Below are 144,179 nucleotides of genomic sequence, written 5' to 3'. Positions count from 1 at the left end.
AATCGAAAAGAGAACTACAATGTAAGCAGATGCTCGAGAGAGTGAGTTACCATCAAGAAATTAAAAAAAAAGTGAATGTTTAAAAGTTATGGCCATGCACTAGCAACATAATAAAATTATTATTTGCGTTTTAAAACTAAGAAAAAAAGTTTTAAGAAATATATTAAAAGTATAACAACTTCCGGTTGCAGACTGAGACTTTCGGTTAATTTTAAAGTACAATGCGTTTTTTAAATTTGATATATCTCGACTTCTAGAAGACATAAAATGAAAAGAAAAACGGTTTTGGAAAGAAAACTGTTTGAATTAAAATATTTTTTGACCAAGATGGTCGAAAAATGCCATTTTTAATGTAGGCAATCACCTGTCCGAGTTCATATGATTTTGATGGTTAAACACAAATTAATTTTTAATTAGTTGCTTTGTCGTTTGTGATAAATGCCGGAAATGAATTTTTGTTCTGATTTCCAGAATCTTTGACAATAGTAGTAGTTTAATTTCTTGTCATGTTTGGGGAAATTTTTTGACAAGAAATTAACCAAGATTTTTGAGAAAACTCTACGTTTCAAAACTACCGTTGTCCAAAAAATATATTTTCGGAACTATATCTTATGTCTTTAATTATAACTTAAATATGCTTTGAGCTAAATGGATGAAATTTGATATGTGATTTTAATTCCACATTTTTATATTTCTGTCGAATTTTGAACGATATTCATTTAGCAGAAGTCTATCTGTCCGCCTGTTCAAGTGAACATTAACTACAGAACGCTAAAAATAGATAGATAAAATTTGATTTAGCAGCTAAAAAGCAGATTCATTCAAATTTGGCACCAAATTAGTCATAGAGTTGACCACTTGTCGGTCTGTATTTCCGCGTGCATGTAAAAAATGCAGCGACTTGGATTAATGAAATTTTGTATGTCATCACAATTCTTGTTCAGTATAAAAAAATTGCAAATAGTTGCCCCGATAAGACAACCATAGCCATTATCCCATTGGGTGTCACGTGATGTTCCTGATTTATGCGTGACCTTCTACTGCGAGTAACAGTTGGCCTCGTGTGAACTCTGCTTTAGTGTCTCAAGCAAGCACGGTGTAAGAACTTCGACAGAAGCCAGCCGGAATTATCTTCTAATCAACTTTCTCATATAATCCCTTATAAAGATGTTATCCCATTCCCCCAGCATAAAGATTGTGGAATTTTGTGCTTCGTAATATATTAAAGAAATCCGACTATAGATTTTTATCGAGAATTTCAAACTTCAATTTGGCATAGAAGTGCAATTTCAGTGACGAGATCACATTGCAAACTTTTATTTATCTAAATCATTACATTTTTGATATCATATATGCGAATGTACAGACTAACAGAAAGTCAAATCCAGGGCAGTCTTGGTTCAAAATTTTATATAGATCCACATTTTAGATGATAAAATATTGTGCACTAAATTTTAACGAACTAAGTGATTGCGTTTTAAAGTTACCAAATTCACTTGCCCTCGGACAGCAGTAGCCTGGTTCTCGGCTTGGGAACCAGAGGGTTTCTGGTTCGAAACCCGATTCCATCGAAGAACCGTCGTGTAAGCGGATCTGGTACACGGTAAGATCAGCGGGTCTGAACATCCTCCCTCTAGTATGGTGCGGAAGTTTGGAGAGGGGGGGAGGTGCCAGCTCAGTAAATCAAGCACTAGCCTAGAATGTTTACAATATTGGGGAAAGGGAATGAAGTCATGGATTTTATTATTCCGTGAACAAATTTAGTTTTATGTGAGTTGTTTTAAGAGGGCCGTGTTCTGGGTCTTATTGAGTATCTGGAATTTCTAGAATTATTATTATTTCAAATTTTATTTTCAGATCAAAGTATACCAATCACTTTAATAGTTTTCTAATCAATTCACCAGTCATCAATTTTTTCAAAGTTTCTTTTACTAGAAAAAAAGATCGCGGCAACAACTGAGTAAGAAATATTGAGTTACTAAAGTTTGACACTTTTATATACGGTGAAACAAGGGTGACACTGAATCTTCCCCAGTTCTGTAACAAAGATATGAGATTGCTTTGTAGAGAGTTTTACATATTTTATCTTCCGTCTGTAAGCAAAAATAAGAATGCACATAAAAAATTTTTTTAACCTTGATAACTTTTGACTTTCGCAAAATATTTTCTATATCTTCAAAGTAATTCTCAATTAATTACTTAAGTTGTCTCAAAGTAATTCTCAATTCTCAATTACTTGATTTCAGTTTATCATATATTTGATGTTCAAAATCTGTTTACATAGACTAATTAATATCAATTAAAAATATCTGATTTACAAGTTGAAAAGAGTAAGGAGAGGGACTTATTTTCTCTGAGAATCCTTACAGAATTCAATCCTTTATTCGGCACGGTTGCTTAGAAGCAACATGTGATTTAAACCTTGGCACTTCGAAAAGTACTGAGATGCAAAGGATTGCATCCTGTAAGTACATTCTGTACTCACATTTTACATATGTGAGTATATGGATACCTTTGAGTGTTTAGAAATCTCAGAAATAGTTATCTATTATAATTCCTAAAAAATGTGCAACTTTCTTATACGGTTTATATAATAATTATCCAACAAGAGCGTGAAAGCGATGCATGCTTCACAATGGCAGTCAGATAGGACACAGGGTCGCGGTGGCCTAGTGGTAAGGTCTCGGAACCGGAGGCTTTCAGGTTCATGACCCGATTCCACCGAAGAACCGTCGTGTAAGGGGGTCTATTGCACGTTAAATCCGTCATGAGCAAACGTTCTCCCGTTGGTGTGGTGTGGAGAGGGGGGTGCCAGGTCAGATGTTATCCTCGTCATCTGACCACGGTTCAAAATTATAAGGGCCGTCCCAATATAACCCTACTGTTGCTTAAAAACGGCATGTTATTATAACTGAACTGAACTGAACTGAACTCACTCGCATTCAGATACACAAATGTCTTGCGAATAGATTTCATTGAAAATTCGATAGAAATGCACCAGTTTGGCATGAATAACACGCAGTTTCCTTCTATCTTGTTCAGAGCATTTCTTTTTTGCTACATTTCGGGTAAGAGAAATTATGAAGGAAAAATAACTATTTTTAAATAAGGAATAAAATTTTATTTCTAACTTTTAAAGCCTACTTTGCTGATCAAAAGAGTTCAAATTCTATTATTTTAAGCCAATCAGTGGTCGTCTCAGTTATGATGTTGTTGGTATACTTCATATTTTGATAGGTGTGACTTCCTCGAGACCGCTGTTAAGTAGATTGGCTGTCTTCCAATATAGTAATAATCGTGTAAAAGCTTTAGATCAATATTATTTATTGACCTAAACCGATTAGAAGTTGAAATGAAAAATTCTTTCATCTGAATGAATTGTTTGCAAATTTAAAAAAAATTAAAGCCCAGGAAGTCTTTTTGTTATTTTATTTTTATTATGGGACATTTAAAAAAATTGAAATAATCTCTGAAATAAAAATCTGAATTTAAATTGAAATTACTTCATCTGTATCAATCAACATTACCAAATCTCTCATCATTAAAGCTAAGAACTAATTTTTTTTATCCAAGCCGAAATTAGTACCCGACTATGTAATATGGTGCAGTAACTAAGAGAGGAGATTTATTGGTCTAATTCGAAAAATAAAAATATGTAAATGACTTAATAAAAGAGAACAGAAATTCAAAAGATGGTATTTATGAAATTAATTCTAATTAACTTTTTTAATATGAAGTATTTAGAAATAAATAAAAATCGAGACAAAGTTTTGAAAAGCAGGACTGTCGCTTCTAATTCGAGATATCTTAGTTTTATATGTTGGAAATTTATATTTGTGATAACTTTATATGCAAAATGATGATGATATAAATAAAGATGAATTCATCATTATTTAATTTTTTTAAACTAGTCACCTTTGGCGACCAGCTAAACTGTCAGACATTAAGGCCATGTTAATTTAATTGTCTTTTAAATGTGTTCCATCATTTTGTACATGAAACTTTCTAATGGAGGTCAGGCTCATAACAATCACAGCGATATGAAAAGCGTAAATGTTCGATTCATCTATCTTCTAAATTTAACGGCACGGTATCTTCACTTTTTTAATTATCTTATAAACTACATAGATATTAAACTGAATCTTTTTTTTCTTTAGCTTTCAACAATGCAAGAAAATCATACGATTAAATATTTTATAAAACAATGAAAATGATTTGAATTTCATTCATAACAATAAAAATATTATTGTGAAATATAATAAAAAATATGTTTAAAAGTCAATTAAATCACGCCTAAAAATTTTTATAGCAACTAAATTGGCCTCATTAAAAAGATAATTTTTGTGCCTTAAAATGGAGTAAAAATCAATTTTGTGATGGAATATTTTTGATAGTTTCCGCTAATTCTCACTCATTCAAAATCTGTCATTTTCCAATTAATTAAAATTCTAATTAATTTTTTTTAAAAAAAATCGCAACAAGGTATACATTTTTACCTTCCAAAATACATCTGTGCCAAATTTGTAAGGTCTAGGTCAAACAATCTGACCTGTAAAGCAGCAAAATAATAAAAAAAAAGAAAGAAAGAAAAAAGAATCTTAATTATAAATACAGATAACGAATAAAATTTTATGACATTTTAAACTGTTAATTGATTGTCAGTCATGTTTTTCCTAGAAAAACTAAAGTTTTAATTAGAAATTGCCCTCGAAATGTGATGTTAATGTTCTAATAATGACTAAGTAAATCAAACTAATTCAAATTCAGAATCATCTGGCACAGACAGTCGAAAGCCAGAAATGTCGAAACTAATCCGATCATTTTTCTACAACAAAATCAGAAAAAGATTTTATGTGCTTATTGATGGCCGTAATGAAACCTCTTTTAGACATGACGTCAGCATGTCTCTCAACAGACTGCCGAAAAATCAACAAAGTAATCAGGAAGGAAATGTTATTCCATGCAGCTGCAGTTGAATAGAGGTTCCTACTGTGTGAGCATTTTATAAGACGTCTCTATTTCATTCGGTTCGTGTTTTGGCTTAAGAAATGTATTTCGTCACATTGTTTTTGCTCGTTAATTCAGTATCAAAGTGTCATACCTTTTTCTAAACAAAAAATTGAACTATTGTGATTGCTAAAATTACTTTTGTTATGGCATCCAAAGTTGAAGAAGAAAGAAAGGGATTTATTTTTGAATGGAAAATCAAAAATTTCAGCTATTGCTGGCACAGGAAAGGAGATTATCTTGAGAGTCCATCCTTTGTTGTGGATTCACTAGACGGAACCAAATGGAAATTATCGGTGTTTCCAAGAGGACACACCGATGGAAACTACATCGGCTTGTTTTTAAAGCGCGATACAAATTGTAACGGTCCAAATACAGCAATTAGTATTGAAGTTGTATTGTCTATCCTTTCTTGGAATGACCTAGGTCCAGATCATGTTATGAGAAATTCGGCAACTTTGACAAAGGGTGCCAATTTTGGATACCCTTCCTTTCAGAAGCGAAAAGATATTTTTATGCTTAATAAAGATATTTTTCTTCCTGAAGATACCCTGGTAGTTTGTTGCAAAATGTGGAAAAGTGACGGCAAATCACTGGCGATTGAAAAATGCTTTGCGACGACACATATTACAGTTGGACGAAGGTCCTTCCTTTGGCCAATCGAAAAATTCAGCACCCTTGAACCAGATAAAGAGAATACCTTTTGTATCAGATCTGCATCAGATGAAAGACTAATTCTAACATTTAATCTGTCATTGATTGGCGGACAAAATTTTGATGAGACATTTCAAATTCAGATGACTTCTCCCATTCCAAACATGTTCTCTACCGCCAGTTTCTTTCTTTTAAATATTTCTGGCGATAAAAAAGAGTGTGGCCGATGTGAATTTTGGTTCGATCGCGTATATAAAAGTCGCCACATGACGCTTCTTCTCTCAAAGAAGAGGCTTATAGTCAAGAAGAGTCAATACTTACCGAAAGATGTTTTAACTCTTCAGTGTGAATGCACATATTCTACAGGAAATTTATTTGAAGAAGTTGAAAAGGTTGGCCCTGGATGTGTTGATATAACAACAGCACAGTTTGCATCCAGCTTGCATTCTGGAAACAACTCGTCTCACTCATCAAATGGGTTAGAAGAAGATCTGCACTGGTTATATACTGAGGGTTTCCTTAGTGATATTAAATTGAAGACAAACTCCCAAACATTTCCAGCCCACAAGAGCATTCTCAGTGCTCGTTCTCCAGTATTTAACGCTATGTTTAAGAATAACATGAAAGAAAAGTCGAGTAAAATAGTTGAGATTGAAGACCTGGATGATGACACAGTGTATCAAATGCTCCTCTATATCTACACTGCAAATATAGATGACCTTCAGTGGGAGAGTGCTTTACAATTATATGAGGCTGCAGATAAATACGAGATCCTCACATTAAAGCTTAAGTGTTCTGCCTATTTGGCAGCTAATCTTGATTCAAATAATGCATGCGATATCTTGGTTCTTGCAGATTTGCATCAAGATGAAGAATTGGAATCTGCAGTACAGAAATTCATCTTTAAGAATGAACAAAGCATTATCAATTCTAAAAAATGGGAATGCCTAATGGAAAATAATTTAAAATTAGCTGCCAATACATTGTGTCTTAGATACAAATAAGAAGTAAGTATAATTTTAGTGTCAATGAATTTAAAATTAAATTTAAATTTTATACATAAAAAATTACAATCATAAAATTATTTTCTTTTTACTAATACTCATGCAAATATTTATGTATTTTTATAAATAATTGCCGAAAAAAATGTACTATTTCTTCAACTTTCTACAAATGTAAAAACATTAAAAATAAGATTTTCTAACGTAAAATGTTTCATCAATTTTTTTTTTATATATGGACTCTATTTTGAAACATTTTATTCCTTAATAAATACATACTGAAAAATTCGATATTTTCCATCTTTAATTCACATTAAATTATTTAACAATTTTGTATGTTCGTCTCTATAATTTTGCTATCAAAAATGTTTTCATTATTTTGGTATAATCTCTTTTTCTTTTACTTTCATAGAAAAATTTTAGAATTCAAGAGATTGTATCCTGAGACACTGAAAGCAAATGAAATCTGTTAGATTATATATTTACTGAATAAAAATATCGAAATTAGATAAACAATACAGATTCTCCCCCCCCCCCTCTATGCTCTCTTTAATCACGTTAGTCTGTCTGTAAACACAATAACAGAAAAATAATTTGAGCTATACGGATGAAATTTTGTATGTGATCTGTTTTCACTGAATTTGTAGATTTTTATCAAAATTTGAACAAACCCAATTAGAGGAACCTATCTGTTCGGCCATCCAAGTACCAGTAAGCATAACCCCAAAACGTAAAGATGGATGAAATTTTATATAATGTTTTAATAATTTAGCGTATTGGAATGCGCTAGGATAGAACCTGGGACGCAGTCCAGTAACATGACCATGGTACCAAAACAATTGCACGGGTAGCAGAGCTGTTAACTGGCTTATATGCTATTCACCACATTAGTTGAAATGTTAATCCATATCAAATTTTGAACTATATGTATCAGGAGTTTGATTATCTGTTATTCGCAGGCATATAACGTGATAACTCAAAAAAAAAAAATAATAATAATAATAATGACTTAGATTCACGAAATTCGGTACAAAATTTTAGAATCAAAAATATAGATTCTTATTAAATTATGAACCCAATCTGTCAAAGGGTCTGCCTGTAGTGTCGCATGCATGCAAACTAGATAGCTCAATAATGCGACGATATAAATATATTAAATTCGGTATGTTATCTTGTTCTGTTTCGTATAAAAAATAATGCTTTAGAATACACAGGCTGTCCTGAAATAAACGGGCGATATTCAAAAATGTATAACAGGAAAACGGTTAAGGTTTTAGCAGATTGGTGTGAGCGAGGATAGAACCTGGGACCTTGTGGTTCGCAGTCCAGTAACATAACCAGGATACAAAAGCATATGCTCTTGTAGCGTAGTTGTTAAATCGCTTATATGCTATTCACCACAGACTCTCCCTCCAGTGAGTCGGAGGTGAGACAAACGATATGACTTGTTGAGTGGTGATGTATTTAGCTGTTGTCTAATGGGCCTGTACCCAGTTGAGTCGCGCCAAGCGTTATGGCGAACCCGTGTGGTTGAGTGGTTGCTGATGCTGCGTCGCGTAAATGTGAAGACTTTGGGTTGCTGCGTCAAGTGAATCTGACGACTTTGGTTTGCTGTGGGTAGATGGCGCCACAACAGCTGTACGAAGGTTGAAGGTTCATCTTCCGAGGTCACCAATTTAGGGGACTGGTGTGAACGAGGATAGAACCTGGGACCTTGTGGTTCGCAGTCCAGTAACATAACCGCAAAAGTATGCTCTTGTAGCGTAGTTGTTAACTGGCTTATATGCTATTCACCACAAGGTTAAAAAAATAATTCTTGCAGCAAATTGATATGACAAGGCATAAATTTCTCCTCCCACAGTTTTTGGTTTTAGATCAAAGTATTGTCGATAGATGACGTTGTAAGTTCCTTTTATTGTTTTCCCCGTAAGCAAATTATCAAAATACGCAGCCTCAAAAGGGTTACTATTTCGATTTTAGAAGGAATGCTTTGAGACTGGACGAGCAGAAGAGTGCTGAACAGCAGATTCTGTAGGAAATTTTTGTACTGTGATTTTCTTTTTTTAAAAGATTTGGAAAAATTATGGTGTAATTTTCAATTATTTCTTTATTTACAATACTATCTGCATCATCATCTGTCAACAAATTTTCTAACTAAAACCAAAAACTGTGTGTATGTGTGTGTGGGGGGAGGACTTATGTTCTGTCACATGAATTTGGTACAAGAATTTTTTTAACCTTACCCGTTTTCCTGTTATACATTTTTTAAAATCGTTAGTCTATTTCTGGACGCCCTGTATATTTATAACTAGCTTTTACCCGCGACTTCGTACGCATAGAAATAGATTGGAATTTATAGCATCAATGGCTTTATCTTTTGTTACTCCTGCGCATGCGTAAATTTTCAACGGCATTTGGGGCAAAACAAATGTATGAATTTACTATGCCAGTTGGGGTAACGCAATATAGATTATAAATTTTTAATTTCCTTTATTCTGTTTTATTTTAATTCAAAAGTACTTCAGAATGAATCCGAAAGATCGATTCATTAACAATGTTTAATTTTAAATGTATCGAACACTCAGAAAATAAACAGAATCGTTTGAAATAATAGTCAAAATCATGTTAAGCCTAATGTCATTGGTGTGGGGGAAAAAAACAACCCTGAAGCTTTACTCATTTGGCGATTTTTGGCGGGAAAGTTAGTTTTTAATTTATAAACAATTAACCACACAATTAAACGGAATAAATAGTAGCCCATGTTCTATTCCAGACTATAATCTATCCTTCAGCTAAATTTCATCCAATTCTGTTCAGCCGTTCTAGCGTGATTGACTAACAAACATCCATCCATCCATGCAAACTTTCACATTTATAATAGTAGTATAGATGAAATTATCTATATATTCCTGATATATTCTTTTTCTATTGAGCATTTATGTATTCCATTTAGCTAGTAATTATTTAAAATGTGGGCTACAAAATAAGACAATTTATTTATTTTGATTAAAGATTATCTAAATAATCTAATGTTCTATATTTGTTGTCTCATTTATATCTGCATATAAATAAAGATTTTTTTTTAGGAATTTTCATCTATCGTCATTCTGCCTTGATAACTGGAAAAAGGAAATGTCTGTTACATCCGCATCGTTTGAATCAAATATTAGCTCATTCTGTTGTGGAGGCATTATCGAAGTATGCAGCTACAGTTAATCACTTTTGCGAGTTATTGTATTCAGTGGATGATTTGGGACCTTCTCCGCCCTTCTAAATAAACTAGTCAATTTTTTATCACTTTTCAACAAATTTTTATTATAGGTGAATTTTTATTTTAGCAAATTGTGAAAAAGTAAAGGTTTTTATTTATTTATTAAGAGCGTTGTCTTGTCTTATTCGCTCCCACACCTAATATTATTTAAATGGAATCTTGTCTTTATAAGTACTCTAATAATAACAAGAACGTAATGAAATTGGTAGAAACTGGAGCTATTATATTAACTAAATATTAATATTTTCCTTATATTTTATAATTCATTATTTATGCTTTCTAAAAAAATGTATTTATTTGGTAGATAAGCTAATATCATTTTTTAAATTGGCTTGCCTGCTGTTCCTCCAGCTGAAAGGTTTACGGACTAAGTGTCCTTGACTATATTGTATTTGAAACTGCTAGTGAATTAATTATCACTATAAATAAAATTTACACATGCTGATTATTTTGTGATAAATTATGTAAATTGTTTCTCAAAAGTATAAATCATTTTCACATTTTTTTTTAAGTAAGAACTTATCCAATATCATCTAGATTTTGTTATTACATTATCATGTTTATAGTTTGGCAAACATGATTTTGTTGAAAACCTTCTACAGAGAAATCTTTAGATTAAGAGGTACCAAATTTGGAATGTAAATACTTCTTAGATATTATGCTTTCATTAAAAATAGATTTTTCAAAACTATCCATTATATAAAAATGTACACAACGAGCAGAGCATATGTAAAATATTTAAAATAACCTAGCTTTAATGTCTGACTATTTGGCAGAATCTTGCAGTTATATTTAAACGATTAATCTGGAATTAAATATAACTATCGATCTCGGCGAAGCAGTTGATCACCAGAGGTGATATAACAAATAAATAAAAACAATTATTTTTATAAAGTGGTTGAAACTAAAAATAATAATAATAAGCATGCTAATTAAATTAAAAATGTGTTGAAATATGAAACTAAATTCATAAAAAAAGGGGAAGATCTTATTATGTGCACTGCCTAGGGCAGCAAAATATCTAAATATGCCTCTGGTTCTTGATCTTCCAAGTTTGAATTCTTTCAAAAAAGTATGCTATTTCCAGCAAAGAAAAATAAATGTTCCATTGAATCAATAAAATCGATGTAGAAACTTAGTTTTTTAAAAAATCAGAAAGATATGAATATTTATCTTTTGAATTAAAAATATTTCAAAATTCATCAAAAGAAATGCTTAGATATTACAGATATTTCAAAAATAAAATTTAAATTAAGATAAATAAAATTTAAATTAGGATACATACGCCTTCAACTTTCAAAATTCCTGGTTTCATTCTAACATCAGAGTCTTATGAAAGATAATTTAGTGCACTGAAATTGGTTTTCAATTATATTCGAAATGGATATAAGTTTTGAATGTTTGAATTAATCAATGTTGCTGTTTTCCTTAAGATATATGATAGACTTCGTATTCCTGATATCGTAAACAAAAATTCCGTAAAGTAAAGCTGTAGACCAAAATATGCATTTTAAAGAAAAACTCCATGTGATTTATTATTATCCACAAAAATGCATATTTATTGTTTTTTTTCTGTTAATTATCATTAATAATCCTTTTTTATTTTTGTATCATTAATTTTATTGAATACGTTTCAAGTTTTTCCTGCTATAAATGTTTCATCGATATATATAAAACGCTAACGTACTTGCAACAGAAATTGTTCGTATTCTTTATAAAGGAATGGCAACAATCAAATGCAAACATATCGATTTGCGAAAACTTCAGAAGATTTCTTTATTCAACGTTTTTACAGCTGCATTTAATTCAAACTACGCTAATTAAATAAAATTATTATATTACTAGCCGCCTTTGGCGACCAGCCAGTTCGCCACTCTTAATATTCGTTAAAATTTTAAAAATTAAATATTTTATGCAATTCCTACTTTAATAGCTTCTTCATCAAAATATTTTAAAACTTCACATTTTAATAGTCATATAATTCACTCATAATATCATAAAGGCCTTCAGTCATAACATAATATATATATATATATATATATATATATATAATTTTCTGTTCGCTCCCGTAGAATTTATGCCTTAAATTAAAGTGGAAATGATTAATATGCAATTAATAAAATAATATTTTTTACAGAAACAAAGCCTTTTTTATATAATTTGATTACTGAAAACAGAGTCACTGAGCATTTAAACCTTATGGGCACTAAAGAATATCTTTCTTAATTTATGTAATATTTAATTAACAATGTTTAATTCTAAATGCATCAAACACTAAGAAAATAAACAGAATCGTTTAAAATAATTAGTCAAAAACAGGTTAAAAAAAACTACTTAAAAAAACGATGTACTTAAAACTATAAGATTATACAAACAATATATAACTAACATAAATACAATTTAATTACAAAAGCATACAACTAACCTAAAAATAATTTAAATCAAGTCCGCATCCGTTGAAAATAGTTGTCAACAATCGGAACACAATGCGCATGCGTGAATTTTCAACGCCAGTTATGGTAACGCAAATGCGGAATTTTTCTACGCCAGTTGGGGGTAACGCTATGCAGATTAGAAATTTTTAATTTCCTTTATTCTGTTTTATTTTCATTCAAAAGTACTTCAGAATTTATCTGAAAGATCGATTCATTAACAATGTTTAGTTTGAAATGCATCAAACATCAAGAAAATAAACAGAATCGTTTGAAATAATCAGTCGAAAAATGTTAAGCCTATCCTCTTTCGCGTGGGGAAAAAAATCTGAATTCTTACTCATTTGGCGGTGGGGAAATGAAGATTTTTTTGGCGGGAAAGTTAGTTTTTAATTAATAATTAAAATTCTAATTAAAAATTCAAAAAAAGTCCCCATGTGCACATTCCCGACCTCCACGGTATACATGTACCAAATGTGGTAGCTGTAGGTAAACGGTATGGCCTGTAGAGCGCCAACACGTACACACACACATTGAGATTTATATAAGCATAGATAGATAAATGTGGCTTGAGGTGTCACACACATCATTCATTAAAAGATGTAAAAGAAATCAAGAGATAAGCATTAATCGAAAAGTTTAGTAGTCGAAAAGAAAAATAGGCTTAACCAACACTATGGTTACGTGTTATAACTTATCTATGGAAATAAAAGACTTCCAAAATTATTAACACCTCAAAAAGTTTTTGCATTGTCAGAAAACTCAAAAAATTGTCTCTATAATGACATCGATTTCATTTCGTACAGTTTTTTTTCCCTCCTTTGCATTTAATAAATTTTTTAAAGTTTTATTTACAATGTTATGACGCTTTTAATGTTCAGTTAGGTTTGAAAAAAGCTTTTTAAGAGTAATGCTCACTTTAATTGCTTTTTTAATGTACTGAAATTCAGATTCATCCATCAAAATATTCAATTGCGTGCTTTTGCCAATGTTAAAATTAAGATTTAAAAAAAATGCTTTTTTTAATCATTAATTCAGAAATAAGATTTTCGCTTCCGCTGATATGTCATAAAATATATGCTTTTAATTTGTGCGCACAATAATTTATTGCAGAATGATCCAATTAAAGTCATATTTTTAAGTCATATCAAACAAAATGAAATTTTTAAAAATGCATTCTATTTTAATCGTGTACTAACCTAAAAAAATCAATCATGGCGAGCAAGCTTATCGCCGAAGGTGGCTAGTTACTTAATAAACTCTTTGATATTATATGATGCAACAACAGCCTTTGCGCACAATATAATCTTCCTATTTTCAATTGAAAATGATATTATGCCTCACAGTACACAAACAAATTATAGATTGAACGCAAGACGTTTTCTAGTATAATTTTTTCGTTAGAGAGCAAATGAGATAATTTTGGGGTGACCAGTCCCATTGGTTTTATTGGTGAGCTTAGAAGAACATGCTGTACCTTAACTTTTGAAGGCTAGTGTAAATCAAAGACTGTTCTTGTAGTCGCAAAAACCATTGACGAAGATTTCTGTGCTTGCAATGTAGGGAATTGATATGCGCGAGGATAGAACCTGGGACCTTGTGGTTCGCAGTCCAGTGACATAACCAGGATACAAAAGCATATGGTCGTGTAGCATAGATGTTAACTGGCTTATATGCTATTCACCACAGACTCTCCCTCCAGTGAGTCGGAGGTGAGACGAACGATATGGCTGTTGAGTGGTGATGTATTAAGCTGTTGTCTAATGGGTCTGTACCCAGTTGAGTAGCGCCAAGCGTTATGGCGAGAGTGTGTGTGGGTGAGTGGTTGCTGTGTCACGTGAGTGTGACGACTTTTTGGGTTGCTGCGTCAAGTGAATCTGACGACTTTTGTTGTGGGTAGATGGCGCCACAACAGCTGTTACGAAGGTTGAAGTTTCATCGTCCGAGGGCACCAATTTAACGTGTTTGTGATGGGCGCGAGAATAGAACCTGGGACCTTATGGTTCGCAGTCCAGTAACATAACTAGGATACAAAAGCGTATGTTCGTGCAGCTTAGTTGTTAACTGGCTTTTATGCTATTCACCACAGATTCTCCTCCAGTGAGTCGGAAGTGAGACGAACGATATGGCTGTTGAGTAGTGATGTATTAAGCTGTTGTCTAATGGGCCTGTACCCAGTTGAGTCGCGCCAAGCGTTATGGCGAGAGTGTGTGTGGGTGAGTGGTTGCTGTGTCACGTGAGTGTGACGACTTTTTGGGTTGCTGCGTCAAGTGAATCTGACGAATTTTGTTGTGGGTAGATGGCGCCACAACAGCTGTTACGAAGGTTGAAGTTTCATCGTCCGAGGGCACCAATTTAACGTGTTTGTGATGGGCGCGAGAATAGAACCTGGGACCTTGTAGTTCGCATTCCAGTAACATAACCAGGATACAAAAGCATATGCTCTTGTAGCGTAGTTGTTAACTGGCTTATATGCTATTCACCACAGGAGCATAAATGGGCTTTCCATTTCATTGAACTGCCTGTTTTCGTAACAATGCTTCAAGCCGAATTTTCTTTTGCTGCAGTTAACTATGATTCTTGTGGCCTCTAAATGAAAAAAATTCTGAGTAGTTCGCTTATAATAAATAGCTCAGAATATTTTAATTTGTACATATTATATACTAGTCACCTTAGGCGGCCAACTGGTACGGCAAGAATATTGATAATATTTGTGTTCAGATAAATCGTTTAAATATATCTTCATATCCATGATTCCTCGAAATTGTATGATATCAAATTCGGTTTATTTTAACTGTATTTCTTTAGTTCCTTCTATTGTACACATGAATCTTTCTGATGGAGACTGCCTAATAACATGATAGGGTTATCAAAAACTTAAATATCCAGTTGATCGATCTTGTAAAGCTCGCGATATTGTTTCATTTTTTATACATATTGTAAACTACACAGATATTAAACAGAACAATTAATCTTTAATTTTCAGCAGTGGAAAACAAAATGACGTGATTAACTATTTGATGAAATAATAAAAACAACTGGAATTTCCTCGATATATTCTATTGTTGAAAATCAGGCAAAAAATGAATAAATAAATAAATAATAATAATAATAAACATAAAAAAATATTACCAAAATTCAGCAAAAATAACCACAGTTATTAAATTGGTACCATTAGTAAGACGATTTTTTTAAATTTTGAAACGGAGTAAATTTATTTTTGCGTAGTAATACTTTTGAAAGTTACGCGAAAAAATACCAAAATTTTGCCTCATTTTTAATTAATTAAAATTTTTAAAAATCGATCACCGATGCTCTTTCAATGTATATACGTGCTAAATTTGATGGTTGTATTTCCAAACGGTCTGACCTCTAAAGAATCAACACACACATGCTTTGTTTCTTTATTATCAATACTAGACGCCTTTGGCGACCAGCTAATTCAGCGGGATTAATGTTCGCTAAAATTTTCAATTAAATATTTTATGTAATTTGATTTTTTAATAGTTTCTTCGGCAAAATATTTTTGAACCTCAGATTTTGATAGTTTTATAACTCATACTATTATGGAAGACTTAAGTCGTTCTGTTCATTGTACTATGTCTCTCTAATTTTCTGTCAGTTCTCGTAAAATTTGAACTTTAAATTAAAGTGGAACTTCAAAAGAAAAAAAAAAAACATTTTTTTTGCTTAAACCAAGCATATTTAAAAAAAAATATTAGTAAAGAAAAAAAAAGAATCGTTCTTTTTAGGTGTAATAATACAGAATAATTTTCATATTTTATGCAATATCTCAACGAATTATTCAATAAAAATTTATCTGATTCATCACAAAATTCAGTTTTTAGTTTTACTTTCAAAAGGCTTTAGTTTTACTTTTTTTAACTTTTAAATGACGTAAATAATAATTGTTTTTTGGTCATTAAATATTACTTAAGAATTAGGAAGTCAAAATACCATACAGTCCTTTTATCTAAAAGAATCATATAATGGAAAAATTTTTGGCACTTCAACTTTTAAATAAAAAGAACAAGAAGAAAGAAAGAAAGAAAGAAAAACATTTCTATCTTCTGCTATCAAATCTGACCGAATTATGAAGCTTTGACTATTGCAAATTTAGAACAATAAACTTTTTCATAATCTTAGGCTAATCAGCCATGGGGAACTCTGGGCGCTACTTGGCGTATCTTTGAGACGGCCGATGGAGTGATCTAAAATCTATGTTTTTATAAGATAGTAATATTCAAATTTTCATAACTCATTCAATTTTAGTCTCAATAAAGTTAGTATAATATTACATAACATTTCTGAGTCCTTTTTCAACCAATGAAGGAGATTTAATCACCTTTAGCTATCAGCTTTATCGCCAGGAATTTTGGTTTTATTTAAATCGTATAGACATTACTTCTATAGTTATGTTCATACGATGATTATACGGTCGATTATGTCTTACGATAATAGTCTTCTTTAATTATCAGACATTACAGCCTTGTTATTTTAATTGTCTTACATATGCTCTGCTCAAAGTGTACATGAACTTTTCTAATCTTATGACATCATAGCACTATTAAAAACATAAATATTCGGTTCATGTATCTTCTAATTTTCACGGGATTATACCTTCAAAATTTTTTATTCATCTCGTAAATTACACAGATGTAAAATTAATCCTTCCCCTTTAGCTTTCAACAATAGAAAAAAAAGCTCGCTGTCAAGTAATTGATAAAATAATGAAAACAATTTGAACTTCAACAAAGTAATCTATTTTAGAAAAAAATAAAAAAAAAAAAAAAAATTGCCTGATTACTAAAGTGATATCATTAAAAAGGCAATGTTTCAAATTTTAAAACGGTGTATTTTTTATTTTTTTTTGTGCGATCATATTTTTTGTAGTTATCGTGGAATAACTCCAAAATTCAACTTAATTTTTAAGTAATTAAAATTTTAATGAAACCAAAAAAAAAAAATCACTCCCAGTTGCACATTTCTGCCCTTTAAAGTATATATATGCCAAATTTGGCTACTATAGGTCAAACGGTTTAGCCTATAGAACGTGAACACACATACATTTTCATCTTTATCATTAATATATATATATATATATATATATATATATATAAGGGTACCAGTTGTGCGCCGGGGTTGAATGGTCTCTCGTTGGTATGATGTAGAAGTTTGGAAAGAGAAATGCTTACCACATCTGATATTGTTCTCGCCGTCTGATCAAAATTGATCTGATTGAATTATATGAAGTATATACTAAAATGTCCCTCTTAAGATGTTAATTAACTTATCTCTTGTTATAATGAATATGAATATGTGTGTGTGTATGTTGACTCTATAGGCCCGGCTGTTTCATTTACCGCTACAAATTTCGCGCATTATGTATCTTGGTGGATGAGAAAATGCAGCTCGGGGCGAATTTTTGTTTGAAATTTTAATTAAATGCTAAACAAAAGTTCTTAAAGTGGTTTTTCTTATTTTTTTAAAAAATATATCTTTTGCTTGGTTTTTAACAATAGATTACATTATTAACCTGAAATTCAAGTTATTTTCATTGCTCCATCATATATTTAATAATGAGATTTTCTTCTATTTTTGAAGTTAATTAAGAAGGATTCTGTTTAAAATCCGTATAGTTGAAAAAACAAATAAAAACTTGATTTACAATACTGCGAAAGTCAGGAAAAAGATGTACTGGACAATTGCGTTTTTAATTACACTATGCTGTTGTAAGATTGATCTCTATTATAAAAATTCATGTATTAATAAACAAAAATATGTAAGAAAATTAAAATAACAAAGTTTTAATGCTTGATGATTGAACGATATTTATAGGAATTTACATATAAGTTGTTTAAATGAAATTAAATGAAGAGATAGAAAATTGAAATCTGCTACCGCAAATTTCAAGTAATCATGCGAGAACATTTTTTGTCACGTGATTATATTAATGTGCATGCGTCAGCTTTTAAAAATACGATGCTTCTTTTTTTTTTCTTTCGAGATTGACGAGAGCTCCAAAACTTTTTTGCCAGCCAAGAAAAATTTGGAAAGCGAAAAACCAGTTTAAATCGATTTAAAATATATGACGCAATGCACATGCATGAGCGTTTAAAAAAAAAAAAATTAGTCTTTTTTTTTTTTTTTTTTTTTTTTTTTATCGTTTGAGATTGACGAGAGTTCCAGAACTTTTTTGCCAACCACGAGAAAATGAAAATTTTCAATTCATTCATTTTTCAAAGCGCTAAATCGCCAATTTACTGCCTACGCATTTTGAGGCTTCAAAAACCTCTAACCAAAACAACATCATGTTCTTACATGATAATAACCAATATCACCGATGAAGCAGCTATTCTCTATCTCTATATTTTAATCTAAAGGAAGAAAAGAAAATTAGTAGTGCGAGTCTTCTAGGAGCCAAGCGATGATTAACACTAAAATAAGTATCTTATTGCGAGGGAAGATGTAGGCTAATTTGCAACGAAATAAATTTTTCTTTCTGATTTTATCAGATATTTAAAACTGAGGGTTTCTAATAATTTAAATTTATAAAAAAATGAGTATAATTAAATGTTGGAGGAGACTTGCGAACTTCCATTTGTTTTATGCAGAACCCAACAGAAACTTGGCGAGTGAAACAATCGTCGCCAAACAGATTGAGCAAATTGTTTACACCGGAAGTAGTATTTTATCAACAGACTACCACGTGGTCGATTGTAACCACAGAAGTGAATCTGGAAACAACAGAATTTAAAGAATTATATTTATTTTTTCTTTTCAGTGTATTTATTTTAAAGCTTTTCGTATGTAAACATAATATTTATACGTACAATACTTATATTTCATGCTGATTAACCTTTACTACTTGAAAACTCAATTAATTTTGGAATTTGTTTTTACCATCTATTTCGATCAAGATGCATTTTGTTTGTGTTAAGGATTTGTTTAATTTAAAATGATTTTATACTGAGTTAAAGATGAAGTATAAATATTTCTGTTGATTTTTTTTAATTCAAAAAATTGCAACTTTATATACATATATGGAAGCCAGCTTCAAACGTATTCAAAACAACTTCATTCATGATTTTTTTTTTTTTTTAATATTTCTTCGCTTCTAGTGTAAAATATTTTGTAAAATTCTCGTAAAAACATGTAACAATTATTCTGCTGAATTCGTGATTTGATCCTTACGTATATACCCGATGTCATTGACGAACATAGTCAGAAGCATGTAATATTTGGCGATAATTCATTGGCATACAGTTTATAAATATAAAACGGCGATTTTTGTAAAACTCACATTTTATTAGTAAACCAATATTTATCGATAAAAAATCTGAATGAATGCCCCTGAATTAAAATTTTTTCGTTTATTTATAAGAATTAATAATTGTGTTGTGTGTTTTTATATTATGGATTGATCACTGTGTATCTGACAGTTTTTGAATGTTTTTAAATACAAATCAGGGAAATTTTTGCTATAAATGGTAAAAAAGTTAAATATAATGTATTACTTTAATTCATTTTGCCTTTTATATTCATTTATTTTTCTGGTAGATGTCTGAAACCTCATATATCTGTTCAAGATTTTGAAAATGTACCTTTAGTGAATATAAAGACACCATTGAATTCAAAATCATCAATGTCAAAAATTAACAATGAAAAATTATACTTTGTTTGTTGGAGAGGGCAATTTTTCCTTTTCAGCCAGCTATATACAAAATTTGATACACCCAGAATGTCATGAACAAGTTATAGCAACAGCTCTAATCAACAGATGTCTAAATTCTGAAGAAAAATCTAATATCCAGTTTATTGAAGATCATGGTAAGTTCATTTTAGAGGCAATAATAATTGAATTTTCTTTTAATGTAATTTAATTAAAGTAAGAAACCTATACAAATGCAATATACTTATAGAGAATGCATGCCAGTTCATTTCTAAACCTTCTACTAATTTTTCTCCTCACTTTAATAGGCATATCAAGTAAAACTCAAAATTTTCTGAGATCTGTATATTTCAGGTTGCCATTTGGATTGAATTAATTTTTATCATTGTTTTTTTATAATTTTAAACAAAAAACATAACATTTATAAAATTTTCCAAATAATTAATTCTTTTTGCAGCCTTAGACAATGCATGTTATGTGGCCTCTATTTTAATAAGATGGTTATAAGATTAGTTTCATATTTTTGACACATTATAATAATGGTTTATTGCAAATTATAACATTTTTTATTTTATTAAGTTTGTGAGTATGTATTTGTTTTTATTTATTATGAGTCTAGAATATTCTCCATCCATGTTTGTACAGTATTACTAAAGCAGATGTTCAGTTTTATAAATATTCTAATAACTAAGTGAACATGATGAAGCTTACAGGAGCCTGACCAGTTAAAGTTTATAAAGTGTTAATATTATCTTAATATTTTATCATTTATAGAATTTGAATTTTTTACAAACTGATTACAAGGAAAATGAAGTTTTTTTAGTTGATCTCTGATTTTTTAAGTTGTTTCTCAACCTAGTGACCTTAGGTGGCTGCCTAGTTAGAAATCTGTTACTCATATGATTCTCTATTTAGTTAATTCTTTCTATATATAATAACCTAACATACCTAAAATGACTGATTCTGTTGACTGACTGACTTCTCTAGATGTAGCAGTTAGAGGAATTAACTGATTAAAAAATTTTGTAGTAACCTCTGTACATCTTGATTATGCATTATTAGTGATGGTATAAAAGCAAAATCTAATAAATGTAATAAGTACTGCATAAAGCTAATTTTTTAAAATATATATTTATATTTAGGGGACATTCTTGGTTCTTTAAATATGTACTCATACTTTAAGAATCCCTAGAGTTTTGGCATTGTAAGATGAAATAGCTACAGAGGTTTATAGTTCTGTCAAAACATACTTATTTTTACTACTTGAAGGCAAAAAAAATATCAAGCACGGGATATATATTGTATATCTTGAAATATTATTATTTGATTATATTTCAACCAGTTTTATAAACATAAAACAAAAATTATATATATATGAACAAATAGAAATAGTCATTTGGAGTTCTTTTTAAATTTAGCCGCATATTTTCCATTAATATAACATAATAGATTATTATTTTCTCATTATTAAAACATATATTTAATTTTTAGGAGGAACAGTTTTCACAGATGTGGATGCTACCAAGCTTGAATATCATCCTGTTATTAGCAAATATCTTTTTTCAAAAATATATTTTTATTTTCCTCATGTGCCGAAAAAAATGAATATCAAAGAAAATCGAAAATTAGTTGAAAATTTCTTTATAAGGTTTGTTAATTTCTTATATTAATATAACATTTGTATGACTTTTGGGTATTTGTGTAATAACTGCATGGCATTGACAAAATTTTGCTTTAACTGTATGTCATTAGTAAGCATTAAGCTGAACCTATTTATCATTAGCAAACATAGCTAATAGACTAATGGGACATTTTTAGAATTTTTTTTGTTGGTTCATTTCTAGTTGCAATAAACCTGACATCTTTGACTATTAATTGCAGATATGTAGTTAATAAACAAGTATAAATCTTTGTTTTTGTTAAATATTTTATATACGTAAAAATGTTTCCACATTTAAAATGCAAAAGAATCTATATTATTTGCTATTAGTTTTAACTTGTCTGGAATTACCTCTTTTTGAATTCATTAATAGGTATTTATTGTTTCCAGATTAAACAAGAGCAAAAAATTTAAATATGTTTTCTAGATGATTTAATATTTCTATGAATTTTATATTCGGTGCCAACTACCACATAATAGGCTTAATTCCTGCATACTTGTTTATTCATTATCAATCTTATTTGTTGGCATGCAATCTTTGTACATTTTTTTTCTATTTAAATAATTATATGAATAAATATTTGTCCCTTTTATGTGAGGATATAAATCCTTAATTAAAAAAAAGTGATTTTTCATAATGGGCTCTATAAACCATCTCAAGAATTTGATATGGTATTTAAAATATTGAAATTTATTTTAAATACAATAGTGGTACATTTTAATTGAGTGAGCATTTAAATTCATTTAAAATGTACACTGAAAAGATATTTTAAATAGCATAAATAATATTTATAGATGCTTAAGTTTATAATTAGTTAATTAAATAATTATAATGAACATTCAAATTTGTAAATAAATCATTTTTTAGAGGCGTAGTTTAAAAAGAGGAAACCTAATATGATTTATTCTTTTTAAAGTTTTCAATGTTTTGAATCAAATTTATCAAATTAATTAATTATCAATAGAACGATATATCTAATGCTTTGGTGGTTTTGAGGATGGATTTTAATTTGACTTTTTTAATGATTTCCTTATGTATATAACCTGCTGTATGCCAGTTTGTGCTTTATACATTCTTGCTCGTATGTTTTTTTCTTTTCAGATGCATCAAAATTTTAATTATTTAATAATTATTAGTTCATCCTTATGTACAAAATGAACTTTATTCTGATTGTGATAAATTTATTACTTATTAGGTGCCTTTAGTGACCATTTGGTTTGCTGAAGATATTGGTTATATTTAATTTCAATTCAGTCATTTAGATATGACTTTGTGTCTACGATTCTGTCATATTGTCAGATAGTAAAGATATTATGAGTGAAATTAAAACCACATTATTTTAATTGTCTTACACATGTTCTGTTTGAATGAACTATTCTGTTCTGTGAAGATTTTTAATAATGTTCATTCCCATAATATTATAGAGTTTTTAACAGTAAAGGTGCAGTTCACCAATCTTCTAAATTTTGTGGTATTGTAAATCTTTTTATTAATCTTATAAACTATACAAATATTAAGCGGATATATATATAAAAATGATAAAAAAATTTCACAACTGTCAAATTAGTATCTTTAAAAATACATTTTGTAAAGTTTGAAATTGTCTGCTTTCATTTTTTTACAGCAGTATTTTCTAAAGTTATCGCAGAAAACATCAAAACAACATAATTTTTTATTAAGATTTTTCTTATATAAATTGCTTGCAAGACATTTTTGCATGAAAATTGAATGACATTTTTTACCCTCCTAAGTATTTATGTGCTAAATTTGTTAGCTTTAGGTCAGGTATAGTATCCGGTCTGTAAAGCTTCAATACATATACATACATTTTTATTATTAGGTAAGATTTAAAAGGCTCTGTATCAGCAAATCCCATTAGCACAACACATTGAACAATGTTTCTATGATGTCTGATATTTTGAATGCTGGACAATATCATGAATATATCAAGCATTATTTGGCATTTTGTGTTGTTTAAAAGGGAATTGAATATATAATCCACAAATTAATTTAGCTTGAAATACAAGTTTCTAAAGTAAATTGGATAAAATTATATATATATATATATAGTCAATTAGTTTATGATTGCATGGTACTGAAAATTAAAATAAAGCATATTAAAAATTCTTTTATAGCATTAAACATTATTTCAGTAAAAATTGTCTTATCTCTCAATTGATGTGGAAATAAATATATCTGATTATTTAATTATTAAGGGGAAACAGGGGCTTAAATTTTTAAACATATATTTTTTTTAGTATATTTTGATCTTCTGAATTTAAGATATATATAAAGGGTGTTTGAAAAAGACAGAGATTATTGAAGATATTTTAAATATATATGCAAGGTATATGTAATCTAAATATGAGACATTAAAAACAAAAACTATTTGGTTCATTTTTTACCATTCTTTCTCTACAGAGGGAAACAGCCCAAAAATACAGAAATTCGATCAAACCAATCGCAAATTGAATGAAAACTGAAACTTATTAGATTGTAATACAATTTGTTGATTTACACTTTTAAAATTCTTTTCCAGTGCAGTGTCCTTAGTAAAAAAATGAAGGAAAGCAAAGTGAGCTATATTAAAATTCAAAACAGTCCTCAAAAAGAAAGAATCAAATATACATTAAATTATGAATATAATTGCATATATAATATTATTTAATGCAAATCCATTAAAAAAGCTCCAGAGTTTCACAAAGTCAATTAAAAATTCCAGAGGCTTAATTTAATTTGCTTACTAAAATCTTCACATAGTAGAATGCATGTCTTAAGGCAATATACAAAATTTCAACATTGTATCAAAAGAGAGAGATGGAACGACAAAAAGACTTACATCATTATCTTTATTTGCATGCATGCATGCAGCTCAGATTTGAATGAGTGTATAAATTTTTAAAAAATTACACTGGCTATGTAACGGTATTATGTATTTACATTATAACAGGTCTCAATTTCATTCGCCAAGCAGTCATTATATATTGCTGAGCATTATGTATAATAGAGCTGTGCAAACTTGACTAAACTTGGGGTGTAAAAAAAAATGACACTTTGAAGTACTGACATAGTTCTGACATCGCAAAATTCTACTGCATATCATGGTAGTAGTATTCATTGACAGAACAAGTTCACATTCCAACTGCATTTATCTCTTCAAAAAATATGCTCACTGATGAATATTGTTATAAAATCATGCTATATTGTTACTTTATTTGGATCATGACTTCTTTGTAGATCATATGAAAATTTTCCTTTTGCGAGATTCAATGATTATAACTTACCATCTCAAGGCAAAAATGGATTTTCTCAATTAGCAAAATGCTCCACTGTCAAATGATGATTGAAGCAAAGAACATAAGTAGAAATATTTTAAATATCTGAAAATCCCATTCTGCAATTGGTGACCATGCTTGATTTTGTAAGAATAAAACTACAAAAACTATCACATGATTGTTTGTATCTGCAATGCATTACATCAACAACACAAGGAATAACTAGCACATTCATATTATTGTAAAGCAAATAACTAATGCCTTCCCATGATTATTATAACTCCATCTTCCATTCAAACTTTGTTGATTCATTTCCTTCTTCTATCTGACAGAATGCTAAACTGGTCATATCTGCCAAATATTCCCACATGTTGAATAGAGCAAATGGAGATATTGATTGATTATATAATTGCTTCTTAATTCTTCAAAAAGTTACGAAATTTCTTCTGCTGCTTAAGAGCAGTAACAATCTATTGTTTTGATAGAATAGCTTTGTTCTGATATAGTTTTTACTTGTGATATAGGCATGATGTTTGAGTAACAGGATAATATTAGTAAAAAATTGGACATCTTTCTTCCAGCAATTAATGCCAATGTACATAAACTATTATAAAAATGGGATATTTTTTGATCAATTTATAAAAATAAGTCATTTATGTTACAGCCATGATTTGTTGGCAAATTCAAATATTAAGTTTTTTATTTGTTTAGTAAGTGTCAAGATTATAATTTAAAATCTCTTATTAAACTTTTATTTTACTTAGATAAGTAAATATCAAAACCCTTTGAAATAGAAAAATCACTTTTCTATTAAGAATCAGTGTTTAAGTAATTGTTATAAGTGAAATTTAACCCCATTTCAACTGTCTATATATGAATTGTAATAAACTTGTGTTGATGCAAATATCATAGTATATTGATTTAGCTATTTTCTTGGCAGTGAAAAAGGTAAAGGATTCAAATTTGATTCTAGAAATTAGTACTTCATGTGCAATTCCCAACCACCTCTTTTTTGCACAACACACATATATATTTTAAATATTAGAAATACACATTTTTCTTTTAATATTTTAAAATTCAGTTAATTATTTTTCTTTTAAAGTGCATATCATGAAATTTCTGAGCAGTTTATAAATAGCTTCAGATTTTTCTTTTATGTGTTTATTTAAAAAATAATTAAAAGTTAATAGTATTTTAATAAGAGTACTTCTCTATAGAGAGTATTTTGAATTACTTCATTAAAAAGTGTCTGTGCTTGTAAATTTTTTAAATAAGTTGCTATATATTTAAGGACATATTTTACTAACTTTTGTTAGGTTGCATTGTCTATAAAATGTTTTGAGTAAATAAGGAATATTGTATAAATTATTATTTTTTATAAGTGTTTATTTCCTTTTTTAATTTGTTGGTTAAAATAACAATTAAAAAAACCATTTTAAAATTTTTACCATCAATTATTTTCTGTAGTGCAGAAAAAGTTCTTCAGGAAAATGGAAATATCATTGTAACTTTATGCCGTAAACAAGGTGGTACAGATGCTGAAGTGATGCCAAGACTCTTTGAAAATAGTTGGAAAATTGTAAATTTAGCTGCCAGTGCTGGTCTTATATTATGTGACATAGAATTTTTTAATTCTCAGCTTTATAATAGCTATAAATGCACCGGTTACAGGTAAACATTGTTTTCTTTTTGTTTAGTTTATATATCTATTTTTATTGTGGTTGTATAATCTATATTCATTTGCTTTATAGACAACTGTTTGAATCATTTTAATTTGAAGAAGAAAGATTATGCATATTTTCTCTTATATTTGTCAAAAAAGAATGTGATGATAACCAGCCATTGAATGACAAAATCTTATCTGGTGAAAAATGTTAGAAATTTGTTAATTCTTTATATATATATATATATATATATATATATATATATATATATATATATATATATATATATATATATATATATATATATATATATATATATATATATATATAATATAGGGTTTAAAAAAAAACAAGAGTAGGTTTAAAATATTTATTTCTAAAGAAAATGCATTTTCAGTTATTTTGATTTTTAAAAAGCTGGGCTTACTAATTATTTTGATTTGTTTTAAAAAACTGGATCTACAGCTTCCTTCCCACTTTAATGCTAATGTTATTTAGTATTTATTTATTTCAAGTTTAAACTTAATTTTTCTTTGAAATGTTTGGAAATTTATTTTTAACTTATCTGCAGTCAATGCATCAATTTTTTTTTTTTTTAATATAACTGCTAATTACAAAATGTGTGGAGGAAAACATATATTTTATTTTATTTTTATTTATTTATTTGCTTTTGCTTTTCTAAAATAAAAGAAAGAGGAAAAATAACAAAAAAAAAAAAAAATGCATATAAATATGAAACAATATTATTTAGAATAATGTAGAATACATAAGAAATTAGAAAGTGAATTTTTTGTAAATTTTAATATTCTTACTGTAAGTTTGTGACTTTTTTTATTATCCTTTGTGGTTTTTCTCTTTTTTAGAGGCCTTTCAAAGAAATTTGATACAGATGGAGCTGTGACCCATTTTTTCTGTAGAGGCCAGGCAGTGTTAATGCCAGCTGATAAATCTGGAATTCATAATTTATCTAATAAGAAAAATTTCATTCATGATATTAAATGTGTTTTTGAGTAAGTATGATAATTTTGCCACATATTTTGATTTTTTCAAAGTACAAAATATTTTCATATGTTATTATTTCTATCTTTTTATTTCTGATACTAAGAGTATTTTTCTACTTTATGCAATCAATACTAGAATTTAATTTAAAGATTAATGCAGTTTTCAAAATGTTATTATATTCTATTGAATAATATAATTCCAATGTAGAACAAAAATATTTCCATGTCAATAATAAATAATAAAAATGAGAAAAAGAATTATATTTATTGTGACTTCATTTGATTGATAGTGATTAATTTGATGACCTTTTACAATAAATTCAAAATGTGTTGTGTTTGAAAGTTAATTTTTGTTAAAGATTCAATCCTTTTTATAACATACTTGAATTAAATAAATTTAAAATTCATCTTAAAATTTCAATAATGATAAGTCTTTAGCGATAATAAAGAAGAATGTATATATGTGTATGCCCATCAGATGGTACTCTATAGACCAGACCAAATATTATTTATTACCATGATCTTCAACGTTTTATTAATATTATTATTTTATCCTGTATTAGGATTTTTGTTTTTGTTTGTTTGTTTAAAACAAGAGAAAAAAATTATCTGCTTGTTTGTACGAAAAATAAGAAAACGAACTTACAAATCTGCAAAACTCAACATACAGATAAAAACATTTATATATAAGCATAATATAAAAGATAGATATCATGTATAGTTACATTTTTAATGGGTATTGATGTCATTAGGCTTAACTTCATTGGGAAAGTTCATGTATTCCATAAATAAGATGCAAAGTTATTAAAATAACTCGACTTTAATGCCTATCTCAGTTTGATGTTAAACAATTTGCCGAGAGAAGCATAGGTTATGTATAAGATTCCACTTGAAGTTAAAAACAGCTAGTGAACCAATTGCTTGCTAAAAGCAGCTAGTAAAAAATATTAAATTATAGATTTTATTTAATTCATTAACTTGGTGTCATACTGCCCATTAATACTACAAAAAAATATAGAACATTGAGATTTGATAGTGTTGGATTAATCTGAAAGTTTCTATTTAGTTTAAATTTTATATGTGAAAGTCTAGCTGAATTTGAATTAGGAAAGACAGTAAACTTTTTTGGTATCAATGGAATTATGTAAATATTTGTACTTCTGCTAATAGAAAAATGTTAATGGTTGCCCAAGGATTTTCAATATTTTTTTTCTTTAATTTTCAGTTATTACATTTATTTCCTTTAATTCAATTATTTTATATATTTAATTTCAAAAATACCAAAATCCATTGATAAGCATAAAGATTTGTTTTTAAAAATGCTGTTTTTAATTTTATTCTTATGGAAACTGTTTCTCACCTATATATTTTATAAATTTTATTTTGTAGAATATAGAATTACAGGAAGGTGAAATTTTATAACAATTTATACTATCTTAAGTTAAAAAAAGAAAATCTGTTGCAATGACCTGCTGTAATAATGTATTTTTGGCACATATTTTTATCTATATATAGGAATTCATTTGAATATGGTTTATTACTTTTTTTTAGGTGTCTCACAAGAAAAGTCAGCTCACCATACTCTAAAATAGTCTCTGTCATAGATGATGTTGCGAGCTCCAGTTTTATTTCACTTCAGAAAATTTTTATAAGTAATTTACTTTTTTGTAGAGCTGCTGTTTCACCGTGTGCTTCCATACCTCAAAATGAAAAATTGAGTAACTGTGATAGTATAAATATATGTTGTAAATGTTTAGATACTATTATATCAGAATTTCTAAGGTCTAAAGAGAATGATGAACAGAATGAAAACAATACAATAACATCACTAATTTCTTGCATTTGTTGTATGCACTATTTTAAAACTCATTTCCACCCATTTATGCACTTTGTATCTTATTTTAGTTCTTCTTTGGATTCTCTCCTGAGAGGATTTCAGTCAATATTAGAAAGCATAAAATTAAACTTCCCATTAAATTCTAAGGATTTTTGTTGGAATGACCTGTCTAGTTATATAAATGCAAAGCCAATTATTCCTGATCAGTCTCATTATTTACTTAATAATCCAGAGTATATTCAGTCCATTTATTTAACTTGTTCAGTTGCAAAGAGCAACTGCTGTGTTTTCTATACAGATATAGAAATAGTTATGGAACATAGGAAAAATTTTTGCCCATCATCCATTAAAAACAATTTTGAAATAGGTCAAATTATAAAATTTACTCATCTTTCAAAAATGTATTATGTTATTTTGTTAAATTTAGAAACAATATCAAGCATAAAGTTTCATGTGATGGATTATAGAATCTTATTGTTGCAGGATTCATATTTTTGTAATAAAGTTTGTCAGGACTCTTTATGTTTAGTGTATCGTCCTCTAAGCTTGTACCCACCTTTATATTTGCACGATATTAGTTTCTGGATAAATGAAAGCTTTTCAGAAGAATCACTCTTCATATTAGCATGGAATATTGTTGGAGAATTGGTTAAAAGTATCAAGCTAATTGATATATATCAAGACATTTTGACAAAAAGAGAAAGTAGATGCTATCGTTTTTATTATCAATCCTTCAATAAGGCTCTAGATAAAGAAGAATTATTGAAAATACACCTATATGTTAGAAAAGCTATTGAAGATAATTTAAAAATACAATTGAGATAATGTTTTAAATCTTTTAGCTTTTCATGAAAATCCTTCATTCTTTTATTATGAGTCATTCTTTGCAGAAAGACCTGTAAAAAACGTGTGCTCTTGTTTAAATATTATATGAATTTTATTAATTATTATGCTACATATATATATATTAATGAATTTTATGTTAAATAGTATGTTTCTGTAAAGTTACTGAAAAAGTATTTAAAAACTGTATATTTTCGGAAATGAATTGTTGTGTTTTAAAATAAAAAAAATATGTATGTTTGATTATAATCAGATTTGAACATTCAGTTATTCAATTTTGTCAAATATTAATACCTATTTTCAAATACAGATACAAATTTTATAGTTTAATTTACTGCCATTTTAATGAAATTGTTGATAAATAATGATATGAAATTTGGTTCCTCTAATGCTAAATTAAAAACTCCATTTTTTCCAGCATATTTCTAAATTCTATCAATAGATTACAGTACCTTTTGCTTTACATTAAACTGCTGTATAGCACAATTCAAAGTGGGACATTTTTCAGATATATAGTAATATAATTTTAATTAATTATTAGATTAATACTGAACTTTTTAATAGAAATATGAACAAATTTTGTTTCATTTTATTAAGAAATAAATGAAACATTGCTACAAAAACCTTTTTACTTCTGTTTGATAACATCAAATAGCACATATAATGGAATTCAAATGTATTCAGACAGAATACTATTATTTTGGGGATTTTCATCTCAGTTTAGCATATCAATGGCAAGGAGGAAAAAGGAAGGAAATCTTAAATATAAAAAAATCTTGACAGACTGGAAGGAAAAGGTAAATTTCTTATTATCTTCAAATTATTTTCAATTCTTAAACAAAAATAATGAAATATTACATAGTGAAGCAACCATAGGTGATAATTTTATTGCTAGTGTACAATTCAGTTTTTGTTGCGAAACAATTCATTTTAAAGTAACAAATATTATAAAAATAAAGTGCAAACAGATTTATTACAAAGTTCATATTATTTAAAAGTTTTGAAATTTTTAAGCAATTTCAAGTGATTATATAAGGCAGAAAAAAAATTATTATCTGCATATTAAATATATTTGAAGACATTATTGTCGTGCAATTATTCTTCTTTCAATTAAGTGCATATAATACAATGACATTTTGCAATTTAAATTAAGAATTTATCTTCTAGTTTCTAAATTACAATAAAAAATTATCTATCTTTAATTAATATTAGAATTAAAATCTTATCTATTGTTCTTTTGAATATGTCAATTATAACTGTTAGTTGAAATAAAAGTGAATATATCGTCAGTCTTTTTTAACATACTTGTGGTAGTCTATAATGATTGTTTTTTTAAAAATAAGAATACTCTCATTAATGTGCCAAGCATTACATTAGATAATCTTCGGAAAAGTAAAATTCATTTTTTAACAATGAATTTAAATAATAAATTTTATTTTGATTGCATAGAATTTACAAAACTAGGTGGAATATATATACATCCATTTAGCAAATTTTTTAATCACTATAAAGAACAGTTTCATAATAAGCCTTTTCTTATCATAGTGAAATAACAAATAATTCCTATAGTATTAAAACAAATTTAAAGAAACAGTCTATTATCCAAGAAACAAACACTTGTCAAGTTTCAAATATTTTATCTTTATTGTTTAAGGAGATTTTTACTTTTGTTGTGAAAAGAAAAACTGTAAAAAATAATTTGGTTTATTGTAAAAAATGAAATAGAGTCAAATTAATATGCTTACATTCTTTCTTCCAAGTTTATAATTAAATACATTCAAAGAAACTAAAGTATGCACAGCTTCTAGAATTTTTTAAAGATGGCCATTTTTACATAATGTTAATGAATATTCCTGTTACTTTATTTATTTATTTAATAAGTTTTCATCAAATTATTAAACTTAAGTCCACAAAAACAGTCTCAAAGAAAAAGAAGTATGCATAGAAGATCATATAAAAAATAGCTAAAGTGTACAGCCCCCAATTTAGCAATTGCAGTTACTGAAAAACTTCTACCGTAAAAGTTACTTGTTTTAATGAGATGCTAATTTGATTATTTTTTTCTCTTCAGTTGTAAGAAAATTATAAACAACAAGCTCATTTGAGATTTTTACTGTCTTTACAACATATCCCAGACAAGGAAAAATTCATTCAAAATTAATGTAAATATCATGTTAGCAAGACACACACTCATATAGTTATATGAGTATATGTCATGTTAGCAAGACACACACACGTTTTGGGGTTCTAGGGACCATGATTAGTCAAGTTCGCGGAAATTTTTCCAAAACCGTGTCATGAGAATCAATGCAATAGGTTCTCTTCTTATAAATAATGGAAACGTTCTTATATATTCCTTTAGATTTTTAATTAATTATTAAAAGCTTTTCTTTTCACTATAACTTAAGTACAAAAAGCAAAGGATATAGGATCAAAAATAGGTTATTTTTGAATAGATAGATGAAATGTCATTTTTATGGTAGGGCTAGGACTTATGCACCATTACTAAGAGGGTATAAAATTGAGACATCATTTAATCACTTGCTGGTTTCAGATTAGGTAAAATAAGCATCTGCCTGAGACCGATGAATAGAAAGGGTCTATTAAATAACATTATTTCCCGTATTGTCAAATAAGGAAATGTTATGAAGTGAATAACATTTAATAAATATAATTACAAAATATTAATACTGCAGTATGTGTGTATATTGATTTATTAATTAAAGTATAAGTAAATGCTTTTTATAATATAATGAATTTTTAATTATTCATCAACTGATTATGATATATTCTTGACAAATTCCATAAAACAATAACTTTGGAGTAATTTATATTTCTTTATAATATTTCATAATAATCCAATGCTTATATTTATAAGTAAGGAAATCATTAGAAAGAAGATATCATTAATTTTCCAAGGACTTTATTATTTTAATTACTTTTGTATGATAAACTTTTTTTTAAAAAAAATAAAACCGTACCAATTTTCTTAAGTCTATTAAAATGAAAAATAATTAAAAGAAATCGTTGACATAATTGAGTTAAAAATGCACTGAAATGTGAAACTAAATTAATCTGTTATTGAAAGCAAGGCATAATAACTGCATTGCACAGGGCCATGAAATGCCTAAATCAGCCACTGCATTTGGTTATAAGAGAGAAGTACCCTTTTTTATTCTGTAAAATTTTTTAAAAAGGTATATATTACAATGGTTCCAATAAAGGTATTTATATTCTGGATTGGTATTAAGAATTAATTAATTAATTAATCAAAAATATTAAATCTCTTTCGTACAGATTTAATTAAATTCATTTTACTAAATAAGCTATTTTCAAGGCAAAACGATATTCCATGTAAAAATGTTCATTTAATAAAATTGTACTGCAAGTATTAAATGTTGTTACTTATTCTGTATTATATTAATTTGTAAAAATAAGCAGCTGTTTTCTAAAAAAGAAAAGGCACATAATCTTATGATAACCAAAGACAAATCCAAATCTTTCAGTAAATGATTTTGTGTTTAAATTCAAATTATACCTGATAGGGTGAGAATTAACATAACACAGCAATTATAAAATGTCTAGTTGACTTATGTCTTGCTAATTTTAACTCTGTTTCGTTTGCACTGCAACCATTTTGAAAAGAATCTCGTAATTTTAACCTATGATCTGATGATGAAAATGTTATATGAAATAACGCCTATTTTCAAAGTTCCTGGCCGCATTATTGTGAAGGCATTTAATGATAAATGTTTTCAGAATGTTTCGCAAAATTGAGGATTAATTTTATAAAATGCATTTATTAATTTCAAAGAATTTAAATTAATTTCTGAGATTTAAATAGGCAGATTATACATTACACAAGAAAAAAGCTTACGCAATTATGAAGCTGAATGAAATTAAATTACTGTTCTGGTAAGTTAGTTTTTGAAAGAATGGGCCGTATCCGGTTAATGACAAAGATAGCTTTCGCATTTTGTACTTGTGTGCTTTGTTTAAAGGAAAGTGGCCGAGATGACGAGTAGAACAGGTAAACTCTAGTAAGCCTTCATCCTCGTAAACTTCATGGATTTCACTGACGACTAATAATTATTCATCAGTGGATATTATCAGGATGAATAATAAATATTGTGTACTACCGTGTAAAAAATGCTAGGCTTAAAAAACGCTTTAGGAGCGGACAATCCGGACATCTGTCCATGACCGGGTAGCACAATATTGTAGAATATTATATAATATTATCATATATTTCGAACATTATGTTATATAATAAATTATTGTACAATATATGTGTGCTACGAGGAGATGTCTTCCAAGAAATGAATTATGACGCCAGCCGGGCGCCATAATTCGCTTTTCTAATTTACAGTCTGAGAAAAATAATGATGTATTAAATACCCAATCAATCGAAATTTCTTCAAACTGATTTTTTTCTTTCATTTCCTTATTGTTTGTATTTATACTGTTTCTACCTAAAAGCTAAAAATATTTAAATTCTAAATTCTGATGAAAAACAACCATAAGAAAGTTTTAATCAAACAACCAAAAATACTATAATCTATATTATGTATTGTAGACGTTTCATAGGAGAACGGAAAATCTCAGCATCAATTTTGTGAAACTGTAATATTAAAGATTTCCAGGAATGTGGCAGATTGGAGGGTTATTATTATTTTTTTTTTAATTCCTTACAGCAGTCTACAGTGACTCAAAAAATTAAGAGTACACCTTACGTTTACTTGATAAATGCGACTTTCAATATAAATAGCACATTAACGGGAAGTGCAAACTTGTTTTTATTTTTACACATAACAAATGGTTTAATTTAGAGTAAAAATAAAGAAAAATCAACGAAAAATTTCTAAATTGAAAATTTTCAGAAGCATTTTAAATAAACATGCACAGAATTTTGCCTCAAAAAATTGAGAATACACCAATGAAATTTTTGCAATATCATGTATAGAAATAAAATGTCACTATTAAATTGCATGTCTTTTGGCTCTTATAATGGTCTCTAAACGTCATGGTACCAATTCGACCCATTTTTGGTGGTATCTGAAGATATTTTACCCCATTCTTCTTGCACCACTTGTTTTAAATGGGTTTTGTTTCTAATTTTGTATTTTTGAACCTCTTTTTCGAGTATGGCCCACGAATATTCAATGGCATTGATGTCAGGGTACTGTGGTGGTGTGTGTAACTGCTTTTTACAATGAAAAAGACACCATATTTTGAAGTTACGTGTATTCTGTTTGGGGTCGTTGTCTTACTGGAAAATGAAATTTCCATCTAAACCCAAATTTTTAGCACTTTCCTTTAGATTGCTGCGAAGTATATCCAAGTAAACCGTATCATTTATAATACCATCTATAAAAATTAAATTTCCTACCCCGGATGAAGCCATGTAACCTCAAATCATCACGGAGTCACCATCATGTTTAACTGTAGGAAGTAAATTTTTTGGATACAAAGCAGTATTAGGCTTTCTCCATACAGTAAGATGGTTGTCACTGCCTAAAATGTTGAGGTTTCTTTCATTATTAAATATAGATTTCTTCCAAAGGTTATTGGTCTTCAATTGATGAGTTTTTGCAAACTTCAAATGCTTTTTCTGAATTTGCAAGCTGGTGAACGGTTCCTCCTCTCTAACAATGCGACTTTTATATCCAGCTTGTTTAATGGCATTTAGCACAGTTTCAGCCCTTACACTTCTGCCTATGATTTGAAAAGTTTCTGCAACAAGTTGGATGAACCATATGGTAGCAGCAATCTAAAGGAAAGTGTTAAAAATTTGGGTTTAGATGGAAATTCCATTTCCCAGCAGGACAACGACCCCAAACAGAATGCACGTAACCTCAAAATATGATGTCTTTTTCATTGTAAACAACAGTTACAAACACCACCACAGTACCCTGACATCAATGCCATTGAATATTCGTGGGCCATACTCGAAAAAGAGGTTCAAAAATACAAAATTAGAAACAAAACCCATTTAAAACAAGTGGTGCAAGAAGAATGGGGTAAAATATCTTCAGATACCACCAAAAATGGGTCGAATTGGTACCATGACGTTTAGAGACCATTATAAGAGCCAAAAGACATGCAATTTAATAGTGACATTTTATTTCTATACATGATATTGCAAAAATTTCATTGGTGTATTCTCAATTTTTTGAGGCAAAATTCTGTGCATGTTTATTTAAAATGCTTCTGAAAATTTTCAATTTAGAAATTTTTCGTTGATTTTTCTTTATTTTTACTCTAAATTAAACCATTTGTTATGTGTAAAAATAAAAACAAGTTTGCACTTCCCGTTAATGTGTTATTTATATTGAAAGTCGCATTTATCAAGTAAACGTAAGGTGTACTCTTAATTTTTTGAGCCTCTGTATATGCTCCTGTCATTAAGAAAAACTATTGCTACTGATTCTATAATTGCAAAATTACTGAAATTATGACCATATTAATTAACTTTTAATTAAAGGTTAATCATAAAAATTTATGCATAGAACAAAACGTCTGAGAGGATTGTGTGAATTATTCTGCTTGATACTATTAAATTAATTGACGTGAAAGCTGGATTTAACTTTAAACGAAGGAGACAATCAATAAAATAAATTGGAAGTTAAGGATTAATTACAAATAAGAAATCTTACAGTATTCTAAAATACCAGCTTATCAGTCAGAAACCAAGTGCAAAAAGAAAGACGGTATAAATTTATAATTCTGAGAATAATCTTAAAAGTAATTCCTTTTTTTAATAATTGCAAAAAATTCTTGACTGATAGAGTTAAAAATTTTGTTATTTTGAGTTCCTTAGTTGAAGGATTAAAGATATAGCTATTTGGATTAAATTTTAATCCAGAAAAAAACAATAACTTGTTAAAAGAATTAAAATATGGAAACAATAGAATACGTTTTTAAAATTTTTTAAACGATTTCTTATTGTTTTAACAATTTCTTCGTACAGTATCAATAGCTTTCTTTTGTTTTTTAATAGGTTTTTACTTTTATCAAAAAAGTATTCATTCTAAAATCAAAGAGTCTCTCCCCAACAAGAAAATTATCAATAATAAATATGGCTTTCAAATGCAAAAAAACATTCTCCTCCAGACTGAAGCAACAAAATTTTACTCTGAAATGGCTTCGGGCCAGGTCCAAGTATGATTCTTCTAGCCAATCGGATTCTTCTGAATCCGATTGGCTAGACTCGTTCGATTAGTTGGCTCCGAAACTAGTCGAATCATGTCTGCCGTTCATTTTGGAACGACCCTCCCGGTAGGAAAACTATCCAGACCGGTGACGAAGTTGTCCGTGTCAATCATCCTGGAGGAGGCGTGGCTATGCTTGAGGGTTCGTATAATAAGTAAAAGTGACGAAGTTGTCCTCTTTTCTGCGCATGCGTAAGGATTGAGGGTTCGTGTATATCTTTATAAAAAGTAAAAATAGGTCACTTCTTAAGTAGATAATACTTATTTTAACAAAAAAAAAAAAAAAAAAAAAAAAAAAAATACCGGAGAACGAGGTGAAGCCAACAGTAGTTAAGCCAAATGGATGAGTGATATTATTGTGAATTTAATGAGGACTTTTTTTTCTTTTAAAAAAATAATTGGAAAGTCAGAATAAATTGAAATTTTACACGCCGGGCAGAAGATTTCGATGATTTAATTCGAGATAGAAATTTTGATACTCAGTTTTTTCCAATTTAATTTATAATCATTTGATTAATTCAAACAATAAAATAACTCATAGTCAATTAATTTTAACTTTTTAATGAAACTAAAAATAAATTCCTTAAATTTATAATTTCTTTTAAAAAAATTAATGAATAACACATGCAAAAAAAAAAAAGCATACATCGTCAAAGAAACAATTGAATGTCGACTTTTAATCAAAAATATCTAATATTTTTAACATCTACTTTGATAAAGTTTTATCTATTAAATTATTTATAGACAAGAAACAAAGTTTTTAAAACTAAAAATTTCAGCGAACTCCATTAGTTTAGAACAATATTTTTCGATGACAATAAATTAATATTTTTGATTATACTAATAATTATATGTATTATTTCAATACTTGTTTTGTAACTGACTCTTTAAATAGAAACATCAAACATTTTCATTTATTAATTACTGATTGTTACAATATTTGTTTAAAATAACGCTGAAAATGAAGGTAAACATATGAAAATGTAATCTGCAACATATTTTAAAACTCTCCAAATAAATAAATACTTCAAAATATTCTATTTTTTCAATAATTTTTAAAAAGCAAGTTTTTGCTTCCGAAATATAAAAAAATGTATTTCTGAATTACCCCAAAATTAGGACATTTACATTTGTGACTTTTTTGCGGACGAGTATGGGGGGGGGGTATTTACTAAGGAAACATTACAATGTCTTTCAGATAATCGGGTAAAAAGTAATTTTAAAGTAAAGGTAAAAGTATGGAAAGTTTGTAATACAATCTGAGTATTGGACTTAAGAATACCAGTAAACTATATAGACAGGGCCCTGGCTAATAAAAAACATTCTTTTAAATTAAATCTTATTTTGAAATTAAATAAGCCAGCTGGAGTGATCTTCCCAAAACTTCATCGTTATGCTTTAATAAGGGCGTCATCTCTTTCCCTATTCCCACATAAAATTGCGGATCTTGGATAAAGGCTTGTATTTTTATTATAATATTCGCAAAGAACGGTTATGAAATATAAATCTTTGGCGTAAATTTAGTGTTTTTACTGAATCTATCGAGTGATTTTCGACGGTTTTTTTAGAAGGATTACTCCATAGCATGCTGTTAATAGAAACCGAAAACTAAACTTGGGTTTGAGACGAATTTTTTCCAAAATCCATTGAAAACAAAATTTTATACAAAACTACAATTGTTGTCACAAATTCATAGAGTGCTTGTGAAAATTCTATTTTTAATATATGGAACAACAGACGGTCAACCCCTTGACTGATTTGGTTTCGAATGAGATAGATATCTAAACATAAAATGTTAAATCTATGTACCAAATTTTATCCATCTAGCTCTATTCCTTTTATCATGTTTATTTATATTAGCGCAGCTGGACAGATAGACTATATCTGAATGGATTTCGATCAAAATTTGGTAGAAAACAAATTTGGTGTAAATATCATGAACCAAATTTCATTTGTCGAGCTCAAAGCGCTATTGAGTTATCGCGTTCCAGGACAAACAAACAAACAGTGAAACTTTATACCAATTTTTTTTCTTTTGTACTTATTGAGGTTTAAAACTAAGACATTCGTCAAAATCTCAAGTCAAATGTTTTAAAGATTATAATACTTACTCTTTATTTCGTTAATGAGAAAAAAAATTTTAATTAAAAAATAAATAAATATTTTATTGTTGTTGTTTTAATGTTGGCTATTTGTTTATTGCTAGTGTTTAAAACCTGATTTCGTAGGATTTTGTTTATGTTTGTGATGTACAAAGAATTATATTTTAGGTACTTTAATAAAACCTTATTATCTAACTCTTAACGCTTTTTTACTTATTATGTTCACCTGTACTCAAGTAGCCCTACAGACTTCCTAAGAATGGATTGCGTTCAAAATTTTAATGAAATCTTCAAATTTAGCATAAAATCCATGCACCAAATTTCGTACATGTAGCTCAAATCATTTTTCAATTATAATGTTCTCAAAACATGTTTTCAAACTCGGGAAGATCTGAAACATACACAGTAATCAAAATCATGACTTTCAATTTACTTAAATTTTATTTTATTTATTTATGTATTTTTTTCGAGAATTATAAAATTTGGTGCATGAGTTTTATACTAAATTTGTAGATTTATATCAAATTTTGAACGAAATCCATGCTCAGGAAGTCTGTACGACTATTTGAGTACAGGTGAACACGATAAGTACAAAACGTATAGAAATAGATTATAAGATTTTATAGAAAGCACCTAAAATATAGTTCCACGTCATATTTTAAATAATATCTAAATGCGATAACTGAAATCAAAATAAATGAAATTTGGTAGGTAATTTTGTTACTGAAATTGCAATCCGGTTTTTCTGTTATATTTGGGATTCGGGGTACAATCGGTAGAAGAAACCGTTCCTAAAATACATACGCAGTTTGCATAGCTGTATTAAGAAGCACAATGGTCTCATTTACGGGGCTCTGAAGATAAAAATTTGAATACTCGTGATGTATACGACCTTTATTAAGGTCCATTTTTGTGGTAGGAGGAGGGATGATAACATCATTATTAGAGAGTATATGAAAAAGTTTCAGGGAGACTATTTCTGTTAACATTAAGTTTAGCTGCGTTTTTTATTTTTATTTTGAAGTTAAGATTGCAACTTAAAAAAATATTTTGATTAGTATGAATATTACAGTGAAAATCGACGAAATTCCTCGAATTACAATAAAATATCTCCATTTGTATGATGTGGAAGTTTGAAGAAATCGTAATACTTGAAAACCACTGATAAGACTTTAAATTAATACTTTAAATTGCCTATATGCAAATATTTGTCAATTCAGAAAAAATTTTCACTTTCCATTTGACAGGTTATGAAGAGAATATTTGCAAAGATGCGAATTTTAATTTTCTCATTTTTGGTTTTTAAAAATTTCAGTCGGTAAACTAGAAGACGTTGAAAAATTTTGTTTACTAAGCAATAAAGTAATAAAAAATACAGCTCTTCCGTCATTTTCTCACCAACTTTATAAAAATAGAGCTACGAAAATGAAAGAAGATGAGAGAGAATGTAAATAGTATGAATATTCTAAAGAATTGTCACAAGCAAGGCTTAGAAAATTTAAAGAATATTCATACTTCTAATTCAAAAACTGAGTGCATGACAATTTATTAAACTTGATTAGTTATTATTTTGAAAATTTTCTCCTAATTAAAATAAATAGCAATGAATATGTACGAAAATAAATGTATTTAGTATAGTCACTAAGTGCCTGAAAGTAAATAAAATGACTGAAGTAATAAAAAGTATTACTATAACATTAAAATCTTGAAAAATTAAAGAATTGACTGGAAATAAAATTGATTTTACTGAAAGGTGCAGGTGAACACGATAATTCAAAACATCAAAAGCTAGATAGATGAATTGTGATAGAAAGATTCAGCACATAAAATATAGATACGTATCATATTTAGAACTGAGACCATCAGGAAATTAGCTATCTGTCTTTACTTTAACATACATATAAATGCAATACGTTAAGTCGCAACAATTTAAATAAATTAAATTTGATAGATTATTTTATTACTAAAATTGTAATCCTTTCTTTTTTATGTTATGATTCGAATTCTGGTTTCAATCGTTACAAGAAATTATCTCCAAAAATGCATATACGGTTTCTCATTACTTTCATATACGGGCCTCTGAAAATAAAAATCTGAGTTTTCGTGATGTTTATGACTTTTCATGTTATATTTTGTGTCGATGAAAATTATTCAAGAAAACAGGTTTATATAGGTCGAAAAAGTAATTAATAAAGATGATTAACATAGTGTTAGTATCACGGAATTTTTCCATTACGGAAACAGATTTTTCAAAATTTTGGGCCCAATATGCCTTTATATATAAGTGAGTGTCAAATTCCATTCCGAAATTTTCAGTAGTTCTTGCGTTATAAATTAATTTTGTTTGCTTAAATTATGCAATAATTAAGTAATAGTTAATATTACTATGTGTTCCCTGTTTTAAATTCTTATATAAAGATAATTTTGAAATTAAAATTATTTTTCTGAAATTCTTATTCTATTGTAGACTTTATAAATAGAAAATTTTATTTTTCATAAAAAAAGTATTTTTACACAACCCTGTAGTTTTATCCTTTCACAACTATCTTAGTCATAACTTCAAGGTTAAATTTATTAAAATATTTGATGCATTTAAATTATATGCTTATACTTTACAATACATATATGCACATATGATATTTTGCATTACCAGTTTTACCTACAGTCTGCTTTAATCCTATGAGTCCTGACCGCCCCAGTCGATAGGCGCCTGAAGAAGGCGCCTATCGAATGGAGTGATATCGGGCGGGCAGGGCTCATAGGGTGAAATATTTCTTTGGAATCAACATTCAAAAAATTTAACTTGTACATAATAAAAAAAAATGAAATATGTAATTAGCTAAAATCAAATTATCAGTATCAGTTAGGTGACATCAAATTCAGGGTAACCAACATTTATTTAATTAAAAGGATTCTTGATTCATGGATTCGATAATTTATTTGAAATATTTATACAAAAGCTTGTACCAATTGCATTGTAAAGTGATTAACTCTATCATAAACTCATATTAAACAAGGTTTATATAGAAGACAAAAAAAAAAAAAAATCTTTCTGGAAATGTTGGCCTATTTTAAAAATGTCATATAAAAGAAGAAAGACAAACTGATATCAATGCTTCCTTCTTTGCACGAGGAATCTTCAACTACCCTCATTCCTATTTCAGGAAATAAGTTGTGAATAGTATTAATTTCAAAATGATACAAGGTGAATATCAGTAATTCTCTATCTGACAGTGAACTTATTTCATGTCAAGTGAAAATAATTGCTCATATCTATAATTACTTCAGAAGAAGGAAATAATTTTATATTTGAAGTTTCAAATCTGTCTGCGAAATATACATTCTATGTCTATGGAAAAAACTTTAAGAAATGAATAAAACTATGATTCCAAGGATTTTAAATCCTGAAACTTGTTCCATATACAACTCTCAGCCTTAAAATGTTTTTTTCCCCTGTATATTTCTGATACCATGCAGTTTCTACTGAACTTGATCTGTTAAAAGAGTTTAATTATGAATTTTAAAAATTACAGTAAAAATGTATTATTTACAATTTTATTATAAAGTGTTATGGCTACTGGACCATTAACATATTTACTGTGGCTCAGACTGTTGTTTTGAGGAATAAGATATGTGATAGCTTAAAAATGAATAATTTTTTTCACATTTTCTTCCCTCAAATTTCTAAAATCATTCAATAATATAATTACAAACTTGAATGATAAATGTATACTTATATATTTCTAAAAATTCTCATCAAAAATGGTATTCAAAGCAAATAAAATTATTGTAATGATTATCACTACCACTGCTTTTGCCATACACAAAAATTGTTATTACTAATAATGTTCTATATTATTTAATGGTGTTTCTCATCCTGAGTGTTGAAAGAAATTAAAAAGTAATGAACATATATATATATATATATGTAGTCTCTTTCTTAGTGATTTTATTAAAATTTTATGTTATTAATATAAACATTTTTACAAGACAATTATTGATAGATGTGCTTATGAGAATATATTTTCTAAAATTAAGTCCCATTTCTGTTATTTGTTAGCATGTGTGCAGAAGTTTTCTCTTAATATTTCACCTTTCTTATTTCATGCCATACCATTTAGAATAGTACAGACATATAAACTTAGTTACATTATACAGAAATAAAAGAGGAGTAATGATTTTTTAGCAAACTTCCTTGCATACTTCAGGTAGCAAAACATATACTGATATAAATCTTTAAATAAAGTATTTTATAGATTTTAAATTTTAAAAAAAAGACACCTCTCATAATCATAAAGATACATTTCTTTCTTTTTTTATTGGTTCTTTTATAATATATAACTAAGTATCATTTGATGTAAAGTAAACATTTTTTTTCAATTAATATATTATATATTTACATACTATTAAAATTATTTTACTGTCAGATAAGGAGGAAGCACAAGATTTATCCCTTTTGATCCCTTTTTTTAAAAAAATAATATCTATTATAATAATAATAAAGATGAATGAATGTGTGTTAACTCTCTACAGCCCACATCATTTGACCTACAGTGTCAAATATGAGATATAATTGAAATTAAGTACAACCAATATCCTGACAAATCAGCCATGTTGGCAAAGACATCAAATAAATAATAAAGTTGACAATTTTAAATTCCAACATGATTTTTTTATTGGCTAATTTATTACTAAATTTAGATGAATAAAATCACACCTTTTGGCATTTATACTTTATTTACATGTACTTGATTTTACAATGATCAAATTCTTATTATACATTAATATTTCGAGTTCTAAAACATTATCATTTCAAATCATAAAATCTCAGTTTATGATTGCAATATAAATATTTACTGATATATAAACATTTATAGGTCAAAGAAAACTCCAAAGGCATTGAGCTGACTATAACTATCAAATTAATAAAAGATATTTTAAGTTACAGAAATCCTTTTCTTGCATTCGTTCTTCTAAAAAATATGTTTCATATTTTATTTCATAGATACATGTTAAGAATTACATTTTCCTAGATTTAGTTTTTTTGTGAGAGTTAACCTATTAATTTCAGCTTTTGTTAACATAACAAAACATAGAAAGATCATTTTTTTTTTTTTTCATACAAGCATAATGCATTTTTGTACACAAACATATTGTTGAAACACATGTTTAAATTATTTAAAAACTGACTGAAGATTGAAAACAATTATTTTATGTTGTAGTAATATTCAAAGGTTATTGCCAAAAACAAAGACAACAACAAAAAAATATCTAGAAATAAGATTAAGAAAGTGAATAAGGCTTTTAAGTTAGCTGTTAATTAATAAGTTTATAAATAACAAAAAAAAAAAAAAATGCAACAATTTTAATAAAAAATGATTACATTTTTAATTCCTATAAGAGGATTATTTCAGATGCAAATGAAAAACACTTTTAATTGAATTTTCATTTCCTATTACTCAAAAAAATTTACAGTACATTTCAGCTTACATTAAATAAAGCTTTGCATATTTAAAAGGTTCTTGAACATACATGAAAATTAGTTCTCCATTCCAATTTCAATGCAGAATTGATTACTTCAGCTGAATCTAAAATATTAAAAGGAACTTTCCTAAAAGTTAAAAGCTTAAGAGAAAGCTAGAAAATATCTAGACAATCACTTAAACCTAACCATTGGGAATGTTATTCCTTTATTAGAAGACAAAATAAATAAAATGGGATTTTTAATAATATAAGCAACAACATGAATAGTTAACAATTTTTTAAACTCTTCAAAGCACACATTTCAATATCTAGAATTCACATCATAATCTTTTAATTTATATTACAGATTTAAATTTCATATACTTACTAGGAAGTCAGGTTCTCCATTCTTACCCCAATGCAACATTGATAATTCGCATTTGATTGTTACTGAAACTGAAATAAACAAGGAATTTTCCTAAAAGTTAAGAGCTTAAATGAAAGCCAGAAAATGTCTAGACAATCACCTAAACCCAACCATTGGGAATTTTATTAATTTAAAGTTTAAAGTTAAAGTTAATGGTGTACAGTTCAATTCCCATTTTTTTAAAATTACTTAAAGAAATGTAGTGAGCATACAATGCTGAAAATGTGTATTTAAAACAAAACTAGCATTTTAAAAATTTAAGCCTGCAGTTATTTGTAGAAGCATTAATGCTCTAAAAGCAACTATATCAAAATTTTCAGTCAATGATAAATTGTTTAATTTTTGATACACATAGTAGCTAATATAAACACCACAATTAAAATCATCTATTTGTTTTACATGAGGTGGAAAAACAATCTGCCAGTGGCTATTTGAATTAAGCGAATTATTTAATACTGTACACCAACGGTTTATTAATGTTGAAGTATCCTTATCTGGCTTATAACAAAGTGGGTCAAAATATTCAAATATTTTATTTTTCAAATTAGCTATAATTAAAGTCCAATGGGAATTTAAATTTACAGGAATTATAAGAAAATCAAAATTTGCTATTTCTTGAATCCAAGGAAATTGAAGAATGTTTTTTTGATTAAAAATCAAAAGAGAGTGTAAAGATTCTACAGCTTTGAAATTTGTGAATCTTCTGGTTAATACAAAATTAAATGCATCAATGACTGAATCGTATAGCCAACCTTTTTTGAAATTTGATGATATTGATTTAAGATATTTTTCTTCTTTGATAGTAACAAATGGATCTAAAGATTTTAACATATAAAATGAAAGATCAATATTATTAATAGTTAATATTGTAGCAGTAGGATTTGTGACATTAAACTTATTAAATCTATGAAACACATCAATATTAACACATTCAGAATTTTTAACATTAAAGGATTTTAAATCTGTCTCTTGCTCAGAAAGATTATTAGGTTCATCAAGAAGTGCTTCATTTAATTTTTGCTTCTTATTGCAATTTTCACGGGTCGAGCAGTTCCTTTTTTTCTATGAGAAGTTTTAAAAAACTTAATCTGTGGATTAATTTTTTGATTAGGTGCAACATATAATTTAGGTGTAACAGAAGCCAGATTATTTTTAAGATTCAAAACCCCACGCATGCCAGCTACTAAATTATTCAAACAACTAACTACATTATTTAGCATGATTTTTTTAATCTGTTGAATTTCTATTAATTCTAATATTTCCGAACATAACTTTTTGCACTCTGCCTCCTTTGATCTGCACTTCTCATTAGTAGATAACATGTTATTTAATTTTTCACTCAAAATATCAGAATTAATTGTAATACTATTTTCTTCATCAAATTTATAAAAATCCTCATTTGTGTACATATTAGGTTTGGCAGACATTAAATGAATTTTATGTATGTGCTTGCACAAATTGCTGCAGTCTTCACAAGAGCAATGATACAAATGACTGCACAATGCCGCACAATTAATATTCGTACATTTAAAGCTGCAATGATCCAATAAAATACAAACATCTGCAATTTTTCTTACTACATATATCTTTCCTTTTACAGATTGAGATTTAACCTCCCAATGATTGTCATATTCAATGACATCTGTATTCTGAATCTTTACAGCCCTGTCATGTTTCTCTTTAACAGTTTTAGTGAACTTGGAATGAGTAGGAATATTATTAATAACATTACAAGAATATTTTAAAAATCGATCCCTTTCCATTTCCAAAAGAGTTGAAACAAGATCATCTATTCGCCTATTATACTTACGCTCAAGATATATTGTTTTTAACTGATTGTGAAAAGATTCGCAATAATTGTTAGTATTAGTATTACCATGTGGAAATTGTCTAAAACAGGTTGCCCATAATTCTTTTCTCCCAGAATAATTTCTAACAAAATAATCAATAAAATTTCGGCATTCATTTGAATTGCTGTTGATAAACATTAAAAATTTATTTTCAAAATTTATTTCAGACACTTCCTTCGTTATTTTTAATAACTCATCTAACATTTTTTGATGGAAAAACTTATCACATACTTTTGAAGATAACTGCCTTTTCCAAGTGCGAAAAACGTGCCATTGGCATAGTAGATGCTTTATATTTGGACCAAATACAGAATTAAATGCTTTAAAGGAATAACCATCATCATCAGTCATTACAGTATTTACATTCAGGTCAGGAATTCGACAATGTAAACTTGAAAATAAAGCAATTAAGGTATATTAATCTAAATCATTAGTGATAAAATGTGCAACTGGATAACCTTGACCATACTCATCCTGAACATGCAGAGAAAGAAGATAAAAGTCATAAAAGTTTGTGCCATGAGTTGCATCAATACAAAGAATTTTATCTGAATGCTTAACTAACATATCTTTTTGTGCTTTAGTCTGTAAACCTAATGCAAAAGAACTTTCATAGTTTTGCAAATTATCTAAATGTGCAGGGCCCCAAATTGTTTTCGACTTCTGCAATTTAAAAATTAAAATAGGATTGTATGGCTCTTTCCTTAATTCCTCTACCATACAAGAAACAGACATAGCATCATTGGCTGGCTGAATTGAATTGCGTAAGCGCCTTAAATAATTATGTATAGTTTTACGAGATATGAAGGCTTCCTTTGTAGGAAAAAAATTTCTATTATCTCGACATCCTACATCACCACGTAATAAACTTATAATTTTTGAAATGGGAAAGGAAAGTAATAAGTAAGATTTAATTAAATCACGTGAACTTTCTTTAAGGGGGTGATATTTAGTGTTCTCGTAACTGACTTGATGGTTATGAATGGAATAATATGTAACCAATATCAAATTCTTTTGTTCACATACACAGATCTTAACAGGACAACTTATATTGAAAGGAATTACCCCCTTTTTATTTTTACGTTTACCGTTTCGCTCTGCTCTTGAATTAATCCTTGATTGATATGACGGATGAAAAAATTGACAAGAATAATAATAGAATGTTTTCTCACCGCATATTTTTTTCCCAGTTGATTTTTTAAAATAAGTATGAGTACCAACAGTTTCAGATTCTAACCAAATTTTAAAACTTGAAATAGAATTGAAAGAATAAGTTTTGATGTTTTTAATGTCATGCACAACATTAAGATGCTTATTTAAATTCCATACACTAACATAAGCTTTATCACATTCTGTGCAAAAATACAATTCATGCTTCTTGTCACCAGTACATCTTTTTGTGTGTTCATTAAAATATTCATTACCACTATAAAATCTACCACACTCTAGACACAACTGGGGAGAATTTTCACATTTATCAGTTAAATGCTGATTATCTAAAGTTGTTTTGACTGGCACTAAACATAATTTGGGCTTTTTTACAATTTCTGCTTGAGAGCTAACACTAGCCTCCAATAAATTATTACAATTGCTTTTTGGTAAAACATCACAAATCTTTGGTTGACAGCGTTTTAAATGATTTGCAAAAGAGGATCTCGAGGAATAAAATTTTAAGCATACCTCACATTTTTTAGGGTAAGTACTCTTAACGCGTTCTACACATTTATATTTTCTTAAATGCTTTGAAAATGATGACTTGGACATATAAGTTTTCGAACAATAATCACAAGTCTTTGAATATGAGAAATTTTGAGTACCTCCTCCAGTGATATTTATTTTTTTTAAATTTAGAGCCAAAACTATATCTGTCCTATTTTCTTCTTTACAATCATCTAGTAACCCTGCAAATTTATTTGTTGTAGGAATACTGCAAATAACATTTCCATAGATATTTTTGTCACATTTTGAAAAAATATTTTTACTTATCTTAGTAATTCTTGCCTTTCCAAATTTGTTAGAAGGACATGCTGGCCGACACTGGGCTGGGGAAATGCGAGAAGCTTCTGGTTCAGAGTGGACTGGAGATGCGCGAGCAGGTTCTGGTTCAGAGTGGACTGGAGATGTGCGAGCAGGTTCTGGTTCAGAGTGGACTGGAGATGTGCGAGCAGGTTCTGGTTCAGAGTGGGTTTGCAGAGTGCATGCAACAACTGACTGACTGCATGTTGGAAGAGAGGAAACAGCAGCAGGTAGAAATGGTGGAACAACAGGTACATAAAATGGAGGATAGGACACAGCAACAGAATGGAATGGCACGAACTGAACCATAGGCATATAAGAAACAATAGGTATAAGAAATTGAACATGACCAGTAGGAGGCACAGGCAGAGAGGCTGGGAGAGAGCGAGGCACAGGCGGAGAGGGTGGAAGAGAGCAAGAAGCGGTTGAGACTGCACAAGCTGAAACAGATGGCCGTGCCAAAGGCCAAGAAGCAGGATGTTTAGACCAAGATGATAAAAATGAAGATTGCCTTGAGGAAGACAATGCAGGAAACTCAGTAGAATCCAAAATGAATTTAGGAGCAACTGATTGGCATTTTTGATCCTGTAAAAATTATATAAGAAAAATGAATAACAGGTCTTTTAAAACAACTCTGGACATTAAAAATATCAATATAAATTATAAATAATCAGATAACAGATGCATTTATATTATATATATATATATATATATATATATATATATATATATATATATATATATATACACACATACACATACCTTTTGAGAAGCTGAAGGAAAAGAAGAAACATATGAAGGAACTGGGTCAACAAAAGTTGGTACCTCGCTACAAGGCACAGCAGCACCAGAATGCTGTGGCCATGATGATGAAAATGAAGGCTGATCACAGGAAGGCAATGGAGGAAACTCCTAAGAATCCAAAATATATCCCGAGGTGATCAACTGGCAATTTTTCCTCTACAAAAGTTAAACAAAAGTCAAAATAAATACAAATATTTTTCCAACTTTCATCAGTACTTAAAAAATAAATATTATTATAAATTCCATATAAACAATAATATTCATACATACCTTTCGAGATGCATTATCTGAAGAAATGCATTTCTTTAAAAACCTACAGAAATAATTGGCCAAGCGAAGATCACCACTTTTATTAGGATGTAAACCATCTTTTCCCAGGAAACCAGACCAGGATGGCTTGTTAGAACTGCAAAAGATAAAAGCATCTTCATTATGGCACAACTTTTCTAATGCTTTATTTACAGCTTCAATCTTATGGTTTAAGATTTTTATATGTTCAACAGTTTTCCAGTAATCATTTTCAAAGTAATTAAAATCTCTAGGAATGATACTGGAGAAAATAATTCTTGCCTTTGGATTGACTCGTAAAATCTCATTAGCCAGTGACCTATACTTTTGAAGTATTATTTCTACACTATCAACTGATATGTTATTGGTGCCCACATGCACTAAAATCCAATCATAGTGTTTCTTTATTTTAGAAATACTACTGGTTAACCTCTCAATGGTTGTTCCTCGGTAAAAAATAACATCCAAATCCTCAGATAAATGCACTTCCAAGCGTTTAATCATCGAATCTCCAATCAAAAGAATATTCATTGTGACACAGTTATATATTCTAAACTGATTTCCTTATAACAAATGACTAATAGCAATAAATATCTGAATAATATGCACACAGATAAGCTAATCCAAGATCAAATAGAGCAAAGTCAATACAATACTGAGATATTTCCAAATTCTACTAGCTACCACATGAATGATACACTTTCTACTGTAAGACAATAAATAACTAGTCACTAAAAAACATTTCTATACAATGTACTCAAAAAAAGTTATGAATGACAATAAATAAAATGACAAAAGCACTAGTAAAATTCCTCTCACTATTTAACCCTAATTAACACTATAATTAAACAGAAAAATATGACAAACAATCAATGAGAAATAAATATTTAAGGCTATGCAATTAAATTTAGATACACTTATTACATGAAAAAACAAAATATCAAATAACACTAATCAAACTCCTCGTTTACTCTTAACCCTAATTAGTACGTTTACTATTAACCCTAATTAGCACTATCTTAAAAACAACAGTTTTAAGTAAACGAAAAAAATTATTACAAATTTTCTTAGAGATTAAATAAGAAAATAAATAAAAATAAGGCCTGTAAGAGTTTTCTTCAAAGTGAATCACTCGCTGACAATCGTTAATCCTTCTTTCCTCTTAAACAAAGAACGAATACTAATGAATCGGCACACTCAGTGACAGAATGACTAACACGTTATGATAACGATAACAAACTGCGATTTCGTTTTATAACCTCGGTAGGACAACTCCGTCACTTTTGGCAGCGTGCCAATAGTTTTACTACCGGGAGTAAAAACCTTCATTTTGTAGGAATCAGAACCGTAGTCCTGTCTGTCCGGAAGAACTACACTTCATAAGTCACTTCTAAACTTTCGTTACCTCAACTTTCGAATGTTGTAGTTGTTAACAAGTATCGTGATAGATTAATATGATTAATTCAGATAATAATCAGAAGAATGTGGTGGTGGTAAGTAAAAATTTTGAATCGTGGCCTGCGTATTTTTAAATGTGTTTCTTGATACCGATAACTGGGTTCCATCTTAACGTGCACAGTTAAAATAGCATGACTTAAATTGAAGCCTAGAACATGTGTTACTCTAATTACTTATATTACGCATTATTTTAATACTGGTTTCTGTTTATGGTATTTATCAGAAATTTTTTTTCAACTGATAACGTACTTGATCACATTGTTCTCTTTTGTATCATGTCATGGTATTAAAACAAGGGGCACATGTTTATTTTTATGGCGTCCGGGTTTATTTGGCATTTTTCGGATTATGCCAAGATCGCCAAATCCCGTATAAGTAATTCAATCATCTGGGCAATATTTCTTATGCTTGGCGATAAAACTCTGGTATGTAAAAATAAACAAGTATTTTTATTGAAACATTTTTGTTGCTCTCTTTGTTTAAAGCTGAATTTTCTTTTGAGTAAACTTTTTTCTGTTAGTATTGATGATTGACATTGTTAGTACAACATCTCTAAAAGTGAGCAATCATGGTCGGATGTTTAGAAGTAGACAGTATCATAAATTTTAAAATCAAACTAAAATTGTTCTCTAGGATGTGCAAAATTGAATGAAGAAAATAATTTTAATAGTCAGATTTCTCTGATCACTTGCTTAACATTAATCACTGTCACATAATTGAAATATCCCAATTTGAATAGTGTTAATATTTGACACATTAACAAAAGTGCCTAGGTACAATGATTTCTGACATTTTGTTCTACTTTTGGTTTTAAATAAAATTCTTTTTTTATATCATTTTAACTTTTAAGTAAGTAGTTTATATAATATTTGTATAGAATTTCAATTTTGGAAACTAGAGACTGAAGAATTTTATTTCCGACTTTTAGAATAAAGAGTATAGTAACAGTTTTAATTAATAATACCAGTTCATTATTGTTATTTATTTGAACTTATAATTTATTCTTGTTATGTGTATGATTATGATCTTAGTAGTGCTATTATTAAAGTTATTTTATGTGCACAATTTTTGGGATAGTTCTGGTTTTTGATATATTGTCCTATCTTAATCCTGAGAATCTAAAACATCCAAAGTGAAAATTCAGTGAATAGGCTGCTTCCTATCTGCTCATTTCTTTTATGATTCTTATCTAAATCGTTTTTTTTTTTTTTTTTTTTTTTCTTATTTAACTAAGTTTTTAATGTTGTAATTTCTTTCATCATTGCTAATATTTTATTTTGTGGGTTAATTCCTATTTAAATCTGTTTTTTCCCCCTTATTTAACTAAATTTTTAATGTATATGTGTATTTTAAAACTAAAAGTATAAATATGTGTATTTATGGATATTTATTTCAATGGTTATTTTTAATTATTGTCTGTGAGAAATTTTTTTAATAATTCATAATGAATTTTATTTGATAAAATTAATGAAATTCATTAATATATATAATATGTTAAGAATGAAAAATAGAATTCAAACAGAATATTGGATGCAATATGTTAAAGAATCATTATAACATATTAAATTCTAATTAAAAGAAAAATATTGGCATGTGTGTTTTTGTGATTATTTCCTTTAATAAAAATAGTTTTATGTATCCAAACATGTTTTCTTAATTTTATAGATAAAATACTGTTTAAGTAGCGTAGAATTAGGCTACAAATATAGTAGAAAATTTCACAGCTGAATATCATTAATTTGGAAATTAAAAAGTAAAACAATGTAAAGGATGGATCATCTATAATAAGGGATTTGTTAATGAACATAATCTATTAAAATAAAATGGTTATTCTTGTTGGTATTTATTAATTGATCATCGTTTTTTCATATCATTTAATAGGAAATTGATTAATTTGTTTGGTCTGTCCAAAAAATAAATAAATTACATTATTTTTTTAATGTTTATTTGTATGCTATACAATATAAAACCTAAACATCTGTTTCTTGCTTTGATTATGCTGTGAAAATTGTCAATACCCCACAATATTTCATTTTGAAATAAATTTTTTTTTCTTTTAAAACTGTTACAGAAGTGTAGAGAACAGAAATAAAATTTTGCAATATGCAAAAAAAAAAAAAAAAAAAAAAAAACGTATGCAGTTATTACATTAGAATTTTATATTTGAAAGCATTTTAAAAAGTTAAATTTAGTCCTCACTTTTTTTAAAAACTGAAGTGTTAATTTTCACAGATAAGTGATGATCTATAAATGTTATATAGATCACTACTTCTCATATTAGTTTTGTAAAGTGTTTGTCATAAGAACAAACAACTACACATAAAAATCTTGCTGAAGTTACCTTTATCTCGAATTATTAAGTGATTATGTAGTGTGCAGAAATGAACAACTGCATTATCTTATTGCATTTAGTGTTCTCTTGCAGAATCTATTGTTTCTCCCTATTTTGAATTATATCAAGATCAAATAAATTATTCATGCATACTAATAATATAATTGAATATATGGATTAGCAATTAAGTGCTTCTATTTGGAATACATTGTCTTAATATAAAATAACATTCTTTAAAAAAATTTTATGAAGGCAGCTTATTGTATTTACTTGGAAATGGAGGATGTCTAATATCATTTAGTTTTAATTCTGTTGTTAATATTATAATAATTATAATGTTATAAATAGTTGTAATCTTTTCTCATAATAATTATAGGAGTTAAAAACCTTTTATTTTTCAAGTTAATGCAGTACATAATTTCAAAACGCTTTCTATGTATAGTATTGTATTGAGCTAAGTAGTGTTAAAATGACAAAATTCATATTTTTTATAAATTAGAAAGTTAGCTGTGTTGTCTGAAAATTAAAATTATCAGAATTTTAAAAATTTCTTTTTTGTTTTTAATTTTAATATATATTCTGTATAAATGGTGTTAATTTTCATTTTTAATTATTTTGGAGTTGGCGATTTGGTCTTGATCTGCATGCTGTAAATTATATTTTTAATAACTGGATTATTTTTACAAAATGTTTAATTGCTTTGTAGGAAGATGAAGACATTCCATACGAAGAAGAAATACTACGAAATCCGTATTCAGTTAAGCATTGGTTGCGGTATATCGAATTTAAAAAAGAAGCTCCTAAACATGTGATAAATCTTCTTTATGAAAGAGCTCTTAGAGAATTGCCTGGAAGGTATGATATTCTCTTTTCTTTGAATTGGTACTGTTTTAGTGATCATCAGTTATTTCAAATAGCATTTATATATTAGTATTCTCTAAGTTGAAGATTGAAAGCAGTTTAGATTGAGAATTTTGAGCATGTACCAGTACACTTTAAAACTGCTCCATTTTTAAAAAATCAAACGCAAATAGCAATGAAGGCAATATAAAAATTGTTTTATATTGCTTTTTTAAATGTTTATTATTTGCATGGTTTTTATTAAATATATTTCTTAGTGGGTCTATTAATCTAAGATTAATATTTTTTTCAAATTGTGATCGATTGTTTCAGTTATGTTCATTGTGAAAGTTTCACACCCAGTTTCTTAATATTCTAATTTTAAAAAAATCTTTAAAACTGTAATATATATTTTATGCTTATGAAAATGATTCATATCAAGTTTATTATTTTTTATTTCTCTTCCAAAAATAAGAAACATTTGTATGGTTGGTGATTTTTCACAAATTTATTTATTTACTGTGATTTTATTTTAGAACACAAAGCAAGTATAAAAAGTGTAACAATAAATTATTTTAGTATATTATGCTTTTTTGTTTGTTTGTTTAGCTATCTAAAAATATAAAATATTGGGAATTGGAAATTTTATTAAACTCTGATTAGAAAATAATAGAGTGACAAGATAATATTTATTTATATAAATGCTTTAAACTTATTTTATTAAAATTTTACTTTAATTAATTTTTTTTCCACAGTTACATTATTTGGCACAAGTATTTGAAGCTGAGAAGAGCTCAAATTCGTGGAAAATGTGTAACAGATCCTGCTTATGAAGATGTTAATAGTGCTTTTGAAAGAGCTTTAGTTTTTATGCACAAGGTATAGTTTTTTTTATTGTGTTCAAATCTTTATTAATTATGATTTTAGACAGTCAAACATATATAAAATATAATTTTACTACAAAATTTATGGATAAATTATATATGTAGCTGATATATTATAATACTTTTATGACTTTTAAATTATGTATTTCCTAAGAAATATAGATATTCTATGTTTCAATTCGTCTATTTTAATTTTTATTTGAATTCATGCTATATACATTAATAATTAACTATAATATTTAAATAGTAATTTTTCATATTTAGTTCTTTGTATCTTTGTGTAAAATCTTTCTATAAAAATTGTTGCTAATAGAGATTTAAAGAAGGAGTATAAAATAAAAAGCATTGTTTTACTTCAAATTTTCAGCAAATTTCGGTGAATGGGAGAGCCATCAATTTTTTTCTTGTTGCATATTTTTGACAAAAATTGCTTTTTTTTTTTTTTTAGTGAAATCAATATAGCTTTTTTTAATTTTTGTGTTTTGGATTTTTTAAAAAATTTTTTTATCAATAAGAGGGCATGGAATTTATAAATGTTTGTTTTCAGTCTCTTACTAGATGAGATATTTAATAAAAATATTCCTGTTATAATTGGTTTTTGAATATGGGTTAAAAATTTCTCAGAAAGCCTTGATTTTCATGTCATATCCAAATGTTTTTCCCATTTTCTTGAATAAAAATTAAATTTTAAGGTATAATTAATTTCTTCGTATATTTTTGGTGTTTCCTTGAATAGAAATGAAATTAAGATGTACTGCATAAACTTATGTTCTTGTAAACAATTTTTTTTATGTATAATTTAATTTTCTATCTATGCCTTAAAAATATTAAAATATATATATATATATAATTTCACAAAGCACATGGAAATGCATTTTCTTTTAGTATTGACCTTGAAATTTCCAAATCAGATTAAAACTGTTTAATTATTAATCCATGTATCTTTTAAATTATTATATAAATTAAATTTTTAAAAGGTTATATTTTAACCTTCTAAACTTAATGTTTATCATAACTGAGCCAAGCAGTGCTCATTTTTTAAAATTTTATATTATGATAAATATTAGCTTTATTTTTTCTGCATAAATATTAGGTATAAACTATTTTATCTAAAAATCTTGTACTAGAAATGTAAGAATATTCTAGAACATTTACAATATGAAAGGTCCGAAATTTCTTAAAATATTTTTATCTTATTTTCCAATATTTAAAAGTACAATTCATTTTAGCCAAAGAGCATAGATTTCAATGGCAAAGCAAACATAAAGTGAATTTTAAATGTGGTTTTCAGTATGTAATTAAAAATAGCATAAAACTGTTTTGTTTTAATTAAAAATGATCTGATTGATTATAATTTTTTGATACTTTACATTAATCTCAACTCTCTTAATTGCTTTTTTTGTAATAAATGTATTTTTGATAAGTGATTTTCATTTTTCAATTATAACAATTAATTAAAAAAAATTTTTTTTAGATGCCTCGAATTTGGATTGACTATTGTGAATTTTTATCTATACAATGTCAAATTACTAGAACTCGCCATGTGTTTGATAGAGCTTTACGAGCGTTGCCAATCACTCAACATCATCGAATATGGCCTTTGTATTTAAAATTTGTGTCCTCTAAAGGCATCCCTGAAACAGCAGTTCGAGTATATCGGAGATATTTAAAGGTATAGATATTTATTGGTATTTTTCTTGGATTTGTCTGTTAGTATTAAAGTGCCAAGGAATATGGTAACAGAACCATTATTTGACATTTTTCATTGAATATAATTATTTAATCTGTAATCAGTTGATGTGCTCATCTATCAGTTCATCAAAAGTATTCCGATGCAGGACGTTTTGGTATAACAACTACTCATTACTTTAATAATGTTAACTTTAAAATATTACTATTTATGGAAGATTTAGATAACTCTTTGGATTTTATTGCATTTTGATAATAAAATATTTTCATTTGCAAGACCATAGTCAGTGACAACATTAACGAACAGTGAAAAATTTGCTTTAAATTTTGGATCCCTATTAAATAATCTTATTTAATTTATATATAATCTTATTTATCTAATATGGGTTTGTGTGATATCTATCAACATATTTTATGATGAAACTATATGCAATCGAACCTCTATATATTGAACTTGAAAGAATTAAGAATAAAAAAAAATACATATTGCAAATTTTTCATCATATTCTTACTAAATATTTACATATAATTGATTTTTAAAGTTAGAGAATAACTCAGCAGCTAAAAATATTTATTTTAAATTTTTCTTTGTTCTTTTTACAAATGGCAATGAATTTTGGAAATTGCTGATAATCTACTTTTCGATATTTCATACTTTTGCTCCATCTTTATTTTTCATCCTGTTTTTTATTTTTTTTATTAAGCTTAACTTCTCTTTCATACTTTAAGATGACTATTTAGAGGCTCATCAACTCTTAAAAAATCTGAAGCCGAACTGAATTTATTGCTTTTTAATTAAAAGAACTTTTACGCCTCTTCAAATTCTTATTGCAGTAAAAAGTACCCAAGCAACTTTTTTTTTTTCCGTATCTAATTTTTATTTTTCCTTGTGAATAAAATTAAAGGCAGAGTGTAATATTTTTATGCAGAAAATTTTGTTTGATTTATTGAAATTTTACTCGATATACAAAAGCTGTTTTTCTATAGAAAACCCAAGATTCCAGAAAAAAGTTCGATATATGGGGGTTCCACTATATCTGAAATGTAAGTTGCTTAATTTCATGGAGATCTTTATAGCTTTTAGATGCATATAAAAATGTATTCTGTCATTCACCAGTGATACAGCCATTTTCTCTTTTCTCTGTATTATCAATTTGAGTTGTCATTGACTATATTTGTTGTATCTAATTGTCATAAAATTTTTAGACTGAAAAATCATTATTTTTTTATTATTATTACTTTAGAAATATGCCTATTCTGCTGGGTATTTCTAGTAAGAAGATATACACTTTTGTAAATACAAAATCATACATTGGATTTTTTGAATATATTGTTAAAATGTTATTGTGATTAATGGTAGTTTTGATAAATGAAAAAAAAAAAAAAAACTATTTCTTTGAGGATAATAAATTTGATTTTAAGTAGAGAAAGAAAAAGTAATGAATTTTCAAAAATGCAAAATTGAAAAATAGCAAATAATATGGAGGTGATTCTTGAATAAAAATTGTCTATTTAATTTCTTTTATTGTTCATGAGCATCCTAATGATTTGTTCAATTATTTCTTTCATTTAAAAGTAGATTTATTTCTACTAATATGTATTTGCCAGTTGTTAGAATTATGTGAGAATTATTTCCAACTTATAAACTTTTAACTTGCCTGCATTAAGTTGGTTTAATTGAACTGTCCTGAAATAAATATTTTAGAAATGTATCGCTTTTATATTGTGGTAATAATGTCATTGCTAACATTTTTACCATATTCGTTTTACAAAATAAGTAGATGTCATGTGTTGAAAAAGCAGTTTCAATGAGTGTCTTTAGTCAATCACATAAATTATAATTTTTAGGTGATCATTGAATAAAAAAAACCCTGTTTTTTTAAAAAAAATTTATTTATTGATGTATATGACATTATATATGTTCAATATATATGTAACAAAAAAGTGCTATAACTATATAAGTAAGTGATTACTTTGAGGGGACATATTTAAGCTTTGCTACTGATAAAATTATGTGTTTCTTCAAACAATTTTTCTCTAAAAAAATTTTATTTAAAAATTAAGTTGATTTAACATTTTTCCTTATAATTCTATAGCTATGTAGTGAAGATACAGAGGACTTCATTGAATATTTATTGGAAATTAATCGCCTTGATGAAGCAGCTGTGAAGTTAGCTGAAATTGTCAACAATGAACAATTTGTTTCAAAACATGGGAAACCTAAACATCAGGTAAAGTTTTTTTCTTATTTTAAACATTTTGCTCTATTAACAAAAAAATTATTTTTCATAATGTTTAGTGATAGAAATATAAATATAATTTTACATAATTCTTGTTTTATAAAAACTAATATTTTTTTTAATTAGATGTTTCATAATTAGATATTTGGATTAGAGCTTCAATCATGAATACTAATCATACTGTTAATACCGAGGTATCCAATGTAAAGTTTGCCTGTTAAATTAAAAATAATATATATCCAATTTTTGCTATTTAAATCAAACAATTTATAAATTTCTGGTTATAAAGTTAATACCTATGCTTCTCTAATTCCTTATGTGTATTTTTTAGTTATGGAATGAATTATGTGAACTGATATCAAAGAATCCTGATGAAGTACATTCCTTGAATGTTGATGCTATTATACGAGATGGCTTAAGACGCTTTTCTGACCAAGTAGGCCATTTTTGGAACTGTTTAGCTGATTATTATATCAGAAGTGGCTTATTTGATCGAGTAAGTTTTGGTACCATTATGATCAATATTTTAAAATCTCATGAGTAAATCTTAATATGCTTGTATAATATTCCTATTAATTAGCTAATTGATTTATATTTATTTTGCTCTATTTTTCTTAACTTCATTGTATTAATGCTTTTCACTGCCAGTTTTAAAGTTAGAAACACTTCATTTAATTATGGATACTTATAATATGATAATATAAACTGATATACTATTATCTTTAAATTGCAATGGCGGTAATGCAAAATCATTCAAAATGCTCAAATTTACAAGACAGATAAATCATTGACCTAAAGCTGCCGAATTTACTATTTTGTTATTTCTTTTGTAAAAGGTACATATTTACTAAAAACGAGATTTTTTTCCCAAATTTTAAATTAATTTTTTTAATTAATTAATTGAAAAGTTTTTCATCCCTACTTTGAAATATATTATTCCATAAAAAACATTTTTATATTGCTTTCAAATTGTAATAAAAAAGTATATTGCAATGACTTTAAAGTATATTTCAACTTAAAAAATATTTTAAAGTAATTTTTTCTATAGTATTTATTATCATTTTAGTTATTAGATGTATACATATGTTTGTTGTAGTGATATTAAGGGTATTTTTTACTCATCACCACTATATAAGTAAAAATAAACTAATAATAGAAAGATAGGCATATCAAGTCTAAGATATTACCATTATTATTTCAAATTAGATTCAAACCTACTTTAAATTTCTATTACCTTTACATTTGTTTAATATTATTTCATTCAAAACTTGAAGTAATTGGCTAAACCTCAATTAATAAAATAAGTTTGTTGTGCTCAAAATGGATTCTGATGGGCAATGTAATGCAATAGTAGCGACAGAAATGTTTATTTTGAAACATGAACAATTTAATCTACTGCTTATACATATCAAAATTTATGTTTTAATCAATTTACTTCAGATGAAAAGCTGTTACTCAATGCCGACTTCTCTGTGATGTGAATTAATTGTTACTTTGAGTCTATATAAGGTTCGCTGCTTTCCTTTAATCATAAAATTATAATACATCATTGTGACAGATTTGCAATATATATATATATAATTTAAATCCCAATTAATTTACTAATTTTTTTATATTAATTTAACCCATATTAACTTCATTATAAAATGATCTCTTGTTTCCGGATCCAATTCCTATTTCTTTGTTTAATTATTACTGCATATGCTTTGTAAAACTGCAAACTTCAGCATTTTCTCATGCTATGAGTAAAATGGTAAAAATCTTTAATGTTTGCAACGTTCTTCAAAAAATACCTAAATTTCTCTCTTCTAAATCTATGCCAAAGAAATCCCTATCAAAAATTATGCCTCCCATGAAGGAAGGAATTGAAGATAAAATTCACAATTAGCCACACAACTGCTAAAACACACACACACACTATTACTACTTAACCCACATTGACTTAGGATTACTTTCATATATAATGTCTATAACATAAAAATTACTTTGTATAAAATTTAATGATATCTAAAATTCTTTTATTGTCTAAAATCTTTATATCTCTTATTATCTGTATTTAAATTAATATTAGAACTATAATTGAATCCAACAATTTTTAAAAGCCACCATTAATTTTCTCCATATGTTATTGCTATATTGGTATTGCAAATTTTATTCCTAAGTGCTGAAGTATAAGGAAGGTTATTTTTGTTTGACTGATTGACATGAACTTAAGTTTGAGAACAATTAAATAGCTACTTTAAGATTAATAAAAACATTGTCAAAAGATAATTGACATGCTTTCATCTTTACTTATAAATAAAGCTGAATGTGGGTGTGTGCTTATTAGTGCTCCACTAGGCCAGACTGTGTGACCTGCAACAATGAAATGTGGCACATATATATCTTAGACACTGGAAATGTGCACTTCAGAGGCTTTTTTTTTTTTTTTTTTTTTGGAATTTAAAAAATTAAGCTAAATTTTGGGTGATTTCTCGATAATTTCCGAAACTATTATAATATTAAAATTAGTGTTACAGCATTTTAAAATTTAAAAACTAATTACCTTTTTAATGATACCACTTGAATGGTCATGCCAATTTTTTTCTGAATTTTGTCAGTTACTTCAAAATGTTTTTTTCCCTGATATCTAACAATAGATTGCATTTTTTGTTCTGAAGTTTAAACCCTTTTCATTGTTTCAACAACTATCTTATTTTTTCAGTTTTTGAAAGTTAAAGCAGAAGGATTTTCCTTACTATATGTGTAGTTTACAGAATGCATAAAAGAAGCAAATTTACAATATTTCAAAATGTATGAGATAGATGATTCAAACATTTACATTTTTAATAGTGCCATGATGTCATGGGACTAGTCTCCATTAGACTCCGCTGAACATAATGAGTGGGAGCATTTGCTAGACACTGAAAGTGATGCAGCTTTAATGTCTGACAATTTCACAATATCATGGATATGAAATTGTATCTTTATGGTTTAATTGAAACTTAAGATAACTAATATGCTTGGTGAGCCAACTGGTTGCTAAAGATTATTTGTTATTAATAATTGGATCAAAGCTCAATCTCCTTAGCATTCCAAAATTTTAACTGTGACTAAAACATAATGATCATTTTAAAAAGAATTGTTATAAATAATGAATATCCATATTTTTATTCAAAGTTTTTTTAAAAATAATTACACCTGATTGAATTAAAAGTGCTGTCTGTATCTGTCACCTTGTAGACTATGTTTTTCATTTCTTTAAATGGATTTATTTAATTATGATATTCTGAATTACAATATCGCAAGGTTTAGAAAACTGGTTTGATAATTACATTTTTAATAGCCCTAGGATATTATAGACCTGTATCCATTAGATAGGTACTTGCACATAATAAACAGAACTTTTGGACTTACATGCACATGATAAACTGAGCCATTTCACAGTTACATCAAAAATTCAAACCTTCCAGAACCTTCTCAGAAAGCATGATGCAATCTATGTTTCAGTGATATATGGTGTTGTTATGAGGAAATGTGTTTTGATGTGATATTGCCATATCCTGTTTTAACTGGTATAAAAAGGCATCTTTGAAAGAGTCAGCATCATTTCTCACGTGATTACCAGTGAATGCAACTTTCTTGCTCTCATAGCGACTTCGTTTCTGATTTGCTGAAGCAATCTGTTACTGGCTTTAGAGTACCTCAAGACTATGTTACATGTCCCATGCACACAGGTTTTATTTCAATAATGGAAAGAGTCTCCCAATGGAGATTGGGACCATCCAAGTTTTGACGAGTATGTTGTATACTTTTTGGGAATTGAGGAGTGATTAGGAAAAAAGAAAAGAAAGTTAAAGAAATGATGTTTCCAATGCTTGTAGAGTTTGTTTGTTATGAAAAATAAATAAATAAAAATAACATTATTATAAAAATTAAATAATTGCATTTAAGGTTTATTAACTGCTTTCTGTACTTTGTTAATAATTAATAATATCAAATTTTGAATCGATTTCTGTTTTTTCATATCTAAACATTAATGTAATGAAATATAATTCCCATAATTTTTTCTAAGAAATCTTAGTTTTTATGTTCATAACTAAGCTTCAAAAATCAACCTTTTAGATATAAAATGTAAATTTATACAGTTTTTTTTTTTACTTAAATTCTAAAAATGATTATTTTTAGGCTCGAGATATTTATGAAGAAGCTATTACTACTGTTATGACTGTTCGTGATTTTACTCAAGTAAGTTTGTTTTAAATTCTGTAATTGAAATGAATCTTAAAGTGAACTATCCTATAAATATCATGTATTCCAAATTTAAATTCCGACAAAATGGATACATTTCTATCTTTTCTTTATTTTTGTAAATTCCCTTGTGTTTTAATTATCATTACTTATAATTGTATTCTGTAAATTTGAATTTTTTTTATTCCCCCACTAAGTTTTGTATGATCTGGCCCACTATTAAATGTGAATTACAATATCCTTTAACTTTAATATTAAGATATAATAATGACCAAAATAATTGTTTGTAATTTCTGCAAGCATATGAAATAGAAACCAACTTTTTTATCCATAAAAAAACCTGTTTTTTTTTTTTTTTTTTTTTAAATATTAGAAAATGTTTAAATGTACCAATAAACTATCAACATGAGAAACCTGAAAAAGCTTTAGTTTATGCTTGTCTGATAAAAGCTCTGTGCCAGTTTTTCTTGCTTCTTCCCATGTTTTTATAACTTTTTCCAGTTTAAAATATTTTTTTTATGTAACTATATTAATTTATATTCTAGGTTTTTGATGCATACTCACAGTGTGAGGAAAGTCTTATCAAAGCAAAAATTGAAAAAGTAGAAAGGGGAGGTGCTACAGAAGAAGGTGCAGTACTTCTCTAATTCTTATTTGATCAAAACTATTTGTATTTTTTTTTTTTGTAAGTTAAAAATAATTTTTTAAAAAAATATGCTGGTATAATTTTATGATTGATGAACTTCTAAACTAATTAGGATATAAAATTAATTTTTTCTTATCTTTCAGTTTTTTTATGTTACTATAAATTTTTTAAAAGACAAATTTAATTGTTAAATGGCATGCTATTTCCCCCAATTTTAATGGGTCATCATCAGCCTTCCATACATAGTACAGTAGTTCCATACATATTTACAAAATTTCTTAAACCTCAGAATGCATTAAAACACAATTGAGTCTCTATTTAACTAAATGTTATTGTTCCATTTGAAATCTTTTTTGTCAAGAATTAAAAAATTATAAAAAAAAGTGTAGGAAAAAAAAATGGATTTTACCGATCTTATTTAGTTTAATGTATAACCTAAACTGTAAAACATTCTATGATTCTACTTTTAACAGGTTTATTACAAAGAAATTATTTTTTGTAAAAATTTTCCATACTTTGATTTTTTTTTGTAAAAATTTTTATACTTTGATAAAAAAAAAAAAAATTAAAAATTTTCATACTTTGATAAAAAGAAATTTGTAAAAATTTTTATACTTTAATAATTTTTTTTACTTTGATAATTTTTTTTGTAAAAATTTTCTTTGTTATAACACTTTGCAATGTGTCATGCTCCGATGGACATTCAACAGTTGCAATATTTTTATCATGGAAAAAATTAGGCAACTCTTTAAGTCTTCAATAGTTTCCCTCTCTTTCAGATGTTATCATTTTTCATGACACTCAGTTTAATTTTGTTGGCATTTCAGTAAGTAAGAAGTTTTAAAACATTGGAGAAGAAAGCAGCTATCTAAGCATTATTATATAGCAGATAGTAATAAGGGGAAGAAATTGCATGTAAATTTCATTCAAAGTCAGATTTTGTTGGAAGATTTTATTTAAAAGTAAATTTCGTGAAATGGAAATTTCTTGTGTATGGATTTAACTACATTACATGAATTAAATTGATCATATAATAAATTTTTCTATAATTTATTGCAATATCTTTATCATAAGTATATCAGTAAGTTATGTTTCATAATTCATTTTTATCTGTTCAAAAATTTCAGAAGCTAATGTATAGTATTTTTTATTTTGCAGAAACTCTTGAATTAGATTTACGACTGGCATGGTTTGATTATCTTTTAGAGAGGCGGCCACTGCTTTTGAACAGGTAATACTATTGAAGAACATTCAAAATATGTTATTTTGCATGCTTATGTATCGATATTTTTACTATGTTTAATTCAGTTTCATGAAAATTATAGGTATTTCAATTGTTTTTTGTTTTGTTTCCCCCCCCCTAGTGTTCTCTTGCGACAAAATCCTCACAATGTACATGAATGGCATAGAAGAATCAAGTTATTAGAAGGAAAACCAAAGGAGGTTAGTTGAAATTTTGTTCTGTGAAAAATACTCATAATCATTCCCATTTATTTACTTAAAAAAATTTCATTTACACATGTTTTATTTTTGATGAATTTATTGCATTGCTTTACTTTCTCCCCTCTCAGATTATCAATACATATACTGAAGCAGTACAGAAGGTGGATCCCAAACTGGCTTGTGGAAAGCTGCATACCTTATGGGTGGCCTTTGCTAAATTTTATGAATCACATAAACAAATTGATGATGTGAGTATTTTTGCATAATAATTGGTTTATTTTTAAAAAATAATTTTATAAATATATTTTGAATTGGCATTTTGAGAATTTCACCATTTTAAATCATGAATTCCTATTCAGGCTAGTCTGATTTTTGAAAAAGCAACCCAAGTACCATATACAGAAGTGGATGATTTGGCTTCAGTATGGTGTGAATGGGCTGAAATGGAAATTCGTCACAAGTATGTATCCAAGTTGCATGTTTCTATAATTTATGTGTATTGTAAATAGATTTTTTTTAAAAATGAACACATTTAAAATTGATGAATGTTGCCACTAGGGATTGCAATACCGGACCTAAATTTCATTACCGGTATTCGCTATTTTTTAAATCTCGATACCGGTTTTAATACCGGTATTAGAAATTTTAGAAAAAGAAAGAAAACACAGATGTTTCTTTGTTTTATTTGCCAGTTTTGTTAGAGAGTGTAAATATCACAAAAAATAATTTGTAACTTATAAATTATGACAGTATATAATCACAAAAAAGTAAAGAAACATCTTATTTATTTAAATCACAAAGAAAAGTGTAAATATCACTATTCAGTCTGTGGTACTATAATAAATTTTTGAGATGTGATCTTAAAAAAAACATAATGCATCAATTGTGCTGTCTTTAAGCCTGAAAAATAATTTTGTGTAAAAATTACCTGCTGTCGAAAACGCTCTTTCGGCATCTGCGCTAGTTGGTGGTACTGTTAGCATTGCACAATATACTTTTTCCAAGTATTTACCTCTAAATCCCTCATCTTCAAATAAATCGATTTCTTGTCGGATGGTTTTGGATATAACTGATTTCTGTATTGTATTTTGGTTCGTTGAAATTTTTTTATTTATCGCTAATTCTAATTTTCATTCAAAAGACAATTCCTTTTCACTATCGACATTAGTGCCATCATAATCTTCGATAACTGAACCGAATTCTTCTGAATGTGGATAAAAAATTTCAGAAAATTTACTATAAAAATCAGATTTGAATTGGTTATTTTCATTTTTAAAATCATTATAATTATGTAAATACCATAAGACATTTTCTATTTCGGTATGCCTTTCTTCTGTGTGGTTTTTCAATGTAATATATAATTCTTCAGATAGTGATGTGTGCTATTCTTTCAGTGACTGCAACATGAAATTTATTGTGGCATTAGCTGTTAATAAATTAGATCCTTTAATAAAGCTGTTAATAAATTAGCTGTTAATAAATTAATTATCCTTTTTGTTAATAAATTAGAATCTCTCCGACAGAATGCCTCAATAGTTAGTTTTATTGGAATTAGAGCTAATATAGTTCTGGATATTAGGTCAAATTCCCTATCTGAAAAATTAATTTACAGGTTTAAGTCGATTATTGCTTTTTGGATAGGATTTCTCAGTTTCACAAATCATTCCATCATTAGGAGTAAACTGTTCCAACGTGTTTTGAATCTATTATTAACATATATTCTATTTTATTTTCAGTTAGTATATATTTAAGTAATATATCCTTTTTGTAGGGGAGCGTTTAAATATCTTAACAATTTTTCGTACTTTATAAATTATAGGAAGCAATTCTTGATAGGTTAATATTTCATGCTCATTAGCAATATCTTCTTCAACAATTACATTGTCATTATCGTCATTGTCAATATCACTCTCACTCTTACTCTCTTCAAAGTTGGAATCCGAAATTTCTATATCCACAGCATTTGGATTCTTCTGTTCTTTATTTTTTTGATATAATACATCTATTACTCTTAACTGAATTCCATGAGCATAGCACAATTGCTGATTTGAACCAATCAACTTTCCAACTTTTTTCATAACTGTTGCTCCATCAGTTATTATGGATATAATTTCTTCTTTCAGGGATAATCCATGTTTCGCTAATTTAGATTTAAGCAGTTAATTAAGCCATTAATTAGCTAATTAATTACGGCCGTTAGGGAGACATAAAAACAAAAACATATACTATTTTGCTATGTTCGCGATGCCTGAACATATTGTGGAGACAATTTTAAAAATTTCTAGTAAATACCGAAAAACCGGTATTTAAACTTGTGAATACCGGTATTGCAATCCCTAGTTGCCACCTTTTCCAATTTGAGTAATGTAATTATGGATAATTCTAAAGTGAATGAGAATTCTTTAGCATTAGAAGATTAGTTTCAACTTCATTATCTTCATTATTCTTTTATTCTCTTACCAGCATTAAAGAAAGTATTTACATATTACTTTCTCTCTATTTTGTATTTATAAATTTATAAAGTCTAATAATTTTAAAAATCAGCTACTACATTTTTAAGGTTTTAAAACCTATTTTAATTCCAAGAATCAATTACAAAATTTGTTAAATGCATGTTTTAATTTTACATTTAAAAATTTATCAATCTTTTTTTTTTTTTTATGATAACATAGTTGCATCTAATATAATTAATTGTGCAAGTTAAATCCATGAAAGCTAAAATGATTATCATATCATTTTTAAAAAGCTTAACTGTTAGAAAACTAGCCTTTTAAATAAATATTGCATCATTTTAATATAATTAGTATATATATATATAATTTTTCTCATTTTATTATTGAAAATGTTTAGATAAAATAGTTGAACTAATATCTCTAAAGTCATTATTCAAGTAGATTGTAAGACAATATTTATTTTTAACTTCTAAAAATAAATCTATATATAAATAAATGTATTATAAGACAATAGATTTATTTTTTGAATGTATCCTTCTTTTTCAAAGAAGGGAAAACAAAATATCTTGAATTTATCTAATTTTTGTTCAGTGCACATTATTTAAAATTTTTCTTTTAGCTTATGTATTGATGTTTTGTTATGAACAGCAACAAAAACAGTTTTATATAAGAAATATTACAGTTTTTAATAAATATTTTATTTTTTATTCTTAGCAAATTTGAAAATGCTTTAAAACTTATGCAGCGTGCAACTGCGATGCCTGTGCATAAAGGATCATATCATGATCAGGTATTTATATCAATTGTTACCTATATTTATTATTATTAGAGTTACAAGTGCATTTTCAGCTTAATCATTATTTGCTAATTCTGTTACTCTTTTTTAGAGTCTTCCTGTTCAAGAACGTCTGTATAAATCTCTGAAAGTTTGGCTACTTTATGCTGATTTAGAAGAAGTTTTGGGAACATTCAAAGTTTGTAGATTTATATAAATAAATATAATAAATAATATTCCGATCCATGTTTTTATTACTATGTTAAGTTGGTTGTACAATAGTTACTTAATGGCAACTTCTGTAGTGTTAACCCTTTCTAAGGCCGTGGGAAGTATGCTTCCCACCAAATTTATCTATCTTTGTATGAGATTATGTAGGTTGGCATAAGTTCTGACACATTTTTTTAGTAAGTCAGAAACTTAGATGCTTCAGTTCTTTATCTCAGACAAAATGATGTCTTGATTTATTATTTAATTATTAATTAATCAAATTAAATTTATCTAATAAGCTAAATGAATCTCTTTTCTTATTCTAATTTGAAGCCTAAAAATATTTTATCATAGTATGACTAGAAAAAGATGGCTCTTTAAAGGGTTAAATAATATATATTTATTATTTTGTGGCTTTCCTGTGTTCATCATAAACTATTAAAATATTTACATTGTCATTTTTTTAAAAACATATTTTAATGAATTTTGTTTTTTATTTGTTATTGCAGTCTATAAAAGCTGTGTATGACAGAATTATTGATCTTAGAATTGCAACACCACAAGTAATTATCAATTATGGAGTATTTCTAGAAGAAAACAATTATTTTGAAGAAGCATTTAAAGTATGTTTTCAATTATTATAATTCTTTTAGTTAACTGTTTAGTTAAGATAAGTTAGAATTAAGTGATTAATATTTGGAAAATTTTTTTTAGGCTTATGAGAAAGGTATATCTCTTTTTAAATGGCCCAACGTTTATGATATTTGGAATACATATCTAGTGAAGTTTTTGAAACGATATGTAAGTATGAAATTTTAATACTCAGTAACTCTTTAATTTTATTTTCAAATAAATGAATAAAATGATAACACAAATCTGAACATATTTATCATTTTTAATATTGCTATCCTTCAATTATTTTGTATATAAAATGTTTAAAATTAAGTATCTTATAGAAACCGAATATTTTTTGAGGGGGATTTTGTGAAATAACAGAAAGGAATGTATTGTATTTTGTCCCAGTTTTAAGTGCTGGACAAAATATTTGAAACATAATCTGAATTTCTGTCTAATAAATGAGTAAAAAACTAGTGCTAAACAATAATCAGAAGGTGAATGTATAGAAGTGAAATGATTTTGCTGCTAAGGTATTCAAAAGAATTTTTATTTTATTATTGAGAATTTAAAAAAAAATAATAATGGGTAAAAATAATTTTCATTATCTTTATTGTTTGAATTAAATTTAAATTATCCTTTGAAAAAGAATGAAAGGATTGCCAGTTTCTACCCTTCCTTTTTTTGCTTTTTTGAAACACATGTATTTATAAATTTTAATAATACCCTTAGTTGCAATTAGGGTTTAGTTAAAGGTGGTAAATTTTAAAAATCTAATGAAATTACATAACTAAAAATTACATAACTACTTACTAAAAGTTTTTCCTTTTCCCTATTTAAAATTTCATTAAATATAGCTTTTTTTGTAGGATTTAAGTTTAAGAATAACAGCCATCAACATGAATGAAAACAATCTTTAGCAAAATTATATCATTGTTAATATGTATGTATGTGTGCTTAATTAAGCTACTTGATGAAAAGGAGAATGAAAATAACTTTTACTGCCAATCAATATTTAAAGAAGAAATCTTCAAAATTAAAGTGATAGTTGAACATTATTTTGGAACACATTAATTCTCATAGTTGAAATTGATGCTTGAAATTTGTATTTGTTTAACAGAACAATCATGAGAACATATATATTTAAGATAAAAAAATTTATAAATGTTTTCAATTTTTGTGTTATGCAATTTGCCAATATTCCCCCCCCCCTTTTTACCAAAGTAATTATAGGTGAAGTTATTACAAAAAAGGCACCATTTTAAAATTAAAAATTTTACTTTTTCAACAACATCAATTTCATTTGCATACAATTTTTTCCAGTTGTCATAAATTCTTTAGAAAATTTAATGCAAATGAATTTGAAATGCAGAATTTTATAGATGGCCCTTTGCTGGGCAGTATTACTATTTTAAACAATTCTACCACTTGTTTTTTTTTCTAATTTCACCATTATTTCAGTACATATGTCTTGAAAGGATATAAAGGATAATAACATTTACAAAAATATTTTTAGGGTGGAACAAAACTTGAAAGAGCCAGAGATTTATTTGAACAGTGTCTTGAAAGCTGTCCACGGAAATTTGCTAAATGTAAGTTATTAAATAAACATAATTTATTATCACAGTAAAAATAATTATTGAAATGCATGTATAAAAAATGAAAACTCTTCTTCATTTATGATTTATTTTGTCTTTTGAAAGGCCTATTATTTTTGTTTACTTTAGTTTAATCTTATTGTTTTATTATTCTTACTTTTTTTTTCTTTTTTTTGCTATTTAACATTTTCTTAAAAATGTTTTTCTTCATGTTGAATTTTTTTTTAAACTTTGAAATATATTTTGCTCTTTGTAAATACTATTTGTTTGTAATTGTTATTTATGAATGAACGCTGCTGAATTTTAAATGCTTTTAGTTCATTCTTTATAAGTTAGTGATTAATTTTTATTTGTGATTAAAAAAAAGAGGCTAATTTTACTTTATGTACAATAATAGCCTTGTATTAATCCTTTATTACAACTGATTATTAATTTATTAGCATTTTTATATCCTATTTATATATTAAATATTTCATCTGTTTGTATGCATAATGACAGGAAAGCATATGTATCTTATATCTATTTTGCTAGATAAAGAATAAATTATTTCTGTGGATTTATACTTTTCCAGATTTCTTTTGGCTGCATAATCAAATTTTAAAGCATTCCTTCCCCATGTTGTTTGAGATTATATTTGATCCTTTTTTTAAATTCTTTTTGTTGATAGTTCTGATTTTCATATGTATAAAATATGATAGTATGACATTACCCAGTCTCTTAAATAGAAAGAAATCTCTTATCATTTGATATCTTTACATCCTCTTTTCTTCCACCAATATTTTTTTTCTTGCGCTGCACAGTCAACAATTTATGAAAATTCTACCTGTTTAAACAAATAATTTTATCTTATTTGTCTTGTAGCAATTTATTTGCTATATGCCAAGTTAGAAGAAGAACATGGTCTGGCAAGGCATGCTATGGCTGTATATAGCAGAGCTACTAAAGCTGTTCTTCCTGAAGAGCAATTTGAGGTCTGTTTTTCTTCTTTTTATTTTTATTATTGAATATGATGTGCATGTCTTCATTCATTCTTCTGATATGTTTTGATATTATTGACTACAAATATATTATGAATGATAACATGATAATTAACCCTCAATTACCTAGTAACTACTTACTCGGATTCTTCTCGAAATTGACTTGAACTCTGCTGTTAGAATTTTTCTTTTTATGTATATTGAACTCTTCTATATACTTATAAGCTAACAAAGTGTTCTTATAAATGTATATCCCTAGTTAATCTGTGGAAATTTTCTACAATGGACGTGCTTGATTTCAGTGGAATAAACTGGATTTTTATTCTCATTTAATAATTATTTAAAAATTATTGCTATAAAATTATTTATTAATTGGAAAAGAGTTTTGGAAAATTGAAAAGGGTTGTTTTTTTTAGGGCAAAAACATTTCTATATTATCTAAACTTCCATTTTGGGTTCGGAGGCATAAAATTTGGCCACTTGTATAAAAGAATTGTATTTATAAATGTCTTATAGTTTTCATAGTATAGAAATAGAGAAGCATTATTTTGTTAAATGAAGACACAATTGTTTGATAAAAATAAAATTAGGTCAGTTTAAAAATCAGTTTTTAATCCTGATGCTCGAACTTTTAGGCTCTCATATGACTTTACTAATTTGTCTGTCACAAGATGAGGGATTACGGAAAATTTTAGAATTAATTCCCTCATCTTGTGAATAATGAATTTTGCAAGTTTACTTTAGCTAAAGTGCTATCTGCATTCCTCTTGAATATTTGAGATTTAAATTTTGATGGCAGAATTTTGTTTAAAGAAAATCAGATATTGTTTAATTCATTAGTAATTCCTTTCATTCAATTTTGAATGAATGTCCATCTCTGTAGCAGTTGTCTTATAGTATTGCTATCAAAATAACAATATGTTCCCATAATTATGTAATAGAAATGTTTTCTGTCTTATAAAAACTGAATTAACGATTAAAAACCAAAATTACATTTAAAGACTATTCTATTACAATTCTTTGTAGAGATTATACTTTTTGATGGTGTAATCAACAAGTGCATGCATGCCTCGTGCACGCAGGTACCTATCAAAGGGAGCTGTGAAGCAAAACTTTAGGATAATTATACTAGTTTTTAAAGTTGAATATGATGATGATGTGATAAAATAATATTGTGCTGTAGGTGCTGTTTACTTTCACTTTGGCATTGATATATATCATCTGTATTTACTTTTCACAGTATAAATGAAATCAGATTTATCATATTCTACCTAAATGTGAAATATATGTCTGTTTCTCCAAGTCTGTTATCTACAGTGTTTTATTACTTTTATTCATATTAATATATAAAAAATTGTTCCTTCATTTAATTGAAAAGATGCATTTAGTAGTTATTTTCATGCAATTTTGTACTAATATCGAAATATAATATACTATTTAATGAAAAATAATCTTATAAACTATATTCATTACAGATGTTCAATATATATCTAAAGAAAGCAGCTGAAATTTATGGTGTAACTCATACACGTGAAATATACCAAGAGGCTATTGATTTATTACCAGATACTCAAGCTAAACAAATGTGTCTAAAATTTGCTGATTTGGAACGCAAACTTGGTGAAATTGATCGAGCTCGAGCGATATACTCACACTGTAGTCAAATGTGTGATCCAAGGGTAAGTTGTTTAAGAATGTAAAATTATAATTTAAGAGTGTAAAACAACAACTTAAGAATGTGAAACTACTTATTAAAAATTTCAAATCGAAAAGCTAACAAAATATTTAATGCAAAATTCTGTGCTTCAAACTTTTTTTAAAAAAATTAGTGAAAAGATGTATTTTTAAAAAAAATTAATGTATTTTGTTTGGTAAATGTAACTTGATATTTTGTGTGTTTCATAGCTATTATTATAATTTTGCAGATTACTGAAAAATGTTGAAATTTCTGTTCTTTCATTTCAGTTTCTTAAACTTTTATAAAGCAATTGAAACTTAGAAGAATTTTTTTTCTTTTTATTTTGACAAATTTAGGTGTAATTTAGTGGTGAATATTATATTAATATATTATATTCTTTTATTAAAAATTTATTTGTATTTCAATTATATATCAAAAGGCAATAGACGAGTTTTAATTATTTTTTTCAAAATGTTTCCATGTCTCTGTGTACTTTAGGAAAAAAAAAATCAATGCTGGAATTCTAAATGAAATTTAACTTTTTTTTCTAGAAAAGTGTAATATAAAAATTATTTTTATTTTCTATTTATCATTGAGATGATTTGCTTTCGTAATAAATTTCATGATATGCTTAAGTTTTTTAAAAATATTTTTTATAGACTAATCCAGATTTCTGGAAAACTTGGAAAGACTTTGAAGTTCGGCATGGTAATGAAGATACTATGCGAGAAATGCTTAGAATTAAAAGGAGTGTCCAGGCTACGTTTAATACTCAAGTGAACTTTATGTCTGCTCAGATGCTTAGTGCAGCAGTTGTAGCTGCTGGTATTACAGGTATTAAATTTTGCATTTGATTTGAATTAATTTCTATCCTGTGAATTTAAATATTCTTTATGTAGTAAAGTCTTACTAAACAATCAATTTGCAATTACTGGTAGCATTTATATATCAACTGATGATCAAGAGTTGTTAGTATATTCTGAGAAACCATCACAACATTAATGATTCTTAGCTACAATAAGTAACATTATAACTTTCATATTTTTTCTTTAATATCTATCTAAAAGGTTTTTTTTCCTTATATATTTTTTTGTTTTGATTTTGATTTCTGTTTGAATGAATATTAAATTTTTAATTACAATAATATTATTTTATGTGTTCTTTGGGAATTTGCATGTTTTATTTCTACTGGAAATTCTGCTTTAAATTTATAATATTTGTATTTTAACAAATTCTAATGCTTATTTTATTTTCATTCTGTTTTCAAAATATAATTATTCATATTCAAAAGTTCTTCAAACTGTTTTCATAGTATTGCCAATTTCAATTAAATATATCTAAATTTACTTTTGAAATCAGTAATTTTTTCATTATGTCTATATGTATTTCATTTTTCTATATGTATATGTACATATTTTTAAAATTTGTATAAAAATATTTTAGTGCCTGATTCTGAAAAAGATAGCATGCAAAATCTGGAAGCTCAAGCTAAACTTCTTGCATTTGAAGGACCTAAAGAAGCAGCATTGAATAGAAGCAAAGTTTCATTTGTGAGGTAAGAAATTGGTTTTAAAATTTGATTTTCAACTCTAATTTAAATTCATTCAAACTATTTATATTTGGCGATCAGATTGTTTTTGATATTTCAGGCTATTAGACTATTAATATAAAATGCATTTTCTTTTAATTTTACCTTTTTATAAAATAAAAATAAATTCAAAATTATATGTTATAAAAATATATGTTATAAAAAATATAAATTATATGAAATATTCACATGGTGTTTTGTTTACATTTTGCTGCTGTCCCTCAATAATAAGCTATGAGAATGATTTCTATGCAATGTATATTAATGTTTTATATGTGTAAATTTTTTCTCTGTGCAATTCATAAAAATGAAAAAGCATTCAACGAAAAAAAAATGGTTTATTTCACTTCAAGAATTTTTTTTTGAATTTGGGGGGGGGGGGGTTGCTCTTGGAATCTCATGGGGGGGGTTGCTCTTGGAATCTCATAGAATCATTATTTAGGATTTTTATTATACTCATCTTTTAAGTTATAGTTGTAATTGTGAATATCCTTAACCTTTAGCACCAAATATGATTCTCATTGTACCTGAAGAATTACTTCATGTAATGACTGCATCACTTTTCCAATTTCAAGGGAATGCAGCATGAATTTTTAAGATGTTTGGTATGATATGAAAAATTACTCATTGATGCAACTAGATAACAATCCATATCATTATTTTTGCTTTACTTGTTTTTGGAATAAAATCTAAATTCAGGATTTTAATTTTCTCATCATTCTGGAATTGAGTGCAACTCCAAGCAATAGATTAGAGATTTCTTTTTAAATTTGATTGCTTTTTTATGGTTGTTGTCATATTTCAAAAATCTATTTAAACCTTTATAATGCTTTTTGAAATGTTCAATGATCTTATGTCGTTTGTTGCAATTTCTAACATAATTTTTGAATCACATCTTTTAAATGTTCTTTGATTGTGAAAATCTGCGAACTTTTGATTTTAATATGAAGAATGCTTAAAGTATTTTCTTAGTGCAATTGAAAGTATTCGAAAACAGGGATAATATCCATCTCAAAATGATATTTAAATAGGAAATAATGATGCAATTGAAAACTACATATTTAAACTCTCTACTAACTACATATTTAAACTCTCTACTATCTCTTCAGTTGTTTTCTTTGGTTTGATTTTAATTATTTCAATTAAAAATTTGTAGGGCTTCTTGATTAATAAACATTATTTAAATGTTTACAATAAAGTAAATGTTTTTGTAGTACAATTTAAAACCCACATAGTTTATTGGTAATGAAGCAGATTAAAGAAATATTAAAATCTGCTTATATAAAAAATAAAATTTTGGATTAATTTAAATTGTTTTTTAAAATTTCTTTTAGATTGCTGGTCATTTCTTTGACATCCATCCACTGAGTAATAAATTGTAACATTTGCTTAGAAATTGGATAAAATTTCAGTTTCTCAAAAACTATTTTTAATAAATTTGTTTAGGCAGATTGCATTACTTGAATAAATTGTTTAAATGAAATTTTTATTGATATCTATTAAAATTATTAAATAATGTTTATCTCTAATGAGATCAGTTACTTATTTTTGTTAGGTAGTATTTGTTCAGACATTTTTTTTATATATATTGTTCTTGTCTCACAGTCATATAACTGTTATTGCTGCTATAATATCCTTATGTTTTATTTAAAAAGTTCCGACTACAATACTTTTGATAGAAACAAGTTCATATTGTTTTTAAAAAATCTGTGTATTATTTTTTCATAATTAATTAGAACTAGTTTTCTCTAAATGATATAATGTATTTATGTTCAGTTGCAAGTTATATGAACAACTTGTATTAGGTTGTGTTGTGCTGAGAGTTATATGGACCCAAATGAATTTTTTAAATTTAAATTTAGTTTTATTGTAAAAAAATTAAATGTTGCAATTTTTTTTAAAGCAACTTGATAACACTTAAAATAATTTCACCTATACAAATCATAATTATAATTTATTTAATGGTCTAATACAAATAAATATTGTCATTATATTCTAATTGATGCCCAACAATAAATACTGTCACTCTAATTGTTGTCCAACAATTAATTTTCTTACTTGGCTGATCCTTCTTAGATTAATATATACTTCCAACTGGAAAATTGTTTCAAATAACGTTAAGAATCATTTTTATGGTATTAAGATAATATAATACTGAAAAAAAATTCCAAAATCATAATTTTTATACAGTGCCTTATCTCTATCAATCATATTTAGAAATATAAATTTGATGAATTAATATTTAAAATGTGTCCCAGTTCCTTGCGACTAAAATTGATCAATGCTAAATGAATGTCACTATTTTAGACCATTTCTTGGAATTTTCACCTCTTAGAAGAATGTTTAATTAAGATGCTTGTTGATTGATAGGATATAAAATATTGTTTAAAAACTGTGTATGAAAATGTGCTCTTTATCTCTTTTTTGCAGAAGTGAAGAAACAAATGAAAAGGAGTTGGAACATGTTCAAACTAATAATCCAGATGAAATTAACTTGGATGACAGCGAGGATGATGAGGAAAAAGGTGATGGTATGTATAGAATTAAATATTTTTCATTGATATCTTTGTTTTCTTTTTTATTTTCTTTTATAATTACAAAATGATTTTTGTGATATTTTTTTAGATATTCAAGTTGAAGAAAGACCTGTACCAGATGAAGTATTTGGAGGACTGAAAGCAAATTAATTGGACTTTGATTTTGCTTGTAAATTTATGTAAATAAATTATTTTTATAGATTTCTCTTATTGTTTTAAATTTGAATTATCTGTTGTTTTTTAATATCCACCAAATCTCTTATTTTTGTAGTTAGAGAATTTTTATGTTCAAAATAATGATGTCAGTGATTTATGTTGCTGACATTTAACTTATTTAAAAATAATAAACTTTCATTGTCATCATTAGGTTTCGCTCATAATTTTTTGATTGGTGTTTTTCATGTACACAATTATAAAAATTAAAATACGAATTTTTGAGTGAGGTATGTTAAAATTAAATTTCAGCGGTTTTAAACTTTTCTCTTCTTTGGGTAATAATAAAATAATACAAATTTTTTAAAATACAATATTTCTAAATTCTTTGCTGAAATGACTGTGAATAAAATGTCATTCTTTGCCATATGAACCTCGGATTGTCAATCTGCTTTTCCAGTGTGTTTTCATTTCAATTGACTAAAGTGCAAATGCAGTTAGTACTACAGACATGAAATTATTCAAGTATTTAGTCAATGAATTTTATGAAACCATAACTGTAATTTATCAAACTTACTATATAGCAATGTATAAAACTTTTTTCCCTTGTTTTTCTAGAAAATAGTTTTTAACTTCAGTAAAAATAGCTGTTTTCTTTTACAGTGTACTTTTTAATTTAAACAAACTTTACTCGTAATAATAATAATAAAAAAAACATTATAATTTTTACTATATACATTTCTAAAATTTGGCGGCGCAGTGGTTGAGAATTACTGTGTCAAATTTTGAGCCAAATCTAACCACGGGTTGGTTGTCTATTGGTCTGCAATTTTGAAAACATGATAATTCCAAGATGCAATGACTTAAATATATCGAATTAGATATGCTGTCTTGTAATTACAAGCGCAGTTTTGTGTCAAATTTTTGCTTCAATCGGTAGAGAAAAATGCATCTAAAACACAAATTCGATTTTTGAATATTACTAACCACATCACAGGGAGTAATCGCCAAAAATCTCGCCAAGGATGACACGATAGATTCAATAAAAATGTTAAATTTACGCCAAAAGTTAATATTTCCTAACTATTGTACGCTAATGTCATTCGAAGCATTTTCTGAGATGGCAAGTTTATCAGAGTATGCGAGAAAGTTTTATGGAGATCACTCCCGCTGATTTAAAAAAATAAAAAAAATCTTATTTGAGTTAGGTTTTATATTTACACTTGTTAAACTTTGCATTACTGATGAAATATTTTCCGAAATTGGGTCCAAAATAGAAAATTCTGAATGACTAACAGATTGAAAACTACACAGCTTCAGAGCAGAGCAGAAAATCTGACCTCCTCTTTGAATAATAAGAAAACAAACTCCGGAAAACCAACTTATTTTCAGAAAAACTGAATAAGAGGAAATGGTTTTGTTTAAAATTTAAATTCAGTTCCGTAGAAGGAACGCAAAATAATTTGGACCAAATTCAAAATATGTTATAATATTTCCTGAAGAAACAAATTCATTGAACGTGGATAAATTACATGCAGTTACAGTTATTTTATTGGATAAAACATTTTTCACTGGTCACTATACATTAAAAAACAAAATTAAAAATTATTTGTTCTTGAGTTGGGGGGGGGGGATATCGGATGATGGTAGTCGGATATACAACTGGAGACAACGTAGTGTATTTTTGAAAATAATATTTCAGATCTAATTATCTGTGCAAAAACGCATGTAGTAATTGACATAATGCGAAGATGGGACATTTTATATAGTCATTAATGAGATAAGTAATTCTTAAAACTCTCCGTCTGTTATTCATTCTTTGGATGAAATATGAAATCAAATCCTTTAATTCTTTGCAATCAGATGTCTCCTCTTAGACACAATTCAAGACGGTGTCACATTTTGACGTGCTTTCTCTTTTTTTTAATTTTGATTGTTAAAAATACTTGCGAAAGTTATAAGAAGATGTAGATTAATTGTAAGTTAATAAGAATAAAAGTTAATAACATAATAAATCAAGAATATGACAATTACAAAACGAAGAGAGCTAGATAGATAAGATTCGGTACATAGATTTAACATTTAAAGTATGTCACAAAATTAACGCACGATTTGAATTTTCCACCATTTGTGCAGTAAAGTGTTGGTAACCCTATAAAAAAACATTTGATAGCTGATTGTTTAGGGTTAGTAAAAATGGAGCGTTAGAACAATCCGTTTTTGTTGTTGAAAAATATTTCAAAAATAATATGTCTGACGGCCACAGTTCGAAAATTTGAGAATTGGCCCCCTGGATCGTGTAACACCATTGTTTTTATGGGCTTATTTAAAGTGAAGGGTCTTTGGCAACAAGCAGTATGCATTGAAGGAGGAATTTCAACACTGCATTAACGAAATTCAGCTACATTTAAGCCAAATGGACATGGAAAATTTCGGGAAATGAGTGCGGTTAGCCATTTGTGTTCTTTACGATTCAATGAAAATGTAGCAATGTAAAGAAAAAAAACTGCTTTTTTTTTATTTAATTCAAATTTTACGTTAAGATGGTGTTGCATCGCGTAACGCTTTATTTTTACTAACCTTAAACTATCAGCTATCAAATAGTTTTTTTAATAGGGTTGCCAACATTTTAATGCACGAATGGTGGCAAATTCAAATCTTGCGTTAATTTTGCTACAACCTTTATAGCATGGATAATTATCAAATTTGGAGCCAAATCAAACAAAAGATTTATTGTCTGTTTTTCTGTGTTCTCAAAAACATATAAATGTGATAACTCAAAACCGCAATGGCTTACATTTATCAACAATACATTTATCAAATTTATATGCGATTTTGTGACTACGAGTATAGTTTTGTATCTTAATTTTTTGTTTCAATCGATTGGGAAGAATGGTTCTAAAATCCAGATTCGATATTTGGATATTTTGAAAATCGCGCAGCAGTGATTAATCGCCAAAAACACACGTCAGATTCAGGAAAAGTGCTAAAGCCACGCCAAGGGTTAATATTTCTTAACTATTATTCACCAGTGTCATGCTAGGCATTCTCTGGGATAATATCTTTATTAGAGAACATGCGAGAAAGTGTTGGGGGGGGAGGACAATTTTTGCTTATACTAATATACGAAAGATACAAAGAGAAAATATTGTTAACTTCAAAAAATTCTTACCCTGACGAACTCCATTTCAGATCCTGAATTCTAAAAACACTCTTTTGGAGATATGTTTATCGTGTGTTAACACAACTCGAAAATATTTTAATCTAGATGGGAAAAAAATTGGGTTTATGATTTTTTCTTCAAATTAATAGATTTTTAACAAAAGTTTGAGCAAAATTCATTTAGAGGATGTTTGTCTGTTCCGCTGCTCGAATATAAATTAACATGATAACTACAAAATAAAGAGAGCTAGATAAATACAATTTAAAAAAACATATTTAACATCTAAAGTGTAGATATATATGCATCAGATTTAGAACTAAATTCGCCGAGATATCGACTGGCAGTCGGTCTGTGCTTTCAAAAGAATGTAAATATTATAACTCATAAACGGAACGATTTAAATATTTGAAATTTGTTATGTGATTCTGTGTCTACAACTGTAGTTCCGAGTCAAATTTTGGTTTTTGTCCAAAATATGTACATTTCAGGTTTTCTGGTCTTGTGTATTAGCCGCATTCTAGTGTTTGATCACCAAAACAATCAGCAATAATCGCATTCTATAAAGCTGTTCCAAATTATTGTTTTGCGAAATTTTAAAATGCAGTGACTCTTAGTTTGAAATGTGTAAACATATATTTGTAATACTTTCAGAGATCCTTCATTCCATTCCCCCACCAAAAAAAAACAAAAACAACACAAATAATATTTCAAAAATATCATCTTTTCACAATCTAAAAAGGCAGCAATCAGCAGCTTTCAACAGAAAATGCAATTTCTGGAGAGTTTTAGCGTGTTTTTGTTAAAATCTGTTGAAGTACACTCATGTCCAAAATTAAGGTCACAAAAATGTTTTTCAAAGTAATTCTAAATGGCTACCAGTAAAATTTTAAACAAATTATATTTTATATATTGTGAAGGACAGCTAACACGATATTAACCTTTGTGGCGGGAAAAAATGTTGTTTAGCATTAGTTTTTGGGGAACTACTGAAATCAGACCGTTAAAGCATCTGGGATTTTTGCTTGCAATTTTGTGAATATTGCATTAAAACAAAAAATTTAACCTGTTTCCAGAGAGAATGAGTTCTCGTAATCGTTTAGACTGTGCCTTGGGATGGAGAACCATTGGCAGGCTTGAAGCTGGGCAGTCTCAAGCGGAGGTGGCTCGATGGTTATAAGTGGCACCTAAAGTGGTATCCTGCTTGTGGAATCAATTCCAAACAAGTGGTACTGTAACCAGGAAGGCCGGCCAAGGCCGTCACAGAGCAACGACGCCTGCACAGGATCACTATTTAGCATTAAGTGCACGACGGCATAGGCTGACAACGGCTCCTTAACTTGCTCGTGACGTTGCTGCTGCGTCTGGAATAAGAATTTCCAGACAAAAAGTATACAGACGTCTAGCAGAGAGGGCTCTTTATGCCCGGCGACCAGTTGAGTGCGTCTCTTTGACCGCATCCAACAGAAAAGCCCGGCTGTTGTGGTGCCTGACATATCAATCTTGGGCACAGCAAGAATGGGGGCGTGTTCTTATCTGTAATGAGTCAAGAGTTACCACAAACAGTGACACTAATCGAATCTTCATCTGGAGAGAGCGAGGAGCTCGTTATCATCCCTCCTACGTAAAAGAAATCGACAGATTTGGCGGCAGAGGAATCTTTATCTGGGGTGGCATAATGTTGGGCAGTCGTACGCCACTGCACGTCTTCGATGCGGGTACTGTTAGTGCACATCTCTATAGAGATGAGATCTTTGAAGCCTATGTGAGGTTGTTCCGGGATGCTTTTTGGCCCAGACTTCATATTTATGGGTGATAACGCGCGTCCATACAGAGCCCAGATCATTGATGATTTTCCTTAGGAAGAGGATATTCGACGTCTGGACTGGCCTTCGAGGACTCCGGATCACAATCCTATTGAACATGTTTGGGATGGTCTCGGAAGAGCCATTGCACAGCGTAACTCCCCTCTTAATACCCTCCAAAAGTTAAAAGCCACGCTTTTGGAAGAATGGGCTTTGTTGCTCCAAGCTTTTATTGACACCCTCATAAACAGTATGAAAGCTCATTGTGAAGCCTGTATAGCAGTGCATGGTGGTCACACTCCATATTATGCAGGCTTTTCCCGAGATAAATGCTTTATCTCTGATTTATAATGCAACACTTTTTGATATATCCTGTTTCTTAATCCCCAATTAAAATCTTTTCCATGTTGTTATGTTTCTATGTTCTTTCTTCCATTGTAGTGTACCTCTGTGCGAAATTTTGGGGCAACACAGTGAATAGTTTTTCATTTTTCGCAGATTTTATATTTGTGACCTTAATTTTGGACATGAGTGTATATACAACATAGATGCAATCATTTTTGTTTATACGTATAAACGATATCATTATATGGAATTAACTATACACGAAAGTAATGCAGTGTTTCTTTACTATTATTCTGCCTTTTCTTAATATATATATATATATATATACCACTTTGGCATTTCTTAGAAGTTGAGGATTAAGAAAGCATTTCACTTTATTTGCTTTTTTTCCAATACAATTTAATTTTATCTTTCTTACAATTAAAATAAAAATTCACTGGAAAAAAATCTTGCTTGGCATTGAGTTGATAATTCTTAGTATTTTTAAAAACATTAAAAAAAATCGATATTTTATTTCCAAAAAATATCGATTAGGGATTGAATTTTAATGACGTTTTCTTTATCGTATAAAACATTATTTAAATGATATTAAACAAAATTGTTGCAACAAAGGACAACTAATATTTTTCGGGTGATAGTTAAATCAATAAAAGTGAAGGAATTAAAAATTTTTACTTATGTAATTTCTAAATTCATGTCACAATTTATTTATTTTTTAAAAATGGCGCAGATCTGTTTTTTATAGGGTTTGTTATGCCTGTTATTAAACATAATCTCAATAAAACAACTTTTAAAGAAGATAGAACATATTTGTGAATATAAAATCCCTTTTGTTCTAATTTTATAAAATAAATTTGAATTCGTAGTTGTATATAAAGATTTTTCTATCAGTTTTGAGAGACAATGCAATCAATATTATTCATTTAATATAAAGCATATAATGCTAAAATTTACTCTAATTTGAATCCTTAAAACGCCTAAACTTAATATTCAGAAAAGAGATCGTTGCATTGCTTTATAATATGTGGGAGTGAGGTAAGATTTTAATAAGTTGCAAATATTTAAGTTAAAAAGTTATTCCTAAAATCAAACGGATGATTCATAGAGAATTTCAACAAGTAAAAACGACAAAAATTTTAAAATTCAAATTCATCACTTCACTCTAAACAGATAAGTAGTTAGTGACTTTTTCCGAAATGTGAGAAGATTTAAAAAAACCTATACCAGAGTGGTATATTGCTTAACCTCAGATAACTTCATCGAATTCACGAACATGAAGGAAAAGTATTTGTCACGTAAATTTCGAATGTGGCCTTTCCAAATAAGATAAAAGATTAAGATCTGTAATTTAAAAACGTGTATTACAAATCGAATAGAAAAAAGGAGTTTTTATTGTGAATTCGTGTCAGTCAAACATCCGTTATGTTTTGAAAATTTAAATTTAAGAATTGTGCGAGAGATTAACCTTGAGCCCTAAAATAAATATCATGAACTTCTTCTAAACCGCCACTATATAAAGCCCCTCTGATCAACAAGCAGTATCTGTCTTCCGTTTTCGGTTACAAGAAGATTCTTCATTATGCAGTACATGGTAAGGTTTTTCTCTAATATAATTTATCATAGACTCTTGAAAAAAATTTCTTTCTTTAATAAAAAATAATTTCAAATATATTCCTTTACTCCTTCCCTCCTGTTCTGTTCTCGTTGTCTTTTCTAAGAAACTGCAAAAAAAAATATTTTTTTTTGAGCAAGATTATAATTTGATTTCATATACAATAATTAATTTTGTAATTTTGAAAACGTTTTGAAAATATAGAAATATTTTCCGATTTGAAACAATTTTATAATGTGACATCGTTTGGCTTTTTCAGGGAACTGGAAATATATGTTTTGATCAGTATTATAATTTCATTTATCATATTTAATTAATTTTGTAATTTTGAAAAAGTTTTCGAAATATCGAAATATTTTTTGGTTTGAAACAATTTTAGACTATGATAATTTGGTGCAAACGATTTCAAAAAATTCTAGCAAATGTGAAAGTTTAAAATGAAGGCGAAGAATTTTTTACTCCGCTTTTTGTTTGAAAACGATTCAGAATTAATTTCTTTCTGGATAAAAAAAAAGCAATAAAATGAATCTATAGTGTAGTATAAATAATTTTATGAAGTTTTTGAACAATTAATTGAAGAGAATCCGTATCTTGAATTTTTTCAGCTATTTTATATCATTAAATTTTATCTTTGCTTATTTTCCTTAGAAATTATTTAAAAAAAACATATTTTATTCAATTGTTAAAAAGATGTATAATTTGACATTTAATTTAAATCCTCTTGTATTATTTCATTTTATTCAAGAATTTATAGTTTATTCCCTGAAACTGCGCATAAAACTGTAAGAAAATTTACTATACTTTCAAAGTAGGTTTCAGATATACTAATATTTTGTAATTACAAAAAATTACTTTTATTCATTTACATTAAACATATAAAATTCTTTTGTAAGAGAGGTTTCAAACATAAAATATTTTGTAAGCGGTTTATGAAAAATTATTTCTATTCGCTTAAATCAAACATATAAAATTCTTTTTTCTGCTAAATACTTTTCATTTTAGAGTTAAAAAGTCGACAAAAAATTTCGGTTTGTGATTTTTTTCGGTAAGTGATTCTTTTTTACACAAAAATTTGTGTTTCTGATTTAAGGATTTAGTAGTTCCATCGTCAGAAGCCAACAACCATTTTCAGTTTTCGAGTTCATACTTGGAAATTGTATCTAAATGTGCGTAATTCTTCTAACTTCAATACGCATCACATCTGATTACTTTTAATGAATGAATTAATTAGAATACAAAATATTAAAATTTCTTTTGCAATTTTTGGTGGAAGCAACTGTATTTCACAAAATGTATGTTTTGCAGCTCGTTTTCAATATCCTAATTCGGTTTAGCTTAGATCTAATAATATTTCAGTAAAGGTATTCATGGTAAGTTAATGTAATGGTTAGTAACATGGCAAGTGAAAATGTTGTGTCCATAATTTTTACGAGCCAGGAAATATAATAATTCTTCAATATCCTTTTTTTTTTTTTTTCTGAGAAAAGACTTTATGAGATAAGAGAACAAATAAATAGCAAGAACAATGGAAAATCAGTATTTGGAATCATTCATACATATAAAATTTTGATATTCAAGAGATAAATTCTAAGTCCCTTTTAGATATTTATAAACTGTACCTTAAAATTTTTTGATAGATTTGGTGTAAGGATATTTACCATTTTCGATTCCAAAGTGTGTACAATAATTAGTATTTTGCATTTTACACACTTTTATTTTAATGAAATTTTTCATGTTTGCGATGATTAAATTGTGATTAAAGTTAAATGATTATTAAATTAATTAATTAATGAAATTTAATTAATTAAAATTAAATTTGGATTAAAGTTTGTGATGATTACAGAATCGATATTTTCAATCGTTTCCTAATATTTTATCTTTTTAGAATTTTGTACCATTCTTTGCTGTCAGCGATAATAAATTATTTTAATTTTTTCAGAACTTTATTATTATTTAACCCATCAATGTAATTAAAATTATTCAACATGAATAGTACTATTGGTAATGAATTTGGGAAATAACTTCTTCAATGTTATATCATATTTATTATAATGAATTATAAATAAAAGACTAAAAAGCAAGAAAAAAAATGAAATTTAAAAAAAATGTATTCTTTTTACGACACTAATAAAGAACCATTTTTAAAATGATTTTATTAAATTTAATTTGCTAATTTGCCATGACATATTATTAACTTGACCACATTGTATTTTAACGATGTATGATGCATATGCAATTAAAAAAAAATATTAATAGTTTATATAATTCGAAAATCTAAAGGATTTTCTTGGAAAATATTCAATAGATAATAAATATATCGTGTATTTTTATGTGAATTATATATAATATGTGTTAATAGGCTTAAAAATGATTAATTAAATACAACCTTTTTCCCTTTCAGTTGGCATTCTTTCTTTTAGCTAGCCTTGTGGCTTGCTGCTTTGGTTACAATTATGGTTATCCTTATGGGTACAATTATGGCGTGGGATCTCCCTACACTTACGGCGGCTTGGACGGGGGATATTATGGATATGGAAGCCTCGGAAACTATGGATATGGATTGTATGGCTACTATAGATAAGGCAGCATTTATTATTACCTGAAGAAACGAGCTGATGAAAGGTTTGTTACATTATCAGTATTACGAATTTCTCGATGAATTATAGTAGAATTATGAAAAATACACCGTTCTTAAAAATAGTTATCACTATAAAAGCCAAAATAAAATTTTATTTTATAGAAACACAGAACAATATTCCTCCCCTTCTTACGCTCTCATATTTTTCCATCGTTTATAGCACTTTTTTTTTTTTGGTAGAAGTAATTTCTCTATGTTCACAATATATTAAAATCCTCAAGATCATGTTCACGAAGTTTTATGCTTCTCGTTGTTTATATTACAAGGAGTTCAATGAGAAGTTGAGAGAGCAAACATAAAGGAAAAACAAGCCAAACAAGCTTCCACATGGTGAAAACTCCCTATTTGGCGATATTTTACACTAGAAAAATACGTGCATTTGTTCATTTTCACAACAGCTGCTCATAATTCTTACATTCAAATTATGCAATCTTTATAGTTGATCTGGATGGATTGGAAAGACTCATCCGAAATACATGATATATCGTATAATTCTATATCAGCTTCAGAATTTCTTTCAATAAGGCAAGCATATTCCACCCCATCTCGGCATCTTAAACTATTGTATGGTCTACAAATGGTGTTGGTAATATAAATTATTGGAAAGGAAAACCAGTTCAGCTACGGCTAGAACTCCCAATCTTACTTTTCCATGTTGGCTTGTTTTTCTGTTTCCTTCTTTCTCTAAATAGTGTGTAGATTAAATTTTGTAAATTGTCATAAGGCAACAAATATTGAATTTAGTAATTATGGTAGCGTTTTATAAATGTTTGATTAAAACAGACAAATGAGTAAAAAAAAGAAAAAAAGAAAAAGAAACGTAATTTTCTAAAATATGAAAATGAATTTTTGTTTCTTTGCGTTTTATACTCTGCCGTACCTTCCATCTGTTTGAGATAAAACTTCGCCAGTTAATCTGCTTGCACTTGCATGAAGGTTACAGCAGGCATAGTACAATTATTAGCATTTATTTTGAATACAATCAATTTACAAACAAATCGTTGCATATGTTTTTATTATTCAACATTATTTTAAAATTAACAATTGACAAAAAGCAAACAGTAAATGGCGCATGTCAATCGGAGTTAACCTCACATATATCAAACAAAATAAAATTACTGTCATTCGACTTACATTCTCGATGACCATCAACAAGGCGCAAGGTCAAGTGTGCGGATTGATCCTAAAAAATCCAAGTTTATCACATGGCCAGTTATATGTTGGATGCTCACGAATCGGACAGTCAAGAAATTTATTTGTTTGTATGTCTACCCAAAAGCACTTGAATAATAAAGTTAAAAAAAAATAGAATAATATTATTTATACTGCTCCTTTATATATCATTCAAGTTGCCGATAAGAAAATGAATACCATTCTTTCTGTCTTTCCTAATTAAACAAGACAGTTATTTTAAATTTCAAACGATATGTCCAAAATTATTTCTTTTGCGGCAGCAACGCAGCTAGTTACTCAATAAAAATTATAATGCCTGCCAAGAAAGAAAAAAATATGATTGTATCCAAAACAGAAAGTAGCAGTAGATGACTTTAAAATTAAAGTAGGAAAGACGGTATCTTACATCAAAACGGTACACACATCTAGTGGATAACAGATGTTCAAATTCTTACAATTCATAGAAATAAATGGTACTTTAGAACATGTTTAATCCATTTCTACTGAATAAAACTATGAAAGCTGCACTATTTAAAGGATATACAACCATTGAGCAAGCAACAAAGATTATAATTTTGAACAACAGAAATTATAATTTTGTTTAAATCAGTCGATATTTTCCCTCACTTTTCATTAGACATATATCGAATTTGTACTTAACCCTTTCAAGGGCCATGGGAAGTAAGCTTCCCATCAAATTTATCAATCTTCGAATGAAGTTATATAGATTGAGATAAATTCTGACGCATTTTTCAATAAGACGGAATCTTAAATGCTTCAGTTCCTTATCTCGCACAAAATACCGAGTTTTGATTTGCTGCCTAATTATTAATTAACCAAATTAATTAATTAATCAAATTAAATTTATCTAATAAGTTAAATGAACCACTTTTCTTAAGCCAATCTCAATCTCAAAAATATTTTAATATACCATGACCAGAAAAAAATGACCCTTTAAAGGGTAAAAATATGTGGTACAAGGTGATGTGTTTTATCCAAATAATTTTTGTAGCTAAAAATCCCTAAATCCCCCTCATTCAAACAAACAAATCCAAATAATCGATTTGCAGATCTAAAGGTAAACAAATTTAAAAATTGTTTTTCAATATGAAATTCCTGATTTATTTTTATTCAAAGTGGGTGATACCGAGAAGTTTTTATTCATAGGATCTGTATACATTTTGAAAAAAAAAATCAAAATTCCACAGGTTATAAATTTTGTATTGATTTCATATGACATAGCAAGAGAGAAGACTTACACAGCAGCATAAATTTAATGGGAAAAAACTCGACTGAACCAGGCACGTATGTGCAAATTTTATGCTGTTATTTAATTTTTGACATACAGATGGGAAAATGTTCAATTATTACTTTAAATGAATAATGGCGAGCTGGTTTCTTTTTACGAAAATCATTTTTAAACTTTCAGAAATATATTTTATTGATATTAACTTCACATCCTCCATTGCTGCAGAAATTATCACTTACATTAAAAGTACATCTGAATTATTATGAAAAGATTTTTTTATAAATTAATATATAATAGATTTAATTAAATATGAATCCATAATAGTATTTATTTATATTAAATAATACAGTTTGTAAATAAATGAATATTTTTTAAATATTTTTATTAATTATTCTTATTCATTGCAGGTCATCATGCGATTGTTTCACAGGAAATGTATCTAAATGAAAATCTTTTATGCCATTAATAAGAAATATCTTTAAGCTGCATTTTAAATGAACAATATTAAGCAGAAATATTATTTGAAATTGTAATCTATATTTTGTTAATCATCGGAAAATAAATTTTTTTAAACTCACTGTTGTTGAATTTTTTTTAAATAGAAATTTTCATCATACCTACTAAATTAAAAAATATTCTGTCACTAAATATGGCCATTCATTAGGTGATACAACATCGGTAATCAATTTTTTGGCCATAAATACAATTTTTAAAATTTTTTTTATCTTCTTTTGTACAAATATCAAATAGGAAATTATATTCAATGCTTTCAATTTAAGAAAGAAGATTTATCCGATTTTGAATCGATATCAATATTTTATTTAAATTCACAGTAAAATTAATTGCGCGCGAACAATTTTTCAGTTATGTTTACGTGAAGAACATTTTATTTAGACAATAAAGATTTGATTAAGATTATGGCATATTTTCTGTATAAATAATTATCAGATTTTTGAAAAAAAAATTTCATAATCGACATCCATATTATTAAAACCACCTGACTGGTAACTTCATTATACAACAGATAAAATTACTAAAATTTTCAAAAGCGTTGCAATGAGATTAGAGAAAGTTGCTTCAGGAAATTTTAAGGCAAATTTGCTTTAAAGAATACATTTCATAGTACATGTCTTCCGATGTCATCTTAAAGGGTCCCGATGACAATAATTGGGGACTATGTAACTGGTTTAAATTTTTGATCATGTTTTTGTAACTTATGATGATGATGTTGTGTCCGCGTTACCACAGAAAGGGGGTGCAGTAGCTTCTGAGGGTAAAGACCCCTGAGCACCCGAGGGCAGAAGTCTGACTTTTAGCTCATATGAAGCTGAAACTCACACATTCGCTTGCACAACCCCTTTCCACAGGGGGGGGGGGGCACATTCACACACCTCACAGATAGAACACAGATGAAGAACAACCATGCCCGAATCGCGTTTCGAAGCCGGGACGCCCAAATCACAGGGCAGACGCTCTACCCCTATGCCAGGACGCCGGTTTTTGTAACTTATCTTTAAAGGATATGACTGTATGGTGGGGTATCTCATTACCAAAGGAAGATAATAAATGTTTACAAACAGCATCCACAAGTATGGATGGGCGACTATTGTTGATTCTCAAATACGGAAATCATCCTGGTTCCTGTGCCAGGAAGCGTTTATTATAGCAAAATAGAATTGAAATGAAAGAAAACGCACCTAATGGGATGAAAGTTAAGATCAAACCTTCACAAAAAAACTCTTGAAATACGCACTCTTATTGCGTTCACCTCTTCAAAAAGTTAGATTGACCGAATATGCTGTGAAAGGTTTAAAGTAAAAAAGGTTTTCATCGCTGAATGTTAAACATTTCTAATTGTAATCACTCAGCCACAAAGACTTAGATAGATAGCCTAAAAATTTGCTTTAAATATAGTAGAAAAGATAGAAGGATTGTATTTTAGAATTCAGGTTTATGATTCCTTGTTTACTTTTATGTGTCACTGATTATTTTTTATCGGAATAAAATATTTGATTACATACGTTACTCTTTATGATGATTTTTATCATTCATTCTTTTTATTCTCATGAACGGAAAATCCAGTTTCCCCCCACTGTATGCCTTCTAAATGAAAAACGACGGGCACCGGTTTCATACACATTGGGGAAAATGTAACCATGAGTTGCAAGTCAATTATCTTTGGTGATTCCCCTTCGATTTTTGGATATTAATAACCGCAAGGCAAGATAAATGCGACGATTCAGAAGCACAATGTTTTGAATATATTAAATCTTGTATGGATTTTAAAAGTACAAGTGGAATTTTGTGCTAAATTTTGGTTTTAATCAGCTGAGAAAAACGTGTTCAAAACACAATTCCGATTTTTTGAATACTATATTAACGCCTTCCAGTGATTGATCACCAAAAAACTTGCCAAAGATGACACAATAGATTCAGTATAATGCTAAATTCATGCCAAAGGTTACTATTTCGTAATTATTGTACGCCAATGCCATGCAAGGCATTCTCTGGGGGAAATACCTTTATTAGAGGGCGAGAAAGTTTAGAGGAGACCACTGTCCCTGGCTTTTCAACTGAATGAAACCAATATTTCATACGGAACTATAATTGCTGTTTTTTTTTTATCGATTTATGTCATTGCATTTATGAGTAATTACGTTTTACGTTTGTATGCATGTTCAAGTATAGATCGATGAACATCAACCTTTTTACAGATTTAGTTCAAAATTTGATAAAAATTCTACACTTTAAATACTAAATCTGTGAACCAAATTTTATCTATCTAGCTCTTTAAGTTCTGTAGTAGTTCTTGTATTCGGGCAATCAGGCACACATATATCTTTTGAATATATTTTATTCAAAATTTGATAAGAATCAAAAGATTGGGATAAAGTCTGCTCAAAAACTGTCATCAGTCTAACTTAGGTGTTTTTTGTATTATAGTGCTTACAGGTAGGAAGATCGACAAAATGAGAAGCTGATTTAATCCAAATATGTGTTTTTTGGATTAAAGAACGTCTGACACTCAAAAATTCGACGAAAAGTTGAGTTTGAAGTTTTTTGACGATTACTATACTTTTTTCTTTGCAAATTTCGCATACTAGAAAGTAACGAAATTTTTATAATATTAATGATAATTCGAATCTATGCGATAAAAATTTATGAAACATTTTCAACGTAATTTAAATATTCTGCCAGAAAACTTAGCACAATTTTTTTTAATTTGTGAATTAGTACTGCAAACTTCTCTCCCCCAACCCTAAAAAAAAAAAAAAAAAAAAAAAAAAAAAAAAAAGACTACTTTGATCTGCATAAGAATTTTGATACATAAAAAAAAAAAAAAAAAAAAAAACTTTTAACAGTAATTTCTTGACGTTTAAAATTTACTTAATTTTAATTTAAACAAGTTTGATTTCAAGGACCTTGTAATTCAATAGAACGTACAAGATTAGATTATTTTGAAAATACCAAGATAAATCTCCTTTTTAAAAATGCGATTGTCCACTTAGCCGCTTTAATAATCCGATTCTACTTCTAAAAAAATTCTTGTAGCATGCCTTATAGAGGCAATTCAATGTCGCCATCACTTATTTCCTGATTACATTTAAAATCTGAAATTTCAGCAAAGACCGGATTAAACGTTCTAGGGACCTTTCGGCAATGTAAATATTGAGGGCCTTCTTCTCTTTCAAGCTTTTAAAGGCAAATATTTTTTAGACTTAAATTTAATCTTTCTATAAATAGTTTTAGCAAATTTGAAATACCAAAGCGGTATATTGCAGATGATTTCAAAAGAGTTTAGTTTACTTATAATAACATCCCGTTTTAAAGCAACACTAGAGCTATTTGATCTCAGAATTTTGAATCGCTGTCAGATGACAAGGACGATACCTGAGCTGGTACCCTCCCCTCCAAACTTTCACACCACATCAGCGGGAGAACATTTGGCCCCGATGGATCTAACATGCACCAGGCACTCTTACACGACGATTCTTCAGTGGAATCGGGCCTCGAACCTGAAGCTCTTCGGTTCTGAAGCCAAGACCTGGCCCCCAGGCCCCCGCTGCCATCGAAAGAGTTAAGTAATCATATATAAAAATATTTATGTCTGAAATTTAAAAGTAATTTTAAACAAAACAGTAAAAAAAATGCTTAACGCAATCTAAATATTTTTTTAATAATAAGTTTGGATATTTCTACCCTTTCGTATACGAAATATAGAAAGAAAAAAAAAATGTATAGTCAAAAAATTTGAACTCAAGATTTTGAGAATCTCAACATTTTAGACCTCTCTGAGTTCGAAAAACACATTTTTGGCATTCTGTCTGTCTATCTGTCTGTATTTTCATCTGCTTTGAAACACAATAACTCAAAAGTGCTTTGAATTAGATGTATGAAATTTGATACATGGAGTAACGATCAACTCAGTATGTTTTTATCAAATTTTGAGCGAACTCCATTCACAGGAAGTCTGTCTGTCTGCAAAAAAAAAAAAAAGATAATAACAACAATGCGGAACGAACTATGTAGATAAAATTTGGTACACATACTTATCAAACGAAAGATAGATTTTTATCGATTTTTGATAAAATTCTGTAGGACGATTGGCTGTCTATCAGTCTGTATTTTAATATGCATGTAAGTGCAACAATTAAATTTCTGTATGTGATCTTATGACTATAACTATCGTTCTGTGTCAAATTTTGATTGCAATCAGCCGGAATAAATGTGTCAAAATACATATTCGCCCGGTAGATTCAATAAAAATGCAAGAATCTCGCTAAAGCTTTATATTTCGTAATTAATGCCCTCTAATGCCAGCCAAATCTGTCTTCCTTAATGTCCTCTAATGCTAAAGGCCCCCAATTTTATCTGTGAAAAGAGGAATTCGTCCTTTATTGGAATGTATACGAGAAAGTTTTAAGGGAACCCCTCCCCCCTGGTTTAAATTATAAAGCACCACATTTTTAAAATTATGAAATAACTTTATGATGGTGATGATGTCGTGTTCGTGCTACCACTGAAAGAGGGTGCAGTAGCTTCTGCGGGTAAAGACTCCTGAGCACCCGAGGGCAGAAGTCAATAACATATTATTAAACTTGCTAAGGGTAAATCATTAAAAATGTTACTAAGATAAAGTTCCAAAATCAATTGGAACAAGACTTAATTTTAATTTCCATAAATTTAATTGCACCGCTTTAATAATCAAATAAAAGAACGAAATGAAATAAATTTTAAAAAAAATTCTCGTGATCTCAAGGTTTCCTAAAGCTATGGGCACCTAGGCAAGGCCACATTATTAAATGGGCAAAGTAAGCAATTGCCTAGGGTTTCTGAATACTCGAGATTTATTTAAAGTATAATTAAATTTCTGTATGTGATCTTATGACTATAACTACCATTCTGTGTCAAAAAGTTATTTAATGTTGTATTTTTTATTTAATTATCAAAACCATGCAATTTAATTTTAAATCAATCAGAATTTAAATTAAATTTGAAAAATTATTCTAGTAGTATATTTTAATTAATTATAATTTGTAATTTTGATATTATGTATTTTTTATAATTCTAAAAATATGTGGATCTTTACAGTTAAACAAAATGTTCAACCATATTCAATATTATTTAGATTGAGTTAAGATATGTTTTGCTAATTTTTTTGCGCTATTTTGTTTAAACCGAAAACTTTCAGTTTTCTTCATATTTTTGACAAAATACATTTTCTTTGTTTTTTAGTTGTTTATTAAATGGGATTTTAGAGCTGAAATGCTTTCAAAATATTTACTTTTACTCATGTAAATATTTATCTAAAATAAATATTCAATGTCTTATTAGGTAAAATGTAATCTGAAAAATATTATTAACTAGCCGCCTTCGGCAACCAGCCAGTTCCCCAGCATTAATGATCGCTAAAATTTTCATTTAAATATTTTATGGAACTTGGTTTCTTAATAGCTTTTTCTGTAAAATATTTTTAAGCTTCAGATTTTGATAGTTATATAATTCAGTCATACTATTATGTAGACCTTAAACAGTTCTGTTCATTGTACTACTTATGTCTCTCTTTAATTTTCTGTCAGCGCCCATAAAATTTCAACTTTAAATTAAAGTGGAAATGTTAACTGTAATTAATGTAAAAACAATTTTTACTGACACCAACCATGTCTTTTTTATTATTAAATATGAAAATTGAAAGCAGAGTCGTTCGGCATTGAAGTTGTTTGTTCGCTGCAGAATAAATTTCGTTATTTATAAAATATCTTAAAGAATTATTCAACAAATATTTCTCTGATTCATTCTAAGATTCAGTTTTTAATTTTACTTTTAAAATATTTAAATAACGGAAATAAAAATATTTTATTTTATTACAGTCAATAAATATAATATTGAAAAAATTATGAAGTTTAAATTTTACACAGTCCTTTGGTCCTAAGGAATCATATTCTGAGAAATACTCTTGACACTTCGACTTTTAAATAAATAAATAAACGTTTCTACCTTCTGCGATCAAATCTGACCTATTTATGAAGTTTTCACGTATCAATTTTAGAACAATCAACATTTTCATAATCATCGGCCGATCACTATCGAGAAACCCTGGCTGATGATTGGCGTATCTTCTTTGAGACGGTCCATGAAGTAGTCTAAAATCGCCAATTTTTATAGAAGAATGATATTTAAATTTCAAAAATTAGTCAGTTTTAGTAATTAATTTAATTGATTGGAGTTCAATACTTTTTATTAAAAATATCGGTGTCTCAAGAATATTTTGTTAAATATGATTCAAAAGGTAGAGAACTTAAGTAAAAATTTAAAATTCGTAATTCATCGGGGAATTTATTGACTAACTTTATATAAAATATAATTATTCAGTTCATTTAGAACATTTTGTTAGCAGATGTATGCCCCAAATGGGTTGATGGGCATTGATTAGAGTGATTATCCTGTAGATACTAAACCATGTTTGCCTTAAATTAAACTATTTTATTGAATTAATAATATCGATATTGTAAAAAATCCTAAAAGACTTTTCCTCCATTTACTTTTTAGAAAATATCATATTTCAAATTTTTTTCACTTCATACAGACACGTGCTGAAAATTACACTTTTATATATTTAATTTTCAATGATAGTTGATTTATTTTTTAATTTGAACTTCTGTTAATGCAATGGCAACACGTTGATAAAAGCTAATTTTTTCCGTATTGATGTGCTCGTGCAGATTAAATTTTATTTCTATTTTGTGCGAAATAATTTATTGAAAAATATGGCTAAATTATTTCTTTAAAAATCGAAACTTAGTTTATAGGTTAAAGCATCGGCATCATTTTTCGAGCTTTAACTTGATTCAAAAATTAGTTTTGTGCCGTAATATTTTCGGAAGTTCCAGCGGAAAAACGCTGAAATTTCGCTTAATTTTTAATTAATTAAAAGTCTAATTAAAAATTTAAAAAATCGATCCAAGGTATGCACATGCAAGAATTTGGTAGCTGTAAGTCAAACTGTCTGGCCTGTAAATCTCCGAACACACACACATGCGTGGGCGCTTTGTGAGTGTGTATTTATTTTTTGAGTTTTATTCTAAGTATAAATGAATTGTATATAAAGAAAAAACTTAGAAATACCTTAAATAATCATTCCCAAATACTCGCATCATATAATTTTTATTTTTATGCTATTTCTAAATTCATTACCATTATGGAACAATGTTTAACAGTTAAAAAAGAGGTTAACTGTGATTGCACACTTAAACAATGCATTATAAAGCGTAGAGGTTGAGATGTGATTCACAAGATGCGAATGCAAAAGAAGTCTTCTTTGTCAACTGAAGAAGTAGAATAATGAGAAGAAAAGAACCTGAAAGGAAAAAAAATTATATACAAATAAAAAAAATAATTATTAGATAATTTTTATTGACTTTAATCAAGATAAATTCAGCACGCGTTATTTTATTATTTAAATGTACATATAATTAACAATTCCGTGGGTGCATTTTAGTTTGGAAAGGATACTTTAAGGATAATTTCGTTTCAAACTATGTGTTATGTTATTTAGTATATTACATAGAAAAAAAATACATATCTGAATTTTTTTTAAAAATTCTCTATTTTCTTTTAGCAGGGGTGTTTGTGGGACCCCAAAAAATCCCCTGAAACTTTTACGGACTTACTACCGACATTTTGGAGTTTCGAGAAGGGGGGGGGGGAGAAATGAAAAATTACGATTATGAAGTATTGAATGACCTAATTATAAAAGTTCAATGAATTACTTTTTTTGCAAAATTAAGACCTTTGAACCCAGGTCACGTGATCGCACATCTGGTCGAACGAAGTCTCTCCCTTTTTTTTCTGCCGTGCCTACTTGCCGAAAAGAATCCAGAAGAGAATGTCCGAGAACCGGGGGAATGAGTCATAACTCGCAATAAGGAAAGAACAAAAAAGAAGTTTTTTTCACGCATTATCACTGCCTTTGGAGAAAGAAAGGAAAAGTTTTCACCACACACACTGACCTTGCGTTTTCTGCTTTCAAAGCAAACAAAATTACCCAGATCAAAATAAATAATTCATTATTATTCCTACTTCCTTTTGAACGACAATCCCCGGAATTTCCGGGTATCGAAGTTCAAAATCCCCGGAATTCCGGGATTTCCTCGGAGCACAAACACCCCTGTTTTAGTTAACTTAGCAAAGTATTGTTGATTCAACTCATTTATGTTATGTCAAGAAAAAAACAAAGAACTTATAGAGATGAAAGGATTTAAGATAAGCACACACACGTTTCGTGGCCGAAAAGAGAGACACTTTTGAAAGTTTTAAACTTCGCTTTATTATGATGGGATTTGCTCAGCAAAGGAGGAAATAATTACCTCAGCAGAATAAAAACCTTCCAATAAAATTAAGACGATATTAGAAAATTTTAACATAATTTTCTCTTTTCAATAGTAAAGATTTCAACCTTTTTCTTCACGAAAAAAGCTTTTTTTTGGATTGGTTTTACTTTTAATATGGCTTATTTAGATAGAATCGGAATGAAATGTGCAACAAAGTCTTTGATTTCCATGACTCTCAAAGATTTAATTTTATAGAAAATTTAAAAACATTGCCGTTTTGAGGAAATAATAGCTTAATTAAATAAATAAAGCAACGGATTTATGTATTTTGGGTATATAGGCAATGCATATAATGAGGCTCGTCTTTTAATAAGATGAGCAATTTAGGATCACATTTCCATACATTTAATGGTTTATTTGGGGTTAATATTTTTAAATTTACTAATTTCGTGACTGACTTTGATTACATTACTATGATTACATTATTTTGATTACATGACTTTGATTAAAGTACATTTGACTTTACTTATAATGGTTCCAAACTGCCCCACATCTATGCTTGCATACAATATTACTGAAACAGAAGTTCAATGTTTATAAATAATCAAATAACTGAGTTAATACAGTCACACATATAGGAATCTGATCTATTATACTGATTAAGTGTTAGTAATATTCTAATATTTTATCATTCACAGAAAATGTATTTTTTACAAAATTATTTATTTAGCAACCAGGAAAGTTAGGTTTTTTTTTTATCACTAGCTTGCTACTCCTTCTAAATATAAGGACTTTCGGCACTGCCTACTTGGAAATTCTTCAAATGTGTAAATATTTCCCTTAATGCAAGGTAATTTTAAGACATTATTTATTTCTGAATATCTTATAACAAAGAACAATTTTTTAAATTATTGACACTAAAATTATATTTACCTCTTATTTGTACTTAAGACATAGTGTATTGGCTGCTAATTTTGAATTCGTTTTCATCAGGAGTTCCCATTTTTCTGAATTGATGATGACTTTGTCGTTCTTCAAGATATAATTTTGAACCGCTGATTTCAGTTTTTCATCTTGATGCAAATCAGATAGTATTAACACATCACAAGCGTTATTTGGCGTAAGATTAGTTGCTAAATGGGCTGAACATTTCGTCTTAAGCGAGAGGATCTCGTACTTATCAGCTGCCATATACAGCTGAAAAGCACTTTCCCAACATAGATCTTCTACTTTTGCGGTGTAGATGTAGAGAAGCATTCGATGCACTGTGTCATCATCCAAGTCTTTAATATCAACAATTTTACTCGACTTCTCTTTCATGTTGTTCGTAAACATGGCTTTAAATACCGGAGAGCGAGCACTTAGAATGATCTTGTGGGCGGGGAATGTTCCGGAATTTGTATGTAAGTTTACATCACTGAGAAAGCCATCATTATATAGATGTTGTAGATTTTCTTTCAAAGCTGCGAATGATTCAGAACAGTTGTCCCCAGAATACAAGCTGGACGTGAGGGTTGGTGTTATTACGTCGACACATCCAGGGTAAATCTTTTCGATCTCTTCAGAAGAGTTTTCTGTAGAATAGGCGCATTCGCACTGAAGTGTCAAAACATCATTCGGCAAGTAATGACTTTTCTTCGCCAGAAGTGCCTCCTTTGTGAAGAGCAGTGTCATGTAGCGATCTTTGTATGAATAATCGAACCAAAATTCACATCGGCCACATTCTTCTTTTCCTCCAGAAGTATTTAAAACAAAGAAACTAGTAGTAAAGAATATACTAGGGAGAGGAGAAGTTAATTTGATCTGAAGTGTTTCATCAAAAATTTGTCCACCAGTCACTGTCAAGACATAAAACATGATAATTTTTTCATCCGATGCAGATGTGACACAAAATGTATTACCTTCATCAGGTTGAAGGTCACTGAATTTTTCGATCGTCCAGAGGAACTTCATGCGTCCCACTGTAATATGAGTTGTTGCTGAGTATCTTTCAATCATCGGTGATTTGCTATCACTTCTCCACATTTTGCAACAAATTATCAGTGTATCTTCAGGAAGAAAAATATCTTTGTTAAGCATGAAGATATCTTTTCGCTTCTGAAAGCGTGGAAATCCAAAACCGGAACCTTTTGAGAAGGTTGCAGAACTTCTCATTGTGTGATCTGACTTAAAAGTTACCCAAGAAACGGATGATAGCTCGATTTCAATACTTATCCTAGTGTTCGGACCGTTGCAGTTTAGATCTCTTCTAAGATTTAAAGAGATGTAGTTTCCATCTGTACGTCCTCTCGGAAACAGAACCAGGTTCCACTTGGTTCCCTCTAATGCGTCCGAAACAAATGATGGACTCTTAAGGTAATCTCCTTTTTTTTGCCAGCAATAATTGAAATTCTTGATTTTCCATTCTAAAATAAATTCTTCTCTTTTGGTGTCAACTTCGGTGGCCATAATAAAAATAATTCCACCAATAATTCAACTTTATTTTGTACAAGAAGTTAATTATTGTACATAGAATAGCTTACACAAGATAATTTGCGAAAAAAATTCAATTCTTTGGTCAACGGATGAGTTTATTTAAATGATCTTGGTATGCCTTATCGATTTCTTATATAATAAGCTTCTGATAATGTTTAACTAGAGTACACGCTGCAGACTAAAGCAGGTTATCTTTGCGTATGGGAGTGGTTATACTGGACGAAATAATCTGTGGCTGGAGTTACTACGTAGTTTTAGGGTTGTTCTGTTGGATATGTCCAGTATTTAAATAAAAGGCGCCAAAGGGGTCGCCAAAACTGTTGCATAGCGTTTCGCTCTCAAAAACACTAAGGCAAATTCTTTACGATATATATATATTTTTAAACCCAGAGCTGCATTTAAACCCGAGTTTTTACATTATTTATTGAAAAATATTAGCTTGAGAAATAGAAATTATAGAAGTGCTACAATATCACTCTCGAAATATGAGAGAAAGTGATAAGAAGATAAAGTATATAACAAGATAAGATAAAGTAAGTTGAAAAGAAAATTATTTTCTATCGGTCTGATTCTTATAATCAGTGGCTGTTTTTCAAGTACAAAGATTATTTTAACTGATTAAATACATTATTACGCACATTAATCAATACTATGCATTACATACATTAATCAATAAAATTATTTTAATTGATTAAATACATTTAACAAACTTTTATGCCGAATATTAGCAAACAGGAAACAGATGAAATATTTCAATAATTGACAGCCAAAATTGATTATTGCAATAAAGATATCTCTATTATTAAATATGCCATGATTATTTTCATTTTTTAAATTTAACATGAATATCTTTTTTATTATCTTAAATGAAATTATGCATCATTTAATAGGCGGCAAATAACTTTTTTCTTTCTGAAAATATCCATTTTTCTTGTTCATCTAGGGGAGGGTGTCGATCAAGCGTTGTCGGTGCTTTAGGAAGTGCAGATTTTACATCTTTCCTCTGTCCGCGCCATCACTTTAAAAACTAGATATTTTTATTGATTTTAATTGTGTCTCTCAATACAAATAAATGATGAGTAATAAATTTTATGAAGATGTGAAATAGCACAACTTTTGAATTTGCAGGTCAAAGACAAAGAATTGGTATCAGTATCTTGCAGAATAAATAAATAAATAAATTTTGAAGCAAGTAATTTTAAACAAAACAATAAAAAAAAAATCTTTTTAGGTACGAAAATTCAAAGCCTACCAGAATCGTTGACTTGTTAATTAGCCAACCAAATGTTAAATAATAATAATAATAATAATATTCTGAAATTTAAGCAATATTTGATATTAATCTAACTAAGTTTCATTAAATAGTCATTGTAAATCAAATGACGACATAAAATTACAGTACCCTGAAAATATATTTTTAAAAAATCGCAAAGCCTAAAACGCTACGATGTCCCTACGCAGCTGCCTATCTGATAATCTTGTAATCATCTTATTATCATTTTTGCGCAGCTATTAGCAGAAGAATATTCAAATACTACAGTTTAAAAGATAAGAGAATTAAACAAGCTACAATTATAATTTATGAAGTAAAATATTTAGATATTATTAATTAAGATAAAAAGTTTGGCGTCGTTATGTTTCCAAGCTCGCCAATTTTGTGATTCTTCACTCTTATGGCAATCCTTTACTCCTTCTTAATGACGTCAACGATTTTTCGTTCCATGGTACAATGGTAGTCAAACTGAATGCTGTGATGGATGGATAAGTTGTAAAGATAAACTAAACTTCTTAGGAGTCCCCCTCCCCCCCCCTCTTCTCTGTCACCGATCCGGTTCTGCTTTAGGAATGTGGACATAAAAGCGTACGTGAACCCTGTGATTGATTATCAGAAGAATAGGAAGACCCCCACCCCCACCCCCCAGTTCTGCACGTGCATCTCAGCTGCAATCCTAAATTTTGCAGGAAACAGAATGAAAGGATATACCAATGTATAAGAAAGGAAACTGTCTTTTAACCCTGGATAAAAGCCTAAAATCCATAGGGACATCGAAACTTGACGAATGTGGTAAAAATACTGAACATTTCCTTTTCTATTTTTTTATATTGTATACATTACTAGTCGTCTTTGACGATAAGTTTGCTCGCCAAGATTAATGGCTGCTAAACATTTCAATTAAATATTTTGTGTAATTATGTCATTAAATTTCTTAGCAATTTTTTTTAAATTTAAAATGTTGATAGACATATAATTCATACTATTGGTTTGGCAACTAAGTAATTGCGGATTTCACTCATAGATGGTTTCAGTTGAATTTTTAGGTTTGCAGACGTAGTACAAATGTAAAACACATTTTGTTATTTGATAGTTGGCAATTCAGCTGTCAATCAGTAAAAAAAGTTTTTTGATCGGTTGCGTAGTTTTCGTTTGGCGTTCGTTGAAAAATGGAAAATCAAAAGGAACATTTTCGTCATATTTTGCTTTTTTATTTCCGCAAAGGGAAAAACGCATTGAAAGCTCATAAAAAGTTATGTGCTGTTTACGGTGACGAAGCTTTAAAAGAACGGCAGTGTCAAAATTAGTTTGTCAAATTTCGTTCTGGTGATTTTTCACTCAAAGATGAAAAACGCTCTGGTCGTCCAGTTGAAGTTGATGACGACCTAATCAAAGCAATAATCGATTCGGATCGTCACAGTACAACACGTGAGATTGCAGAGAAGCTTCATGCATCACATACATGCATTGAAAATCACTTAAAACAATTTGTCTATGTTCAAAAACTCGATACATGGGTTCCTCACGAACTGAAAGAAAAGCATTTAACGCAACGCATTAACAACTGCGATTTGCTAAAGAAACGTAATGAAAATGATGCATTTTTAAAACGACTGATAACTGGCGATGAAAAATGGGTTGTTTACAACAATATCAAGCGGAAAAGATCGTGGAGCAGGCCAGGTGAACCAACTCAAACAACATCAAAAGCTGATATTCATCAAAAGAAGGTTTTGTTATCAGTTTGGTGGGATTACAAAGGAATTGTCTACTTTGAACTCTTACCACCCAACCTAACGATCAATTCTGATGTCTAAATTGAACAACTAACGAAATTAAACAATGCAGTTCAAGAAAAGCGGCCCGAATTGACAAATCGAAAAGGTGTTGTATTCCATCATGACAATGCAAGGCCACACACATCTTTGGTCACTCGGCAAAAATTATTGGAGCTTGGTTGGGATGCTTTGCCACATCCACCATACAGAACTGACCTTGCACCATCTGATTACTTTTTGTTTCGATCTTTACAAAACTCCTTGAATGGTAAAAATTTCAATAATGATGATGATGTCAAATCGTACCTGATTCAGTTTTTTGCTAATAAAAACCAGAAGTTTTATGAACGTGGGATTATGATGCTGCCTGAAAGATGGCAAAAGGTCATTGATCAAAATGGGCAATACATTACAGAATAAAGTTATTTAGTTCCATGAAAAAATTGTCTTTGATTTTCTAAAAAAAATCCGCAATTACTTAGTTGCCAACCCAAATATTTTAGAAACCTCGCCCTTATTTTCTGTGCATTTCCTTTTCTTTATACTTCCAATTCTAGCACAGGAAAGAATGGCAATAATTAAAAATGCGCACAACTGAAAAAATTTTTAGGATTGCATGTTTCTGAAATCAAACCTCAATTTTTAAGTTCAAGAAACACCATTTAATTCGGCAAGTTCATTGCTTTATTTCAAACTAGGATTTAAGACTTCTTTAAAATCATTATGCATATATCGGAAGCTAAGGTGTGTTACTAGATTATAGGAAATAAACTGCCATAAGTAATGTATAAGCAGCCGATTGATTTAAGTATTTAGGACAAAATGTTTTTATGAAAAAAGGCACCTTATACTAAAATTTACCTAATTTGGATAAATAAGCTGAATCCTCATGTCTTGATCAAAATTGGAGGGAAAAAAAAGGTAAAATATTTACAGAAATAATGAAAGCGATTTTAATTCATTTCAACGTTGAAATATATTCCCGCAAAATCTAAATATTATATAATTATATAAAAATTTAATATTAAATATTATATAAAAATTTAATATTAAATATTATATAAAAATTTAAATATCATTAAAATATTTTTAAATTTTAATTAAAAATTGTAAGTGAAATTACACGGTTAAAAAGTAGCATTATTGAAAAGATGTGCTGTAAATTTTTTGAAAGTATCCTGGAGAAACATCTAAATTTCATTTAATTTTTAATTAATCCTTTAAAGGGCCATTTTTTCTAGTCATATTATGTTAAAATATTTTATAATTTATTAAATATTTTATTAAAATATTTAATTTGATTAATTAATTAATTAGGTTAATTAATAATTAAGTAACTAATCAAGACACATCATTTTGTCCGAGATAAAGAACTGAAGCATCTAAATTTCTGACTTACTAAAAAAGTTTGTCAGAACTTATGCCAACCTACATAATTTCATACAAAGATTGATAAATTTGGTGGGAAGCACACTTCCCACGGCCCAAGAAAGGGTTAGCTAAAATTTTAGAATACTCGCTCCAAGTTGTACATTTCTATCTTTCAAAGTACATTTGTGCCCAAATAGTACATTCCTATCCTTCAAAGTACATTTGTGCCACATTTTGTAGCTTTGGTCTAACTCTCTCCTCTGTAAAGCACCGAAATATACAACTTTTCACTTTTATTGTTAACAAAGATAGGCTTGTGATTAAAAGTGTCGGAAATTTTAAATTTTAATTACAGTACACTCCCGATTATTCGCGGAATTGGGTGGCGCGGCCGCCGCGGATAACAAAAATCGCGGATAATCCGAAAAAAGCTAAAAACGGGTATAGCAAAAGATAAAACAGTCATTCCAACGTTGAAAAATCGTTTTATGTACAATAAAACGTAAAATAAACAGCAGGAAATGTTTAACGAACGCTTAATATTTTAGTATATCACTCAAAACTAACCTAAAATGCATTTTGTTAATGAAAACAGAAAAGTGCTTTGTACTTACGAGAGGCGTCAAGGATACACAGCCGCGGAGAAGGTTCCGAGAAGGCCGAGGGGAAGGTTCCGAGAAGGCCGAGGGGAAGGTTCCGAGAAGGCCGGGGGGAAGGTTCCAAGAAGGCCTGCGATATTTTTGCCATAAATAAGCATGATGTTAGCAAATTTAACGTTTCGCTCCGTTTTGTAAACATTTTTATTTTCTTTGCTTTACGCTTGTACAAAATAAATAAACAAAAACAAACTTTGTGCGGCAGGTGCGGATAATCGGGAGTCTACTGTATGTGAAAAATGTACTTGAACTCTGGTTTTATCATGACAATGCAGTCGCAAGCGCGTTAAGGGAACCGACCAGAATTTGAAGAAGAAAGAAATTTTGGCTCCCCCCCCCCTCGTATCGATGAAAGACGATAATGATTTGAAGCTTTCAGCATTGATTTTATTTGCTAAGACAATAAGTACAGGTATTTTCGTCAAAATAGCATTCAAATTTTGAAAATACGTTTTTTAAATCATAAACTTTTCCAGAAAATTATTTGCTTATAATATTAGTACTTTTCAATCAAATCAAACGGAACCTGCAGAATATGTCACAATATGATTAATAATTAATAATAGTAATAATAATAAAGAAATACATTAAAATATTATAATTAATTATTATTATTACACATATATTATATAATATTATAATACATATATTATTTACAGTAATATTAAAGAAATTATATTAAAATGTATAAGTGAGTTATATGAAAATTCAAAGAAATATAGGTATTACAGTAAATAAATTTTAACTAAGCATGCGCGAAATATAGCATTTTTTTTCCTTCCATAATTACAAACCCAGATATACAGAGCAACCTACATAAAAAGTCTTGCAGAATAACGTTAACTTTCAAAAGAAATAAGTGATATGAATTTCAACTGCTCTCCAGGAAAAGCAAAAACATCAAGTTTCCCTACAAATTAATATTTTTATAAGATTCCTTTTTCAAATAACTATATTGAATTCCAAGAAAGGTAAAAAATTTACAAGTACTAAATACCTTTTAATATTTATAAATTAAGTATGCTCCATAAATTCCTATAAATTATGTATCAAAAGTAATAAGATATTTTACTATGTTATTCATGGTCATTTTCAAAACATTATTCATCTAGTATTATGCAATTTGATTTACGATATAATTAAGAGCCTCCTCACTGCGTATCGTTTGTTTATTTTGCAGATGTATCAGTTACCGCTAAAGTGCAGATATCAGTTAATATGCAGATTAGGTAGTTAATCTGCGCATTAACTAGAGTGATCCATTAAAGTGTGGAAAATTGTTTCATTTCTCAATTTACTTAGGTAATCTGCGAATTACCTAAATAAGTTGCACATTACCTACTAGGTACTCGTTAAAGTGAAAATAAAATCTTTGTTGGGAGCAATAATCACGTTCCTGTACTGTTTGTTGTACAGGAACTATTGTAATTAAATGCTATGTAAAAACTGTACTGCTTGTAAATTAAATGTTGTTTATTTTTTTAATATCTCAAGAATCAAGTTAATACAATCGAACTATCAACATATTAGTTGATAGCATCAATCATGAATCAATTGAAAAATTTCAATACAAAGAAATATTGAATATTATTGAAATTAAGGAAATAGACATAATGTTATTTATTTATTTTTGGAAATCTGAAGAATCACGTTAATACAATCAAGCAAACAATAAATCAGTTGATAGAATCGATCACCAATCATTTGAAAAACTCTACTAAAAATCAAACCCTTTAACATGTTATTACAATTCAGGAAATGAATTTGCGAAACATACGGTAAAATTATGCTTATGAGAAATAAAAGCAAGCGACGACGACCAGACGCTGGCGAAACCGAACTAAAGTTGGAGGGAGGAATAGGGACAGGACGTCTGAGTTTAGTTTTATTAACGTCCCATTTTTAAAGCAACGCTAGGGATATTTAGTCTCATAAATTTGAACCATGATCAGATGATTAGAATGACACCTGAGCTGGCATCCCTCTCTCCAAATTTCCACACCACACCAGAGGGAGGACGTTTGACCCTGACGGATTTAACATGCACCGGACATCGGAATCAGATTTATTTCAGACAGTAAAGACTGTGATATAATTAGGCCAAGTTTACTATTGATTTTTAGAAACTTTAGTTTCAATTACCCAAATAGTTCCAACTAAAATTCCCTAAGGATTCTTTATCCCCCCCCCCCCATTTTTTTTATTACAAACAAGATCAAAACACATAAAGTAAAGATCTGATTTCGATCTTTTTTCCTTTTCTAGCTTAAGAAATACAGAGGAAGTATAATAGTCATCAAAAAATTTGAACTCTCAGATTTTCATCCTTAGATTTCAGAATCTTTACTCACCGAGTAAGAAAAACACATTTTTTTGATATTATGTCTGTCTAATACAGACGCTGATAACTCTTGAACGCTTTGAGTTGGACGGCTGACGTTTGTTATATTGAATTACGATCAAAGTCGTAGATTTCTATCAAATTTTGAACGAAATCTATTCTCTCTGGTTGTTCAAGTATAACTATAAAACACCGAGTTAAATGAATAAAATTTGGTTCACAGATTTAACGTTTAAAATACAGATAGCTACCAAATTTGGAATCAAATTTGTCAAGAGACTGACTTTCTGTAGATCTTTACAGTTATAAACATGCAAACGCAATAACTCGAAGAAAAAAAATTATTTAAAATGTATGAAATTTGCCATGCGATTTTGTGACTACAATTGTAGTTCTGTGTCAAATTTTGGCTTCATTCGGTTTGAAAAACGAGTCTAAAGCACAAATTCGATTTTCGGCTACCTATTGTTAAATGTCAGAGATTAATAGCTAAAGATCACACGATATATTCATCAATCAATTTAAACCAAAGATCTCACGATATATTCATCAAAAATGCTTAATTTACGCCAAAGATCACACGATGTATTCATCGAAAATTCTTAATTTACGCCAAAGATCACACGCCATATTCATCGAAAATTCTTAATTTACGCCAAAGATCACACGATATATTCATCGAAAATTCTTAATTTACGCCAAAAATCACACGATATATTCATCGAAAATTCTTAATTTACGCCAAAGATCACACGATCAAAGATGCTTAATTTATTCCAAAGATCAATTTTTTTGTAACTACTGTTCACCATTTCCACGCAAGACATTCGTGGCTTAGTCTAAAGTGCACAATATTATGTGGGAGAAGAAGGATAACATTTTTATTAAAGATATGCCTAATTAGTATGTGGAAAAGTTTGGGAAGACTACTACCACTGGTTTTATTTAACGATTAACTTTTTATCATGATATGTAAAATTATTTCGAAACAATCAGTAACTTAAAAAAAATTCATATATACTTTCTCGCGATGTAACACTGCTATAAAAATTGATTTCAAATAGTTAGTGAAAATGTATTGCCTTTTCTATCAAAATGCACATTCATATAATAATATTATATGCTAAAAATGCATACTTAAATACTTTAAAAAACGCAGAAATCATAAATAATATGTATTAAATCGTCATAATCCAATTTGTCTAATTATTGTCCAAATTATCTATATTAGTTAATCCATTAATTATTGTCTGAATTCATGATTATTATTTGAATTCCATAATTTGATGGAACAATGTTAAATATATGTCTAAGGCAAAACGAAAGCACTCAATTCCTGTCATATTCATTTCATTCCTGTCTGGAGTTTTACATGGGAGCATTTCATGCATAGTATTTTGAATAAATAGCAAGTATGATCAACGAGATGAAAACGACCATATCAACTAATAATGGCAGAAATGGCCATTACTGAATGCATAAGTAGTAACGGCCAATATTTCGACCAATATCTAAATAATTGACAATAACTTACATTTATTTTAATTAACTTTAATTATGAAATTTTGATTTTTTTATACTTTATTTGTATTTAATAAATTACCAACCTAAAATGCTTAAAAAGGATACTATAAGAAATAACATCTCTACCTATTTTTTGAACATTAAAAGCATAGTCTCGGCAGCTAAGTGTACGTTAGCTTTCATGAGAAGGTCCCATTTACTGGAATTGACGACACTCTTATCGTTTTCTAAAATGAAATCCTGCACAGTGGACTTAAGGTCCTTGTCGTGGTGTAAATCAGCAAGAAGCAAGACCTCGCACGCATTGGTGAGACTAAGATTAGCCTTCAGGACAGAGGAGCATTTATCCTTCAAAGTCAAAATCTGATACGTTTCAGCTGCAACATATAAATCGGATGCAGCCTCCCAATGCAATTCTTCCAGTGTGTCGGTATACAGATAGAGGAGCAGACGGCGTACAGTATCCGGTTCTAAATCCACAACGCTAATTGTATCTTTTGCCTTTTCTTTCAAATCGCTCTCGAACATGGCTCTGAAGACTGGGGATCTAGCGGTCAAAATGAACCAATGAGCGGAAAGAATTTCTGATTCTGTGCGTAGTTTTATATCACAGAGAATGTTATCCTGTAACATGGAATTGAGATTCATTTTCAGATTAGAAGAACCCAAGTCCGGTTTCTTAACATTAATAGTTTTTATATTTTCAGGGACTGTCCTATTATTTCTAATGGAATCAAAACACCCAAAGCTAGTGCTTTCGATTCCCTCCACCACAATGCCAGTTGAAAAGGATACCTCACAATAAAGTGTCAAAATATCGTTTGGCAAATACAAATAATTTTCGTTCATCAGTGTGTCTTTTGAGAGATACAAGGTGCACTCCTCACTTTGAACAGTAGGTGTAAACCAAAATTCTTGGTGACAGCAGTTTACATAATCACCTTGAGCGTCTACGATGGACGACTCAAATGTCGAAAATACAATATGCGTATTTGCCAGAACGAGTTGGATAAGGATGACAGATAAACACAACGGTTTATTAAGAAACAAGTTTAAAAACATGATTGGTTTATCATCTGAAGTCGATTTTAATTTCAAAGCTACATTATTTCCAACATCAAAAGTACTAAAATGTTCTATTTTCCAAAGGAACGTTTTTCGTTCGACACCAATTCGAGTGCGTGCGATACATTGTCCATCCATCTTAGCTTCTGTCGTTCCATTCCACATTCTGCACTTTATAATCAGAGAGCCTTGAGGTAGGTAAGTTGATGTCTTGGCTAACACTGACTTTCGTTCATGAAATGATGAAAAACCGTAAGTATGGGCTTTCATATACGCATGTTGGAACACATTCAGTGAGTGCAACACTGAACCATCCAAACCCAGAATAGCTAATTCAAAGTCAATTTCAATTGTGGTCGGTCCTTTGCTGTCTTGTTCCCTGCACAAGAATAATGAAATCCACATTTCTGATGCGCATCCTCGTGGGTAAATCACCAAACTCCATTTGGTTCTGTCAAGCGTATCCACGATGAATGTTGGACTCTTAAGGCTTCTCCCAGTTTTTTGGTCACAATATTTGAAATTTTCTAAAATCCAGATGAAAGTAAAACCTTTTTTATTTTTGAAAAATTTGCATGCCATACTGAAAAAAGGTGGTAAAAAAGTTAGAAATTCCGTGCTACGTAACTGCAAACAAGTGAAATCAGTTTTGTTATCTGTTTTGTAAACCTCCCCTTTTGAAAAGAAATGATGTTAATTCTTATCAGAAACAGGAAATGGAGATAATGATAAGCGAAATGTATGTTTGATAAGCACCTATATTAACAAAAATATATTTAGAACTTTGCATGAAAACTATAATTTTCCGTCGGTTATTTAAATTATTATTTAATTTCCTATTCTTAAGTGTTGTTATTTAGCAATTATTATATATTAATATTTCTTTATTTTCAGTAGTTAACACAAAAGACTGCTCTCTCCTAATGATTTAAATTGGTTTGAATGGAAATATGTTTTAGATAAGATTAATTATCTTAAAACTTAAAATAGCACATATTTCTGAAGCTTTGATCATTTATATTGCTCAATAACATGGGCAGCAAAAGGATAGAAAAGAGGTTTTGAGTATCACTATAGGATACAAAACAGAGGTTCCAGTTAAGGTGTTTTAAGGTGAAATTGGCTTTCAAAAAATCATTAGTTTATTAAATATACAGAATAATTTAGATCTAGGATTGGGTGCCTTTTATTATTTCTTTAACGTTTCCAGTTTATTTCGTATAATTTTCTGTTTAAATTAGAGTAGCTTGAATTCGTTTGCAACATCAAAACACTCAAATCTAAGTTTATTAGTGCTTTGTAAGTTTCCAGTATATTTTAATTAACTAAATTTAATTAATTTATTTATCGACTTTTTATTTTACGTATGTCTATTAATAAATATAATACACTTGTAATGCGCTAATCCCCAAAACAATTCAGTATAACGCAGGCTTCAGTTCTTCCATTCAAATTTTCAGTTTAGGTTTTTAGAAAATCCGGAATAAAAACTTTTAAAGCGTTTTTGCACAACAATCATTTTTTATATTTTGCGTTACAACTGCCTTAAGTTGAAAGATGTTACCTTTTTCTTTTGAAAAATGTAGCTCAAAATAATTGCTATTAAAATGTTAGGTAATTTGATTTGTTATTAAGTTATTAAAATTTTAGGTAATTTGATTTGTTATTAAGTTATTAAAATTTTAGGTAATTTGATTTGTTATTAAGTTATTAAAATTTTAGGTAATTTGATTTGTTATTAAGTTATTAAAATTTTAGGTAATTTGATTTATTATTAAGTTATTAACATTTTAGGTAATTTGATTTGTTATTAACATTTTAGGTAATTTGATTTGTTATTAACATTTTAGGTAATTTGATTTGTTACTATGTTATTATAATGTTGGATAATTTGGTTTGAATTATGTTATTAAAACTTTTAGGTAATTTGATAGATGATATTTCAATGTAATCATACAGATACAAATTTAGTTATCAGTCCTGATGATATGTACTGATATCAGAAAAAAATTAGGTGATTCCACCATTGCAATAAATCATTCCATTCTGAAGTAAATATAAAATGTATAGTGTGTTGATAGTATTAAAGCATTCATATTAAGTTTTAGTTCCGCTCCGGGATAGAAAAGAGCTAAATCTGGATGTTCGAATTTTGTATCTATACAAAGTTAACACAGTCATACTAAAACTAAACAGTGAATTATATACTACAGCCTTAAAACTTAAATTCTTGTTGCAAAACAGGAAGATTAATCCTTTTCTAAGATAAAACAATCAATCAAACAGTATTCTGTCACAAAGTAATGACAATGTGCAATAGTTTGATCTTGAGCTCGAATGTTTATACAACTGATTTCGTATTTATTGAAATTACAATCAATTTTCGAATGGAGCACCACCGAAATGAAATATAAAATTAATAAAACATAAGATTAAAAAAAATTTCAAATTGATGAGATGCAAAAGAAATTTGATTTAAAACAGTTTACATCAAGAAAAAGAAGTACAACAAAAGAAAACGAAATTATGCAAGCATAAAATGTGAGTTTTAATAATACAAAACAAATAATAGTACATAATGTTAATAAATGAAATAGTAACAATTATATTTAAAGATTTGAATAATCTTTGCAAAAGATTGAAAAAATAATTAATAAAATTTAACAAATAAATGATTTAAGGAAATTTAAATAAACAGTTTATTGCCAATTGTATTGATAATTTTTTTTTACAATTTAATAAACAGTACATAATTGATAGTCAGAGAATGATTTTTATAAAGATATGTTAATCTTAATTTTAATAATTAAATAATTACAAAAGTAAGTATTAAGAAAGAAGAAACGCTATTTAGACTGTTGATTTCGGTGGACAGGGGATATGCACTTTACAATTTCTAACACTTAAAAGGCGTCAAGTAAAGTACAATTGAAGTGGTGCTCACATGAAAAAAATGTATTAAACTAAAGTAACAAATCAAAAATGAAAACAATTGATAAAAGAAGCACATTAATCAATTTTGACTTTTTATAAAGTAATCTAATATATTATAGCAATATATGATATTTTAGTTGTGTTAATGGGATACTCAAAAGACCAAAGATAAAATTCAGCCTTAAATCTTATGTTAGAGAATTGATATAACTTCATTTATAATTTCTTTCTTTGGTGAAAACGAATTGATCAAAATTTCATATTTTATTGAAAACATTACACGTGTCGTTTCTCTGACACGTGTAGACTTAGGAAAGGTAATCTTAAGTATGTCTCTTCACTTGGAGTGTGAGAAATGATGAAGTCATTAGTCTTCTAGAACGCGTGTTGAAAATGATAGCATAAAAAGTGAAAATTGGATCAAGAAATATGAGAACATTTTAGAATGAAAATATGGGCTGATTAAGAAAAAAATTAGGAAATTAATTAGAACTGAAATTAGATTTTATATATATATATATAATGATATTTTAACTCTAATTTCAATTTAATTAATTTCCAAGATTTTATCTTAATTTAGCCCATAGTAACTTCATTCTAAAATATTCTCTTATTTCGTGATCCAATTCCACTTTCTCTACTTAATTAATTCAAGAGAAGCTTTATAAAATTGCTTAGTCAGCTAAACGCCGATACTTTTACACGCTCGGCGTGAAGGGGTAAAAATGTCCAGTAAGCACATTCTTTCTTAAAAGATCCCTGTGTTTCCCTTACATGTGATTGACATGTGTCAGAAATCCCTATCAGAATCTTATTAATATATTAGCACAATGAAGAAATATTTTCACTATCAAGATCTAAGGTTATATAAGGCGAGGGATAATTTATTTCGGCCCTTTTTCCCCACTTCGGCTTTTGTACTGCTCTGGGGCGGACGTCTTGTCCGTGTCTTTGCTTGTAAATAATTATGCTTTCAAGTTGGATTAATCAATGAACATTATAAAACTTTTCGATAAAAAAATTATAATAATTATATTAATACAGGCTGTCAAAAAATGTGTTTTCCATTTTAAATAGTAAACAATAAACTTTCAAAAATATATCAGTTTCATGCTTCAGATTTTAATGCGTTGTCTTTGAAATTAAAATGTTAATTATTATTTTGAATTAATTGAAAACTTATCTCAAAGATTCAACACATATTCTCCAAGCAAAAACAATGAATTTCCTTCAAATGCATTAGATCTTCTACCTGAAGGACGGTTTTCTTTGCGACATCTGAAACATTATATTTAGAGCTAAAATCTAATAACAATGGTAGATTTGAGAGTAATCATTGAAAAAGCGCAACCATCTAATTCAAATTGATACGTTAAGAAATTTAAATTAGCTTTGGGCAAAATGTATATTAATTATTTTCATTTATTATTCAAAATGCGTAAAAAAATTTAGGAGACAATCTGAAATTTAAAAGAAATCATACTGCTATCATTAAAAGAAAATTGTCGAATGTATCTATTTACCTATTCTTTAAATCTTAAAAGCATAGTTTCAGCTGCTAAATGCACATTAGTTTCCATGAAAAGTTTCCATTCACTGGAATTGATGATACTCTTATCATTTTTTAAAATGAAATTTTGGACGGCAGATTTCAGTTCCTTGTCTTGATGCAAGTCAGCGAGAAGTAAGATCCCGCATGCATTGGTGAAACTAAGATTGGCCTTCAGGAAAAAGGAGCACTTATTTTTCAAAGTCAAAATCTGATACTTTTCAGCTGCAACATATAAATCAGATGCAGCCTCCCAATGCAATTCTTCCAAGGTGTCGGTATACAGATAGAGGAGCATACGGCGTACGGTATCCGGTTCTAAATCCACAATGTCAATTCGATCCTTTGCTTTTTCTTTCATATTGCTCTGGAACATGGCTCTGAAGACCGGTGATCTAGCGGTCAAAATGAACCAATGAGCTGAAAATGTTTCTGATTTTGTATTCAGTTTTACGTCACAGAGGACATTGTGCTGTAGCATGGAATTGAGATCCGCTTTCAGATCAGAAGTGTCTGAATCTGGTTTTTTAACACAAGTAGTTTCTATATTTTCAGGAACTACATTGCTGTTTATAAAAGAACTAGGACATCCATAACTTGTGCTTTCAATTCCTTCAAATACAATACCAGAAGAAAAGATCTGCTCGCAATAAAGAACTAAAACGTTATTCGGTATGTACAGGCATTTATTCTTCATCACTGTATCTTTCGATAACGTCAAAGAATATTCTTCACTTTCAGTGGTAGGTGAAATCCAAAATTCATGTTGTCCACAGTCCACATAATTACCCTTCGCATCTACAAGGGATGATTTAAATGTCGAAAATATAATGTTTTTATTTGAGGGAACGAATTTAATAAAAATTTCAGATGAACCACCAATTTTGCGCAGGGACAGTTTTAAAGACATAATTGGTTTATCGTCTGATGTCGACTTTAACTTGAAGGTTAGCCTTCTCCCAGGATGAAAAGCATTAAAATTTTGTATTTTCCACAGAAATTTTTTTTCTTCGATACCGATTCGAGTACGGGCAATGCATTTTCCATTCCTTTTAATCTCACCAATGCTTTTAGACATTATGCACCTTATTGTTAATGTACGTCGAGGAAGGAACGTTAATCTCTTGGCAAATATAGATTCTCGTTCTACAAATTCTGGGAATCCGAAGCCATGGTTCTTCGGATATGCGTGCTTACGTATGCATAGTGATTTGAGTACTGAATCATCCGATGCTAAAAGGGCTAATTCAAAATCAACTTCAATAGACTCTGGTCCTTTGCTGTCTTCTTCCCTTCGCAAGAATAATGAAATCCATTTGTTAGATTCCTGTCCCCTTGGATAAATTAATAAACTCCATTTGGTTCTTTCAATTGTATCCACAATGAATGTTGGACTCTTAAGCCTTTCCCAAATTTTTTTATCACAATATTCAAAATTTTCTAAAATCCATATGAAAGTAAAGTCCTTTTCATTTTTTTCAAATGTACATGCCATACTGAATAGAAAGAAAATAAAGGCCGAGGAGATTCTGTGCTCCGAAATTTTAAAGAGCTGAATTTTTTTCTCAACTGCTCTGTTAACTTCTACGCCTCTTTTGAAAAGAACTGATAATAATCTTATCCATTATTTCAATTCTTATCAGAATCATAAAATGGAGATAGTGAGACATGATGCAGGTTTGATAAGCACCTATTAATAACGGTATGTTGATAAATTTGTGTATAACTCAAAATTTATATTATTTTTATTGACTAAATAAAGCTTTAATTCTTCTACTATTATTTAGCAATTATTCGATTTTAATTCTCCTTTAAGTTTTTTAATTTTACACATTTGTGCTTGATTTTTAGAAAAGATTGAAAGCGCATTGAAAACTAGTTCGAATAAGATGTGTTTTAGATTAAATCAATTAAATTGAAACTTAACTTGGCATAAATTATTGAGACTTTTATCTTTTATGTTTTTCGGTAACATTGACGTCATTAGAGTGGAAAGATACAACATTTGCACTAGATCTCATTGTAGAGACGCATAATTGAAATTCTAGTTAATTTTTTCGATATGAAACAGATTTTAAAAAATATTCTGGATTAATATGAATGCACAGTTGGTGGAAACATGTTGGGTCGGACTGGGAATATGTTCTAGATAAAATTACATTGACGCTTAGAATTAGCATTTTTAACATTTATATTAATAATAGATGACTTTTACGTAGCGTGAAAAATGTTACATATTTGCCCTGGGATTAGTTATTACTTGACGCAGAAATGAGGCCCCATTTAGCAACTTTGAAGTAAAATAAGTGTTCAAAACATCCTAAGTTAATGTGTTAATGTAAATATATCAAATAATTAAGATTTAGAATTGAGATTTAAAGCTTTTTATTGTTTCTTAACTATTTGTCTAATTTATTTTATACTGTTGTTTAAATTAAAATCATAGGGTTTGTTTACATTATTAAACGAAATCCAGTCTAAGTATATAAACTCTTTTTTAATTTAGAATTTTTTTTAAAAATTAGCTTCACTTTATTTATTTATTAGGTTATTTTATAATTAATAATAAGTTAATTTATAATAATTATTATTTATTATTAAATATCATATGCTTGTAAAACATAAAGACAAAAAAAAAAAAAATGTGAAGCAAGCTCTAGCTCTTTCGTCCAAATTTTCCCATTTTCTTGTTTTTAATAATTATAGAATTAAAACTTATACATCATTTTGATACCATGATCATCCTTAACTTAGCCATTTTGACAGACTAAAACCATATGAGGAATTTGATAGGTAGTTTTATCATTATGAATTTGGTAGGCAGTTTCAATACCAAAATTGTAGATTTCTTTCAAATCTTCTGTGAAAATCATTTACTAACAATCTGTTTGTGTTTTTCCCATAGTTCTGTATGTGATGTCCATAACTCAAAAAAGTTATTAGACAGATGTATGTAATTAAATTTTTCAATTTATAGCTAGATTTTCATGAAGTTGGATTTAACTTAAGTTCGTAAGTTGACTAAATATGTGTAGATTTCTTTATTCATAAATATGTTACGTGACATTTCAAATTCGCAAGAAGATAAATAAATAAAATATTGTAAAGGATGTTGACACCAAAATTATAGATTTGTGTATGTTCCAATCAGAGGAAGCAAATAACTTAAAACGCATGTTGTATTTGTTTTACTATACAAAGATATTAACGAAGTAATACTTAAATCTTCAATTGTCTCATAATTTAAATTCTTGTTTAAAAGCATTTTGAAGACAATTAACACTTTTCTGCAAAATAAAAATTAATCAAATAGTGATATTTCATAAAGAGGTGTTTCACAATGAACGATAGTTAGATTTTGGGTTAAATGCTTATGAAGATGATTTCGTATTTGTCGAAATGATAGTCGGTTTTCTAATAGGGCTTCAAAGAAAAATATAAATTTAATAAGATACAATTATTAAATATATTTGCATACTTTCCCACTGGAGAACAGCAGATTTTTTTAAAATTAACCAAACGGCACTAAGAATTAAATATCCAAAAAATTCAAACTAAGAAAAACTTTACCAAAAAAGAAGTACAAAAAAAGAAAACGAAATTATCTAAGTTAAGAATATGAATTTTAATAAATAATGCAAAAAAAAAACACTATGCAATTCTAATAACAAGTAATATATATAAAAAAAATTTAAGTCAATTTCTACTTAGGTCAACAAATTTTTTTTTTTTTATTTTAGTTACTTTTTATTAAAATTGCAACAAAGACAAACTTGGTTACCATTTGGCGATATGGCGACGGATTTGGTAACTCTGGCGACCAAATAGAAATTACTGGACAAATTTAGTTTATTAATTAATATTAGAAAAAAAACTGTATTAACATCGAGTGTCATCCACTACAAGTTTAAAAAAATGTATTTGAACTTGAGTGGATGAATAAAAAGTATTTTATTAACGATTGAAAATTTGAACAAGATATATAAATATATATAGGGAGAGTGTGAACTAATAGTAGAAATTGAATAAATAATAAGAAAAATATAAAATTTTAAATAATTTTTTTAAATAAAAAAAGATAAATAACTAATATATTTTAATGAACAGATAGTTTATAATACTTTAAATAAACTAAATTGAAATTTAATCTGTTAATAATTGTATTGAGAACAAATTTTTACTACTTTAGCAAAAAATACATAATTAAATATCATTGATTAATTTTTATAAATTAAGATATTATAATCAGAATTTTAATAATTAGTTAATTAAAAAGTTAAGAAATAACGAATAGTTAGATGGTTAGTTACGAGGGACACTGAATCTGCTCGCTAAAATTACTAGCATCTAAAAGATGCATAAAAAAATAAAACTGAGACGATGGATATCTGCAGCAAAGGATGTTTAACTAATAAAAACATTTTTGAAATAAGAGCAAACGATAAAAGCAATCATTGATCAGTTTTGACTTCTAATCATATAATGCGATATACAGATTATGTTTCACTATGCTAACAGGAAATTCGAATTAAAAACTTTTAAATTGGATTAAACAATTTAAATATGTAATTTTTGGTTGAAATTAATAATAAAAAATAATAACAGATTGATAGCTGTTGAGTCTCTTATTATAGAATTGAAACATATCTTTATCCTTATCAAAAAAGGACTTATTAAAATTTCATTTTTACTCAGATTGAGCACAGAATAATCCAGTATATAAAAAAATCACAAAAAATAAATCTTAAAAATCAGAATGATTAAAGTTATGTAAGGGTTACATTTATTTTCAGTAGTAAAGGTTAACAATAGGCTGACGATTTTGACAACAGCCAGATTTAAAATGTGTTGAAGGTTTAAACATTCTAAAGATAACTCATTTTTTTTCCCTAAACGCATCTTTTAATATATGCAAAATAAAAAGCATTACATAATACTCTTCTTTCAAACTTTATTTTTTTAATACAGATGTAAAATTTATTAACACTTACTCATCATATAATATCAAAAATATTTTGAGACAATCAAGGATTGTATGCCATTTTCCGATAAAAAATTTATATTTGCCACATATTGATACAAATTATACTAAAAATGTATTTCCTTTTTCATTTTATATATGTAAACAATCAATAACACGTAAGTTTCACTATGAAAAGTTATTAATACATTAACCCTCGTCAGAATTAACATGTTAATGACAGTTTCGAATTAACTGAAAATGTATCTTATAAATTCAATAAGACGAAGAGAAAGCACCGAATTTATATAACAAGCATCAGTGATGGCACCTGATACAAAATGTTTAAAGATAAGAATCAATAACAATGACAGAGTTGAGAAAAGTTATTGAAAGAGAGCAACTACAATACAAACAAAAATGTTAAAAACTTAAAATAACTTCGATTAAATCGTATAATGATTATTTTCATTAATTGTTCAAAATTTATAAAAATTTTAAAGGCAACCTGAATTTAAAAACAACCATCCTGTTATCTTATGAAAGAAAATTGTAAAACGTATATATTTACCTATTTTTTGAACCTTAAAAGCATGGTCTCAGCAGCTAAATGCACATTAGCTTCCATGAGAAGTTTCCATTCACTGGAATTAATGATAATCTTATCGTTATCTAAAATGAAATTCTGGACGGCAGTTTTCAATTCTGTGTCTTGGTGCAAATCAGCGAGAAGTAAGATTTCGCATGCATTGATGAGACTAAGATTGGTCTTCAGAAAAGAAGAGCATTTATCCTTCAAAGCCAAAATCTGATACTTTTCAGCTGCAACGTATAAATCAGATGCAATCTCCCAATCTAGTTCTTCCAATGAGTCTGTGTACAAATATAGGAGCATACGGCGTACAGTGTCCGGTTTCATATCCTTAATATCGATTCGATCTTTTGCCTTTTCTTTCATATCATTCTTGAACATGGCTCTAAAAACCGGGGATCTAGCGGTCAAAATAAACCAATGAGCGGAAAATGTTTCTGATTTTGTATTCAGTTTTACGTCGCAGAGGACATTGTCCTGTAACATGGAATTGAGATCGGCTTTTAGATCAGAAATGTCTGAATCTGGTTTCTTAACACAAACAGTTTCTATATTTGCAGGAACTACATTGTTGTTTATAAAAGAGCCAGGGCATCCATAGCTAGTGTTTTCAATTCCTTCAAACACAATACCAGTAGAAAATATTTGCTCACATTGAAGAACTAAAAAGTTATTTGGTAAGTACAGACATCTATCCATCATTATTGTATCTTTTGATATTGATAAGGCAAATTCTTCACTTCCGCTAGCAGGAGACGGCCAAAATTCATGATGTCCGCAATTTACATAATTGCCCTGAGCATCTACAAGGGACGACTTAAATGTCGAAAATATTATATTTTTATTTAAAAGAACGAATTTAATGAGAATATCAGATGAAACCCAAGATTTACGAAGAAACAACTTTAAAAACATGATTGGCTGATCGTCTGACGTCGATTTTAATTTGAAAGTTATTTCCCGCCGTTCATCCAAAGTAATAAAGTTATCTATTTTCCAAAGAAATACTTTTTTTTCGATACCAATGCGAGTACGGGCAACACACAGTCCATCCATTTGCATTTCTCCTGTGCTTTTCCACATTCTACATCTTATTGTTAAAATATTTTGAGGTAGATATGCTGATTTCTTTGCAAATACAGATTCTCGTTCTTGAAATTCTAAGGAACCCCATCCTTCATTTTTCATGAAAGCACGCTTGTATCTGTCCAGTGATATTAGCGCCGAACCCTCAGAAGATAAGAAGGCTAATTCATAATCAACTTCAATGGTGGTTGGCCCTTTGCTGTCTCCCTCTCTTCGCAAGTATAAACAGATCCAACGTTCGGATTCATATCCCCTCGGAAAAATCCACAAACTCCATTTAGATCTTTCTATGGTATCCGCAATGAATGTTGGACTTTTAAGAAATTCTTTTGTTTTCTTCCCACAGTATTCAAAATTTTCTAAAATCCATGTAAAAGTAAAACTCTTTTTAGGATTCGATTTGCATGCCATACTGAAGAACTGTACACAGCGGCTGAGAATATTTTACGCTTAGAAATTCACAACAAAACTAAACAGTTTTCGCAGCTGTTCAGTCAACTCCCTTTTTGATAAGAACTGATAATAAGTCCATTGTGTGAATTTTTATCAGAAGCATGTAAACGGAGAAATCGTGAAAACACATATATATATTTGATAATCCCGTATTAACCGATGTATTTTGAGAAGGATCGTAACTCCATCATATGTTACACAGAATTATAAATTTTGAATAAAAAATGCGATAAATGTAAAGTTATGATAGAGACAAACAAATTAAAATAGAAAATAAACAAAGAATAAAAAAAAATATTTAAAAAAAAAAACACAGGAATTTTTATAAGCTGGTATACGCGATAATTGGTTTAGTTTAGTTATATTAACGTCCCGTTTGAAGCAACACAAGGGCTATTTTCGGACGGACCTCGTAATTTTGAACCGCGGTCAGATGACGAGGACGACACCTGAACTGGCACCCCCCCTCTCCACACCACACCAGCGGGAGGACGTTTGGTCATGACGGGTTTAACGTGCAACAGACCCCCTTACACGACGGTTCTTTGGTGGAATAGGGTCTCGAACCTGAAACCCTCCGGCTCCGAGCCGAGACCTTACCACCAGGCCGCCGCGGCCTGGTATATGTGATAAAGAGAGTTCAATTCTAAATTCAAGCTTATGTATATACGATATATCATGTAAAGTTACGATTTCAAAAATCGATATATCGATTTTTGAAATCGTAATATAAATTAATGAAAATGAAATTATTTATAAATTAAATAGATTGAAACATTATTAATTACTTATTTCTAATACATTGGTACACTAATGATTTATTCGGTAAGTTATATTCCACTAGACAGATCTTGTGAAACAATAATTATTAATTTAATATTGTTACGGATCACCGGGTTCGCTTGTAGTGGGTGTATGGTGTGAAAACAATCAGCAGGCCTCAGTAGAAAATAATAACGACACTTATTTACACAAGTACACAGTTGAAATAAATACAAGGACGACAACTATATACAGCCGAGACGAACAAACAGCAGCACAATGCAATACACAGTATCCCACAAGTAGTATTTGACGACTACACACAAAGCGGCCAGGCAGAATTCAGCAGGAGAGGGGATCCTCGGAGCTTCGCTCTACGATCTCTCCGAAAAAGCAGAAATTCCCCACTGTCTCCTCGCTTTAACTGTGTCCAACTGCCGACTCACTACCACACGACTGGCTACACCACGCACAACTTGATGCTGTTTCCACAATGGACAACAGGACTCGGCACATAGCTACAGTTCAGCAATAGCTTGAGCTCCACACAACGCTGGCACTCCGCCGTTGCTTCGCTATCCTCTCGAAGACTCGTTACTTGTCTACGACTCCGACTACGCTTCCGATCTTGTTGATTGCAGCTTGAGACTGCCGGCCTTTTATAGATCCCGGGAGGCGGGTCCAAAAGGTTCTGGGGTATCTCAGGTCCTATTGGCTGGATTGTTAAAATTCTCGGAGTTTCCAGAATTATCTATTTTGTTGCCAAATTCGTCGCCAAAGCTCCAAATGGTCACTAAGCGCTGGGATTACTGGCTCGGCACCCGAGCAGCATCCAATACAGATGATTGTAAATCGATCTTTCCGGTGAAAGAACTAACCATGCTGGGAAGCAGCATTGCAGATTTGTAACAGTAATTTTTGAAATTTATTATTTCCATATAACTTATTTTAACAATTAAATGCTTTTAATTATAAGTTGAAAAATTAATAATTAACAGTTTTTAAATTTTTATAAATATTATTACTTAAATTGATTTTTCCATGGTATAAATATAAAAAATAAACGAATAAAAACATATATATATATTCTAACAAATACACTAATATAAAAAAGAAAGTTAAAAATTAATAATCAGCATTTTAATTAAGTAAAAATGTATTTAAATGTGAAATAACGTTGCCCACTTATTAAAAGAAGTGATCCATAAAGTACATCTCCTAGAATTTCCAAATATCTAAATCGAAAACTGGCTGTAAGTTTTGTACATCATGATACAAATGACGCCAAGTTAATTCAAATATAATACTTTGTATCTTAATTGTCGCCTAATTTATGATTAGTACTATTATCGATAAAACGATTGTCTCTAGTTATTGTTTTCTAAAAAATATTTTCATCCTATATAAATACGATATAATCTCTTAAATAATAACATTAGATACATAAGAAACACATATTTTTTTATTATCTCAAATATAAAAAGAAAGATAAACACAGTCATATCAAAATTTATTTTATATCAACATTTTCATACAGATACAATTTGAGCATTAATAAAAAAATTAAAGAGACAAATTTGGATTAAATGAATTAATAATCCAGTTACAGTAAGTTGTATCATATAATAGTGAATCATCTTCTGATTAAAAGCAGAGGAACAGTTCAATCTTGGAACTGAAAAAGAAAACGATCTAATATATATATGTATAATGATATTTTAAACTCTTAATTTAAACCACATTAATTTATATAATATTTTTACAAATATAATTCTTTTTTATACTTCTAATATAAAATTTCTGTATTTATGTTTGTATAATGTGAAGGTAAAGGAAACTGAGGTGTCACTTTCAATATACTTTTAAATTATATTTACACAGACATCACTGTAAGGTATGGTTGTGTGTCAAAGAGCCCCGACGCACTTCTAGTCTTGCGATGGGGGGGGGGAATTGTAATGATATTTTAAACTCTTAATTTAAACCATTATCTTAATTTAGCCCATAGTAATTTCATTCTCTTATTTTGTAATCCAATTCTACTTTCGGTTTAATGAATCCCTTTATGAAAATAATGCGCCATCAGTACTACGTATGAAGTGAAAGTGATACTTTCGTTGCCCTTGTCAGAGGTCAATACATGTATTCCATCGGCACGTGGTCGGAAATCCTATGTTATATAAGACTAGTGATCATTTGTTTCCCCTCTTTCTTACTTCTGCTTTTGTGCCGCTCTGCGTCTGCTTGTAAATAAATTGCTTTCCTGAGATGGATATTAAAAAGAGAATAAAACGAAATTAAAGATTCAAAGTCTCTTCACTGTTTGCAAAATCTGCATTCTGCTTCAACCAAAAAATTCTTTACACATACACACACACACACACACACACACACACACACACACACACACACACACACACACACACACACACACACACACACACACACACACACACATATATATATAGGCATTATATACAAGCGATGAGCACACACACAATACAGAACGACACAGAAAGAAATGCGGGAAAAGCTCTTGAAAATTTTATCCCTGGTCTTATATAACCCGAGACAATGGTAGGGAAAATATTTCTCCATAGTGCTTATATACAATGAGATTTCAATAGGGATTTTCGCTATACACGCTGAAGAGGCAGGGGAAAGACATGGATCTTTTAAAAAAGAATGTAGAAAGAATTTTTCTAGCCCTTCACACGGAGTGTAGGAAAGTTAGGCTTTTAGCCGAATCAGCAATTTTTCAAAGCTTCTCTTGAATTAATTAAGTAGTGACAGTTGAATTGGATCAGGTAGAGATGCATAATCCACGATTTTTTGAATAACAAATAATTTTGCTATTGTTATTTTTAAATATTTGTTCCAAATATCTGTTATTTCAATCATATTATTAATTTAAAATTATTATTTAATATTAAATATAAAATTTATTAATTGTAATTAATACTTAATTTACTAATTTAAGTAACGTGTGATTGAATTAATTTATCTATTTCAACTTATTTCTTAAATTTGATTTTTTTCAAAATTATTTATTTAATTTTTGTATTGGAGTAAACCATTTTCTGAAAAATTTGAATTAAATATAAATGTCATTTCTTTAAATTGTTTACTTTAGTTCTATATTCTACCAATAGATGGCGCCAGCAGTAAATGGAATATATGCAAAATCAAATCACAAGCAATTAAGAACGATTTGTATGGAACAGTGCATCAACACATACGAATACCAGTAAGACCGGTTACTCTCATGAAGTGGAGCGGCCATTTCACACTTTTCAGTGAAGTGACCGCTCCAATAAATTTCAGTGATATGCAATTCAGTGATACGATGATTCCAGTAACCGGTCCGTTCACTTTTCAATCCGTTCATAGATTTCTCCTTTTCTGTTATGTTCGAGAGCTTCCATTGGACAGATCGTATCGATTGTTACTTTCCAACGAAGTCACCGCTCCGGTAAATTTCAGTGATATCGTATCGATTGTTACTTTCTATCGTGATAAAAAACCTGTAATCGAAATATCACCAGTAAGATCGTATCAAGGATTTGAATCACACCCCTCTATGAAAAGTATTGATCACTTGTATTTGTGACTTTTTGATATTGGTTACGTAATAACCGCTCGTAAAATATTCGTCATCCCTAGGATCAGGAAATAATAGAATATTTTAGAATGAAGTTATTATGGACTAAATTAAGATAAAACCTTGGAAATTAATTAAATTGAAATTAGAGTTTAAAATATCATTACAATTTCCACCACACCGCAAGAAGTGCGTCAGGGCCCTCGACACACAGCCATACCTTACAGTGGTGCTCAAGAAAGAAAAATTAGAATTTAAAGGCATATTAAAAATGATACCCAAGTTTCCCTTAGCTTTACATTAATGTAAAAATCATTTTGAACAATATTATGCAAAACAAAAAAATAAAGTGATAACTGTGAAAATATTAGATAAACTTAAATATTCAACAACACCAAAAATAATAATATTAAAATGTGCAATATAAAAATGATTTTCTGCAGAAACTCAGTCTATTGTCTCTCAGTCTGTAAGATTGTCTCTGTTTGGTGAGGAATGTCTCAAAAGAATACTTGCACACAGTGTCCTTTAAATAGTAGAAGGCTCACCAAAATTATCCAATCGGATGTAAAATAATGGAATAATAAATTGAACTTATATAATAATAGAATATCAACTTAGTTCTGATTTTTGTAAGTAACACTTAATCTGAAAATAATAATATGAGATTCAAAATATTCTTATTATAACATTAATACTCAAAACAAATGACATAAAAATCTGTAATTTTAAAAGAAGAAAAAACTTTTAACCCACTAGTTAGCCAATTAGTGGTGACTAGTTCAACCTTATCCACCAATTTCTAGTAGTGGGTGAAACTTAATGACCCAAAATTAGGACATCAAGAAGAGGGAACGTAATTCTTATTCTCTTCCTACTCTCATCCAAGAATATTTATTTTCAAAGTGGAGAACAACATATCCAGGATAAAAATAGAAAGAGATAGAAATTAATTGTGAGGTTGACCCTGAACTCACATCTCAATAAGACTGAGGTATTTGAATTTATGTTGTGATGGCGCCTATCACATTATCATCATCATGAAGAAAAGAAAAATTAACTCTTACGAATGGAGACAATGGGCCAACCTAAGTTGGGGTTTATGTAGAAGAAACATGGGAAATAAAAGGATTTTTTTTTTAAAATTTAAACTATTATCTGTGACTTAATTTTAATTTTTTCCAGTAGACACCAGGAGATTTCGACGATTATTGAGTTGAGAGTTCTGCCAGCAATGAAACCAGCAAATAAAAATAAAAATAGTAATTCTGATTAGATAAGCTCTAGACTATAGATATAAATGTCTCACTGGAATTCATTTCTGTCAACGAAAATACAAAAATATCCCTTTTAAAATCCGTCAGAAAAGTAGCTGATTCGCCCAGATCACATACTCTTTTTACTATGGGAACCAAATGCTTCGTACAAGAAATTTGGAAAAAGATATTCACGTGGAACGAATCTTTATTCCGCCTTCCTATAAAAACAGTTTGGCTGGGTTTAAATTGATGTAAAGAGTTACAGTACACTCCCGAGTATCCGGGTCACGTAGAATGTGAACGCGACCGCAGCCTGGTGAAACATAGAAGCAATTGCCGGTAAAATGTCGAGTTAAAACCTAAGGCCTTGTACTGGAAGTTTATTTATGTTTATATACTTCACTGTAAGAATATATTAGAGCAAAAGTAAATTAAAGGATATAAACTGTTCATATTTTAACATGAATTCTGTACACTTCACTGTGGTGGATTTTAAAAAAACAAAAACATTAAGCATAAAAAGTATGTTTAAAAATGTTAAAATGTAATGTAATGTATATTACATTACATTTAATGTATAATTTATATTACATTACATTAATAAAATGTAATGTCATGTATATGTTTAAAAAATGTAAACATACCCCAAGAACAATTTACGAATCCTGTACGTACTATGTAATTATAATCAGAAACCGCAGCTACAATTGAGATCTGTGACACACTGACGAAACAGTGAACAACGAGAAGAAAGCTGTTCTTTTCCTGTCACAACTTGTATTTTGCACATGGCACGCATGAGTTTCGTAGAAGACGTCCGCTTCCAATTATACGATAAAGAAAACTAGGCCGGATAGTACGGAAGCCGTGTAATCATGAACCGGATATTCTTGAGTGCACTGTACCATTATTAAATGAGCTCGAAATACATCTACAATAAATATTGTTTTTCCGAGAAACGAAAATAGTGACATCACGGAAATTGAAACTTTTTTCAATGTTTTGAAATTCGCGTATGGTGCTTCAATGTATGTGAAACTGATAAAAAGGGGGAAAAACACTGCTATCACTTTTAAAACTAGAATAGCTCTACTGAAAAGGAAACACTGCTTGGCTTTTGGGAACCTTGTAAGTAGCTCGTTTAAGATCTTGAGATTAAAAAAAAAAAAAAAAAAAACATCCCCCCCCCAAAAAAAAAAAAAAAACCTTCAATGCGTTTCATTTTATGTATTCCAAAAAAAAGAGTTTTCTTTTGAACTGAGGATTCTTCAAGGTGGAAAATATTCGTGACAAATCGAACTCAGGAAATCACAAACATTACTTGGTTTCATTATTCAGAAAAGAACAATCCTTCAGACTTCTTTTTTTAGGTGACTTTCTACTGAATTTCTTCCATATAGTGAATAGTATCATCCGTATAATCTGATGAACCTACTGAAACATTTTGTTGGTTCCATGAGACGAATTAAGAAGATTAATTGCGTGAACTGAAATCTAAAGCCAAAATTGTACGACTTTAAACTTTTTTTTTAAACTATACAGTTCATTCTGGTAATAAATTAGTGTACCTAAAGCTAGTTTTTAAAAAGTTTGTTTCAAATTGTAGAAATGCAGAGAATCTAAAGCAGAGGGCCATCAACATCGATGTAGCTGCTACGGGCAGAATTGAAAATAATTAAGCAATCTCAATTTCAAACGTTCTTTGTAGAAATGGCACAGATATAATATCTGACGATGACATTTCTCATAACAGTAAAGTTTTAAATTTATTTGTTTAATTTATAATACAGACAGGAAAATGATCACGGAGATGTGGTGAGGGTTCGAAAAATTTCAACTGCTGTATCATGGTCCATTATACAATAATATTGACTTCGGAAGGTAAATTAACCGACATTATTGTAAATTATTTTCATCTTCGAACCTAATATCTGCGTTTTAGCTAAGAACAAAAAAAAAAAAAAAATGACTCATTCATGGGAAAATGTTATTTGCTTTAAAACTAGACGTAAAATCTTTTCTGAAAAAAATGGCAATTTACTAAAAGAAAGAATAGGTAATAATAAATATTCTCGCATTATAATTATAAAATATATTCTGTAATGCATAAAAGACTTCAATGTTGTACGATTTTTAGACTCATATATTTAAAAAGACATACTTGGTTTCAGCAAAAAAAAAAAAAAAAAAAAAAAAAAAAAAAAAAAAAACGCATTTTTGTTAAATCCCTTCGGTTTTAAAGTATCAGTCTACCTATGGTGACAAATTTTTGAAAAATCCCTCTAATGAGCTATTTCAATTCATTTTCTGGATCAATGTGATTGCAAATAATGAAAAATATTGGCCAGGAAAATCTGGGCCAATTCAGATTGAGTAAAATGTGTCATATTAGGTGAAAAATAGTGAAAAATGCAACAAAAAGAAGAACGCTCTACAAAAAATTCTATTGCACATATACCAATTATTTTTATACACAACATACTTACAACTACGGTGAAGGGAATGAACTAGAATCTAAGAAATATGTGCATTTTCAAAAATGTTATAGCTAATCGAATATTTCGCTATTGAAAATTTCACAAAATTCATTGCTGATAGTTACATTAAGCAGCTCTAAAAGAAAAACTACTCAGTTCAAAGTTGTATCCCTAGTTCATTGCTTTCGGTAACTAAAGGTAAATATATGCAAAATTTCAAGGCAACATATAAATAAGTTTTTGAGATATCATGCTTTACGTATAAAACCTTTTACGAAATACAAGTTTTTCAAAAAAATTAATTTAAAGTTTTCATTTCTCTTGTACTAAAAATGCTTTGTAAACATAAACAATGTTCAAAAGCATATGTAATCGCCACTCCTTTCAGCATAAAAACTACTCAACACGTATTCTAATTCGCATAGCGTGCTGATAGAGCATATTATAAAATAAATTATAATTCAAGGAGGCGTGTATTTGATAAAACGTTGGAAAATATTCAACTACTTCCGGTTTCGTTTCCAGCCACAGTGTTTTATAAAACATCACATATCTCGGTTTCTATTTATAGTAGAATTAAAACAAACACAGATTTGGAAGCCCAGATAAATGGGGTTTTAAATAAAACAAAAAATATTTGAATATTTACCAAAAACTTTCTTTTAAACATAGACTGATAGCTTAAGTTCAAATCTTTAACAAAATTCAAATCTTAAAGGAGAATAGAAAATTAGATAAATGCCTAGTACAATAAACAAAACGGTTAACTCTTCTAAAATGGAACGAGTTATTTAACTATCAACATTTGATGCCAAAAACTATTTTGCTGAAGTAGCCATTTAGATCAAGTTACATAAAATACTGAATTCACAATTTTAGCGACCATTTATTCTGGCAAACCAGCTGCTCGACAAAGGCGGATAGAAACAAGAAAATTCATTTCTGAAAAACGCTTACCTCTAAATTCATTTGTATCGAAGGCATACAGTTTCAGCTGCTAACTTCCCATTAGTTTCCATTAACATTTTCCATTCGTCAGAATTTATTATATCTTTATCGTGTTTCAAAATGTAATCTTGAACAGCAGATTTCAGATCATCGTCAGCATGAAAATCAGCAAGCAGCAGGACTTCACAAGCGTTGCTTGGAGAGAGATTGTCCTTTAAGTAAGAGGAACATATATTTTTCAAACTTAAGATGGCATATCTATCCGCAGCTACATACAGATGAGAAGCGCTTTCCCATGTCACATCATCCATGCTAGCGGTATAAATATACAACAGCATTCGACGAACTGTATCGTCACTCAAGTCTTCGATGTTGACACACTCACTGTCTCTTTCTTTCATGTCGTTCGAAAACATTGCGTTAAACACAGACGAAGAAGCACTGAGAATAATTTTGTGGGCAGGAAATATCTTGGTGCTTGTTTTCAATTTAATGTCGCAGAGGAATTGCTTGTCGTACAAAGATTTAAGGCTAGCATTCAAAGTATATGAAAGGGGCATCAATTTTTCTTGATTTATATTCTGAATATCACGCATTTCGTTTTCAGAAGATGTAGATCCATAATGAACTTCTTCGAATACGACCCCCTTAGAAAAAGCCAATTCCCAGTGTAACGACAAAATATCACCAGGGAGATATATACTTTTCTTGGACAATAATTTCTTCTTTGTAAAAGAGAATGTAAACTGTTTATAAAGGCTGTCGAACCAAAATTCATCCTGGTTGCATTCTACTCTACTTCCGGAAGCATCTACGAGGAACAATTTTAAAGTACAAAATTTCATAACTTGGTTACGAAGAGACAAGTCGAAACGGATAATTTCATCGGCATATAAGCCTCCAGTCAAGGAGAGATCTATTGACAATAATGGAGCATCGTTCTCAATCGATTTGATTAAATAAGTGATTTTTTTCTCTGATTCAAGAGAGCTGAAGTTTTCCACCTTCCACAAGAAGGATCTCCTCTTCACTCCAATGCGGGTATCCGCGGAACATAGGAAGTCCTCTAACATCTCTCCATCACTATTCCATATCCTGCAACGAGCCGTCAGAGTGTCTCGTGGCAAAAATTCTGCTCGTCTCGAAATGAACACATTTTCTCGACTTTCTAATCGATGAAATCCATAGTCTCCACCTTTGGGAAAAGTATGCTTCAGTATATTGTGGGATTTTAGAACTGAGCCATCTTCGGTGATGAAAGCGAGATCGAATTCTATTTCTACCCTTTCCGTACCTTTGCTGTCTGTTTCTCTGTTAAGGAAACAAGCGATGCCATTTCCGACTCCCTTCCCCCTGGGGTAGAGATACAACTTCCACTTCGTCTTTTGTATTGCATCCACCACAAAAGCCGGGCTTGTAATCGGTTCACCCTTCTTTTGAGATGATAAGCTGATATTTTCTAATTTCCACAAAAATGTAAAACATTTCTCCACCCTTTCGTTGCTTGCCATTTTAAACACTGCATTTAAACCGAACGCAAAAGGGAAGATATCATGGAGCTGCTATCAGATAAGGGAAATTCCAATTGAAACGAGCGTCGCTGGATTAAAACTTATCTAAAGTAATTAGATAAAAACCAGTGGGAATAGTCTCCTCCAATTTTCCTTGCAAAGTAGGACTTAAATCTTTTCCGCCCGCTTAAAAGTGTGGAACTTAGATAAGGCCGCGAATGACTCTCATGGCATTGCCAAACAGTCTGTGTGTGAGGGGGAGAGGAGCTGCTAACAGTTCTCATATCCTGTATGGCGCCATGTTGCGTAATTCATCACATGATGCTTTCGCGCCAAAAACGGCAGACGAGAACTTGAAGGTGAGATGCACCGCTCAAATATCTGTTTCTGAGCCGGCCTTCTCTTCAAAGGGGCTTGGCAAGCAAAGCGAAAAAAAAAAATTGAACATATATTATTAATACGTATTTATTTAATGAGTGATTTTTTTTTTCTCTAATACATCAATTACTTTAGAAAAATTACAATTTTTTGCAATTTCTTTTTCGATACAGCAAGTGCATTTAAGCGTTCTGAACACATGCTCGACCGAAGATAATTCTTTATTAATTTTAATTTGCTGAAAGAGTGATCGGCACTTGCTATAATAACTGGCAACATAAAGAAAAGTTTTAACACAGTTAATACATTTAGAAATAACTCATTATAATTATTATTTAGCATGCATTGCAATATGTCTTGTGAGTTATTTACATCTCTTTCATTCAAAATCAAATTCCGTAACAAACAAATTTCTTGGATTAGGCTTTTCTCTACATCTGTGTTGTAAAACTTTACAAAGTTTTTGGAACATTTCTCTAATTCATATTTTTCTAAAGTTGTTACATCAGTGATTAATCAGTGAAATCACAAATACTATTTGGAATACTTTTAAACCCATTTCACTCTGCGTTGATGTGCTCGCCGCTTATGCTTGTACATATATATATATATATGTGTGTGTGTGTGTGTGTAAGCATATAATTTTTTAATCAGAAGGCAGTTTCGAAGACATGGAAGAAACATTGAATTTTTATATTCGCTTTAATCCATCCCGGGAAGGCATAATTTATTTACAAGAAGGCGCGCACAAAGCACGTCCGCTCTCTGTGCGGCACAAAAACAGAAGTGGAGAAGAAGAGAGAAATAAATTATCTCTCGTCTTATATAACATGAGATATTGATAGGGAAAATATTTTTTCATAGTTCTAATATAATATTAAGATTCTGATAGGGATTTTCGCTACACGCGCCGATGATGCAAGGGAAACACAGGGATCTTTTAAAAAAGAATTTGTTTACTGGACATTTTTCTATCTCTTCATGCAGAGCGTATGAAAGTGTCGGCGTTTAACCGATTTAGCAATTTTATTAAGCTTCTGTTGAATGAATTAAGTAGAGAAAGTGGAATTGGATCAGGAAATAAGAGAATATTTTAGAATGAAGTTACTATGGGCTAAATTAAGATAAAACTTTGGGAATTAATTTGGATTTAAATTTGAGTTTAAAATATCGCACATACACACACACACACACACACACATACACACACACACACACACACATATATATATATATATGTGATCGAAAAAATGACTAAAATAAAAAGTTTTTTGAAAAATTAACCATAAATATTAAATGTAGGCATGCATTATGAAATTTCAATTAAAATTAAAATTTATTTCTGAAGACAAACTAAAAAAAATGTAAAGATTATTTCTAAATAAAACTAAAAAAGATACAATCGTATTTAGAGAGCGCTAATGCTGCCACTACTAAAACACAGATGAACTTAACCAAATGAGTAAAAATACCAAGTCAATATTAGCGAAAAGAAAATATAGAATCAAAAAGGAAGAAATTCTTCTTCTTTCTTTTTGACTTTACAGCATCTGTCTGTTATAGCAGGGCATGACTATTTGTATGGCTACTTATTTTCCTTTGTATATACTAAATAAATAATTATTTAAATAATTCAAATTGCCTTTAAGCTCACTACTTGAAAGTTTATCTTCCTTTGTAGAATTTCTCAGGTAATTCTTCATTCTTTAAAGGGCACTGAAAGGTTTTTCTCCAAATGCACTCGTAGCCATCTTACAAAGCAATATTTTTAAAACAACATCTAAGTTAGAAAGAAAACGTGGTAATTGTTTTTTATTTCAAGAATTAATTTTCAAAGCTTCCCAGATACGTTATAACCTTTTCCAATTAGTTCAAATGCAAACTGTTTGAAATTAACACATTCTTCACTAAACTTTTCCGATAAGCCACTTCGATATGTTATTAGATTAAGTCACACATATTTTTAATTATTCCCCTTTTCTAACATCTTTCATTTTAATAATTTATAAAAACATATCAACAAATTTAGAAATAGAAAGTGACTAATTTTCTAGCTCTAAAATTAATTCATCAATAGTAAGTATTAATGAATCTAACTTCATCTTCTTTTTTCCGTTTAGTCTCGACGAAGAAAATGATTACCTTTTTCTCAATGTTTTCTTAGGCGTTTTCGTTTACCATTACTATCAGATTCATAATAATTTTTCTTAGAAAGGATTCTTCCCTTTAACTCATAAGAATCAAAGGAATCTTTTAGAAATTTGTAAGGTTTGTGTAGTATACACACAAAACGCATATCTGCAAAGACGCTTCATATTGCCAAAACTTTTTTGTTAAAATTTTGTGAAATGTCAAACCACAAAGAGATTGAAATTGCAGGTTCTACTTTATGCAACTTTTGTCAAAGACCACATGCAGCTTCTCATACTTCTGGCTTTTCTGTAACTTAATTTGAGATTTGTTGTAGTGATTATACAAGTCCTGCAATGGATAATGGGTAACTCTTATGGGCATTTGCAGACTATCTTGTTGTATTGAGCGTTTGGGGAAGGAATTGTTTTTATTTCAATTGTTTTATTTTATTTTATTATGGTTGTGTTTTCTGGAATTTGTCTATTGGAATTTGATGCATTCAGAAAAAAGTATAGTTATTGAACAAATATAAATAGTTTAGTTGCTTGAAGACAACAGTTGGCGGCATGTGCATAATCTTTTCAAGAAAATACATTTAAGCATCGAATGATAAGAGACATAAAAGCAGCGTAATTTTAATAAACTGATATTTTAATACCACCGCCGTTTATTCGGGAACGAAACCATTCCCGATATGCGTGCTTTCAACTCATTGTGAAACATATAAAATCATTAGATAAACAAATAAATAGCTCTTTTTTGCATCTAAGGTATCAGCAGTTGTAATTGATAAGGTGAGAAGACAAATGTTTTGCACTCAAAGTATTTTGGAATTTTAACTTATCATCTCTTTGTATGTTTTTATCAAATTCTCTAATTATAATAACAGGATTATCTCTCTATAGTGAGTGTAAGTAAAGGGGGCGTTTCAAGGTCATAGGATTTTCTCACTCTCCACAATGTTCCCTTCCCCGTAAATTTTGAAACTGTATAAAATTCATTTTCATGCAATGATATTTTCAGGGGTTAATAGAGAAAATGCCGAAATTCAGCTTGATTTTTAGTTAGTTAAAATTCTAACTAAAATTTCAAAAAAGACCCATCAGTGGATATATTCCCACTCTCAAAAATATACATTTTCCAAATAGTAGCTGTAAAAAACCGGTCTGGCATGCATAGCGCCAATACATATTCGTCGTTATTATTAACTTATCACCTTTATACAGCCGGTTCGCCGAAGATGTTGGTTATATTTAATTTCAGATAAATAAAAAAAATCATGTCCATGATTCCATAGTTTTTTTCAGTCATTCAAGCACTGTTATTTTAATAAGTTTATATAAGTTTTTAATAAGTTATTTTACACATGTTTTTCTACACATGTGAACTATTGTGAATGAACAAGGAACATTTATGTATATGAAGATGGATTAGAGACCAGTTCCATGAAGCTATTCTGTCCGACTAATTTATTTTCTAAATTTAATGGTATTGTAATTTAATTTTTTTTCTTTCGTCCTGTAAATTGTATAAATATTAGATAGATTCCTTCTTTGGCTTTCAACATTGGAAGAAAATCACATGATCAAATATCTGACGTAACAATGAAACGATTTCGGTTTCATTTGCAATAATGAAAATATTATCGTGGAATTACTTAAATATGTATAAAAATAATTAAATATCGACTAACGAATTTTACAGAAACTAAATTGGCATCATTAAAGAGAACTTTCTTGTACTGTAAAATGGTGTAAAATCCATTTTTGAATTAGAATATTCTTGCAAATTATCATGAAAAAAAATCCCTCTCAAAATCTAGTTATGTTTTGATAGATTAAAACTCTATTTGAAATTTCAAAAAAAATCGCTTCTATTTGCACATTTATGCATCCCTATTTACAGGTATATCCAGACCAAATTAGGTAACTCTAGAACAAACGGTCTGGCCAGTAAAGCACCAACAGACACACTCAAAAGTAGATAAAGATATAATAGGGATAGAAATACAGATATCAATTGTAGAGGAATTACAAACTAAAATCATAATAAAGGTTGTGTCTGTTTTGACGCTTTACAGAGCAGACTTTGAAATTACCAAATTTGGTACAGGTAGGTACTTTGGAGGGTAATAAGGTGTATTTCGGAACAATTTTTTTAAAAAAATTATTAATTAAAAATGAAGCAAAAAAAATCGTTTTTTCCACCGTTACTACTGAAAATAACATAGTGCAAAAATGAATTTTAGTCCAACTTAAAATAAAAAAATAATCTTTTTAATGATGTCAAATTAGATGCTATGAAGTTTTTTTGCCTATTTTTAAAAAAAATATTTTTAGCATATTCTCTAATAATACTTTTCACTGTTGTAAATAAACTACATTTTATCATTGAGTTCTCTTTAACTGTTGATAACGAAAGTATGAAGATCATGACTCATTTCATTAAGACGAGAAAGTTTCTTACTAAATTTTTTTGATATTTAATTGTGTTTCACAAGGAGGTAATGCGTAAAATGCATCCATTTTTCAATAATTTGAGCAAGAAAGTTTTTATAGCAATTGAAATTTAATCACTTCCATTTCAGATTAAAGTTAATTTAAGGCGACACGGTACTCGAAAATTCATTAAAAAAAATCGATTTTTTTTTACTGGCTTATATGATAAATTGAGCCTTTCTAAATGCAAAATTTTAGAGCTATAACTTTATTTTTTATTAAGTTATTGAAGAATTTTTGATGCATGACAGGAGAGTAAACAAAGTTGCCAAGCCCACTTTTCAGATTCAAACACCTGTAAAAGAAGCTGATTTTGCAAAAATATTGCCAATTTACCAAATTCTTGCATCAAATGAGCTATTAGAGAAATGTATTCGGTGCATAACACAAAACTCCAATGAGACTCTCCACAGTGTCATTTGGAGTAAATATTTAAAAGTTACAATTGCATCGATCAAGCAGAACATCAGAATAGCAGAAGTATACATTTAATCAGTTTTGAGGTGTTATGATAAAGAGATTTGAAGTTTTGATCTTTCGTTAGTTTTTCTTTATATCTTCAATATACAAATATAATATTTTGTTTCAATAAACTTTTGCATTTTTTTTTAGCTTTAAACAATTTAGAATATCTAGAATCATATTTTGTAAACGTTACAGGCAAATTTCAAATAGTTTATATTTGATTTAGATGAATAAAAACATTAAATGCATTTTTCTCCATGTTGTATTTTTGCTTATATGCTACATTTCGAAAGCCTAAGGCTTTCTTAAAAATGGAGGTAGGAGACGGAAATTTTGTGTGTGTTCAGAAATATATGTTTTATAAAACTTAGTATGGAATTGGCTTTAGGGAGTGTAGTAATTTTTTGAAAAAATGTTCAAAGTCAGAATTTCAGCATTTTTCAGACTTTTTTGTGTTTTTTGCAATAAAACATTTATAAAAAATTAAATACTGTTGGCAGAAGGAAATCCATATTAGGTTTTATGTAGCATATTAATAGCTGCCTGGAAAAAATTTAGAGAAAAATCTTTATATTTAAAAAAGCCTTAGGGTTTTAAAAAAAGCTCAAAATGTTTAAAAAAATTTAAATTTTTAAAGAAATGTTTTTTTAGGAGAGAGTTACACAGTGCTATTTTAGATAAAATAAAAGTTTAATTTTAAACAAAATAAAAAAAACTGAGGTACTATGTCGCTTTAAAGGGAAATACACTGGGCAATATACAGAACGATGCAAGGTTTCTAAAGAAGTAAGTGTTACATGCTAATGAAAATGTGAAGTTTAAAAATAATTTGCGAAAATAACCATCAGAAGAGAAACCTACAGAAAATATTTAATTGAAAATTTTAGAAACCATTAATTCCAGGGAAATAGTTGATCATAAAAGATGGATGGTTAATTGCTAATCATTCAATAATATTTATTGTTGTTGATACATAAAAGGTATAGAAATAAAGCTTTAATAAACAGCATCGTCTCGTTGATAACACATTTCTTGGTTTATATATCTATACTTATAATAAAACTCAATGTGTGTGTGTGTGTTGGCACTCTTACAGGCCAGACCATTAAACCTACAGCTACCAAATTTCGCACATGTATACCTTAGAGGTCGGAAATGTTTACCTCGGAGAGATTTTTGTGAATTTTTAATTAGAACTTTAATTAATTAAAAATTAAGTGAAGTTTTGGCGTTTTTCCACTATAACTTCAGAAAATATTATCGCATAGTAATGAGTTTTACAACAAATTAAAGTCCAAAAAATTATCTTTTCAATGATATCAATTTTTTTACCTATAAATTAAATTTATATTTTAATAAATTTTTATATAAATAGCTTGATCATATTTTTCAACCATTTACTAACCATAAAATAGAATTAAATAAAATTTATTGATATTTCATGATTTTTTGATTCAAAAAAATCACTAAATATTGTTACGAAATTCCCGGGTTCGTTTGGATAGTGGAAGTTATATGGTGTGGAGAAAGCTCAATCAGCAGGCGGCAGTAGAAAACAAAACAACGACGTTTATTTACACGAACACACACAGGGCAGCACAAAGACAACAACTATATACAGCACAGAGAGGACAATTATCTTCAGCCGCCAGACGTGCACACAGCAGCACAAAACAAGACTCTACTGCAGACAGTAGCGCACAGCTTAGTTCAGCACTAGCTTGACTCTGTCGCTGCTCTGCTAATCTCTGGAAGACTCGCTTTTTACCGTCGATTCCGACTACTCTGCTACCACTCGGCAGCTGCAGACTGCCTCCTTTTATAGGTCTCAGGAGGCGGGACTAGAAGCCTCTCAACCAATCAGGAACTTTCGAGGCGTGTCTCGGTTCCTACTGGACGGATCGGGAAAATTCTCGATGTTTCGGGTATAATCTATTTTGCGCCAAAGCCGCCAAATTCATCGCCATGTCTCCAAATGGTCGCCAAGTTTGTCGCCAAGTTCTGGGACCTCCGACGCGACACCCGGACTCTGTCCAATACATATGACTGTAAAACGGTCTTTCTGATGATGGAACCAACTATGCTGGGAAGCAGCATTACAGATTCGTAACAATATCAATATTTTGTAACAAATGTTCGTCAATGGTATGTAATTAATACACAAATACTGATTTTCTTGAATACATGAAGTACGAAACTCTCATGTGTGGGATACTGAAAATAAATAATCGGTGCACTCCCGGAGTTCGCGACCTTGCTCTAGGTTTATAATAATTTTACGCATAAGGTAGGGGGATGATATCTTTATTTTAGAGTATGCAAGAAAATTTTGTGGAGTTTGAACATTCCCATTGACTTAATGAAGTGACTAGATTTCTGCATTTTAATTCCTGAAAGTTTCGAACATTTTCGAATACAATTTTAATAATAAGATTATTTACAAATTACGTTTATCAAAGTTGTTGTGTTTTTGAGTTATCACATAAACATGCATACGAAAGTATACTTATAAATGGTTAACATTTCGACAGATATAATGCAAAATGTGATAAAGCCCTAAAATTCTACATATCTCAAATTTCATGCTTTTACATTAAGATATTTTTAACTATCGTGTTCTCAGAGAAATAGGCATATTTTCGAAAATAGATATTTCTGATTTAGTGAGGCCTGAAATGTAAAGATCCATCGAAATCTTGAGGCCCAATTTTTTGACGATTATAATACATTCTCTTCATGTACAAGAAAGTATAAAACCCCCTTTTAAAGTCTTTAGTTCAAAACATCCAAACATGGTAATCTTTCAAAATCGATTCGTTTATCTTGCCGTCCTCCCGCTGGTGTGGTGTGGAGTGGAGAGGGAGGTGCCAGCTCAGGTGTCTCCCTCGTCATCTGACCGCGGTTCAAAATTACGAGGTCCGTCCCGAAATAGCCCTAGTGTTGCTTCAAACGGGACGTTAATATAACTAAACTAAACTCGTTTATCTTGCCTTTTTGGTCTTGATATTTTTCGTTTAATTCGTTTATCTTGATTTTTTTACATATTCCATATCTAAAAAGTATTATTTTTTTTTAAGAAATAAACTTTTCATATGATTATATTTTATTCCTCATTTGCTTTATGTCATTCATATCTTTAAACATACGATCAGAAATAGCAATTCTTCCACAGTCTCTCTACGTGTTCGATTCTTGATTTTTGAAATATTCAGGATGAATTTAATTTTGTACATCAACTACATTTGTACTAATAAAACGAAGTCTATAACAGGGTGGACCGAAATGATTCGTAAAATAACACTTCGATATTAATTGGGAAGTAAAAAATGTGCCACGATGATTAAACCAACTTTTATACTCACATTGCCAGCTAAGGTGATTAAAATATGCAGTTATTCTACAATAACACTAATATGAAGTTATTCTAAAGAGTGTCCGAAAACTAAAGCACGATTCGAATTTGCCACCACTTGTGCAGTTGACAACTACAACCCTATTAAAAAAACCACTTGACAAGTGACAGTTTAGGATTAGTAAAAATGGAGCGTTACACAATAGAACAACGTGTTAACGCAAGATTTGAATTAAATAATAAAAAAAAAGACAGTTTCTTTCAATTTAAATTGTTATATTTTTATTGAATTGTAAAGTACACAGGATAGGCTTATGTAATGGAATAACATAGGGCAAATGACCTCCACGACTTTGCTAGCACATGCGCATGTCGAAATTTTCCATGGCCATTTTGCATAAATGTGGCTGAATTTCCTTCTTCAATGCACGCGTGCTTGTGGGCTTGTTGGCACAGACCTTTGACTTAAAATAATCCCACAAAAATAAATAAATTTATTTTGAATCGCACAATTTAGGAGTCCAATTCTGAAATTTTCGAATTCTGAATTTCGTGGCAGCCAGACTATCATTATTTTTTTGAAATATTGTTCAACATTGAAAACACGTTGTTCTATCGAGTAACGCTCTATTTTTACTAACCCTAAGCTATCAGTAGTCAAATGGGTTTTTTAAGAGGGTTTTCAACTCTTTACTGCACGAATGGAAGGAAATTTAAATTTTGTGTTAATTTTGGGACACCCTTTTTAATAACACTAACTAAAGGCTAAACATACAAAACTCAAGAATTCTTAAAATTCATTAATGAAGCGGAGTTAAACCCGAACTCTTGAACTGTTACTGAAATATCAGATACATGCTGAAACAAAGGGAAAAAAAATAAACAGTTGATTAAAATCAATGCAAAGAAAAACACCCCTTTTAATAACACTAACTAAAAGCTAAAAATACAAATCTAAAAAACTCTTAAAATTCATTAATGAAGCTGAGTTAAAGCCGAACTCTTGAACTGATACTGAAACATCAGATACATGCTGACACAAGGAAAAAATACACAGTTGATTAAAATCAATGCAAAGAAAAACACCCTTTTTAATAACA

At 28.9% G+C, this 144,179-nt stretch overlaps 5 protein-coding genes across 11 annotated transcripts; 3 read left to right on the top strand and 2 right to left on the bottom strand.

Annotated features, from left to right (window-relative positions):
- The first annotated feature begins 4,989 nt into the window (after nt 1-4,989).
- Nucleotides 4,990-10,035, top strand: LOC129988577 (TD and POZ domain-containing protein 3-like). Its single transcript, XM_056096827.1, has 2 exons — nt 4,990-6,668; nt 9,749-10,035. The coding sequence occupies exon 1, from the start codon at nt 5,154-5,156 to the stop codon at nt 6,663-6,665; it is 1,512 nt and encodes a 503-aa protein (XP_055952802.1). The 5' UTR covers nt 4,990-5,153; the 3' UTR covers nt 6,666-6,668; nt 9,749-10,035.
- An 8,879-nt stretch (nt 10,036-18,914) lies between these two features.
- On the top strand, nt 18,915-30,444 carry LOC129988469 (ferredoxin-fold anticodon-binding domain-containing protein 1 homolog). 2 transcript variants are annotated; one of them, XM_056096703.1, is made up of 6 exons: nt 18,915-19,171; nt 20,076-20,195; nt 21,529-21,685; nt 26,441-26,644; nt 27,501-27,647; nt 29,190-30,444. In XM_056096703.1, exons 3-6 carry the CDS (start codon nt 21,639-21,641, stop codon nt 30,298-30,300), a joined length of 1,509 nt encoding a protein of 502 aa, XP_055952678.1. In that variant the 5' UTR covers nt 18,915-19,171; nt 20,076-20,195; nt 21,529-21,638; the 3' UTR covers nt 30,301-30,444. The 2 variants fall into 2 exon arrangements, with proteins under 2 accessions (XP_055952678.1, XP_055952677.1); XM_056096702.1 differs by having other exon boundaries at nt 18,916-19,171; nt 19,926-20,195.
- Nucleotides 30,445-51,838: 21,394 nt separating this feature from the next.
- On the top strand, nt 51,839-78,876 carry LOC129988179 (pre-mRNA-splicing factor syf1 homolog). The gene is made up of 23 exons (XM_056096335.1): nt 51,839-51,972; nt 54,976-55,124; nt 55,865-55,988; nt 57,468-57,665; nt 59,779-59,913; nt 60,254-60,418; nt 64,090-64,149; nt 64,698-64,782; nt 65,957-66,029; nt 66,163-66,241; nt 66,370-66,489; nt 66,601-66,701; nt 69,409-69,484; nt 69,582-69,668; nt 70,189-70,302; nt 70,394-70,480; nt 71,811-71,886; nt 72,754-72,863; nt 74,345-74,548; nt 75,207-75,381; nt 75,991-76,102; nt 78,566-78,666; nt 78,761-78,876. The coding sequence occupies exons 1-23, from the start codon at nt 51,934-51,936 to the stop codon at nt 78,820-78,822; spliced, it is 2,532 nt and encodes an 843-aa protein (XP_055952310.1). The 5' UTR covers nt 51,839-51,933; the 3' UTR covers nt 78,823-78,876.
- Nucleotides 78,877-85,809: 6,933 nt separating this feature from the next.
- Nucleotides 85,810-123,729, bottom strand: LOC129988027 (speckle-type POZ protein B-like). 6 transcript variants are annotated; one of them, XR_008785622.1, is made up of 3 exons: nt 122,136-123,729; nt 107,150-107,264; nt 98,462-98,665 (listed from the first exon to the last, which is right to left on the bottom strand). XR_008785622.1 is itself a non-coding variant. In XM_056096107.1 (2 exons), the coding sequence occupies exon 1, from the start codon at nt 123,651-123,653 to the stop codon at nt 122,136-122,138; it is 1,518 nt and encodes a 505-aa protein (XP_055952082.1). In that variant the 5' UTR covers nt 123,654-123,729; the 3' UTR covers nt 85,810-85,856. The 6 variants fall into 6 exon arrangements, 5 of the variants coding, with proteins under 5 accessions (XP_055952082.1, XP_055952081.1, XP_055952079.1 ...); XM_056096107.1 differs by lacking the exons at nt 98,462-98,665; nt 107,150-107,264 and adding an exon at nt 85,810-85,856; XM_056096106.1 differs by lacking the exon at nt 107,150-107,264.
- Nucleotides 123,730-125,950: 2,221 nt separating this feature from the next.
- On the bottom strand, nt 125,951-134,480 carry LOC129988028 (speckle-type POZ protein B-like). The gene is made up of 2 exons (XM_056096109.1): nt 132,752-134,480; nt 125,951-126,132 (listed from the first exon to the last, which is right to left on the bottom strand). Exon 1 carries the CDS (start codon nt 134,251-134,253, stop codon nt 132,760-132,762), a length of 1,494 nt encoding a protein of 497 aa, XP_055952084.1. The 5' UTR covers nt 134,254-134,480; the 3' UTR covers nt 125,951-126,132; nt 132,752-132,759.
- Between the last annotated feature and the right edge of the window lie 9,699 nt (nt 134,481-144,179).

Source organism: Argiope bruennichi, chromosome 10 (assembly GCF_947563725.1).
Source record: "Argiope bruennichi chromosome 10, qqArgBrue1.1, whole genome shotgun sequence".
Lineage (NCBI taxonomy): Eukaryota > Metazoa > Arthropoda > Arachnida > Araneae > Araneidae > Argiope > Argiope bruennichi.
This window is presented reverse-complemented; position numbering and strand designations above follow the sequence as displayed.

Bases quoted from the DNA above. Each gene is read 5' to 3' on its own strand.
- LOC129988028 (XM_056096109.1), bottom strand. From the start codon at position 134,253: ATGGCAAGCAACGAAAGGGTGGAGAAATGTTTTACATTTTTGTGGAAA.
- LOC129988577 (XM_056096827.1), top strand. From the start codon at position 5,154: ATGGCATCCAAAGTTGAAGAAGAAAGAAAGGGATTTATTTTTGAATGG.
- LOC129988469 (XM_056096702.1), top strand. From the start codon at position 20,027: ATGAAAAATTATACTTTGTTTGTTGGAGAGGGCAATTTTTCCTTTTCA. The intron at 20,196-21,528 runs GTAAGTTCATTT...TTTAATTTTTAG, and splicing joins CCAGTTTATTGAAGATCATG to GAGGAACAGTTTTCACAGAT. The intron at 21,686-26,440 runs GTTTGTTAATTT...TATTTTCTGTAG, and splicing joins GTTGAAAATTTCTTTATAAG to TGCAGAAAAAGTTCTTCAGG.
- LOC129988027 (XM_056096104.1), bottom strand. From the start codon at position 118,099: ATGGCATGTACATTTGAAAAAAATGAAAAGGACTTTACTTTCATATGG.
- LOC129988179 (XM_056096335.1), top strand. From the start codon at position 51,934: ATGATTAATTCAGATAATAATCAGAAGAATGTGGTGGTG. The intron at 57,666-59,778 runs GTATAGATATTT...ATAATTCTATAG, and splicing joins TATATCGGAGATATTTAAAG to CTATGTAGTGAAGATACAGA. The intron at 72,864-74,344 runs GTCTGTTTTTCT...TATTCATTACAG, and splicing joins TTCCTGAAGAGCAATTTGAG to ATGTTCAATATATATCTAAA.